Here is a 144179-nt window from a genome sequence, read left to right as displayed (position 1 = left end):
CATTTTTTGGTTGTAATTGTCATTGCCGTGTGGCAGGCCCGGGCTGGGTTTGAACCCACCATCTCTGGTCTATGTGGCTGGCGCCTTTGCTGCTTGAGCTACAGGTACCAAGCCTGAAATATTTTTCTTAAGATGTGTTTTAGATATTAATTTTGGTCTGTCTCTGACCCATAAAAGATGAGATTTAAAGTAGATGATTAGGTTTATATGTTTTGCTCCCAGAGGCAATGTCAGAGATGTTAGTTTGAGCTGCATAGTGACACTGAGTGTGTTTTTACCTTGTTTATTTTTGAAAACAATTATGGAAAATTGGTACCAGGAAGTCTTTAAGTAGTTGGTAGAATTCACCACTACAGCGATTTGACCTGGTGCTTTCTTTTGTCCAAGGTTTTTAGTTATGGATACAATTTATCTAATAGATATAGGACTATTCAGATGGTCTATTTCTCTTTGTCTGAGTTTTGATTGATTGTGTCTTGTAAGAAATTGGTCCATTTCATCTAGGTTATCAAATTTTCAGACATAAAGTTGTTCAGAATATTTCTTTATTACTCTTTTAGTGCTCATCTATTCAATAATTATGATCCCTTTTCCTTCCTGATATTAATATTTATGTCTTTTTTCTTTTGTTCTTGGTTTCTTGACTAGAGCTTTATTGATCTTTTGAAATAAAGATAAAGATAAACAAACAAATAAGCAGTTTTTGGTCTATTGATTTTTCTTTAGGGCTTTTCTCTTCAACTTTATTAACTTCTGCCTAATTTTTATTACTTATTTTGATTTGTTTACTTTGGGTTTACATTGATCTTCTTTTTCTAGTTCCTAAAGTAAAAGCTTATATAATTGAGGGTAGATCATTCTTCTTTCCTAATATATACATTTGATGCTATATATTTCCCTTTAGGCACTGTTTTCGTTATATCCAACAAATTTTGCCAAGTTCTAGTTTAATTTTCATTTAGTTTCAAATATATATTTAAAAATTTCTGTTGAGACTTCTTCTTTTACCCACATGTACTTTAAAAGTATGTTTTTTTAGCTCCAAATATTTAGAGTTTTTTTTCAGTTATCTTTGTTATTGACTTTGAATTTAATTCAATTGTGGTCTGAGGAATACTTTGTCGCTTTGTTACTTTGTGCTACTTTCTAACTTTTTGAATTTGTTAGAATGTTTTATAGCCCAGATGTGGTCTATCTTGATGAATGCTCATGCAAGTTTGAGAAGAATATGTAGTCTATTGTTGGATGAAGAATTTTATAAATTTTGACTAGATCAAGTTGGATGATAAAGCCATTCAGGTCCACTATATCTAATTTTTTGCCTGCTCAATTTACAAAGTAGACGTGTGAAAGTGTTGAAGACCCTAACTTAAATAATAGATTTGAGTATTTCTCCTTCTAGTTCTATCAGTTTTACATCCCATGTTTTGCCACATTTTGATGTTATTATTGATATAGTTGGATTAAGATCTACCATGTTTGTCATTGTCTTCTATTTGTTGTATTTTATCATCACTTTGAATTCCCCTATTTTTTGTGTCTTCTTCAGTTTTAGTTGAGCATTTTATGGAATTCCATTTTACTCCTCTCTTAACCTAGTAATTATACTTCGTCCTAAATTTTTTAGCAGTTGCACCGGAGTTTGCAAAGTACACTTTTGTAATAAGATTTTACACCTCCAATATATAGGAAAGGTACCTTGTAACAATATTCCTGATTCCTCTCACTCATCTCTAATGACATTTCTGTCATTAATTTCACTTTATACTGCAATCACCCCATGCATTTTTAATACAATTTTTTATTTCAAAATATTAAAGGGTTCAAGTGTTTTTGTTACATGGATGAATTGCATTATGTATAATGCTAAAGTCAGGGATTTATTGTGGTCATCACCAATTTAGTGTAACTGTACTCAATTGGTAACATTTTATTCCTAACTCTCCTCCCAGCCTCCCCATTTCTTAGTTTCCAATGTCCTATACACTACTTTATGACCATAAGTATTCAGGGTTTGGCTCCTACCTGTTAGTGAGAACATGCATTTGTTTTTCCATTCCTGAGTTACTTCCCTTGGAATAATGCTCCCCAGTTCTATGCAAGTTGACACAAATTACATTATTTCATTCCTTTTTGTGCCTGAGTAGTACTCCGTGCGTGCACATCATGTTTTCTTTATTCACTAAGCAATTGATGGGCACTTAGGTTGATTCTGTAGTTTGGCAGTTGTGACTTATACTATGATGAATATTCAAGTCCAGGTGCCCTTTGGGTATAATGACCATTTTCTCCATTGAGTAGATACCTAGTAGTGGGCTTGTTGGATTAAAGGGTAGGTCTACTATTTAGTTCTTTCAAGAATCTCTATACTGGGCGGCGCCTGTGGCTCAATCAGTAAGGCGCCGGCCCCATATACCAAGGGTGGTGGGTTCAAACCCGGCCCTGGCTGAACTGCAACCAAAAAAAAAAAAAAAAAAAGAATCTCTATACTGTTTTCCACAGACATTATACTGATTTACATTCCCAGCAATAGAGTATACGTGCTTCTTTTTCAATACATTCATGCCAAATCTATTGCTTTTTATTTCGTTAATAGTAACCATACTGATGGGGTAAGGTGTTATGTCATTGTGGTTTTAATTTGCATTTCTGTGATGATTAATGATGTTTAGCATTTTTAAATGTCTGTTGGCCATTTGTATATCTTCTTTTGAAAGATCTCTGTTCATGTCTTTTGCTCACTTTTTAAGGGGGGTTTGTTTTTTTTCTTGATGGTTTATTTGAGTTCTTGATAGATTCTGGAGAGTAGTCCTTAGTCAAATGTGTAGTTTGTGAATGTTTTCTCTCATTCTATAGATTGTCTGTTTTCTCTCTTGATTAGTTCTCTTGCTGTGCAGAAATTTTTAATTTGATTAAGTTATACTTATTTATTTTTGTTGTTGTATGTAACTTTAAGGACTGAGTCATAAATTCTTTGCCTAGGCTGATCTCTAGAAGAGTTTTCCTTTTTTTTCTTCCATAATTTGTACAGTTTCAAATCTTTCATTAAAGTCTTTAAGCTATCTTACATTTATTTTTTTTAATGTGGTAAGAGACAGTGATTCTGTTTAATTTTTTTTTTTGCTTGTAGCTAACCAATTTTCTAGCACCATTTATTAAAGAGAGCATCATTTCTCCAGTATATGTTTTCATCTACTTTATTGAAAATCAGTTGGTTGTAGCTAAGTGGTTTTTTCCCTGGGTTCTCTAGTCTTTTTCATTGGTTTATGTGTCTCTACCTTTATAGCAGAACCATGCTGTTTGGTTACTATTGCTGTGTAGTATAATTTAAAGTCAGGTAATGTGATGCCTCCAGATTTGTTCTTTTGCTTAAGATTGTTTTGGACTCTTTTTATGTTCTATGTGAAGTTTAGAATTAGTTTTTCTAGATCTATGAAAAATGATGGTATTTTGATGGGAATTGTATTGAATCTATAAATCACTTTGGGCAGTATGGACATTTTAACTTTGTGGATTCCTGTAATCCATGAGCATTGGATATTTTTCCTTTGTATCATCTATGAATTTTTTCATCAGTGTTTCATTGTTGTTCTTGTACAGATCTTTCAATTCCCTGGTTAAGTATATTCCTAGGTGTTTTATTTTCTTGCATTCTTGATCTGTCTCTTAGCTTGTTATTAATATACATAAGTGTTACTGATTTGTGTACATTGATTTTGTGACCTGAGACTTTGTTGGATTTATTTCTAAATTCTTTTTTTTTTTTTTTTTGTAGAGACAGAGTCTCATTATACCGCCCTCGGGTAGAGTGCCATGGTGTCACACGGCTCACAGCAACCTCTAACTCTTGGGCTTTCACTATTCTCTTGCCTCAGCCTCCCGAGCAGCTGGGACTACAGGCACCCGCCACAATGCCCGGCTATTTTTTTGTTGTTGTTGCAATTTGGCCCGGGCTGGGTTTGAACCCGACACCCTCGGCATATGGGGCCGGCGCCCTACTCCCTGAGCCACAGGCGCCGCCCTATTTCTAAATTCTTAACATCTTTTAATGGAGGGTTTTCTAGATAGAGTATTACATTGTCAATAAATGAGTAGTTTGACCCTCTCTTTCCAAATTTGGATATCTTTTACTTATTTTTCTTGTCTAATTGCTCTGGCTAGGAATTCTAGAACTAGGTTAAATAAATGTGGTGACAGCAAGCATCATTTTCATGTTCCAGTTCTTAGGGGAAATGTTTTAAACTTTATCCCATTCAGGATGATGTAGGCAGTGGGTTTGTAATCTATGGCTTTTATTATCTGGAGAGATGTTCCCTCTATGACTAATTTGTTCAGGGTCTTTGTCACAAAGGGATGCTAGATTTTATCAAATACTTTTTTCACCTATTGAGATGATTATATGATCATTGTTTTCACTTCTGTTTATGTAGTGAGTCTCGTTTATTGATTTGCTTATATTTAATTATCCTTATATCCCTGGAACAAAATCTACTTGATCATGGTGGATTATCTTTTTGATGTCCTAATGAATTTGTTCATCAGTATATTTTTGAAGATTTTTGCATCAGTATTTTAAAGAATATTGGTCTGTAGCTTTCATTTTATGTTGTAGTCTTTCCTGGATTGGTATAAAGGTGATATTTGCTTTGTAGAATGAGTTAGAGTGGATTCCCCACTTCTTGATGTTATGGAACAGTCTCAGTAGAATGGGTTGCGGTTTTTTTGTAAGCTGGATAGAATTTGTCTGTGCGCTAGTCTGGGCTGGGGCTTTTTTTTTGGTGGGGGGATTTCTTATGACTGTTTCAACCTTGCTACTTTCTATAATTCAGGATTCAGGTTGGGGAGGTTGAGTATTTCCAGGGATTTAACCATTTTCTCTAGGTTTTCTAGTTTGTGTGGATAGAAGTTTTCATAGTAGTAATGGATAATTTTTGTATTTCTGTGGTATCAATTATAAGGTCTCATTATTTCTGATTGAGATTATTTGAATCTTTTTTTCTTCTATTTCTGGTTAATCTGGCTAGCAGTGTTCTATCTATTTTCTTGATGTAAAGTCTATTTTATCTTATATAAGAATATATTATATTATATATTATATTATATTCCTGTTTGCTCTTGGTTTGCATTTGCATGGAAAATTTTTTCCCACCCCTTTATCTCAAGTCTAAAAGAATCTTTGCATGTTAAGTGGGTTTCCTAGACACACTGTTTTGTATTTATTTATTTGTTTTTAATCCATTTAGCCAATCTACATTTTCTAAAGGAGATATTTTGTTTGTATTGATATATGGAATACCATTCTGGTCATCATTTGACTATTACCAAGTTCCTTTGTTCTCTCCCTTGTGTTACTGTTTGTAAGACCTATTAGTTTTAATTCTTGGGTGTTTTTATGCTAGTGTGTATCAACTGTTCTGTCCCATGTGGGGAGGACTTTTAGGAATTTCTTTTAGGCCAGGTCCGGTGGTGACAAATCCCTTTATTGTTTACTTGTCTGGGGAAGATTTTATTTTCCTTCATTTATGACACTTTCTTTTGCAGAATATAAATTTCTTGACTAGCAGTTATTCTGTAAAGACATGAAAGAAAAAATGCTACTTCTTTCTGGTTTTTAAGGTTTCTGTGGAGACATTTGCTATTAGCCTAATGATTTTCCTTCAAGAGTCACAGAAATTCCTCCTAAACATTGGTTTTGGCCAGTCTGATGACTACATGCGTTGGTAATATTCTTTTTTGCAATGAATCTCTGAGATGTTTGTGAAAATTCTTGCATCTGGATGTCAAAATCTCTAAAAAGCCCAAAGAAATTTTCTTCAATTATTTTATCAAATAGGTTTTCCAGGCCTTTTGCTTTTACTTCTTCACCTTAGGGATGTCTTTGAGTCTTTGTGTCTTCACATTAGGGATGTCTTTGCCATTTTGCCAAATATAAGAAATTTCATATTTCTCATAGACTTTGTTCATTACTCTTGATTCTTTAATTTTGACTGACTGGGTTATTTGCAAAAATTGTGTTCAAGCTCTGAATTTCTTTCTTCTGCATGGTCTGATCTATTCTCAAAACTTTCAACTATGTTTTGTATGGGTTTTTCATTTCCAGAAATACTATTTTTTTTTTTTTTTAGATATAATCTCTCTGGTACATTTTTAATTCATTTCTGAAATTATTTTTCTGGCTTCTTTAACTTAGTTTTCTATTTTCTATTGTATCTCTTTGAACTTCTTATAATTGATACTTGGAATTATTTATTTGTCATTTATTTTCATTTTGGTTAGGATCCATTGCTAGAGAGCTGATGTGATCTTTTCAGGAGAGGTCCTTTCTTTCTGATTTTTCATACATGCAGAGTTCTTGAGCTGATTCCTTCTCATCTGGCCAGCTGCTGATTCTTGTTTTTGGATTTTCTGTTGTTCAGATGAGAGTTTTTCTACCTTCTTCCATGTAAGGGTATGTCTATAGCATATGTTGGGGAAGGATATTTGTCTTTACTTGTGGATATTTTGATGGGGTTCTAGGTTCTAAATGGATATCCTGATTATAGGCATCCTCAGTGTGGTGTTTATCTTAATTGCTAGTTATTTGTAGACTATCAAATTGTGTATCATGAGTCTGGGCAGATTCCCTATTTCTTTTTGACAGAAAGATGGAGGGTTTTGTAATCCTTTCTTTTCCGCTAACCCTGTGGTCTTCTTAACAGCATGAATTATATTACAATGCCCAGTTTAATCTCTAAAATAGTGGGTGCTACTGGCGAGAGTCAACTACACCCTGTATAACTGAATCAGTAAATGCTGTAATTGGTTGCTGTACGAATTGTCTTCCCTACTGATAGGTAGATCCTGCAGAAAAAAGCCAGCTTCAGAGGTATTTTTTTGGGGGGGGGTTTGGGGGGGGGATCTGTGACCCATTACAGTTGATCAGGAAAAGCACCCAAATGTTCCAGATGATGTGCAGAGCCCTTGAACTCCCAGGGGACTCCTTGTGCTCTACCATCGCAATATAGATGGAGGAGTGAGGCTGGGTGGAGCTGGGTCAGGTGAGTCCATGTTCAGACCCCACAAAGGGAGGCACAAAAGCTATGTCAGCAGAGGTCAAGAGTGAACATCAAAGCTGCTGGTGAAAGCCACCCACCAGGAGCTGAAGCAGCCCCCAAAAGCCAAAGTATTGGCTCAAAGGAGAGGGGCAGTCTGGGATGTATAGTTTTCCTGATGGGAGTAGGTTGCACTCCGCTCTTTTTTCTTGCCTCCTATGTATCTCTTTCTAGCCTGGGGCCGCAAACAGCAACCCAAACTAGCCAATCTCACCAGAAATACCAAACAGAAACTCCCCTATTTGGGATTCTGCCCTAGATCAAATGCATGTCTTTCCTGTGGGGGAATCAGTGCTTTGCAAATATGCTGTGGCTGGGATTCTCACAGTACTCTCACTGTAGTTCTACCCATGTGGGCTCCTTTGCTTCCCCAAATTATTCCAGATTTACAAATCTCCCCTTCATGTTTCTAAATAGCACAGTCAAGTCCTGGGGATACTGGATCCAGCCTGTGGGTCCGTTCTCTGTTCTCCCAAGTTTAATACCTGATCATGCAAGGGATAAATGTGCTGGCCCCATGTTTCCCATGGTATGCTCAAGCAGACTTAAATATCTCTCTGCTTTGGGCTATACTCTGCTTTGCTGGAGCAGTCAGGCAGACAGCAGTGAGAAGGGCTGGCAGGAAGGGAGCTCACAGTCCGATCACCCGGTTTACTGAAAGTCTTTAACAAGAATGGGGTGACTCCCACTCTCTGTGGATATCTGGTTGTGGTGGGTTTGTTGACATTCTTGCAATCCCTGGCTCAATCATACCTTGAGATGCTGGTGCTCACTTGAATGAGAACTACTGTGACTGCATAGGCAGCTGTGGGTAGGGAGGGGAGAAGAGTCTAACTGAAGTAGTGTGGGCACTCTGTACCCCTTTGTCCTGTGGGATCCCCGAATATGCTGTACTCTCCTCCCACTGAAGGCAGCCCATCCCGTATGTCCAAGCTCTGGGACCTACTGGCCCTTATTGGTCACTGCAATTGGGCATGTGTTGACAAATGTGTGGGGACTGAGCGCAAGAAGACTGAAGGGCTGAAGTTCCCTGGGGAGGACAAGGCACACAATGAGTGGAGAAACAGTCTGATAACCCTCACCTTGGCTTAGATCTGTGGTGAGGGAGAGCAACCCTGAGGGGGCTGGCAACCCAGTGATGTGTCTTCTAGAACCCTATTTCACTGGCAGCAGCAGTTTTTGAGCTTGGAGGATGGAGAAGGTCCAACAGTTTTGGAGCCTGCAGTCTACTTGAAGTGTGAGGGAAGGAAAAGCAAACACCCTCATTTACTCTTCCTATGGGGCTCCAAATTCCTTAGGGGTTGATCTCTGCCAAAATCTTGCTCCTTCAACTTCTTCCCATGGAATCTCTGGCGGGTACTGGCCCCCTTCCCCCCTATTTTTTCAGAATTACACCTGGGCTATGTTTTTTACATCTAAATCTTTCCCTTCTTTCTGAGATGATACAGCCACCAATGTCTCTAGTCAGCTATCTATCCTCCTCTCTCTGCATTCTTCTTAATATTATTTTTAAAAAGTTATATTTTAGATCAATTAAGAATAAGAAAATTAAAAACTTTTATTGACCTTTATTTATGGCTTCTCCAATGTTCTCTTTCCTAGCTAGAGATCCAATTTCCTGATCAAAATCTTTTTATTTTCTCTGTATCTTTATTTGTTTCCCTTCCTGTTATTGGGCTTCCTTATATATTTATCCACAGAGAGAGGTGAGCTTTTCAGCTCTTGATTAACTATTATTTCACTCCAGCCCTTTTAAAGTTGTTGTAAGGTGTTGGTAAGGAGAAAAATGCTAGAATTGTATTGATGAATCTCAGTCAGTAGACCTGTGCCCCCTGGACTATACCTTCACAAATATTTCTTGCTTTCCACACCTCTCCCTTAGGTAAGATAGGAAGATGAGGGGGCTATTGTTGAAGAAACAGCCTTTACCCAGGTTAGATGAGCCTCTGGTAAGTCCTGTCTCCTATAGAGGAAGCCTTTGTTATGGAGAGTACTCTGTACCTATTTCACTATGGTTCATGTCCCCTGGCCAAAGCCACAAAGGGATCATTGTTGGCTCTTCACTTCAGATCATTGTGGAATTCCTGGAAGTAAAACCCATGAAAGAATGGTGGCCCCTTTATAACTGAGGCCCCTAGGAGTTTATAGGATAATAATGAGAAACTCAGTCTATACTTAGTCTCCGGGAATTTATCAAAGTAATAATTCATTTATTACTATCATTTTGTGGCTCCAGAGATTTCTGCTTCAGGTAAGCAGATTCTGCTTATCACTCTCTCCATTCACCTCTCTCTCCAGATTTATAGGGTAGCAATTCCTGTGATCTTACTTTTCTAATGTATTTGAGAAAAAAATGTCGACTTTAAATTTATTCAGCTTAAAGGAGTGATAACTTCCAAACTCTACATATTATAGCTGAAAGCAGAAATATTCTTGTTTATTTTTAAGTCATGAAAATGTGTAGAATCACCAAAGAAGAGAAAGAAGTAGTAAGATTTTACAAACTTCAGTACTTAGACACCAGCTACAGTAAAACAATCTGGTCATTAATACTGAGGAGTAGCTCTTCAGAGATGAAATAAATGTCAGGACACTGTGGAGATATGAAGAGCAAGAAAAGATTGTGTTTTAAGAGAAAGGAGTAATCAACTAGTTGAATGTTGCTGATCAATCGGGACAGAATAGAATAGTGTTTACTTGGCAAAAAAATTATAATGGATTTAGGTAAGAGCAGGTTCAATAGAAAGATATGAAAGGATTGTAGATGTGAGTATGAGTGTGTATTGAGAAGGAGCGCACAAGCCAGACTGAAGTGGGTGCAAGAGTTTATTGCCTAGAAGCAAAGAAATTATGATTGAATCCTACTTTCAAAAAGAATGTTTCATCAGAAGAATATTTACTTTTTATGTTGGGTTGCTTAGGAATACTCCAGAAGGGTGATTGAAAATCTATTCATGTAAATTGCCTATAAACCTGAGTTGAGAAATAGGAATAATGGGAAACCATATGAGATATACGATTAATGTGACAATAATAGTATTTAAAAAATCCCAGGGGAGTTGAATAGTTAAAAATTACTTCTGTAAGGACAATTCTGGGGTCTAAATTTAGGGAGGGTCCTACAGATGGTTAAGAATTTTATAAATGGTTCCTTTGGTGGGAGAGGAAGAGCTATAATCATGGAAAATTATTTTTAAAATTTCCTATATGTATCCAGAATTCTTAAAAGGGATAATGTGATACACCTGTTTGAAAAGGTTATATGTATATGCTATGTTTAGATAACTCACATGTATGCATTGTTATATGTATATACATGTACAGAACGAATACATTTGTGTGTATATATATGTATGATTAAAATTTAAGGTCCACTGGGGAAAAAGAATTTCTCCTTTTTCTGAGGTCAGTTACTCTTCTCATCCCCCAGCCTCCTTGAATACAAACCTTATAATGCTTCCAATTTCCAGGACAAAATTAAGTGACTGCATTAGAGACTACCTTTGAGACCAGAATTTAATCAGGCATTCTAAGAAGGCAGACCCCCTCAAGGCCAAGGTAGTAGGTCTAATTGCTTTTACTTGTGCTCTGTGTTCTGTAGGCATCCTGTCCCAGTGTGGAGCTATACTTCAGTTGAGATTTCTCAATTAAAGTCAAACAACTTAGACTGGCAAGTTGAGTTTCATAATGATCCTCTGAAGCTTTCCTTCTTACCGTGAATCTAATGATACATATCATAAAACAAGTCTATCATTCATTAACTTGAAATCAAATCCACTTTTTCCACCCAGGAGCACTGCCTTCCCAAACTAGCTATGTGAATTCTCCTACTTAAAGCTCAACAGCATCATTTGAGAAGGCTGAGTCTACAATGTTTGTACATACACAAATCCCTACTGACTTCCACATCAACTACTACCCAGATACCCACTGGGAGATTAGAGCACAGCACTATATAACAAGGCCTTAAACAACGTAATCAGGACCTCTGTGGCAACTTTCCTGAGTAGCAGAGAGAGTGAGAACTCTGACAGGGATTACAGCCAAAGAAGTGAGCACATGTGATTAAGGTATTCATAATACTCTTTCTTATACTTTTATTCTGCATTTTCCCTTCTCACAAATATACCTCCTTTCTTTGTGGCTATATTCATGCTTGGATTTTCCCCCACAAAGTTCTTTCTTCCTATTATACTATGTGTCAATAAAGATAGTCTCTTTGCATCTTCTATTCCCCAATAAATTAAAAAAAAAATTATGAATAGTCCCTGACACTGCATGGCTCTTACCTTTTCTTTTTAAGTTCATTTTTTGATGCTTCACAAGTGTTTTCTTTTCAGCAACAATCATTCCCTAGCTTTTCTTTCACCATTTAAAAGTGAAAAGGAACCAAGGCAAGTACTTATTTTTCAAGAAGTGTTTCTTATTTTTCTATGTAAAAAATTCATCAACCTAAAAACATAACTTTGAAACAAGCTGTATTCTATTTAACTATGGATACACAAGAAGTAAAAGCCTTTACACAGTTCTGAAGAAAGGATTATTCAAAATTTTATCAGTAAGGAGCAGCAGTAGCAGTGACACCTGAAGACTCTGGAGGAAAGCTCGGCTGCTTCAAGGCTGACCCCGTGGGATGAAAAGAGACAACTTGGTTTTCAGGAAGTTGGCTAAGTAGTATTTTTTTTATAGATAGTTCACCACAATGTTTTTTGCCATTGCTCACCCAGATGCCATGGCATTGACAGAAGAGTCATTTCACCATCCAAACAGTCTGACTTCTTGTTAATATTTAGGCAGCTATCATGCTTTCTTTATGCTTTGTATTATTTTTATCACTTAAATTGTAAAAGGTAAAAAGCAAACCTCTAGAATTTGAAAACAAGAGTTCCCATAAGGAGAACATAAAACTTAAAAAAATTCAAGTGAAGGTGCTCTGGTGTTAGCTTTTGTTTGGCTACCATTCTCCTCTCATTTATAGAAAAGGAAGACAGTATTTTATCCGCACCTTTTATAGAAACAAATTTTTGAAATTAAGAGGTCTAGTGATTATTTCTAGATTTAGCTATAAGCAGGCTTACTAAAATACAAGTATTTCATTTATGAAGTATATTTGTGGAAAGAAATAATGAATGTCAGAATTAAATAAAGTAGTTCTTCTAATTTCACAGTGTAAATAAGTGATATAAAAAACAAAATAAAATTACTTTTTTTTTTTTTAAAATAGAGAATCAGGTAACCAATCTAGCTTCAAAATATCTTTGGCCTGAGTGCCCTTTGGTGTTTAATAACATGATCTCAATATCAAAGATTCTAGCAAGGCATTCACAAGCACATGGGTGAAGCCATCAACCTTTACCTTTACATTTCCAGGAGTTCATTTGCTGGGTCAACAAGGATAACTAAGAGATATGAAACAATCCATCAAGCCAAGTTTATTTTGTATTTATTTATTCTTACAATTTTCTATGCCATAACTGCAGTACTGGAGTTGTGAGTTGGAAATGCTATTATGGAACAAGAATGAGGTCCACAGAGGTTAATCTCTGAGTATCAGAGATTCTAGCTCTGATACTTCAATCAATGAGTATCAGAGCTAGAATTACGATCTATGAGCCTGGCTCTGAGGCCACAGTGTTTTTCATTTTATGGAACAGTTTGCCTTCTTCTGAGGCATAGACAAAAAATATTTATTAACTAATGGAATAAGGTAAGAAAGGAGTAAAATTATATGCCCTTTCAATCTGACCTCAAATAATTACTCTCCTGTGATGCTTTTCTTGATACTCTTAGGCAAGGCAGACACTTCCTTTTCATATTTTCAGACTGTGTATTATGCTGTAATATGTTTTCTTATATTTAAATGTGTCCCTCTAGCCTGTGAGCTATTTCAAATAATAAAGTAAGTCTGACACATCTTTGTCGTGCCAGAAACTGGCATTTTTGAATGAATGCAAAAATGCTCAAACATACAAATTAATGAATAGTGTAGCAGAAGGAAAGACTGGTAACCAGCAACCACTGAAAGCTCACTATTAATCAGGCTATGTCTTTATCTATACTACATTATTTGTAATATCTTAATTGTTTCCTACAATAAAACTATGAAGTTGATATTTCCTATTTTTATTTTTTGATTTTTATGGGTACACAATAGTTATATATACAAATTGGGTTCATGTGATGTTTTGATACAAGCCTACAATGTATAATAATAAAATTGGGGTAATTGGGGTATCCATCATCTCAAGAATTTATCTTTTTTTTTGTTAGGAGCCTTCCAATTTTACTCTTTCAGTTATTGGAAAATATACAATAATTTATTGTTGCTGTCAGATCTTATTCATTCTGACTTGTTCATTTAACCATTCCTATTGTCCCCCACTCTGCACTACCCTCCCCAGCCTCTGGTAACCATCATTCTGCTGTCTCCATGAGATCTGATTGTTTTAAATTTTAGCTCCTACATCTGAGTGAGAATATGGGAAATTTGTTTTTTTATGCTTAGATTATTTCACTTAACATAATATTCTCCAATTCCATTCATGTTGTTGCAAATGATAGGATTTCATTATTTTTTATGGCTAAATAATATTTTATTGTGTATTTGCTCATTTTCTTGATCTATTCCTCCATTAATGAATACTTAGGTTGATTACAAATCGTGACCATTATGAATAGTGCTGTAACAAACATTGCCGTGCAGAAATATTTCTGATATACTGATTTCCTTTCATTGAATACATGTCTAACAGTGGGATTGCTGGGTCTTACGGTGTAGTTCTACTTTCAGTTTTTTAAGGAATGTCCATACTGTTTTATTCATTATGGTTGTTCTAATTTACATACGCACCAATTGTGTATTAGAGTTGTTTTTTTTTTTTTGTAGAGACAGAGTCTCACTTTACCACCCTTGGTAGAGTGCTGCGACGTCACAGCTCACAGCAACCTCCAGCTCTTGGGCTTTTGCGATTCTCCTGCCTCGGGCTCCCGAGCAGCTGGGACTACAGGCGCCCGCCACAACACCCGGCTATTTTTTGGTTGCAGTTCAGCCGGGGCTGGGTTTGAACCCGCCACCCTCGGTATATGGTGCTGGCACCCTACTCACTGAGCCACAGGCGCCACCCGTATTAAGAGTTTTTTCCTCTCACATTATCACCATTTTTTTTTGTCTTTTTTTTTTTTTTTTTTGCAGTTTTTGGCCAGGGCTGGGTTTGAACCCACCACCTCCAGCATATGGGGCTGGCACCCTACTCCTTTGAGCCACAGGCACTCTCCTTTTTTTGTCTTTTTGATAGTAGCCATTCTAACTGGGGTGAGATCGTAACTCATTGTAATTTTGATTTGCATTTCTCTGATGACTAATAATGTTGAGGATTTTTTCATATACCTATTGGGCTTGGTATGTCTTCTTTAGAGAAATGTCTAGTCAGGTCTTCTGTTCTTTTTAAATCAAGTTATTTGTTTTCTTGCTATTGAGTTTCTCATGTATTTTGAATAGTAGCCACTTATCAGATATATGGTTTGAAAATATTTTCACCCATTCTGCAAGTTATCTCTTCTCGGTTGATTGTTTTTATTGCTTTACAGAGGATTTTTGGTTTGATATAATCTTATTTGTCTATATTTGCTTTTGTTGCGTGTGCTTTTACCTTTCATTGTCCATACCCATGCGATAGTGCTTTTCTCCTACGTTTTCTTCTGGTAGTTTTACAGTTTTAAGTCCTACATGTAAGTCTTTAATTCATCTTAATTTAATTTTTGTATATGATGAGAGATAAGTATCTAATTTCATTCTTATGTATGTGGACATCCAGTTTTCCTGACATCATTTATTGAAGAGATACTCTTTTCCTCATTGTCTGTTCGTGGCACCTTTGCTGAAAATCAGTTGGCTGCATTTGCTTTGATGTATTTCTGTGCTCCCTATTCTGTTCTATTTGTCTGTCATTATGCCAGTACCATGTGGTTTGATTGCTATAGCTTTGTCGTACCTTTTAAAGTCAGGTAAAGGGATTAATAATTGAAAGAGTGAAATTAGCATTTGAAAGTAACACGACCATTAAGCCATTATTTAACTCCAGGTCTGATTGATATAAAGCTTATGCTTCTATCTTAAACATAATAACTTGGGATAATAATGATAAACACTTATTTTCTCCCAGCCAGTGAATCAAGAGTTGTCCATAACAATTCCACTATAGTGGGTACTATTTTTAGCACCATTTTATACACAGACAGATTTAGAAAGACAAAGTAACTTGTGCAAAGTCATATACGTTATAAATGTCAAATTAGAATTTGCATACAGGTTTGGGTTACTTTAAAATCAGCATACTGAGTAACTCAATGAAATATATGAATGCATCATTGTTGAAAATAAATGAACAGCAGAAACAAACAAACAAAAATTTATGGCAGACACTTGTCCTTCACTGTACTGCATTCTCTGATATCAGCACAGCTGGTGGTGGACAGTTCCCTATAGTTGCTAGCTACCACACAAAAAGCATAGACTGTTTTTTAAGCCAAACAGTGCAAGAACCAATTAGCACTGCCCATGAAATCTGTTAAGTGAAGACTTAATTATTTTACTCCCTCACTTATATTTTCTGTCAAAATAGTCTACTTATACTCAAGTTGTTGCTTTCGGGGAAAAAAATAAACTAAGGCAATGGATATAACAGAAGGAGAGGCAAAATCATTCTGCATTTGATCCCAGGAGTTTGAGGTTACTGTGAGCTCTGAGGCCACAGCAATCTACTGAGGATGAAAGTGAGACTCTGTCTCAAAAAAAGAAAATGAATATACTTTCCTTGAGTGCAGAAACCTGGTAGGCACTACAGACTGCTGAATATTAGACTATGTGTCTACATGGATACATGTACATATAGACATGTAGATGATACAGGTACAAAATTATAGACATGGACAGTCTATATTTAAAGGTACTGCCATTTTCTTCACTATGAATTCCTGAATTTATACTTTTATTTTTTTGAACATTCTTTTCCATTTTATTTCCAAATATTAAGAGGATACAAATTTTTTTTTGTTACATAAATAGCTTTTACAATGCTTGAATTAGGGCTATAAGTGTGCTCGTCACCTAAATAGTTTTCATTGTACTTCTTATATAGCATTTTATCCCACTTTTTTCCTCCCTCCTCTTATTGATTTATAAACATTTTTACTTCCCTTCATGCCCATACACCCATTAATTAGTTCCAAGTTATTAAAGAGCACATGTGGTGTTTGCTTTTCCTTTCTTTAGATATTTCATTTAGGATAATGGTCTCCGGCTCAATACAAATTGTTGCAAAATATATTAGTTAATTTCTTTTTATGGCTGATTACTACTTCATAGTATACATAGATCATATTTTGTTAATCTAATCATTAATTAATAGACACTTTAATTTATTCCACTTCTTTGCGATTGTGAACTGTGCTGCAATAAACATTTGAGTGCAGGTGTTTTTAATGATAAAATGACTTATTTCCATTAGGTGGTGGGATACCCAGTAGTGGGATTACTGAATCAAATGGTAGGTCTACTTTTAGTTTTTTGAGTTATCTCCATACTGTTTTCCATAGAAATTATACTAATTTTCAGTATCACGAACAATATGTAAGCATTCCTTTCACTCTTCCTCTATATTTAGTATCAATTGTTTTTTGACTTTTTAATAATAGGCATTATGATTAATAGGTAAGATGATATCTCGTTTTTAATTTGCATCATTAGTGATGTTGAGCATTTTTTCATGTATTTATTGGCTTCTGTTCATGCCTTCCAACCACTTTTAATGGGTCTATTTGTTTTTGTCTTGCTGATTGTCTGAGTTCTTTGTAGATTCTGGATATTAGCTAAGTGTAGTTTACAAACATTTTCTTCCATTCAACAAACCTACTGTCTATTTGCTTTGTTGATTATTTCCTTTGCTATGCAGAAGCTTTTTCATCTAATCAAATCCCATTTATTTATTTTTTCGTTGGTTATAATTGTCTTTGGAATCTTAGTCAAAACTTCTTTGCCTGGGCTAATATTTAGATGATTTTTTACTATATTTTCTTCTAGAATTTTTATGGTTTAATGGATTATCTACCTTGTATAGTTATTTTTGGTCAGAATTAAGAAAAAGATTAGAAATTCTTATTCCTTCACTAATAAACATATAAATAAAATTGAATATAAAACTTCTTTAAAAAAGCAAAATTGTATATCTGCTGTTGAGCACAGTAAGACTTTGCTCAACTATCTGGATGTAAGAAATTTTACATGACTATTTGTGTCATTTATGTTTTAATATCAATTGTGTAACCAGAATTACAAAACACAGCCCATATCTGCCATCTAACCTGCAGAGAAACAGATTGCCTGTGTACTGCCCAGGGACCTATTATTACATTTCCCCCACCTATTTTACAGGAAGAGAATATCAAAAGTCCTATCAAAGTTTCCTAGTTATCATTCTATGTATGTTATTCCATTATGCATAGAACCTTGGATGTACTTAAAAACATTTCTAACAAATATTTGGGAATTATCAAAGTATAAAAATGTTATCAACTTTAGTTTTATGCTTTTAAGGAATTTAGTCTACTAAATTAAAAATACAGTAGAACCTTCACAGTTGACCACTTCCCTACATTCACCATTTCCTTAAGTTGACGTAATTTTCATAGATCAGATATGTACCACATGTAGTATCATTACAGTAGGCCTAGTTTGTTATGTTGACCATCTTCGTATATTGACTAGCTTGTTACATTCTCTTGGGTAGTCAACTGACAGAGGTTCTACTGTGATTTTAAGTATCATTTTATATATGTAAATATTTTTTATTTTTACATTACATGTGTTTATTAGGTTTCCATTTTTGTCTTCACAAAATTAAAGAGGCTTAAAATTTAATAACAATAATAATGTTTAAGATAAGGACTAGAAACAAAAACCTCGTAAAGAATGAATGAACATAAGTACATTCAGAAAACAGTGTAAATGTAAAATACATTTTCTGTAAATTAAATGTAAATATCATTTTTACATAGAAAACTTTTATAAGAATGAAGTTATTCCTCTGAAGTACAAAACTTGTGTGAGCTGAAATGTCTTGAATCAAATTTTTATTAGTGCAAGTATTTCAGCATTCATGGTTTATATTTGTAATCTCACCAATATTCCAGAAGGTTGTACAAGTCTTCAAGACAGTTTATGTGACTATAAAATAGTATGCAATTAGGACCATGACTTTAGTAATGCTTTATGCCCATTATCCTCTAAATTTTATACTCTAAGACTTTTTTAGAACTTCATTGAGAAAAGGAATATTAACTTACCTATATGAGATAAATAGCCACCCACACTTTATCCTTTGATAAAATAGATTTTTGTTTTGTTGTTCCTTTTAGGTTTAAACAAGATACCTAGGAGTCATTTCAAAAGGAAGGGAACCTTGTCTCAATGGTTGTCTTAATGCAGTTTTTTGTGATTATTTCTTGAGTGAGTTCAAAATTCAAGGTCATATGTTAGTGATGAAACTCACTAGAAAATTACATGAGATACTTTGAAATTCAAAGATATTTTCTTACAATTTGGATAAGTTAGACAGGAAGTACAGTGGTCCTTAGAGAGCACCATGCAAGTTATTTCCCCTAATTGCAAATATATCCCAATTGTTAGGTATCTTAAGAGATTTTCAGGAGAAAACAAATCAAATCAAAATTACATCTCTCCTTTTTTTTTTATCCAACAGGAATATCTTAGGAAGAATATAGCAGAAATTTATGCTGACAAACAATATTAGACTGAATATCACACTGAAGAACACTGACCTATGATTCTCTATGGCCATTTTCCCCATTAATATGGTTTATTAAAACAGCAAAAATGTTTTCTCACAATTAAGTGGCTTATATTCTTAGGGAAATTATCTTTTAAAAAATTAATACTGTATTATTCCTTAGATATTCATATATTCCTAATATAGTAAAAGGAAATTTACATACTTTATGCTATAAAGGAAATTGTTAAGAAAATGCTGTCTAAGGACAAAAGAAAGATGGAGAAAGAGAGGGAGAGTCAGTTTTTTAAATCTTGTAAATTATTTTTTAAATTTATTTATTTTTTTCACCATACACTGGTTTGACACCATTTGACAAATTTTCATCACACTGATTAATATAGCCTTCCTGGCTTTTTCTTAGTTATTGTGTTTAGACATTTATAGTCTACATTTACTAATTTCACATGTACCCTTGTAAGATGCACTGTAGATGTGGTCCCACCAATTACCCTCCCTCTTCCCATCCTCCCTCCTCCCCTCCCCTCCCCTTCCTTTCCTCTTTCCCCATATTCTTAGGTTATAGTTGGGTTATAGCTTTCATATGAAAGCTATAAATTAGTTTCATAGTAGGGCTGAGTACATTGGATAATTTTTCTTCCATTCTTGAGATACTTTACTAAGTAGAATATGTTCCAGCTCTATCCATGTAAACATGAAAGAAGTAAAGTCTCCATTTTTCTTTAAGGCTGCATAATATACCATGGTGTACATGTACCACAATTATTAATCTATTCATGGGTCGATGGGCACTTGGGTTTTTTCCATGACTCAGCTATTATGAATTGGGCTGCAATAAACATTCTGGTACAAATATCTATGATATAATGTCATTTTTGGTCTTATGGGTATATACCTAGTACAGGAATTGTAGGATCAAATGGCAGGTCTATTTTTAGATCTCTAAGTATTCTCCAAACATCTTTCCAAAAGAAACGTATTAATTTGCATTCCCACCAGCAGTGTATAAGTGGTCCATTTTCTCCACATCCATGCCAACATCTCTGGTCTTGGGATTTTGTGATATGGGCTAATCTTACTGAAGTTAGATGATATCTCAAAGTAGTTTTGACTTTCATTTCTCTGATGATTAAGGATGATAAGCATTTTTTCATATGTCTGTAGGCCATGCACCTGTTATCTTCAGAGAAGTTTCTCTTCAAGTCTCTTGCCCAGCCTGCGATGGGATCACTTGTTCTTTTCTTGCTAATACGTTAGAGTTCTCTGTGGATTCTGGTTATTAAACCTTTGTCGGAGACATAACCTGCAAATATCTTCTCCCATTCTGAGGGCTGTCTGCTTGCTTTATTTATTTACTGTGTTCTTGGCTGTGCAGAAGCTTTTTAGTTTGATCAGGTCCCAGTAGTGTACTTTTGAAGCTGCTTCAATTGCCCAGGGGTTCCTCCTCATAAAATATTTGCCCGGGCCCATTTTTCAAGGGTTTTCCCTGCGCTCTCCTCTAGTATTTTTATAGTTTCCTGTCTTAATTTTAAATCTTTAATACAGTGAGAGTCTATCTTAGTTAATGGTGAAAGGTGTGGGTCCAGTTTTAGTCTTCTACAGGTGGCCAGCCAGTTCACCCAGCACCATTTGTTAAATAGAGAATCTTTTCCCCACTGAATGTTTTTAATTGGCTTATCAAAGATCAGATAATGGTCAGTAGCTGGGTTCATCTCTTGGTTCTCTATTCTGTTCCATACATCCACCTCTCTGTTTTTGTGCCAGTACCATGCTGTTTTGATCACTATCAATGTATTGTGTAGTCTGAGATTTGGTAGCATGATTGCTCCTGCTTTGTTTTTATTTCTGAGTAATGTCTTGGCTATTTGAGGTTTTTTTCTGATTCCATATAAAATGAAGTATGATTTTTTTGAGATCATTAAAGTATGATAATGGATCTTTAATAGGGATTACATTAAAATTGTATATTGCATTGGGTAGTATGGACATTTTAACAATGTTGATTCTTCCCAGCCATGAGCATGGTATGTTTTTCCATTTGTTAACATTTTCAGCTATTTCTTTTCTTAGAGTTTCATAGTTCTCTTTATAGAGATCTTTCACGTCCTTTGTTAGATAAACTCCCAAATATTTCATCTTCTTTGGAACTACTATGAACGAAATAGAGTCCTTGACTTTTTTCAGCTTGACTATTGTCGGTATATATAAAGGCTACTGATTTATGAATGTTGATTTTGTAACCTGAGACACTGCTGTATTCCTTGATCACTTCTAAGAGTTTTGTAGTAGAATCCCTGGTGTTTTCCAGATACACAATCATATCATCTGCGAAGAGCGAAAGTTTGATCTCTTCTGACCCTATATGGATACCCTTGATCACCTTTTCTTCCCTAATTGCGATGGCTAAAACTTCCATTACAATGTTAAAAAGCAGTGGAGACATTGGGCAACCTTGCCTTATATCAGTGGAAATGATTTTAATTTAATGCCATTCAATACAATATTAGCTGTGGGTTTGCTGTAGATGGCCTCTATCAGTTTAAGAAATGTCCCTTCTATACCAATTATCTTAAGTGTTCTGATCATGAAGGGATGCTGCATCAATTGAAAGAATCATATGGTCTTTGTTTTCTAATTTGTTTATGAGCTGAATTATATTTATAGATTTACATATATTGAACCAGCCTTGAGACTCTGGGATAAAACCCACTTGATCATGATGTATAATTTGTTTGATGTGTTGCTGGATTCTGTTCATTAGGATTCTGTTGAATATTTTTGTATCAGTATTCATTAGTGATATTGGTCTATAATTTTCTTTTCTTGTTGGGTCTTTTCCTGGTTTGGAGATCAGGGTGATATTTGCTTCATAGAACGTGTTGGGTATTATTCCTTCTTTTTCTATATTTTGGAAAATGTTCTGTAATATAGGTACTAGTTCCTCTTTAAAAGTTTGGTAGAATTCTGACGTGAAGCCATCTGGTCCTGGGCTTTTCTTTTTAGGGAGGTTTTGTATGGATGATGCTATTCAGAATTTGATATAGTCCTGATCAACATTTCCACTTAATTCTGGCTATGTCTTGGAAGGTGATGTGCTTCCAAGTATTGGTCCATTTCCTTCATATTTTCATATTTCTGAGAATAAAGTTTCTTATAATATTCATTAAGGATTTTTTGAGGAGTTTGTTGTTATATATCTTTGTCATTTCTGATTTATGAAATTAAAGATTTTACTCTTTTTTTTCCTTGTTAGGTTAGCCAGAGGTTTATCTGTTTTATTGACCTTTTCAGAAAACCAACTTTTCGATTTATTGATCTGTGGTTTAATCCTTTAGTTTTCAATTTCATTTAATTCTGCTCTAAATTTAGTTATTTATTTTCTTCTATAGGTTTGGGGTTGAAATGTTCTTCCTTTTCCAGTTGCTTGCGATGTCCCATTAAGTTGTTAACTACCACTTTTTCCATTTCTTGAGGAAGGCTTGCAGTGCTATAATTTTTCCTTTTAGGACTGCCTTTGTGGTATCCCAGAGGTTCTGATAATTCATGTCTTCATTGTCATTTTGTTCCAAAAATTTGGTAATTTCTTTCTTAATTTTGTCTGTGACTCAGCTGTCATTCAGCATAATGTTATTTAGCTTCCATGTTTTTGTATGACTATGCAGATTCCTGTTGTTACTGAGTTCAATTTTTACTCCATGGTCATCTGAGAAGATGCAAGGAATAATTTCTATTCCTTTAAATTTACTGAGATTAGACTTGTGACCTAAGATGTGATTGATTTTGGAGTATGTTCTGTGGACTGATGAGAAGAATGTATATTCAATTTTATTGGGATAAAATGTTTTGTAGATGTCTGTTAAATCCAAATGTTGAATGGTTAGGTTTAAACCTAAAATTTCTTTGCTCAGCTTCTTATTGGAGGTTCTAGCCAACACTGCCAAAGGAGTTTTAAAATCTCCGAATATTATGGAGCTGGAGGAAATCAAGTTGCTCATGTCTGTTAGAGTTTCTCTTATAAAGTGAGGTGCATTCTGGGTCACTTTTATTATGTATGGGTGCATAAATATTAATAATTAAAATCTCATCATATTGAGCTTTACCCTAAACAATATGAAGTGACCATTCTTATCTTGTCTTACTTTTGTTGTTTTAGAGCCTATTGTATCTGCAAATAGAATTGCAACACCTGCTTTTTTCCGATTTTCATTTGCCTGAAATATGGACGACCATCCCTTCACCCTGAGTCTATATTTACTTTTTAAGGTAAGATGAGATTCTTCTATGCAGCAGATATCTGGCCTGAGTTTTTGTATCTAGTCAGCCAAACTATGACTCTTTAGAGGACATTTTAAGCCATTCACATTAATGGAGAATATTGATAAGCCTGGTAAAATTTTGGGTATTGAGTTTTTTGTAAAGTCCAGTGGACATTTTTAATCCTTCCACCACTGTGGAAGTTGGAGTTTTATCAAAAGTTTCTGAGTGAGTTTACTTTTGTGGTAGAGGATTGTGCTGGTCATTATGGAGGATAAGTCTGAGAATATCCTGAAGAGCTGGTTTGGTTATGGCAAATTTCTTTAAAGTGAATGTCATTAAAGTGTTTAATTTCTCCATCATAAATGAAACTCAGTTTAGCTGGATAAAGGATCCTGGGTTGAAAGTTATTTTGTTTTAGGAGATTAAAACTTGATGACCACCCTCTTCTGGCTTGAAAATTTTCAGCAGAGAGATCTGCAGTCATTTTAATATTCTTCTCTTTGTAGGTAATGGTTTTCTTATGTCTGGCTCCTTTCAGAATTTTCTCCCTCATATTAACTTTAGTGAAGTTAATTTTGATGTGCCTGGGGCATGGCTTATTCCGGTTGAGTCGTGCTGTGGTTCTGAAACTGCTATCTGAATTTCAGAATCTCTTGGCATGTCTAGAAAATTCTCTTTCATAATTTCATGGAGAAGAGCCTCTGTGCCTTGCGAAGTCACTTCATCACTTTCAGGGATTCCTATGAGGCGAATATTAGCCTTCTTCGAATTGTCCCAGAGTCCTCTGAGAGAATGATCCATTTTTGCTCTCCATTTCTTTTCCTCTTTGAGAGTTTGTGAGTGTTCAAAAGCTTTGTCTTCAATGTCAGAAATCCTTTCTTCTGCTTGCTCCACTCTGTTACTGAAGGGTTCTACTGTATTTTTCAGATCTTTGAGGGCTGCAAATTCTTGCCTCAATGTGTCAAAATCTTTGGAGATTTTGTGTTTAAATTCGTTGAATTCTTGAGACAACTTTTAAATTGTTCCTCGAATTTCTAATTCCAACTTTTCCTCCATTCTATTAATCTTGTTTGCAATCCAAATTCTGAATTCAATTTCTGACATCTTGGCCATCTGTTTACAAATGGGATCTTCAGTTACATCTGCCATATCTTTCCTTGGGGGGTGGGGTGTGATCTACTCTGGTTATTTATGTTATCAGAGTTTTCCATTGATTCTGCCCCATGATTATTTTACACTGTTTGACTAGATGAGTGGATCAAGAAAAGTTGATTTTGGGGCTCCAGGAGTAGTGCTTAACCAGCCCTTTGCCCAAAAGCTAGGATTGGTGTCTGTACCTTTTCCTCTGGAGCTTTGCCAAGGACGCATACAGTGCTATGGCCTGAGAAACTGCGGAGCTGCTTAGTGTGGTGGGGCTAAGTGGCTCTGTCTTGTTTACAGCTGGTCTCTGTCCAACCCTAGTGAATCAGTTACTCTGGGTTGAAGTCTCCGTGGTGGAGAAATACCAGCGATTAAGTCACCCCGCCCCCCATAGGCAATACTTGCAAAAGCAAAATCAAACCTTTCTACAACCACACACCCCGGGCACCACTTGGATAGTCCTCAGGTGACTGGCCCAGTTCAAGAGGTCCAAATCAATTGTTTTAGTCAGCACCTGTTTCACATGGGAGAGTTTAAAAGGTCTCTGGCAACTAGATCACAAGGGTCTGCTGACAACTCAAATATGACTTGCTCCGGTGCTCTGTGAGGTCAGGAGGACCCACCCAGCAAATAGATTATTCTGGGAAGGTTGATGCCTCCTTCCCCACCTTGTACCTCTGTTACACCCAGTCAATGATAACCCCAGAGGGCTGTGACCCAGTTGCCTCCAATGAGCACATACTCCAGGGTTTGCACCTTCCTGAATCACAGAGAGATCTATGTCTCCTCAGCCAGGCCTCTGCTCTCTGTCACTATCTGGCAGGGGGAGGAGAGGCCTGACAACCTTGGGTGCTTAATAGAGACTGGGGCTGTTCACTCAGTTCCAGCCCCACCCCTGATTGATGTTACTGACAGAACAGAATAACTTTGCAGATTTGTTTCTGTCTCGGCTATATTCCCTTGCAGAAGAGAGGCTGTTAGATTTCACAGAATCTGTGCCTCAGGCCCTGTCTGTGCTGCTGCCCGGTCTCCGCTGCCATTTGTATTCGCAGCACAGTTAGGTATCAGTTTCAGCCTCTGCCTGCCCTCCTTTGTCTCAGCTAATGATCCCCTGAGGTCCAGGTGCATCCCAGGCTCAGTAAATTGGTCCTTGGGTCAGCCCCACCTTGGGAATCTGCCAGCTCTGCGCAGGTGTATTCTAGTCCCCGTTCTTCACCCAGGCCGATTCCATCTTAGTCAAACCCTTTACTCACGGGGCCTACATTTCCGTCCCAGATCTGTTCCACCTGTGGCTGTCACCAGAGAAGATGCCTGGCCTCCTCTGATTTCCCAGAGAGACAGGGGGTGTGACTCTGGGATATCCAGGGGTGAGCCCTATTGTTGCCGAAGTGGTCGCTGCTCTGTGCCTCAGGGCACCACTGCTCCTGTATGGTTCCCTCTCAGCCGACCATCCTCTCCTCACTCTTGTGCCACAGAATCAGCACTGACCAGCAGCAGTTCATGCCTTGTCCACACCTCTCAATAAAATACCCAAGAATCTGGACTCCTGGGGACAGGCTTGGACCTCAGTGTGAGAGTGGAGGGGCATTCTGGGTATAGAATTTCAGGTAGAGAATATGTACAGTTTTATACAGTTCTATGACTGGCAGGAGAGTGCTATGGCACCCTAGTAGGGGAAGTAGGTCCAGTTTTTAGAGGGTATCTCCCGTGGGATATAATGAGAGGACTTTTGGACTCTGCTTGCTTGTTTGTATGGAGTACTCTGAGCTGATCTCATGGAGGAGGGAACTACCATCTGCTTGGCGATGGGTTTTGTATTTTTTCTTTGTATCCTTGGGGTCGCAGCTTGCCTCAGCAGGGTTGATGTGCATTCTTCAACCTTCTCTCAATGCAGCTGTAATCCACCAGGTTACTTCCCAAATTTCTGTCCTTTAACTCTCCTTCTGGATGGGACCCTCTGTGCAAAGCTGGCTTCAGTCAGCCATCTTGACTCCGCCCCCTGCTTTGAGAGTTAGTTTTGATACCCTTTATCCTCTTTTACCATGCCACTCTTATTTCCAAAATAAAGATTCAGAAAATGCTATTTGAATTTCCTACATACTCTGAAATTTGAGGCTTTTCATCAACCATTCATTTTAATACATATATATATATATATATATATATTTGCAATTAATTAACATGTGTCCTCCTACTCCTTCTTTATCCCATGTACAAGACACAGTTTTATTCCGCCATGCTGTTAGGCATGTTTCATCTGTCTTGGGTATGTTTTGCTTCTCTCACAGGCTGACTTGATACTTCCAAGAACATTCTTTACTTTTCTTTCTCTTTCATGAAGTCTTTTTTGTCTATATTTCAGCCCATAGTAATCTACAATGACAACGAAAAATATTTATTTTACAAATAAAAACATGTGCCTAATATAATTTAATTATCTCTTAGAGTGATAGAAGCATGCTGCTGTGGAACGAATACTTGATATGCAATGCTATTTTCAGTGTACCTAATCTTTAATTCTTAATATAAACATATGTAAAATGAGATAATATATCTAATGTGGTTCTTGAAATATTTATAGAAATGCTTAAAATATAACAAAATTAAGACATTTATACAACTGAAACTTTTTAGAACAGTTTATTTATGTACATTTTATCTTAAATTCTAAGAGAATAGATGTGTAGAAGAAAACTTCTGCAGCATGTTAGAACTAATATACAATAATAACAATAATAATTAACATTAATGAAGTGATTTTGTATGCCAAGTGTTCTGTACACAACATCTCATTTAATTTCTTATTATCTTTATTTTGCTATAAAAAGCTGTGTTTCAGAGAGTAAAAAGCTTGCCTAAGTCTATACATATACTTAGCAGATAGAGTGATTTCAACCCAAGGTTTTCTGACTTAAAAACCTGTCCTTTTCTAAAAATTAGGAGAAAAAATTATTTACTTAGGGAAAAATATAGGGTTTTTTAGATGATACTTTATATAGATTGAAAATGTCCAGGTCCTTGACTTTTACTCTCTGAACTCAAGTTAATTGCCAGTACTGGAAAAACAACTCAATTGTAGCTGTGCACAATAACAGATGGACATGTATACCTATTACTTAGCCCACACTCTGGTTCTTCATAAACAGTAATTTTTCTGTTTACAAAAACCTGCCCAAAAGGGCAATTTGCTTTTCATTTGCATGACCACAACTGTTCAATTAACACCTGACCAGGCAACAAAATCAGATGATAAGGTGAGTAGAAAGGTTGCCATGCTCAGAATAGCTAATCAATTAGTAGACTATTCCAACTATTGTTTAAGAATAATATAAGAAACAATGAGAATTTTGAAGCTAGACTTAGTGAAGACTGAAATTGAACTTATTGAGCCCCAAATAAAACTGCTAATTTTCAAGCTGGAAAAATTCTTAACAGTTTCTATTTTTCTCTGTTTAGACTCAGTTTAAAAATGTTTATGTATGGATGAATATATGTATTTTCTAGCATTATTTGGTATAATTGACAAATCAAATTTGTATAATATACAATGTGATATTTTGATATATATATAGTGAAATCATTAAGTCAAGCAGATGTCCATCAGATGTGTGTGAGGTGAGAACATTTAAGATCTATTCTCTTAGAAATTTACAAGTATACATTATATTATGATTAAAATATAGTTATCATGCTATGCAATAGATCTCTAGGACTTAGTCTGCTTATCTCACCCAAACTTTGTATTATTTGATCAACGTCTTCCCATCCATCCCACTCCCCAGCAATCCCTGGCAAACACCATTTTAATCTTGGCGCCTATGAGCTCAACTATTTTGGATTCCACATATAAGTGAGATCATATGATACTTGTCCTCTCTGTTTGGGAATTAGTTATCCTAGTGTGCTCCAGGTTTATCCACGTTCTTATAAATGAAAGAATGTTGTTTCTTTCTTTCTTTCTTTCTTCCTTTTTTTTTTTTTTAAGGGTGAACAGGATTTCATTGTTTCTTTTTATCTATTACTAAATGCTGGCTGATTTCATATCTAGGCTATTGTGAATAATGCTGTAATGAACATGGGAACATCTTTATAGTACAGATTTCATTCCAGTTGGCTGTGTACCCAGTAGTGGGATTGCTGGATATATAGTAGTTTTGTTTTTAATATTTGGTAGATTCTCTATACTGTTTTTCATAACGATTACATGATTTTACATTCCTACCAATGTTGTATAAGGATTTCCTTTTCTCCACATCTTCACCATTTTTTGTTATGTTTTGTCTTTTTTTCCATTATAACTTCTTTCTTTTTTTTTTTAATTTGAAGTTATTTGAGGGTACAAACAACCAGGCCACAATATTTGTATGTATTAGGTAGAGTTCCTTTGTAGTTGTGTCCTGCACCCAAAATGTGTGCTAACACCTTACCTCATTCCCTTTAAGTGGGAGCACACTAATCCCCCCTTCACCCTGCCTAATCCTCCCCCATCCCAACTTGAATAAAATTAGGTTGTTCTTCTATATGGTCGTGTGTTAGATCGTATACTGGCTTCATAATAAAATTGAATACATTGGATATTTGCTTTTCCATTCTTGTGATACGATACAAAGAAGAATGTGTTTCAACTCCATTCAGGTTAATACAAAAAATGTAGTCTCCCATCTTTTTCAATGGCTGAATAGTACTCCATGATGCACATATATCATAATTTGTTAACCTATTCCTGGTTTAGTGGGCATTTAGGTTGTTCCCACCTTTTGGCAGTTATAAATTGAGCTCTGATAACCATCTAGTGCAAATCTATTTATGATAAAATGATTCTTTTTCTTCTGGGTAAATGCCTAGTAATAGGATTACGAGGTCAAATGGTAGTTCTAATTTGAGTTCTTTGAGGATTCTCCATACTTCTTTCCAAAGAGATTATTTATTGCAGTCCCACCAATAGTGTGAAAGTGTTTCTCGCTCTCCATACCAGAGCCAACATTTGCAACTCTGGGACTTCATGATGCAGACTATTCTCAATGGGGTTAAGTAATATCTCAGGGTGGTTTTGACAAAGTATCACTATGTCACCCTTGGTAGAGTGCCATGGTGTCATAGCTCACAGCAACCTCAAACTCTTGGGCTTTAAGTGATTCTCTTGCCTTAGCCTCCCAAGTAGCTGGGACTACAGGCACCCACCACAATTTCTGGCTTTTTGTTGTTGTTGTTGTTGTTGCAATTGTCATTTTTGTTTAACAGGTTCATGCTGGGTTTGAACACGCCTGCCTTGGTGTGTGTGGCCAGTGCCCTAACCACTGAGCAACAGGTGTTGAGCCTTTTTTCATATTTGTTAGTTATTTGTCTGTCTTACTCAGAGAAGTTTCTGTTCATGTCTCTTGCCCAGTGATAGATGGGATTATTTGCTTTTTCTATTGTTGTTGATTAATTTGAGTTTTCTATAGATCCCAGTTATCAAGCCTTGGTCACGTTTGTAATATGCAAATATTTTTTCCCATTCTGAAATTTGTCTATTTGCTTTAATTGTTGTGTCCTTAGCTGTGCAAAAGCTTTTTAGTTTAATTAAGTCCAATTTGTTTATTTTGGTTGCTGTTGCAATTGTTACAGAAGTCTTCTTCATAAAATCTTTACTAGTCTGACATCCTCAAGAGTTTTTGGACACTTGCTTCTAGGACTTTTATCATCTCGTGTCTTTTATCTTTTATCCATATCTAGTCAATTTTGGTAAGTGTTAAAAGGTGTGGGTCCAATTTTAATATTTTACATGTGGTTATCTAGTTCTCCCAGCACCATTTATTGAATAGAGATTCTTTTCCCCAGTATATGCTTTTATTTGGTTTATCAAAGATCAGATGGCTATAAGAGACTAGTTTCATCTCTTGGTTTTCTATTTGTTTGAATATATCTATGTCTCTATTTTGTGCCAAAACCCCCATACACTGGGAGAAAGAATCCCTGTTCAATAAATGGTACTGGGAGAAATGGATATCCACACAAAAAAGCCAGAAACTGGATCTGCACCTTTATCCACTCACAAAAATTGATTCAAAATGGATAAAAGACTTAAATTTAAGGCGTGAAATGATAAAAATTCTCAAAGAAAGCATGGTGAAAACACTTGAAGATATCAGTGTGGGAAAAGACTTTATGAAGAAGACTTCCATGGCAATTGCAGCAACAACAAAAATAAACAAATGGGACTTAATTAAACTGAGAAGCTTCTGTATAGCGAAAGAGACAACAACCAAAGCAAATAGCCAACCTACATGCTGGGAAAAGGTATTTGAATATTTTGATATGGACAAAAGCTTGATAACTAGGATCCACAGAGCACTCAAATTAGTCAACATGAAAAAAGCCAACAATCCTTTATATTGCTGGGGAAGAGAGATGAATAGAACCTTCTCTAAAGAAGACAGATAAATGACTAACAAACATATGAAAAAATACTCATTGCCCCTAATTATTAGAGAAATACAAATCAAAACCTCCTTGAGATATCATCTAAATCTAGCAGGAATGACCCATATCACAAAATCTGAAAACTGCAGATGCTGGAGTGGATGTGGAGAGAAGGGAACAGTTGTACACTGCTGGTGGGATGGCAAACACTAATACAACCTTTCTGGAAGGAAGTATGGAGAAACCTCAAAGAACTCAAACTAGACCTCCCATTTGATCCTGCAATCCCATTACTGGGCATCTGCCTAGAAGAAAAAAAATATTTTTACCGTAAGGACACTTGCACTAGACTGTTTATTGCAGCTCAATCTTCAATCACCAAAATGTGTAACAGCCTAAATGCCCACCAACCCAGAAATGGATTAACAAGCTGCTGTGGTATATATATACCATGGAATTCTATTCAGCCATTAAAAAAATAGAGATTTTACATCCTTTGTATTAACCTGGATGGAAGTAGAACATATTATTCTTAGTAAAGAAAATATCACAAGAATGAAGAAGCAAGAATCCTATGTACTCAATTCTGATATGAGGACAAATAAGACAGTGTGGGGTGGGGGAAGGGGAGAGCAGGGAGAGGGAAATAGGGAGGAGAGTTGGTGGGTCTCTAAAATTAGAGATTTTACTTTTCTGTTTCTAGTTCATCTGGCAAATTGCTTATTGATTTTATTTATCTTTTGAAGAACCAAATTTTTGTTTCATTGATTTTCTGAATGATTCTTTGGTTTTAAATTTTTATTTCTGATTTAATTCTGGTTGTTTGTTTTCTTCTGGTGGGTTTGGAATTGAATTGCTCTTCCTTTTTTATTTTCTTAAAATGATTCATTAGGATGCTGATGTGCTCTCTTTCTGTTGTTTGGATATAGATATCTAATGTGATGAATTTCCATGTTAGGACTACTTTTGCCAGATCCCAGAGGTTTTGGTGACTTGTAGCTTCATTATTGTTAAGTTTGAGAAATTTAAGAATTTTCTCTGTTATCTCTTCCTTAACCCAACTGTCATTCAGCATAAAGTTATTTAGTTTCCATGCCTTTGTGTGGGTATAAAAATTTTTATTGGAGTTGAGTTCTACTTTTATTGTCTTGTATATGGGGTCAGCCCACACACAACTGGTGGATATCCCCAAGCTCAGCAAGAAGTAAAAGACAAAAGAAGTAAAGACAAAAAAGACAAAATAAGATTTAAAAAGAGTGGGCCTAAGAGACCAATGCTACCAATGAAAGAGAAGGCAAAGGTACTGTGTTCTGGGTTAATTCAGTATTCGTTACATACATTGTCTTCAAATCAGCAAATCAATGATAACAATGAACGCTAAGAGCAGTGCTATATGTCATCATTCTTACAATGTTTGCAGTTTCATCTAAGGTACTCTTTACTTAAGCTAAATTGCTCTTTAATTACTTATATTCTGTTATTTATAAACTAAAGAATTGGGATAAAGTTAGTAGAACAAAGAACAAAGGTTAGAAGCAGAATGTGCGAGCAGACAGCTGGTTTGACCATACACACAATTAAGTCTCTGGGTCTCTGCAGGGGATAGATAGATAGGCTGATACCATACCCTTACTGGGAGTGGAGGAAAAAGCAATCATTTTTCCTATATAGCCCCAGAAAGGTGTTGTTTTTATCAAGGAGCCAGCTACCGGTGCTGTTCTCAGCACATCTCACACTGACTCATTTGTCCCTCGAGACCTTTGTACAGGCTCTCTGTGTGGGGAAAGATATTTCTTCTCCCTTTTTTTTGAGACAAAGTCTCACTATGTTGCCCTTGGTAAAGTGTCATGGTGTCACAGCTTACAGCAACCTCAAATCTTGGGCTTAAGCAATTCTCTTGCCTCATCCTCCCAGGTAGCTGGGACTACAGGAACATGCCTGGCTATTTGTTGTTGTTGTTGTTGTTGTTGTTGTCATTGTTGTTTGGCAGGCTTGGGCTGGGTTTAAACCCCCTAACCCCAGTGCATGTGGCTGGAACCCTAGCTGATGAGTTACAGACCTTGTGCCTTCCTTGTCCTTTTTATCCAAGGCCTGTACTGTTGGTGTTCAACAAACTTTGGGCCTCTTGATATGCATTGTGTTCCACCTGGGCACATACTCTCTGAGATATCCACATTCTCTCTCTGTGTTTATTCATTGCCATATTTTAACAATCCTCATTCCCTAATTGTTAAAATATTTTATAAATTCTAATTTAAATAAATGCTTCCAGAGGATGGCTTCCTCTGCCTCTACTAGTTACCACTTAGCCTAGTTCTCTCACATTTCCACCTACAGTCAATAGTCTGAGAAAATACAAGATATAATACAAATCTTTTAATTTTGTTGAGGTTGATATCTGACTGAGTATATGATCTATTTTGAAGTATATTCCATGGGCTGATGAGAAGAATGTATATCCCTTAGCTTTGGGAAAGTGCATTTTGTATAATGCTAGTAATCCCATTTGTTCTAGGCTCATATTTAAGTCCCTTGTATTTTTGTTGAGTTTTTGTTTAGAGGATCTGTCTAGCTCTTTAGCAAGGGTGTTAAAGTCCCCAGTTTTTATGATGTTATATGATATATCATATTACTCAGACCTATCAAAGTCTCTTTCATAAATCTGGGAGCATTTAAGTTGGGTGTATAAATACTTAGAATTGAAATGTTCTCTTGTATTATCTCCTTGACCAGTATGAAGTGACCATCTTTGTCTTTCTTAACTTTAGTTGCTTTCAATCCACTTGTATCCGAAAATAGATTGTGAGCTCTCCTTTCTTCTGATTTCCATTTGCCTAAAATATCGTTTTCTAACCCTTTATCCTGAGTCTTGTTTTGCCTTTCAAGTTAGATGTATTTCAGACAGCATATGGATGGCTTGTGCTTTGTTATTCAATCAGTCAGCCTGTAACTCTTTAGTAGAGAATTCAAGTCATTAACATTTATTGAGAGAATTGATAAATATGGAAGAGTTCTATTCATCTTATTTTGTGAATGTCGATTGCTCAGTTTTATCCTTTGAGCCATTGTGGAAGCTAGGTTTTATCCTTTAGTTTGTGGTTGTTTACTTTGCTGGTGGTCCATTGTGATGTTCAGTGTGGAGAATAGGTCTAAGTATTTCCTGTATAGCTGGTCCTCTTGTGGCAAATTTCCTTAATGTTTGCATATTAGTAAAAGAATTGATTTCTCCATCTATTTTGAAACTTAGTTTAGCAGGATACAGAATTCTGGGCTGAAAAAATCAGCACATTGTACCCCATAAATGAATTAATGTACACAATCATGATTTAATTTAAAAAAGGAAAGAAAAGCAGAACAAAAATAAGACTAAAGGTCTTATTAGTCTTCCTGACCAATTTCTGGAAAGGGTCAGCTGAGAAGCTGCTGTCACTTTGATGGATTCCTGCCTATCAATTGGTGCTTACTCCTTGATGCTTCAGAACTTTTTTTTTCTCTTAACTTTTGGACAGGTTCATTACAATGTGTCATAGAGATGCTTTATTTGTGTTTACATAACCCAGAGTTTGCTATTCCTCTAAAACTAGTGCTAAGAAATCTTTAGTGATACTTGGGAAGTTTTCATTTATGATATCCTTCAGTAAGACATCCATTCCTTTGAGATGTCCTTTTTACCCCCAGGAGTACCTATAATTTGCATGTTTGAATGCTTCATGAAGTCTCATAATTCTCTGAGCAAATGTTTTGCTTTCTCTCACTTCTTTTCTGCCACTTTAATTGCCTGGACTAGCACAACACCTTTATTCTCTAGCACTAAGATTATTTCTCCTACTTCTAATATGTTATTGATACTTTCTACTGCATCTTTAAGTTTTCTGATGATTCCTTTAAGTCATTAAGCTTTGCCATATCCTTTTGATGTTATTCATCTTTTGTCCTTTTTTAAATTCTGTTTTTTTACTTTCTCATCAATTCCCTTTATTGTTTTTGCCACCCATATTTTAAATTCCCTTTCTGTTATTTACATTAGTTTTTTTCAGGTGTACTCCTCTAAGGTAGCTACCTAATGATCCCTTGGGGGATTTACTCTGTTCTGTTTTTTTGTGTGACCAGAATTTTTCTGTTGATTCTTCCACATGTGGGTTTTCTTCTTTTTCACTTCCTTTCCCTACTTTTTCCTTCTTACTACCTCCTTCACTTTACATTTTCTTGTCTTAGAGCTTAGGTGTTGAAGTGGCCTTTTAGTATAAGGCCAAGGGAAGATAAGTATCAATAGTGAGAAGAAAGAAAGAAAAGGAAATATAAAGCAGAAGTAAAAAAGGAAGGGGTTGGAAGGGAAGATTTGAATAAAAGGAGATAAAAAGGACAGTAAGACAGAAAGTGAGCAACAGGAGAAATGTGGTATTTGGCAGCGTGCTTTTTACCATTTCTGCAACTCTAAGACTTTTGGAAGCCAGGCTGGGTAAGTCCTACAAAGTAAGGAATTCCTTACTAACTTGGACAAAAGTAGAACCCTGGCTCTGTCAATATAGAAAGAAATTAGCCATATGTTGCTGTGGGGACCTACCAATACTTTCTTTCCAAAGACCAAAGGTAGAAGGACACCCTAGACCATGAGCTCATGGCCTCCTTTAGCAAAACCAATGCATGATTGCCTAGCAAGACCAATGCTGTGACACCCCCCCCCCCCGCCCCAGGTCTCAGAGAAGATAAAGAAAAGAAAAAAAAAGTAGATAAAGTAAATTAAAAATGCAATTGTATAAGATAAAGATTAAAAAAGGGATATCTTAACTGTTGTGTGAGAATTTATGTTGGAAAGATGAGAAAAGTGGGAAAATCTCTATGAAAAGAGACCAAAAAAAGAGGGAAATAAAAAAAAAAGAATAAAAGGGGCTAAAAAACCATAACAAAAATAGAATAGCCATTGCTATTGAAAAGGTAAAAATGAAAAAATAAAAATACAACCAAACCAAAAAGCCTAAACAAAAACATAAACAAAGAGAATACAAAAGAAAAGAAGAAAAACTATGGAAAGAATTTATTTTTTTATTGTTGGGGATTCATTGAGGGTACAATAAGCCAGGTTACAATTATTAGGTAAAGTCCCTCTTGCAATCATGTCTTGCCCCCAGAAGGTGTGGCACACACCAAGTCCCTGCCCCCTCCCTCCTTCCCTCTCTCTGCTTTTCCTCCCTCCCCTCCATGACCTTAATTGTCATTAATTGTCCTCATATCAAAATTGAGTACATAGGATTCATGCTTCTCCATTCTTGTGATGCTTTCCTAAGAATAATGTCTTCCACTTCCATCCAGGTTAATACGAAGGATGTAAAGTCTCCATTTTTTTAATGGCTGAATAGTATTCCATGGTATACATATACCACAGCTTAAAGGAGCAAAAATGTAAAAGGATATGTGTGTGTTTGTGTATGGCAATATACTGCCTGGTGGCGCTGTGTTGTTACAAGACCAAGAACACACCCTAGATTTACTGTAAATGTTTGGTGTTGGAAGCCACTCTCTTGTGGCAAAGTAGACCAGGTCTTGTTTTTCTGACTTCTTCACCCTCAATCCAGGTCTATTCATTTCATCAGCATTCAGTAGCTGCAGGATGTGGGTCCCATAGCTCTCACTGGACTTTCTAAGAGACAGTCAGTGTCCCCTGACAACAAAGTGGCTCTCTCAAAGGGATCTGGAGGCTGCTCAGCTCACCCCAAGGATGGCCATAACTGGCCATGCACTAGGATCTCATGGATTGTTACTCCTGTGTTCATGGCCTTTCCACCATGGCAACATCCCTCCAGCAGCCAAGCCAATGGGATAACCATCCTGCCCCGTATTCAACCCTGGCCACTAGTCACTGTTTGAGTTTACTTGTTGCTCCAGCAATCAGCCTAGTCTGAAATCAAAAACTTTAGGACAGCCCTTTCCCATCTCAGTTCTTTGTAGAAAGAACTGCCAGTTTCTGCCTGTACCAAGTACTTGCCTTCTGTGTCAGTTTTCTTCAGCTATAGACCTTGTTGATTCCCAAAGTCTTCCACTGCTTCACTGGGCCCCCTAAATGATGTTCTGCATAGTTCACCCATCCTGAGATGACTGAAGTCCACTTTCTTTTGCTTTGCCATGAACAGTTGGTAAAGAGATTTCTCTAGTCTGCCATCTTCCACACCATTTCTTCTTTTATCTTTTTGATAATAACCATTCTAACTAAAGTGAAGTGATATCTCATTGTGGTTTTGATTTGCATTTCCCTGATAATTAGTGAAGTCAAGCATTCATTCTTATACTTGTTGGTCATTTATATTTCTTTTGGGAGGTCCTTTGCCCCCTTTTATTTGGGTTATTTGTTTTCTTCCTGTTGAGTTGTTTGTGTTCCTTTTATATTTTGATACTAAACCCTTATCAGATGTAAGGCTAGCAAACATTTTTATCACATTGCATAGGTTGTCTCTTCATTTTCTTGATTGTTTCCTTTCCTGTGCAGAGCTTTTTAGTTTGATTCATGGCCATGTGTGTTTTTTTTGTGTGTTTTTTGTTTGTTTGTTTGTTTTACTTATTTATTTATTTTTTATTTTTTGCTTTTGTTGTCTATGATTTTGGGGTCATATCTGAAAATTAGTTTCCTCGACTAATATGCAGAAGTTTATTCCCTATATTTTCTTTTATTAGTTTTACCAATTCAGGTCTTATATTTACTTCTTTAATCCATTTGAATTGATTTTTGTATATGGTGCAAGGAAAAGGTATAATTTCTTCTGTATGTGCATATCCAATTTTCCTAGCATCATTTGTTTTTGAAGATACTACAAATGATTTTAGCATCTTAGTTAAGATAAGCAATTAACCCAACCTGGGTGGATTAATATCAAAGATCTCTATTCTGTTCATTGGTCTATGTGTCTGTTTTTATGCCATTATCATGGTATTTTGATTAGTATGGCTTTGTAATATATTTTGAAATCAGGTAGTGTGATGCTTCAAGCTCTGCACATTTCTCTCAACATTGCTTTGGCTTCGGTTCTACAATATTATTAGAATTATTTTCTATCATTGTGACAATCCCATTGGAATTTTTGATGGGGACTGCATTTAATCTATATATTGCTTTGAGAAGTATGGATGTTTTAACAATATTGATTCTTTCAGTCCATAAACATAGGGTATCTTTCCATTTATTTGTGCTGTTTTTAATTTCTTTCTTCATTTTTTTTCCTATTTAGTTTTCCATGTATCAATTATTTACTTCTTTGTTTAAATTTACTCTTAGGTATCTTATTTGACTTGTTGTTACCACTGTAGATGGAATTGTTTTCTTAATTTCTTTTTCAGATAGTTGATTTTTAGTGCATAGAAATACTACAATTTTTTTTTTTTGGTATACTGTAAATTTACTGAATTAATTTATTCTAAAAGTTTTTATAGGGACCAGAATTTTCAATATGTAACATAGTATCATGGACAGAGACAATTTTACCATATACTTTCCTTCCAATTTGGGTGCCTTTTAATTCTTTTTCTTGCCTAATTGCTCTGGTTAGGACTTGTAATAGCACATTGAATGGAAGTGGGAGTGGACATCTTTGTCTTCTTCCTGATTTTAGAGAAACAACTTTCAGCTTTTGACTATTGAGGCATGGTCTTAGTTGGCTATGGGTCAGTAATAATTGGCCTTTATTATATTGAAGTATATTCTTCTATACCCTCCATGTTGAAAAGCTTTAATCATAAAGGGATGCTAAATTTTATCAAATGCTTTTTTTTTTTTTTTTGTGATTTTTTGGCCGGGGCTGGGTTTGAACCCGCCACCTCCAGCATATGGGACCAGCGCCCTACTCCTTGAGCCACAGGCGCCACCCAAAATTATCTTTTTCTTTTTTTTTTGGCTGGGGCTGGGTTTGAACCTGCTACCTCTGGCATATGGGGCCGGCACCCTACTCCTTGAGCCACAGGCACTGCCCTTTATCAAATGCTTTTTATCCATCTGTTGAGATGATCACACGGATTGTGCTTCTTATTCCATCAGTGTGGTGTATCACATTTATTAATTTGAATATGTGAAATGCATCCTTGCCATCTCAGTTATAAATCTCATTGTGATACTTTTATTGGGCTGAATAATTTCTTGCTAATATTTTGTGAAAATTTTTACATCTATGTCCATCAAGGAAATTCATCATGTAGTGTCCTTTTCTGGCTTTGGTATAGGGTAATCTTGGCCATTAAAATGAGTTTGCAAGTGTTCCTTAATATAAATTTTTATACAAGTTGACAACCTTTGATATTAACTCTTCTTTAAATTTTTGGTAGAATTTGGCTGTGAAAATATTTTTTATGCCTGAATAGTTGTTCAAACTGATATTTCTGTAACAGAATGAGCACTGGAAAATTCCATTCTGCTATAAATCCAACATCATTCCTCCAGGTCTAGAGTAATTTTTTTTTTAAGATTTAGTTATTTTTTAGAGTAGTTTTAGGTTCACTTAGCAAACCCCACAACGACTGAGATAAAAGCCCTATAGTCAACAACAAAAAAAAATGGCAATGTTAACATTTTATAGAGAAATCTGTTGAACAGCACATTTACAACTTCAAAGCATTTATCTCTATCTGAACTTTTTAATTATAAAAGGAAATACAATGGAAAGCAAATCAGTTGTTCTATAACTAGATTTTGAGGATATATACTTACTTTTAACTGTTTGAAGAGTTGGAACAGGAAGAAAGAGAAGAATGAGGGGAAATACTCCAAGGGTAATGTTGCTTGTTTCCTTCCCACCATTTTACGAGCAAGAAAAAAATACCTTTGATTTACTTTTTGGACTATTCCATAGAAAATTGCAAAAGAAAACAATAAAGCTGTATGTATCAGTGGTTTTACCTGTAGGCACTGAAGCTAATACAAATATTTGACTTGAATATCACTAATATGAAAGCACTTGGTTTCCAGTACTTGTTCTAATAAAAAATTGTGTCAGACTCAATCTTTCTGAGCAACAAGGATATTGGGGTTAATATTTCTTTTTGTTGTTGTTGTTCATTATTTTGATAATTCACCTTGAACTTTGAATAAACTTTAAAAATTCTTTAACACTTACTTTCTCCCTTTTTTAAAAAAAGATCTCATGCCCAGAGATTATTTTATTAGAGACCTGGCCTGGGTACTGTGAGTTTATAAATAATGAGAGAGATTGCTTGCTTAAAATAATAACTCTCATAATTCTCTGCAGCATCATGATTTTATTACCAAAACATCTTCCTTTTTTTCAGGATTATTTGTCTGGTAATAGTTACTGTTATAGTTATCTGTTACCACTGTTATTTATCTGGTAATAATAAATCACAATTTTTATTGTAAGAAACTGCAATGTGGACAATTCTGGCAAGGAAAGTTCATTTCGTTTCTAGATAGTATCAGCTGGGGTCATGCAACTGGGAATTGTAGGATTAGCTTCTAAGTTGGTTTACCCCCATGGATTGCAAGTTGGTGGTTGGCCATTAGTCATGAGCTCAGCTCAGGCTGAGAGCAGAGAGTGCTTGGATCTTCTCCACCTGGGTTTTGCTATGTGGGAGTCTCCACAGCCTATAGTCTTGCAGACTGGTGCTGTGGTGCCAAGAACATGTATTCTACATAACAGGAAGTGGTAGTTGCTAGTTACTTAAGGCCTTGGCCCAGAATCTGGCAAAGCATCAAGTTGCTCAAACAGTCACAGAGATCAGATGTAATGAGATGGTATATGATCCCCATTTCTTCATGAGAGGAGAGCCAGAGAATTTCCAGGTCAAGATTTAAAATGAGTGAAAGTGACTTGCATTTCTTTTACATGAATGATGTACTCCCTCCTTCCAAGACCTCCCCAAAGTTCCATGTTAAGGTTTGATGTGTAGGATTTCTTCATCACGTACAGATGAGGGTCCTTGAGTTTGATTCTTTGGGTACAATTCCTAAAAGTGCTTTCTAGGTTTTATGACCTGTTAACTAAGTAGATAAATGATTTGCACCTCCTCTCTCCATACCCAACATAAATGGTAGAACAGCATTGTATAACTGAAAGAGACATTCTAATCAAACAGTGAAAAACAAATGTCACATGGTAGTCACAGGTCTATAGTAATTCTCAAATTCAGTCAATCCTAATTCTAATATTAATTCTTGATTAGGTCAAGTGCTATTATCTCAGAATGATTCCCCACAGCTCTTCGATCTGTCTTCTAGACTCTTGGTTTCACTTTCTGAATTATTCCCTTTTCATAAATGTAGTTTATATTTTAATCTGAGTAAAATATAATCTATATTTAAAGCTTAGAATGCTTACAAATTCAGAGAAAATTCTCTATTGTTTAGCAGAGAACTACACTCAAGGAATGCCATGTCTGACTGAAAGTTTCTATGAGGCATCATTTTAGATCTTTCTGAAGTTTTAGCAAAGGATCTTACTATCTCACCATGGATTTTATCTTCGGTTTAAGAGACTTACTTTGAGAATATTCTGTCATCTGAAAAGTCTTTAAAAGTGAGGAGTTTTATTCTGGGGCCTACTGATCTCTATCTTTATATTTAACAAGTGATTCTTTAACTTATCTCTCCCATTCCATATTTCATTATAAATAGCAGGAAGAAGCCAAGAGGTAAGTACAATATCGTGCCTGGAAGTCTTCTCATGATTAGGTAAAATTTCCATATTGCATGTAAATACAGTTTTGCTAAATTTTTGCCATTACATAAGGATCTATTTTTTTTCTAGTTTTTAATATTCCCTTGCTTTTCCTTAAGCCCTCAGTGATAACCTTCTCAAGGCTTTAGCCTTCTGTTAAAACTCTGCCCACAATATCTAGGCTTCTTTAGTAACTCTCATCAAAGTATTTTCAATATACACACACCAAGAAGTCCCAAATCATTGACACATATTTTAGATATTTGTTAAAGACCCCTTGCCCAAACAAACATACAGATGCCAAAGCATCTTTTGGTTATGTATTGCTGCATGAAAGGAAACAATTAAAAAACCTCAAAACTTTAATGCCTTAAAACCACCACCAGCCATATTTGTTCATTAAATATAAAATGTCTGATTGATTCAAAGTTTAATTTATTATATATCAAGTATCAATAGTACAATTAATCAAAGTATTCACCTAAACTATTGACACAGTTTTGCCATCTTAATGGTAGCTTGTTTATGAAAGCAGCATAGCAACCTGGAGAGTGAGTAGTAATATAATCACACAAGTTTTCCAGATTGTGGAATTGAATATGTTTCCTTGCAAGAAGAGTTTCAAAGCCAGGAAAAAGTGGTAGTCAGTTGGTGCAAGGTCTGGTGAATATGATGGATGACAGAAAGTTTCCAAATCCTGCTTCTGTAGTTTGAGCAGTGTTATTCATCTGACTGTGGTGGACCTCTGTCTTGCAAGAGGATTAATGACCAAAATCAGCTACTAAATCACAACCAATCATCCAAATGTTTGCAGTAGACATCTGCTGAAATCATTTGACCAGATCTCATGAAGCTGTAGTGGATAATACCAGTGCTGGACCACCAACGAGACACTGTCAGCTTTTTTGATGAATATTTGGTTTTGAATTGTGTTTTGTCACTTCATCTTTATCTACCTGTTGTACTGAATGCTTGAGATTGTCAAAAAATAATCCATTTTTTATCACACCATAACAGTACAGTATAGAAATGATTTGCCTTTATGTTGTAACAACAAAGAAAGGCAAGCTTTGAGATAATTTGTCTTCCGATGCTTGTTTAATTCATGCCAAACCCACCTATCCAGATTTTTTTAAACCTTTTTTTCAGTTTGTTTCAAATGATCTAATATTATTGGAATAGTAAAATCAAACCTTGCTGCTAATTCATGAGTGATGAGCTGAGATAGATTTGATTCCATTACAGCTTTCAGATCATCATTATCCACCTTGGTTTCAGGTCAGCCATGTGGCTCATTTTCAAGATTAAAATCACAAGGACAGAACTTCTCAAACCATTAATGTGCTGTGTTTTCATTAGCTACATCCTTCCCAAACACTTTGTTGATATTTTGAGCCATGTCCACCTCATTTGTTCCATGATGGAACTCAAATTCAAAAATACCACAAATTTTGACTTATCCATGGTTTCACAAAAAATGGTCTAAAAAATTAAAAGATAATCAGAAGATAAAACATGTGTTTGAAGTAATGATGATGAACTTTCACAATGAAAAAATGAAACAAGTGTCAAAGTGAAATATTAGACATATGAATAACCAAATTTTGTACAGGAAATTGGGCATTTCATACTTAATAACCTAATATATTTAGCTCATGGGTCTGTATTTGGGCAGAGCTTGGCTTTTGTCTGTTCCAGTAGTTGTCATCTGGGCCAAGTTGATGGAGAAGTGGAGATTCAACATCTCAGATGATTCAGTCACATGGTTGGCACATTGATGATGGTGATTGTTTATCTAGGAGCTCAGCTAAGGCTCAGGGTTGAAGAATCCATGTGTTTTTTTTTTTTTTTATGGAGACCTCTGCATTGGCTTCTTGTAATTCCATATAGCATGGTGACTGGGTTTAAGAGTGAGTATTTCAAGGCATAACAAGTGAAAACTTCCAATTACCAAAAGCCTGGTGCTGACCTTGAAAACTGGCATAGTGGCACTTCTGAATTCTTTTGATCAAGTAGTGGCAGAGAGAGGAACATCAAAGAATTTGAGAGAATATTTAAGAAATGCTACAATCATAATAAAACTGGAGATAAGTAGAGGAATGGAAAGAGAAGTTTTATGTGTACCTTATTCTCTGTCAGTAACTGGGGCCTTCCTGAATATATGTTGTGAAAGGAAGATAAAAGTAAAAAAAAAAAAAAAAGCCTCATGTGGAGGAAATGAGGGACTAGAAGAAGAGCTTAATTTTTTATATTTCTATTAATGCTCCTTATTGTCTAAGTTGGTGTTCAGAACTCTGGCAATATAGCTCATTATAAAATTAACTCACCATCAGCTATTGGTTAATAAGTCAATGCAGTCTAGATAATTTTCATTCTTGATACAGTTATAGGAATTTCTTTTTAAAATACTTGTGTACTAACAGTGGTAGTATATTGATTGGTCACAAAGGCATTATGAATATAAGAGTAGTGTCTCAGCTTTACGATTTCTTCAGTTTCCTTGAAAATTTATCTTCTCATCAGAAATGCAATTGTATTACTTTCAGGTATACTTCCTATGGTACTTAGTAATATTTTTTTAACATTGTTAAATGTCAATCAATGTCACGCGTATTGATACATGTTAACTATAGTCATAAGTGTCAGTGTCACGCATATTGATACATGTTAACTACAGTCATAAGAGTTTGAGGATTTTCAGTTTCCTATAGCCTCATTGAAACATTGATTCAGTAACACATCTATTATATTATAGAACCAGATATTACTTGACTTACCTCATGCAAAAGTAAAACACTGCAAATTATATCAATAACCACCAAAATTGCCATTGCAGCTGAAGGACCCAGTGATGCCGTGACACCATTTTGTGCTATGGGGCTTTCATCCTCCATTTTTAGAAAACATGAAAGTTCTTAGTTTCATTTCTCCTAGTTTCACTTCCTGGTAAACTACACCCCTCCCTATCTCCCAAAGTGCATCCGCCCCCCCAGCCCGTTAAGATTGGCGGGACCCAATCAGCTTTAAACTCTAGTATAGGCACAAGAAATAATCAATCCAAGGGACACACTTTGCTTCCCACACTCCTCACACCATATAAACACCCCAGCACAGTGAGCACAGGGTTTTCAGTCTCAGCAGCATCTGGGAGTGCTGACAGCCCAGGCTCGAGCTTGAATAAATGCCCTCATGTGATTGCATCTGTGCCTGGCTCTCTTGTATGGTCACTGGGAACCCCGAATCTCGGGTGTAACACAGCTACATTGCATATTGAAATATGACTTGGTTTGCAAATTAACTGGCACTGTAAGCTTCTAAAATTTCAGATTTCACCTGGGATTTTTGGCTGTAGGCTTGATGCTGCTGTCAGTAGGTTCATTTGTAGTTACTTAGGCCATTGCTAATGGATAAAGATCTCTCTTGTCTTTTTCTTCCTTTCAATTTGCTCATTCACTAATCCTAAGGAATTATGTATTTTACCTTTAGCTGAATTTTCATAGAACAAGGATTTAAAAGATTTATGATATTAGTGGGACCAACACATAAATAAACTTTAAATTTGGGAGACATAAGATTTTAATATTAAAAGGACAAGTTTGTTTGTTGTCACACAGATGGCAATGATGATCATTACAAGCATAACATAATTTTCTTTCTCCTTGGACTTGTATTTTGAAGAAATTACAAGGTCACTGTTTAGCCTGGCTCCTTTCTATATTTGGGTCAAATTATTGAATGTTTGAATTTTTTTCATCACAATGAGGAATAACAATCTTAGATAAAATTTGAAAAAGTTTTAAATGTGGTTGTTTCTTTTTTCTTAAAAAGAAAGAACTTTTTCTTTTTATGTTGCAAAGTATATTTTCAGATCCTATGACAGATCTGCCTGGCAGTTAAGAGATGTCAATATGCTAGATTAATGATTATGGATTAGTAATTATCATTTTCTTTACTTATTTACCATTCAACTCTCTGCTGGTGTTTCAATAGAATTGTTACTGCCCTGACTGTATTATCTTAAAATATTAGTAGTCAAAATTCTTGTCTATAATAATAAATGTGTGGGTATTAACTGAACTCATTCTTGTTTCTTTCTTTAGCTTAATGTTTTATCTGAAGGAAATCACCATAACAACTTGCCTTGTAGTTAGAGTTTAAAAAATTTTCACATTTATAAACCACACCAGCACAACTCTTAATTGTTCACAGCAACCCAGAGCAATGTGACAATGGCTTAAGATATCACTGCCTAGAAAATAGCTCAATAAATGTCAAAATGTCAGGAAAAAATTCTTCCATTCCATTAGACCAAATTATTCTCCTAGTAAAGATCAAATAGAATTATTTTCTCAAATATAGAAATTTCTCTTTATCCTTTGTAAAGTACGTTGTTCATCACTTCAACTACATTTACCAATATCCTAAGTTCCATTGTCCTTGAAAGCCTATTAAAATATCAAATCCTGGAAGGGACCACATATACAGAGGGTACAAAGAATGTATATACAAAAATGTATACACAGGATAAAACTGTATTAAAATTATAATATTCAAGTCATGTTTGACTTCTGCAATTACAACAGATATACTATACAAGATAATAAACACCATCAGTGTATATTATTACAATTTAATACAGGGTTTTCTTTTCTTACAATGTATAGACACATTTTTGGCACGCTCTGTAGAAATTCTCATGCCTGAAGCCAGCCAGGCTGGATGAACCAGAAATTATTAAATGGTCACTTCTGATGCTTGTTTAAGTTCTAAGTCAAAGACTCCTCCTGGTATTGTTATCTAGACATTGCTATTTGAACTGACTTTTGTAATCTTAATTCTGTAATCCACAAATGTAGTAAATGCACCACTTGCAGAAGTGCCTTTCAAAGGCACATTTCTTTTTATGTGTGTTTATTATATTTCCAAAATATGACATAGTGTGTTATGCAAATGTTGATTAGATAGTAAATTCTACTTAGAATCTTTCCTTAACCTCCAATCACACAGGAACATTAATTCCAGATTTTCTAGTCTTTCTGGTTACTGGTTAAATTTGTCTCTATGTTTTTAAAAGTTTCTATTTTGGAAAAGTAATTTTGAAGAGTTTCAATTGCTATACTAAAATCAACGTGGTGCTTGATTAATGTGACAATAACACAACTCAACCCAACCAATAGAAAAGCATGCTATAAATAAACCATAGCCACATTATCATTTTCATTATAAGTCTGATGAAATATTGTCTTAAGGAGAGGTACACTACTGACAGCAGTGGGAAACAAGACATCAGAAATTCCATTTAAGTGCAGGTGGCAGTGTTATTTACTGCCCTCCACTCATGTTACCGCCAGGCTCTTTAAATTTACACAGAGGGAATATATCCTCTCAGCTTCTGACAGCTGGAGGAGAAATCCCACTGGTGGAAATACGTTCTCATAAATGGCTGAAGAAGCCTTGCTTTTCTTCTGCTGCTCAAATTTATATAATTGGAAAGGCAGAGAACACCAATAAGTATGACAAAATAAAAATTAAAAATTTTCAAACAATTATTATTTTTCAATTTTGCTTTCCAAATAAAATTTTACCTGTCTTTTCGTCAGTTTTCCCAAGGTTAAAAACCACAACCACCACAGCAAAACTAATCCCAATCCAATTGTTCATATCACCTTACTTCCTTGTATTTTTATGATCTTTATCAGTTTTATTTCTTAACCTAAACTTAAATTTAGGGTTCTTCCCCACTTTGTGAAACTTGGTCCTTTCATTCTGCTTACTTGACTAAGTAACTTGTTTCTTCTAATTGCGTCTTAGTATTACTTTATAAAGCTAGATTGCTTCCACAGCAATCCAGAAAGATAAGGTTGCACGTAGAGAAGACTCTTGGGGGGTTTTCTGAACAATTTCTTACATAAAAGGTAGAAAAAGGCTTTTTGTACACCAAGAAGCAATCATCCTGCTTTTTGTCTCACAGAAGAGACCGGGAAGTATTAAAACATGCCATGTCCACTAAGCTATGAACATTACCTAGAGATGTATAATCAAAGCCCAAGCTTAAGATAGTAAATTTAGTCTGCAGGGGGATCAGCTATACCACCTGTTGTTATGAGGTGGATGCTGGAAATAGGTGTCACTGTGGAGCTTCAGAAATAGCTGATAACCAAGTGACAGTAATTTGATACTTGGGATACCTAAAATCTGACAATGCCCAAGGTAATACTCTTCTGACCTGTATGGGCAGAGGGGGCATTTAAACTCTTGGGGCTGAACATTCTTACCTGTACAGCCAGATTGGATTAGAATAGTTAGAGCGGTGGTTCTCAAACTTTAGGGGGCATCAGAATCGCCAGGAGGGCTTGTTGAAGTAGATTATTATTCCCATTCCCAGGGTTTCTGATTTAGTCTGGCTGGGGCCTGAGAATTTGAATTTTTACCAAGTTCCCTGGTGATACTGCTGCTGCTGGGCTAGGAATAACCTTAGTGAAGCACTGGTTTAGAGTAATTTTCTCAGAGTGTTGTTCAATGGGTCCTCTTTGAAAGATCCTTGTGGAAAACCAACCAACCATCCAAAGGGAAAAAATTAATTTTATGGGGCTATAAAATCCATTAAATTCTTAACAAATATAATTTATTTTTTGCACAAATTTTCAAGTTAATTAATGTGCTGATTTTAGTCTTGTAAATGTGCAAAACTTTAATCTCAAGACAGAGTTTGTACTATTGCAGTGGTTTTCAAACCTTTTTGACTATCAAATTTTTTCTCTGGGATCTCTATTTGTATCTTCCAGGTCTAACATTTTATAAAACACACGGGGACTATCCTTGAAAAGATGGTCATTTTTAGGTCCTACAAGTATAAGATTCAGAATTTCTTTCTAGTCTTAGAGGGTATCTGATACAAGACATTATGAGGTTAAGCAGGAAATGACAACTCTCAAGGGAGCATTTGATTCTGTTACTTCAATGAGTACTCACTAATTACTGACTGATAGACGTGTATGGTTTGACCATCTTGTGAAGTAATTATTGAGGAACTCAGGGCACAGTTCAAAATTCTTTGGCTCTTGACTGATTTTCAAGCCTTGTGTCTCACCACTCCTTTGGAAATCGGAAAATATATATTTCTGGTGTTCTTAGGAACTGAGACAGACGTGACTCTTCTGTCCATCTCCGGGGGGATCCTCCCACATAGGCGTTCCCGGTGTGATGACATCATTTGTATTAAAGGGCCCCGGCATTAGGAAGGGAGAACCACTGTGCCTGAACCTCTGCTCAGCCAAATTCAGACTGATGTTCACTGAACATCCCACACTCATAAATCTTGCCTGCCTTTGTGTATGCTGATTCTTTTCCACAGCCCACAATATCTTCCTCCTACCTGCCTTACTTGGCTAGGGATTCTATATTCCTTCAGTCCTGCCTCCTTTAAGAGTTATCACTGAAACTTTTCCAGATCAAATCTATTTTTCTCTACACCACACTACATTGGACTATAAATATTTGCTTCTCTGTCTCCTGGAGTTCCTTCAGGGCAGTGAAAGTATTCTGTCACTTTATGTCCTTTATAGTCAGCAAACTGTCCCATTTTGCAGTTTTTGGCCGGGGCCAGGTTTGAACCTGCCACCTCTGGTATATGGGGCCGGTGCCCTACTCCTTTAAGCCAGGCACCCCCTCTGAAACTGTCCCATTTTGTAACAGATGATGTCACACACTTTTAGCAATGTTGCCCATTTCAAATTCATTGCTATGGAACAGAACTTTTGAAAATTTACTCAAATTTGCCTGAATTTATGTATTAGTTATAGGAGGCTGAATGATGGCCGCCCAAAGATGTCAATATCCAAATCTCCAGAGTCTGTGACTATTAAAGGACTTCTAAGATGTGACTAAGTTAAGGATCTTGAGGTAGGGGAATTATTTTGTGTTATCTATATGAACCCAATATAATCATGGGACAGGAAGGTAGAGAGAAATTTTACTACAGGCATGGGATATCAGAGTGTAGTAGGAAAAAGATTTGATCAGCCATGAGTGAGTAAAGATGGAGGAAGAGGTCATGAGCCAAGGAAATGTTAGGTGCCCTTGTGAAAATAGAGAATGTAACGAATTGGATTCTTCTTCAATATCTGCTTTAGAGAGCAGAGGGCAAGCTGATGTGTAAATTCCTACACAATTAGAAGTACTATGATTACATGTAATGTTCAGCGGAATTGTGGGACAATTTACAGTCAATTAGCTACACTTTGTTACGATCTATCCAGAAAACCAACACTTTTTTCACTTGATGTGCATCCATATGTATTCCTCACACAGTTTGATATAAGAATTTGTTTTAGGGGTTTTTAGTACAGTCTTGATAAGCTTAATGAATTTTGTGTGCCTATAGCAGTAATTCATTTAGAATATAATTTTGTCATTTTCCTTGAGTGACCTGTATAAACAAATTGCAGTGCTCTTAAACACATAAGTTCTATGATGAACCATGATAATATTTATGGTTAGAAAATACATAATTAAAGAAGAAACAGATATTTTTGAATAAAGAAGTACAGTTGTTGAAAGCATTAAAATGAAATGCTCACATAACACTGTATCTGGAACATCACAGACATTCAAATATCCATTAAGTAAATTCATCCAAGGTATCAAACTGAAAGAGACTCTTCTTTTCTTCCCATGTGGCAGGTTGGTGCTACTGTCTGGGGTCCTCTCCACATTATGTTCTGCACTTACTGTTTTGTGTTCTTTTGGTGTGTTTATAATTGTGTTTTTTGGTTGTTGTTGCTTTAGTGGGATAGCATGAATTTTCTTTATCTTAGACATTTGGATTTGCTTTATTTTTTAAAGAATCACTTCATAATCTGTGGTATGGATATACAATTATTGAACTCCTCTCATACCAATGAATGTTCAGAATTAAGTAATAGTAAGTAATATTACAAAGTTCTGTAATTTGTTTACTAAAGTGATAATATTTAAAAATTCATTGAATTGGAATTCCTGATTCAAATGTATGCACATTTCAAAACTGACAGCTAACAAGATGCCTGTGAGAATTTGCAACACTTTATAGTCACACCCAACTTAGGAGAGTTTCTTTTTCTCTACATTCTCACTGATTCTGAGTGTGAAAGTCTTTTAAGATTTTTCCAATCAGATAAAATTCACATACACTAGTGAGTATTTTCTCCATTCTCAGGCCCACGCAAAATAATATAAAGTATACTGAAGAGGTAGAAGATAAAGTTCTTACTTTCACACTCATTCTTACTAGAGAAAGAATTCATACTTGTAACACTATGTAAGTACAAAACATTGACGTATTATTATAACTGAGGGTAAAGCTGTAGGACTCAAATATCAAGTCTGTTCAGAGTCCAGTGGGCAAAGCAATCAATATAGCTGAATTTATTTAGTAAAAGGTTATGGTCATCGTTATGAGAAGTAAGCTGAGTCTAGAGTAGATGCAAAAGAAGGCACTAAACTTTTCAGAAGCATGTCTGGTGGTAGAAATGAATGAACTTGTGTGGTCAATACACTCTGTATATACAGGGTTTTACTTCTATTGCCACAGAAATGCTGTCATCTGTCAGTGAATTTCTGTGAAGATGATAAAGGAGCAGACGGTTTCCAGTAACTTAAATCTGGGTTTCAAAACTTCAGTATTTACATTTGGGGGGCTGACATTTCAGTAATTCATGTGAATTCTGAAAGTACAAAAAACAATTCTTCCTTCCCTTCAGGAGAGAAGACAGAGGCATTGGAGGCTGCCACAAAATGAGAGCTTAGGTGACAGGCAGTCGACACACATCTGTCAAATTTTAGCCTCAAGCCCTAGTGCAGTGGCATCTCAGAAGCAGCTGTAATACTTCTGTTCTGATGAGTGCCTAAAAGCAAACAATAACAAAAAAGCCCAGAGACAACCATGATGTAGGGAAACATAACCACAGGGAGCTACTGAATGCAAACAGGGTATCTGCAATAAGAATTTGGAAATAATAAGTGGGAGTCACTAGTTCTGGGTAAAATCTCAAAAAAAAAGTGCACCAAAACTCTGAGGGAAAGCTTGGTGTGAAGTGTTCAGAGAGAAAAGTGTTAAGATGTCCTCCTAAGTCACCAAGCAAGTCAGCAAAAGGAACATTTTATTATATAGAGGACAGATGCTCTACCCATCAAGAACAAAAACACATGAAAAAAAATTGTAGCTTCTACAACCAAATTCTGCATCTTCTGAACTGTTCTGATTAAAAAAAATGAGGCAAACAATCTGGTGCTTGGATACAGTATTAAGATAGAATAATCCACAAATAGTGTCATGTACTTGATGTATTTTATATATAGTGTGTAATCTATCTACTGACACTTTTTCTAATGATATATTTGTGTATTTATTGGGGGCATGATTAATCAGCTGCTCAAGGCAAGCATATGAATTCTATGTTTCCTTTGAGGACTATGTAAATACTTTTCTTCAAATGTCCTCTAAAATTTCCCTGTTCTTGTGGCATGTATAGCCAGAATATAAGAGTAGCCCTGGAATACTCTGCAACCCCCCCTTAGTTAAATGATTTGGTTTTTTTACATTCAGGATTCTACTAAAGTTACCAAAGGATAACACAGTTCAGCATGTTTTCGTTTTATTTCATCTTTCATCTTGCTTTAGATGATGCTAACAGAGAAGATACGAGGTTGGGCAATTAAGTTAATGAACTTATCCTAGAAAAAGCGATGCATACCTCATTGCTAATATCACTATGCTCACCTTTGAGGTACCCAGCTTGGGAAGGTATGCCAGTGTCTAAGTCTACCCTTCAAAGCACTTTTTCTAGGATGAGTTTCATGAACTTAAAAATCTGATCTGGTAAGGCAATAGCCATGATGGCCATTCCAGAAAGAGTTCCAAAATTGCTCTGAAGGGTAGACTAGATGCTGCCATTGCTGCACAGCTTCCCAAGGGGAGTACCTTGAAAGTGACCATAGTGATATTCAGTAATGAGGTATGTAGCACTTTTTCTAGGATGAGTTTTCAAACTTAATTGTCCAACCCCTTATATAGTATCTACCTTGACGTTAAATACAATTACATGAGTCAAACAACACTCACATGTAAAGGAATAAAAAGACTGAAGACAGGCTGTAGTGTGGTGCTGAGAACATATGGTGTCCTGTGACTACTTGAGGTGTGGTAGAAAAGGGTGGGAGAAAATAGAGAATAGAGTTATACTTGATTTTAAGTTCTGAAAGGTAGGAGTCTTATCAGTATTCAAGTTTAACAATATTACACTACTAGCATTATAAAGAATACTACATTTTTAACTTTTAATACAAATGAGAAAACTAATCAAAGAAGGTTTGAAGAACATGTCCAAAGAGAACATGGCATGTCAGGGTCAGAACAAGGTCATACATCGAAGTTTCTTGATTCCTGGTTTCATGCATATATACTAACTCATATATATCTTAAACACAATTATAGCTACTGTTGTGTTTTCCTGTGATATAAAAATGTAACAGATTGAAAAAGAAATAGCACAGAAAATCTCCACCTACAGGCAGGCAGAGAATAAGCTGGGGTCTGCCTTCCTGGTTCTTGTCCTGTTCTGTTGCTTACTATGTGGAATAGGGTATCTATAAATATGGATAACAGTAATCCTACATCACAGTTTCGTTTGGGAGATGAAGCAAAATATATATAACTAAAATATATAACTAAAGAATTTAGGAAAACATATGGCATAGACTAATTGCTTAATGAGCTACCATTATTATTCTTACCATTCTCGTGTTCCAGCCAGTAAGCTTCACAAATTTCAGGTCTATGAATATAAATAAGAAGCCTTAATCTAAAGCAGTGATTTTCTTCCAAAACCTATGACAAAGTTTACTTCTTATTCAGATTAGAAAACAGAAGTCTGCAGTTTTAGAATTGCAGATAACCTTTTACTGACTATGAATCATCTAGGAGAAGATAGTTTGGCCAACTTCCAACCTCAACAAACATTTTCCAGTTAAAGACTCATTTTTCCACTTACGATTTTGCAGGATCAGCTGTATCATTTACATTTTTTTCTTTTTCTTTTGGAAGATGAGGGTCTATTTTATTCAGTTCTAGGAGACCAGAAATGCTATGGGGGTGGGGGGGCAAGAGATATGGCCGCTTTTAGCATTTGCCTAATCCCGAGCTTTTCCTAAAAACATGCCATCTATTGGAAAAAAGATATTTTTATTTATGCCTTAATGCACTACCCACTAAAATCCTTGTCAGTCCTTAAATTTTTCTGTATTAAAGTATGCAAGCCCATGACTTTTTACCCATGTCTTTCCATGATTACTTACTGGGGCTAAACTCTATCAAATACGTCAGACAGCCTTTCCGTTTGGTACCTCTGTCTCCTAGGACCACAGGACCTGACTGTCCTTCATGCAACCTCTGAGATCTATCCTTCTCCTCATTGGCCATTCTCTGTGTTCCTTTCCTTCAGGCTGTGACAGTCTTCGTTCCTGTTGCTCTACTAAAGTCATGGTTCTTCATTAATGGCAATGCATTATCCTCTTAGGACCTTATTTTAAAGATGCATCCAGAGTGACATGGCAGCTCAGTGAGGCAGGCACTCCTTGGCAAGTGAATCATTTAAGTTCCCCTTATAAAGGTCATGTTGTATACTGCTGTACCATGCTTATCCACTCCATTCTTTTCTAATATCATCAACCATTAGTGATGTGTTGTATCTTTTCACATTTGGTATCTTTTTAAATAACAGGCAAAAAGGTGTCCATTTGATTTTAGATAATTAGTAAGTAATCATAGAACTTAATTTTCTCTGGTATCTTCTACCTCCCTTCTAAAAGCAAATAGTTTAATATTTGTGCTAAACTGCTTGGGATATGTTTTTCTTAACCCCACTCCTTGTCTCAAGCTGTAGCTTTAATGTTGTTTCCTGTGGGAAGCTTTCCTCAATTTCTGAAGTTTAGCCTACAGACCTCTACAGCATTTTAACGCTTTCTCATTCAAACGGTATAACATGCTGTTCCATAATTATACATTCACATACTTGGTTCAGCAATTAGCCTATGAAGGATATTTTGTTCTCATCTCTTGGATAGATCCTGGTTGAGAACAATACTTAACTATTATTTTATAATAGAATAATAGCTTTCAGGGAAATAGAAAGGGTTTTATTTTTAAATAGTTATTTTTGTTTTTTGGGTTTTTTTCCATGAAACAAATAATGAGGTGCTTCATACAGGCATTCAGTGTATTGTATATAAGTTTGAAAGAGAGCTATAATTTAAGGGGAAAAAAATGAGAATTTTAGACTTTATGAGGCAAGTCTACAGAAATAGCAATCCAAATACTTAGGATTCAGTCTTTGTTTTGCCTTTGAATTGCTAAATAAACTCTATGAAACCTTAGATTATCCATTGCAGGTCAACCAGAGGTCAACTAGATGATGCTAGCAGTAAGTTTTATATTATGTGGTACTCGAGGAATCCAGAAGACCATGAGTTGATTTTTCTAGGCTAAGACATAACTTTCATTCAGTCAACACATAGGTCAGTTAAAAGGATATGTAGAGAAGAAATGAGACATCTTCTTTGACCTTTTGCCAAATTATTAATAAAAAAATTTTGTCTACCTCACATATTAAATATGAGTCATTCAGAAAGAACATAAATTCAGAAATTTATTTGAAGAATATAATCTTTTCTTCTGTTTTTCCTTTCCTTATCAATGAAATGAATTCTATTTCTATTGACATGCTTAATATTTCTGGGTCAGTCACAGACCACAGATTTTCAGATTCAAAGACCTGCATTTGATTCTATTTTTATCACTAATATATCTTTTTTATAATTGGGGTAAGAGAATCAATTGATAGAAAGATAGATCAAGAATGTGGGCTTAAGGCACATGAGATCTCTTGAAACTTTGAATCCTGTAGTAAGACAAAGCTCTGGATAAATAGTGAATTTGGAATGAAAGCTCAGGTTAGAACAGGAAAAGGGAAAGAGGGTACTCTGTGGCCACAGTACTAAGGTACGCTTAGTCCTTGTGTAGTAAGTCTTGCTACCTCAAGATATGCACAAGAATTTTTTGGATATTATACCTGAGCCTTTTAATATACTGAGGCTAATACAGAGGAATAAAATTCTAAAAGATAAGTTGGTGAATTTTTTCAAGTCCACATATTAGAGAGTCTGAAAGCTCCCTATCTTTGGAGTTAGGCTTAAGAAGGACATTGTGATGCACTCTGATTTACCTTAAATGAAAGATTTGTTTTCCCAGGTGTTGGAGGGCCTATTGGTTGAAGCCTTCAACATCCAGCCATTTTATGGATTGCCTCAGCTGCACAGTCTCCTCATCTACTACCATGCCCTCCCAGGCATGGCCCAAATGGCTGACCAAGGAGGTAGTGTCAATGCTGGATATTTTGACCTATTGAAGGATAGCTCCAATGAGCCATTTCCACTTCATAATTCACCTTGGAATTGACTAATGCCATAGAGTCTGCATTTCAGCTTCGCTTCTCCCTTTACCTCATTTCCTCCATCCCAACTTTTTCACATATGTTAGTCTGTAGGGATTTTCCTAATACCATCTTGAGCATTAGGTTGAAACTCTAATCTCTCTTTGCTCTTAGCAAAGTGAGCCTGATCATTGGCACATTTGGCAGTCCGATTATTACAACTTTCTCTGCTGTTAATTGAAATGATATTCCAACGGGAAGGATTGCACTAGGTGGTGATATTGTTTTAAAAAAGTATAGGGTAAATAGGCAAATGGAGTTGGATGACTTGTTGTGTTTGACTGAATCCCTAAAAATATAAGGAAAGGGGGAGAGCAATTAAAAGGCCAATTGCAAGTCCCCTATGGGAGATAGCTAGCTTTCTCAGTTGCCTAGAAGAGGCTTTAATGACTTATGTCTGGATAAGAGAAAAAGCTAGGAATCAGGGCCAGGACTTAGACTAAGAAAACTTCCAGAATGAGGGTCTCCATGACCTTTCCCCCAGTGAAACAAGTACAACTGATAAAAATTATAAATAACAACCACTTAAAGTCTCTGGAAATTGTCCAAAAGGAATGTGGCACATGAAAAAACATTTTATAGTTAAAAAATCTAACTAAATCTCACTAAAAACACTGAGAGTCTGTGGCAATTACGTTACAACAGTTCCCTTCTTCCCTCCTATTTCCCAGTTCCTTGTGTTTGAAGCTACACTCCAGGTAGGTTCTGCTCTACCTGGCTCTGCACTCAGCTTGCCTCTGGTTCCCAGTAGAGGGATTCAGATTCTCTTAGAGAGGTGCAAGCCATCAGCAGCTCTTAGGTTGCTATCTATGCATATTTCATGCAAGAATGGCTGAGAGATCTAGGACTCTCTCATTACATTTCATTTCATTCTATCCAACCTCCACTCATAGGATAGAACTCTACAGTAAGCTTAGAAAACTGGTAACACCAGGGCCTGAAAGCCTGCACCTCAAATCATTCTGGATAAAAGTTCTATGCTAGGAGAGGCAAGTATGAACAGAGGCTGCTGCTATAGCTATATTTATTTGTTTTAAATGTGAAATGAAAAAGAATGATTACATCATTACTGTAGTTCTCAGTATTAATCAGTAATTATAATGGAGAATGTTCTTGAAACACACAGACTTTTAAAAGTACATTCAAAGTAGATAACAGTAGACCTAATAATTTACTTATACATTTCACTTAAAATCTGGATTTGCAAAGTTTTATATGAATCTTTTAGATAATAGTTCCTTATTAATTAATGTGGTGAGAGCACTATTATCTTCCATGCTTTTAATTAATCATCATGCACATTCTTTTTAAATATTAACCATAATTAGTAATCAAAGGTAATTTTTGTGTTGTAAGAAGTACTTGCCAAAAAAGACAAAAATTGTTTTCCTTTCTAACTTTCCAGGGAGAAATAAATCTAGTCTAAAGTATAGGCTTTTAACTATCTTTTTAGAAAACTAATATTCTTTGGAGACTTAAGACTATCCAGACACTCGAACTCAGGCACATACTAAAAAACTGTGTCAGAATTTTTGAAATTCTTACATTTCTGACCCTCAGAAATAAAAGTCTTTCACCCAGGTTCTCAAGATGATCATACATAAAACAATAAATGACATCTTTCTCATCATTTTTATTTATTTATTTATTTATTTTATTATTAAATCATAGCTGTGTACATTAATGCGATCATGGGGCACCATACACTGGTTTTATAGACCATTTGACACATTTTCATCACACTGCTTAACATAGACTTCCTGGCATTTTCTTAGTTATTGTGTTAAGATATTTATATTCTACATTTACTAAGTTTCACATGTATCCTTGTAAGATCCACTGTAGCTGTAATCCCACCAATCACCTGCCCTCTGCCCATCCTCCCCCCTCCCTCCTCTCCCTCTCCTCCCTCTCCCCCTTCCCCATATTCTTAGGTTATAATTGGGTTATAGCTTTCATATGAAAGCCATAAATTAGTTTCATAGTAGGGCTGAGTACATTGGATACTTTTTATTCCATTCTTGAGATACTTTACTAAGAAGAATATGTTCCAGCTCCATCCATGTAAATATGAAAGAGGTAAAGTTTCCATCTTTCTTTAAGGCTGCATAATATTCCATGGTGTATGTATACTGCAATTTATTAATCCATTCGTGGATCGATGGGCACTTGGACTTTTTCCATGACATAGCAATTATGAATTGGGCTGCAGTAAACATTCTGGTACAAATATCTTTGTTATAATGTGACTTTTTGGTCCTTGTGTATATACCTAGTAAAGGAATTATAGGATTGAATGGCAGATCTATTTTTAGATCTCTGAGTGTTCTCCATATCTCTTTCCAAAAGGAATGTTTTAATTTGTATTCCCACCAGCAGTGTAGAAGTGTTCCCTTTCTCCACATACACGCCAACATCTCTGCTCTTGGGATTTTATGATATGGGGTAATCTTACTGGAGTTAGATGATATCTCAAAGTAGTTTTGATTTGCATTTCTCTGATGATTAAAGATGATGAGAATTTTTTCATATGTCTGTAGGCCATGCACCTGTCTTCTTCAGAGAAGTTTCTCTTCAAGTCCCTTGCCCAGCCTGCGGTGGGATCATTTGTTCTTTTCTTGCTAATACATTTGATTTCTCTGTGGATTCTGTTTATTAAACCTTTGTCAGAGACATAACCTGCAAATATCTTCTCCCATTCTGAGGGCTGTCTGCTTGCTTTACTTACTGTGTTCTTGGCTGTGCAGAAGCTTTTTAGTCTGATCAGGTCCCAGTAGTGTATTTTTGAAGCTGCTTCAATTGCCTGGGGGGGAGGGTCCTCCTAATAAAATACTCACCCAGACGGCTTTCTTCAAGAGTTTTCCCTGCACTCTCTTCTAGTATTTTTATAGTTTCATGTCTTAAATTTAAATCTTTAATCCAGTGAGAGTCTATCTTAGTTATGGTGAAAGGTGTGGGTCCAGTTTCAGTCTTCTACAGGTTGCCAGCCAGTTCACCCAGCACCATGTGTTAAATAGGGAATCTTTTCCCCACTGAATGTTTTTAATTGGCTTGTCAAAGATCAAATAACAGTAAGTAGCTGGATTCATTTCTTGGTTCTGTATTCTGTTCCAGACATCTACTTCTCTGTTTTTGTGCCAGTACCATGCTGTTTTGATCACTATCAATTTATAGTATAGTCTGAGGTCTGGTAGCATGATTCCTCCTGCTTTGTTTTTATTTCTGAGTAATGTCTTGGCTATTCGAGGTTTTTTCTGATTCCATATAAAATGAAGTATTATTTTTTCAAGATCTTTAAAGTATGACAGTGGAGCTTTAATAGGAATTGCATTAAAATTGTATATTGCTTAGGGTAGTATGAACATTTTAACAATGTTGATTCTTCCCAGCCATGAGCATGGAATGTTTTTCCATTTGTTAACATTTTTAGCTATTTCTTTTCTTAGAGTTTCATAGTTCTCTTTCAGAATCTTTCACGTCCTTTGTTAGATAAACCTTTCTCATCATTTTAATTGATCTCTTCAAAAATGTCTAACTTATCTGTTCATATAAGTCTCAAAGAAGACATCATGTCATCTCATTTAGTCAGAATTAGTCCTAAATTCAAAAAATTTTCATGCACACCTGTTTAGCTCAAAATAATGATAAAAACCCTTATCTAAACCTTTTCTGGGTTAAGGTATTTTTTTCAATTTTAGAATTCTTAAAATAACATATATAACATCTATGTTTTAGTTTCTTCACACTGAAAAAAATATACACAAATGCGTTTTTAAATGCTATTATAACCAATGTAGGAGACAAACTAGTTCTGATACCTGTATCTTGCATGGATAGTATCAAAGCCAGTGGGTTTCCTAGTCTTTATTACTTAATTAAGGTTGCTGGAATTTTTATCATGGTAAGGAAGTCCAAAATACTGAAATTTCTTTGAATTCTTGGGGGTTATCTCTGATATACAGGAAGTTTCTTTAACTATGAGACTTAATCCTTACCTTTCCTTCGCACAAAGAAATTTTTTTTAATTAAATCATTACTGTGTACATTAATACATGAATGCAATCATGGGGTACAATGTGCTGGTTTTATATACAATTTGAAATGTTTTCATCAAACTGGTTAACATAGCCTTTGTGGAATTTTCTTAGTTATTGTGTTAAGACATTTATACGCTACACCTAGTAAATTTCACATGTACCCTTGTAGGGTAATTGGTAGGACCACACAAAGCAATTTTGACTCTTTAATAGACATTGCTAAAAATACAGGGGTATTAGAGAAGGGTCACTTGTGTGTGCTAGTCGACTGATAGCTGATAATTTCCTGAAAGATCATTTTGTTCTCAAAAGTCCTTTAGTTTATGCAGCCAACTCTAGGCTCCAGCCATCTCGTTGGATTCTTTCATCTTTTCTCTTCTTTGTCCTGTCTTCTCTCATTCCCTCACCATTATACAATTTTAGAACCATATGAAAAGAGAGGATTCATTTAAGAAAATAATGGAAAAGATATTCTGAAGAGTCAGGCATACAACTATTTAAAGTTAAGGGAGAAAAATGAGATAATTGAGGGTAGACAATATCTAACTATAAAAATTTATGTTATAGTTTTTTTTATCCAGGAATTAGAGGGAATATTTTCCCTTTTCACCACCTGTGATCTTAGAATAATAGAACAAATTACACTTGGAATTAGGTAGTCTTACTAAAATGTTTTGTTTGGGCGACAGTTTTGAGTATGAACTTTTCTACAATCTTAATAAATACCACCTCTCCCTTTCCTAACTTTCACTAATATTTGCACAATTTACAACCGGGAAATTAAAATTAAATGAGAAATTTCAATGATTATTGTACTAGAGAAGATCTATTTCAGTCTCTTGCTTTTTCTTAGATGATATATGATGACCATTAATGTCAAAAAAATGTTTTGGCTGTCTTTGCCAAAACACATTGTTGTAGGACATTTGACTGTAGCTAGTCAAACATTCTTTGACTAATTCTATCAGGCTATCTTTGTCAAAACACATTTTCATAGGATACTCTTTCTAAAGACACTTGCTATAAGGGGCTCTGAATCGAGAACAGGGACAGTGTCACTTGGCAACACTGATTATTTGCAAAGTTGATAGCAAGATAAATCCTATGTTTCCCCACCCTAATCATTGGTGGGGAAATGAGCACATTTACACAGACTGCAACCATTCTGTGGAATCAAAGACCAAATACCAAACTGAACCAGGCATTAGGATCAGATTCTACCTAGATTGTGGGTTAGATAGTATTTCCTCAATTTGAATCATGTGTACACTTTCGACTATATCCCTTGCCTAAATTTCCAAATTTTACTTAATACTACATTTAAGGAAACTTAGATATATCTATTTTAGCAAGAAATCTATAGTTGTTATTTAAGTAATATAATTACCATAATAATTAAAGGTACAATATAGTATGTTATTTTAAAACTTATTTGTAAAGAATACATATAAAAGCTACCAAATTGTTACATACAAATTTGTGGCAGATACTGTAAGGTATCCCACTTAACATTCATGTCAACTACTTTTCCCTGTGTTCTCTGTAGTACAAACTAAAAAGTTACAATATTAAACTTCATAGCACCTCTTACTGGTAGGAATGCTCATGTGACCCAGTTCTTGCCCAGAGACCCATAAGGAGGAGCATCATGGGGCCTGTGTTTTCTTATTCCTTTTCCTTCTTGCATGAGGAGATAGGTGAAGCTGCAGCCATCACCACCAAGGATGATAGCCCTGGAAGTTAGAAGGGGCCTATGTCAGGATGGCACTGAGGAACACTGTACCTGTCATGGACGGCTGCCCCCCATACATCTCATGTGTGTTTGTGTGTTGGGGGTGGGGCATGAACATGTTTGAACAAAAGGTTTTTCTTTGCACTTATTAAAAAATAAATTCAAAACTCCTATTGTTTAGCCTTACAGTTCAAAGTATATAGCCAGCTGAGGTTCAGTGCTTATTATTTAGTCTTAATCTAATTAAATAAAGGCTATCTGCAATTGTTATGTAGCTTATCAAGAAGTTTCAGAAAGCCATTTACATAAATTATTTATTTTAACAAAATATGGAATGCACCCCCCCCCCCAAAAAAAAATTCCTAGTAGTGAGATGCATAGAGTGATTTTTTAAAAAAATATTTTTCTTTCTCTCAGAAGCTGTGATTCACTGTTTCTGGCTATTTAGGCTACACCAAATCTGAGTTCTTTGACCTCTGTGTAATTTGTTGAAACCCAAGCTCAATAACTTTAAATGCAGTTATCATCACAATGCTTCAGACAATGGTCAGTGGTCTGTGAAGATGCACTGCACTGTCTCATTAAACCCAAACCCCCCACAGTCTGAAATAAGCAATATATAACTCCCTTAAAATTAAATATGGTATCTTATAAAAATATGTGCAGTGCAGCTTGACCTTTGTGCTAATTAAGCCTCCCTGGCAGCTGACTCTTCTTGCATACACACACTTCCTTAAATAGTCTTGAATGTCAAATAACATATTATTTACAAAGGCAGCACTGTCAAAAATCCACAAGTATGCTATTTTCTTCCTAGATGATCTAGCTGTCTTCCATAGCAGGCTTTGTATTCTCATAGCTCTGAATCTTTAAGGAAGCTGGAAGAGTCAGGTAAAATGTGGGAGCTGGAAATAAGATAATAGCAGGGTGGTGCAGACCAGAGGAGGAGAAAGCTGGGTGTCCCTGAGCAGCGGTAGAGTCAGACAGTGGAGAAGAGGAAATGTGCCAGGGAATGGTGTTCTAGGTGTGGCCACAGGATAGGTGAGTCAGAATGGAGAGCTGTGAGGTTAGGGTATGGAGGTGTGGACTGGAGGAGAGATGGGAATTAAATGCTTAGCAATGGTTCATAGCAGGTCTAGAATTATTCTTTCATTTGTATCTTTGTGGATGGATATTTATTAAACATTAGCCATTACTGGGCACTTTGCTAACCGCTGGAGATATTGTATTAATCAAGAGAAACAGCGTTGCTCCCCTAGTGGAGGTTATTGTTAAGAACATCTAAGGAGGCAGAGCAAGATGGCAGTCGAGTAACAGCTTCCTTGCATCTGGGCACCGTGAGTCTGGGGATATAGGACTCCAGGCATCTCTGGCTGGTGGGATCTGCCTATCACCACCCCTGAGAGGATACAGGGAGTCAGCGAGAGACTTCTGGACCCCAAGAGGAGGACTAAAACAGTGGAAAACCGGCAAGTGGTCACATGTGTTCAATCCGTCTAAACCCGCCTGCAACTGTAAGTTCAGTAGCAAACCAGAAAGGCCTTACCTGTGAACTGTTTTGGTGTCTTTGGACTTGGCACTCGGCTGAACTGCCTTGGGGAGAGCCTGAGCAGGAGTGCAGAGAACTTTGGCCGTTGTCTGGGGCCCCAGTCTGAGCCGCTGAGCCAGACGGAGCTAAAAGTGTTTGGCTCTGGGTCACAGGCAGCCATTGTGAGCGATCTGCCCTGGCAAGCTCCGCCCTCAGGGTCGCAGAGCTAGAATTGGGTGGGAGATGGTAAGCCAGCGACCAAGTAGCCTAAGGGCAGGGTCTGAGCCGCCTTGCAGCCCTAACCCTCGGGGGCAGAGGGAGACCAGTTTTGGCACACAGGGTAAGTGGATAGCCACTTCAGCAGTGATTCCAGCGACAAGCACTTCCCCTGGGAAAGCTTCTGCTCAGCAAGTGAACAAGTTCAAAGTGCCTTTTAAGTGGGCTGAAGAGAGATTTAGGGTGTCTACCTGCTGGGGTTTGAGAAACTAGCAGCCTCCAGTCATATCAGAACTGTAATTAACATCTCATACCCCAGAAGACCATGTGTTGCCCAGACAATATTCAATAACATATACATACTGCTTTGTTTTTGGTTGTTTTTTTTTTTTTTTTGGTTTGGTTGTTTTTTTTGTTTATTTTGATGTTGTTGATTGTTGTTTTGAATTGTAAGTTCAACCTTTCCATACAGATCCTTTTTCTTTCTCAATTTTTCTAGTTTAATTATAATTTCCCATTGCTGCCTATTTCAATAATTAGAACTTCATTTTTGTTAGTGCTTCTACCGCTATTATTTGGTTTTTCCAGCCAATTCTATCCCGTAAAGTTTTCTGTTTGCTTGTTTTCGTTTGATTTATAGCATTTTTGTCTTTCCTTTCTACTTGGTGGAGATGGGGTACTGTGTCTGATCAGGTTAGCAAAGAGCTGTTGACCTCAAGGGAACCACCCAACTGGGCACCCCCAGAAGGTGGGTTTTTTTTTAAGGTTGTATCAAAGTACCCTACTGTACACCCTCTTTCTGTGCCTCTCTTCTTTTTGTCAATATTCCTTTTACCCACCCCCTCTCCTTTCTCTATTTTTCTTTTTTTTTCCTTATATCTCGGTCCTCCTTTCTTTCATCCCTTTTTTGCTCTTCAACCTTCTCACCCTTCTGGTCCTGTAACCCTTAGTCCACAGGCACGAGAACTTAAAGAGCAAGAGGAAGTGAAAGGAAAATTAGGGCAAGGAAACAGATAAAAGAAATCACTCATGAGGAAGAATCAGCAGAAAACTCCAGGCAACATGAAGAACCAGTCCAGAACAACCCTGCCAAGGGACCATGAGGTAGCTACTGCAGAGGATTCCACCTATACAGAAATGTTAGGAATGACAGAAAGGGAATTTAGAATACACATGTTGAAAACAATGAAAGAAATGATGGAAATAATGAAGGAAACTGCTAATAAAGTGGAAAATAACCAAAAGGAAATTCAAAAACAGAATCAAATCAGAGATGAACGATATGAAGATTATAAAAAGGATATAGCAGAGCTGAAGGAAATGAAACAGTCAATCAGGGAACTTAAAGACGCAATGGAAAGTATCAGCAACAGGTTAGACCATGCAGAAGAAAGAATTTCAGAGGTAGAAGACCAAGTATTTGAGATAACTCAGATAGTAAAAGAGGCAGAAAAGAAGAGAGAGAAAGCAGAACGTTCACTGTCAGAATTATGGGACTTTATGAAGCGTTCCAACATACGAGTCATAGGAATTCCAGAAGAGGAAGAAGAATGCCCCAGAGGAATGGAAGCCATACTAGAGAATATTATAAAAGAAAATTTCCCAAACATCACCAAAGATTCTGACACACTGCTTTCAGAGGGATATCGGACCCCAGGTCGCCTCAACTCTAACCGAGCTTCTCCAAGACACATTGTGATGAACCTGTCCAAAGTCAAGACAAAAGAAAAGATTCTGCAAGCTGCCAGGACTAAGCGCCAGTTGACCTACAGGGGCAAATCCATCAGAGTGACCGCAGACTTCTCTAATGAAACTTTCCAAGCAAGAAGACAATGGTCATCTACCTTTAATCTACTTAAACAGAACAATTTCCAGCCCAGAATTCTGTACCCCGCTAAGCTAAGCTTCAAAATTGATGGAGAATTCAAATCATTTGCGGATATACAAACATTGAGGAAATTCGCCACAACAAGACCAGCTCTACAGGAAATATTTCAACCTGTTCTGCACACTGACCACCACAATGGATCAGCAGCAAAGTAAGAACTCAGAAATTAAAGGACAGAACCTAACCTCCACACTGATGCAAAAGATAAAACTAAGCAATGGACTCTCACAAAATAAGACGAATAGAACACTACCACACTTATCAATTATCTCAATAAATGTTAATGGCTTGAATTCCCCACTGAAGAGACATAGATTGGTTGACTGGATTAAAAAACACAAGCCATCCATTTGCTGTCTGCAAGAAACACACCTGGCTTCAAAAGACAAATTAAAGCTCCGAGTCAAGGGTTGGAAGACAATTTTTCAGGCAAATGGAATTCAGAAGAAAAGAGGAGTTGCAATCTTATTTTCAGATACATGTGGATTTAAAGCAACTAAAGTCAAAAAAGACAAAGATGGTCACTTTATATTGGTCAATTAAGCAAGGATATAAGAGATTTAAATGAGACCCTAGAACAACTGTGCTTGATAGACGCATATAGAACACTCCATCCCAAAGATAAAGAATATACATTCTTCTCATCACCCCATGGAACATTCTCCAAAATTGATCATATCCTGGGACACAAAACAAATATCAACAGAATCAAAAGAATTGAAATTTTACCTTGTATCTTCTCAGACCATAAGGCACTAAAGGTGGAACTCAACTCTAACAAAAATGCTCGACCCCACCCAAAGGCATGGAAATTCAACAATCTTCTGTTGAATAACAGATGGGTGCAGGAAGAAATAAAACAGGAAATCATTAACTTCCTTGAGCATAACAACAATGAAGACACAAGCGACCAAAACCTGTGGGATACTGCAAAAGCAGTTTTGAGAGGAAAATTCATCACTTTAGATGCCTACATTCGAAAAACAGAAAGAGAGCACATCAACAATCTCACAAGAGATCTTATGGAATTGGAAAAAGAAGAACAATCTAAGCCTAAACTCAGTAGAAGAAAAGAAATATCCAAAATCAAATCAGAGATCAATGAAATTGAAAACAAAAGAATCATTCAGAAAATTAATGAAACAAGGAGTTGGTTTTTTGAAAAAATAAACAAAATAGATAAACCATTGGCCAGACTAATGAAGAATAGAAAAGTAAAATCTCTAGTAACCTCAATCAGAAATGATAAAGGGGAAATAACAACTGATCCCACAGAGATACAAGAGATCATCTCTGAATACTACCAGAAACTCTATGCCCAGAAATTTGACAATGTGAAGGAAATGGATCAATATTTGGAATCACACCCTCTCCCTGGACTCAGCCAGGAAGAAATAGAGCTCCTGAACAGACCAATTTCAAGCACTGAGATCAAAGAAACAATAAAAAATCTTCCAACCAAAAAATGCCCTGGTCCAGATGGCTTCACTCCAGAATTCTATGAAACCTTCAAGGAAGAGCTTATTCCTGTACTGCAGAAATTATTCCAAAAAATTGAGGAAGAAGGAATCTGCCCCAACACATTCTATGAAGCAAACATCACCCTGATACCAAAACCAGGAAAAGACCCAAACAAAAAGGAGAATTTCAGACCAATCTCACTCATGAATATAGATGCAAAAATTCTGAACAAAATCCTAGCCAATAGATTACAGCTTATCATCAAAAAAGTCATTCATCATGATCAAGTAGGCTTCATCCCAGGGATGCAAGGCTGGTTTAACATACGCAAGTCCATAAACGTTATCCACCATATTAACAGAGGCAAAAATAAAGATCACATGATCCTCTCAATAGATGCAGAAAAAGCATTTGATAAAATCCAGCATCCTTTTCTAATTAGAACACTGAAGAGTATAGGCATAGGTGGCACATTTCTAAAACTGATTGAAGCTATCTATGACAAACCCACAGCCAATATTTTACTGAATGGAGTAAAACTGAAAGCTTTTCCTCTTAGAACTGGAACCAGACAAGGTTGTCCTCTGTCACCTTTACTATTCAACGTAGTGCTGGAAGTTCTAGCCAATACAATTAGGCAATACAAGGAAATAAAGGGAATCCAAATGGGAGCAGAGGAGGTCAAACTCTCCCTCTTTGCTGACGACATGATCTTATACTTAGAGAACCCCAAAGACTCAACCACAAGACTCCTAGAAGTCATCAAAAAATACAGTAATGTTTCAGGATATAAAATCAATGTCCACAAGTCAGTAGCCTTTGCATACACCAATGATTCAAGATGGATAAAGGACTTAAAGTTAAGGCATGAAACAATAAAAATCCTCCAAGAAAGCATAGGAAAAACACTGGAAGATTTTGGCCTGGGGAAAGACTTCATGAAGAAGACTGCCATGGCAATTGCAACAACAACAAAAATAAACAAATGGGACTTCATTAAACTGAAAAGCTTCTGTACAGCTAAGGAGAAAATAACCAAAGCAAAGAGACAACCTACACAATGGGAAAGGAGATTTGCATATTTTCAATCAGACAAAAGCTTGATAACTAGGATCTATAGAGAACTCAAATTAATCCACATGAAAAAAGCCAACAATCCCATATATCAATGGGCAAGAGACATGAATAGAACTTTCTCTAAAGACGACAGATGAATGGCTAACAAACACATGAAAAAATGTTCCGCATCTCTATATATTAGAGAAATGCAAATCAAAACAACCCTGAGATATCATCTAACCCCAGTGAGAATGGCCCACATCACAAAATCTCAAAACTGCAGATGCTGGCGTGGATGTGGAGAGAAGGGAACACTTTTACACTGCTGGTGGGACTACAAACTAGTACAACCTTTCTGGAAGGAAGTATGGAGAAACCTCAAAGCACTCAAGCTAGACCTCCCATTTGATCCTGCGATCCCATTACTGGGCATTTATCCAGAAGAAAAGAAATCCTTTTATCATAAGGACACTTGTCCTAGACTGTTTATTGCAGCTCAATTTACAATCGCCAAAATGTGGAAACAGCCTAAATGCCCACCAACTCAGGAATGGATTAACAAGCTGTGGTATATGTATACCATGGAATACTATTCAGCCATTAAAAAAATGGAGACTTTACATCCTTCGTATTAACCTGGATGGACGTGGAAGACATTATTCCTAGTAAAGGATCACAAGAATGGAGAAGCATGAATCCTATGTACTCAATTTTGATATGAGGACAATTAATGACAATTATGGTTATGGGGGGAACAGAAAGAGGGAAGGAGGGAGGGGGGTGGAGCCTTGGTGTGTGTCACACTTTATGGGGGCAAGACATGATTGCAAGAGGGACTTTACCTAACAATTGCAATCAGTGTAACCTGGCTTATTGTACCCTCAATGAATCCCCAACAACAACAACAAAAAAAACATCTAAGAACGAATGAAAGCAAATATCAGTTCAGGTCCAGCAAGGTAAACGGAGACATCCAGTGACTGGAAGTGACATCCTGCAATGGGAGCATCTGAATAAGAAGTGAAAAACACAGTAAGAGGGGAACTCATATATAAGGGAGAAATTTAGTAATTACAGAATGTACTGTGTTTTTTATATCATTCTGTGTTACCTCTAATATTATGATTCTCTGCTTTCTTCACTCATTATAATTCCTTGTTTATTTTCCTACTAGATTGTGAACAGTGCTCAATGAATATAGTCTTGGATAATTAAATGAGTCAGCAAGGTCAAGGTAGAATGCTAGCCAACCTCAGGGATATGCTAGTGAAAAACTCCTACAGCCTTCTTGGCTTATACAGACAGGAGAGGTCTCAGGATCTGGGGGATTAGAAGCCTGCACTGGAAGTTTGTCCCCAGCAACTATGTGAAATTAACAGGAGCTGTGCCATTGAAAAGTAAATGTGATAGCTGTTTTCCAGATAGAAACAAGCTAAGCAAGGCCATAATTCTCTTGTGAAGTATAATTTTTCTACCTTTCTTCTTCAGCAGGAGGACTAATCAAAATTAGGCTTGAGAGGCTGCAAACAGAAAGTCATATAAAGGTAAATTAGTGTCAAGGTTATTCAAATAGACCCTGTGCTGGGGTGTTCTGCAAGGCTGCTGAAGAGTCAATCTAGGAGACTTGGGCATCTTGCAATTACAATCAGTTCTAATCTAAACACAGAATTAAAAAAAGAAAGAGGGGAAAAAGAAAAGAGCTCTTCTAGTTTCAAGGAGTCTGGCCTTTGAAGCAGCTTTCTGAGAAGTATCATTTGAGGCTCTGATATCAAACCAGCAGTTTCATAAATGGCTGAGATTATAGGTTAAATAAAGGAGTTCAATTTCTGATGAGTTTCACACCAGGGGACTGTCCCTACCACCCTTAGCAGTTTCCAAAATAGCAACACACACATGTTCCTCTTAACTGAGAGGAGCCGAAGTGCAGACAGGCTGACCTGAAGTGTTCATTAACAAAAGCTGGAAACGGAAGAACTCATGTGCACATCTAACCTAGATTTTAACTATTAATTTTTCATTCAATTTACAAGCTGTTCTGCTATCATAGTGCTACATTTATCTAGTCCAAAAAATAAAACACATTCAAATGACTTGTTTTTGTTTATTGTTTAATATATATTAGAATGTTCATACTAATGCCATATACTGCAAGAAGAGGCACTAGAATTAATGGAAATAGCAGAGAAAAATGCATGTAAAGCTTTTAGCACAGTATCTGGCAGAAACCTGGCAGGCACTCGGTCAATGTTATGGTTATCATAAAAACAACAAGAGATTTTCATAGAGTGACCTGACTTTGAATTCTGGGGTCTGTCTCTTATTGTTTGCGTGACCTTGATGGGTAAGTGTCCTTTTTCAAACTTGCTTTGGTTCCTTCATGTAAAACATAAAGCCAACAATTTGAAAATAAAAGGGAAATGAAAAATGTTGAACAGGTAAATACACACCTAAAGAAAGCTGTGTGGTGAGTTATTTTTAGCTACAATAGCTAATAAAGACAACAAAGAATTAGTGGGAAAAAAATCAGTCATTAGGAGAAAAAAGATTCATTTATTTGCAAGCTATGACAATTATGAACACATATGTACCTAATAAAATCTTTTCAGTATAAAGTAGAAGTCATTAAAACTTCAGAGACAAATTAACAAATATGCCTCCACCACCACAGTGGGATATTTCATGAAATTATTCTCATTTATCAGAAGATCAAACGGGCAAAAAATTAGTTAAATATCAAAGACTTGCATTATGTAATTAATAAGCTTAAGTTAATATTAGATTTAAAAATAACTTCATGTTTAAAACCCAATCATGATGGTGTGTTTTTGTGAAGAAGGGAGATGCTATAAATTATTACACTGGGACACTAAGCATAAATTGGTACTCACCTAGGCCATCTGGTCATATGGAGAATCTACTTATGGAGAACCTGCTATCCAGCAATTACAGAGCAGCCTCATCCAGCACACACAGAATTAAGAAAATGACTATTTGGGTGGTGCCTGTGGCTCAAAGGAATAAGGCGCCGGCCCCATACGCCGGAGGTGGCAGGTTCAAACCCAGTCCTGCCAGAAACTGAAAAAAAAAACAAAAAACAAAATGACCATTTACTTGGCCACAAATCAAGAAACAACATATTTGTAGAAAAAATTATTATAACACCAGACCATTGTGTTTTCTGAGCAAAACGTGATAATTTGGAAATTGTGCATTAACACAGACATTTATAAACTGCTTATAAGTAAAAGCAGTTTATCCTTTTGTGGTAATTTGTTATTTAAAAGGTATTTTCACATATTGATATGTAGATTTAAATGATACATGTATAAATATAATCACCACAAAACAGCTTCAAAAATAAATGCTGCATATAATGTGGGACAAGTCTGGATCACAGAATCTTTCCTTATCTAATACTTATCACAGTAAACAAAAATTAGTAAACCTAGAATATTAATTTTCACTAAGTTTAACTTCATGTGATAAAAATACCCAAAGAGCAATAGATTTAAAAATGTGCTGTTTACTTTCTTTCACTTAAGAGAATTCTTGGGGCGGCGCCTGTGGCTCAGTGAGTAGGGCGCAGGCCCCATATGCCGAGGGTGGTGGGTTCAAAACTCAGCCCCGGCCAAACTGCAACCAAAAAATAGCCGGGCGTTGTGGTGGGCGCCTGTAGTCCCAGCTGCTTGGGAGGCTGAGGCAGGAGAATCGCGTAAGCCCAAGAGTTAAGAGGTTGCTGTGAGCTGTGTGACGCCATGGCACTCTACCGAGGGCAGTAAAGTGAGACTCTGTCTCTACAAAAAAAAAAAAAAGAGAATTCTGGTGGCTTCATGTAGCAGTCAGTGACCCAGGCTTATCCCAGCTTTTGTGACTCCTTCTTCCTACAGTATAACTCTGATTCTCATGTTCCAGGATAGTGGCTGGAATTCTGACCATCACCCTCTAATACTAGGCCAGAATCAGAATGAAGCCATGTACACAGCAATGGAACAAATGTTTCACTAGGGAAGAAAGGAAGACGATATCAAGTGTACAGACAACTCTCACTAGCAGCATTCAAACGTTCCCTGTTTGATTTCATAACATACATTTTGGACTAACTAATTCTAGCATGTTTTGAAAAGCAACTGATTCTAGTATGTTTCAGATTAATCCTTGTTTCCCTCTCTCTCTCCAATGCATGGAGAGGAAAAAAGATGAATTGAAAACACCCTGTGAATTCTTGTTCACGTTTTACAATGTAGGAAAAACAGATTGAGAGCAGGTGATTAGGGACCCTGGAAAAAATTATAGAGAAGCTCCTTAAGAACAGATAAGAATCTATGCCACTGACTCTCAATGGAGGCAGGAAAAATCACCCAAGATCACTGTTTTCAGAGGAAGGGTCAAAAACCCAAGTAGATCCTTCCACAGGGATGATATCTACACCTGAACCTGGTGAAATGAATTATACTAACACACGCAATCTCAAAAGAGAGAGCAGAGACCTTGCTCTTCCAGAAAGAGTGCACTCAAACAATAAGAGCTTCTCTTTAACCTGCTCCCATCTTCAAAATGCCACAAAGTACATATAATAGCAAAACTCCAGTTCTCAAACTATAGTTCAGAGAAGATGCTGACCAGTCATGATGTAAAGTATGGGTGGTGTCAAAGAAAATTCATACACATTTTTTAGGGGAAAATAGGAATTTTTAGAAAGCCTGCAAGAAGAAAATATGTAGCTGAACAACTAAACAAAGTTTCTAAAGAAAAACAAAGATATTGAAAAGACAAATATCCCAGAGTGCAAATGAACATTAACCAAGGTAAAGAAAAAGAAATATACATACAGGAATGATTTTTACTGTAGAAGCTACAAAACTTTTTAAAATATAAAAATCAGGGTGGCACCTATGGCTCAGTGGGAAGGGCGCCGGCCCCACATACCGAGGGTGGTGGGTTCAAACCCAGCCCCGGCCGAACTGCAACAACAACAACAACAAATAGCCGGGAGTTGTGGCGGGCGCCTGTAGTCCCAGCTGCTCGGGAGGCTGAGGCAAGAGAATCACATAAGCCCAAGAGCTGGAGGTTGCTGTGAGCCATGTGATGCCACAGCACTCTACCGAGGGCAGTAAAGTGAGACTCTGTCTCTACAAAAAAAAAAAAAAAAAAAAAAAAAATATATATATATATATATATATATATAAATCACTGATGTATAATAATATTATAGAATAACCTAATTAGAGAAATAACAAACACATTACACATATAATGGCATTGGCTATGTATTGCTCAAAGTTGAATTCCCAATTCACAGAAAAGCCCTGATATGATAGTATATGAAGAAGGGGGCAAAGAGTTTAAAGCAGTTAAAGAGAAGATAGAGGGGCCAAAAATGGTTATCAGAGTCCCCAATGTAGAGAATCCAAGCATATTAAGAAAAAATATAAACAAAATATAATTTTAAGAGTTCCCTAAATAAAAGTAGAACTGAATTCAAAAATGAAGGGAATTAGTGTTATTCTAAGACATCTAGAATAGAATCTTTACTATTAAGAAATGTTTTTCTTAAGCTATTGAACCACAACGATGGGTGAAGTACTCTTCAGGTATTCAGGAGAATAAAGCAAGTTACTTAATGAAGACATGAATCAACTTAGCCAGTGATAGGAGACAACTAGAGAATTTCTACACTAAGGACAGCAGAAATAATTTCTTATTCAATTGCATAGTTAATTCATTCAAAATATGAAAGAATTAGAGAACAGAGAATCCATGACATCTTCTTGAACCTGGAGGTGTTTTAGTAAGACATTATGGTAGTTCAGATCAAGGTGTTAACAGCAGATATGATGGAAGAAGTCAAATTTGGGGAATATTGTAAATACAGAGCTAGTGTGACTTTTCTCATGGAATAGATCTTGACCATGGGAAAGAAAGGCAGAAAAAAAAAATCTTAGGTTTTTTTTTTTGTCTGAGTAGGTAATAAGATGTTACCATCATCTGAAATGTAAAAGGAAGCAAATAGAGCAGGTGTTTTATTTCTTTGTTTGTCTGCTTGTTTGTTTTCTTTTTTGGTTGATTAGAATTTGGTTAGAGGCTAATCAAAAGTTTTGTTTGGGGCACGTTAGGTTGAAAGTGCCTATGAGACATCCATGTGCAATTTGATACATGAGTTTGAATTTGGAGAGAGTTTTCAGGAGGAGGGAAAGATCAATTGTGTTAAAAGCTACCGATGGTTCATGCAAAATAAAGATAAATAATTGACTGTGGGATTTAGAAGCATGGAGGTTGTTGACAAAAGTGTATTCAGTGGAGTAATAGGAGGGAAAATGTGATTGGAATGAATTTAAGAAAAAATTTGGAAACTAGGTAGAGTAATAATATTTTAGTTGTGGATGGCTTTCTTAAATTTTTTTTCTAAGTGAGGCTCAACCAACACTATATAAAATTAATTGATAGTGTTAACACAAAGATTCCATGTATTAGTGTCTTTTTAAACTTTTTATATCTTCCATAAAAAATTTATTTAAGAAAGATATATTTTTAATTCCATATAAGCTATTATCTGAAGTTTAGAGTTTTCTTATATTTTTCTTCTATGAAACATGGGTGAAATAGCCTATATAATATAATACCATTTATAAATTCATATGGCTTTTCTATTTATTTTTTCTCTCTTTATATGCATAAAGAGATGTATAGGATATTACATTGTTTCATTAACATTTACTTTTCTTTATAATTTACTGTGCTACCTCATGTTTAATAAAAACATATTTTTAAATAAAATCAATAGAGTAATTATTCTGAAACAAAATTCTTGAAAAGAAGACAGCATGGCAAATATCACACCACAGAGGCAAAGATCTATTATTAAATTTTGCAACAGAAACCTATAGCTGAAGTTTGATTCCCTCCGTCCTCCCAATTCTTTTTTTTTTTTTTTTTTGTAGCCATGTCTGTCTCTTGGTTAACTCTCAGTGCCCAAACCAAATCACAGGCAAGGATGTGCTCCTGGCTCAATGTTTCTGTATTTTAACTCGCTAATGATTGATGGCTGGTTGTTGGGTGATGGCTAAGCTCTGCAATTGCCAGAACATTTTACTGAAAAGGAAACTGATGCGTACAAGTCATATTAAGTTTTAAATCCTTGATAAATGGCACCTAAATCTTCCAGGTGTATTTACAAAAGAGTTTTTAAAATTATAAATAAACATCTATGTTGGTGAAATTTCAGCATAGATATTTTGGAATAGGATCCTTAGAAAGTGGGGGAAGTGGAGCATTGTTTAAATTGAATTATTGATGTAAAAAATCAGCTGAGCTTAGACTCTCTCACTCTGTTATGTCTATGAAGGTGGCATTAAACACTTCACACATTTTCATGTTGAAGTAACTATGTGTCCAGAGTGAAAATAAATGTCTCTGTATTTATACTTTTCTATAGTGAATATGAATGTAAGTTCATTTGTAGGCATCATTAAATATACAGGCAACTCAACAGCATTATTTTGATATAAGGAAGCACTGCCATTAAACTGAGTGTAATCAAAAAGTATGCTGCAAATATTTTAAAATTTAACACCAGTAAATTTTAAAGAAAAAAGAAAATAATATATCTTCAAAATTTATTTTTGGAATATCCTAAAGGCTCACTATTCAAAATGTATCTATCATTCATAGTTTATTCATATGAAGTTAAGTGTTTAATAAAACTTTCACTTGAAGTTTTTACTGAACATTTTGAGGACAAATTGTGCCATGATACAGGAAGATTTTCCTTGGCTTAAAGGTAATAATTTATAGCAAAACAAGGACAGAAAAACGAGGTTTTAATAAAGGAAACATCATCCTTTTATATTGTTCTTTGAATTCATTCATTTTATGTGCTGTTAAAATAGTAATAGGAAAGTGATGCTTTTAATTGTAAGCTTTCATTAACTTAGTTTGGGGACTGAGAGATTCTATGATTTTACAAAATTGGATTATCGATAACCATTGTGTTATATTGTGGAGAACATGCCAGGAGGTTTAAAGAAACACAACCTTTTTTTTTTTTTTTTAACAATTTGAAAATGTCTCATATATTATTATGTTTTCTGCATTTTTCTATATTTTAATTCAAAATTAAAAGGCTAATCTCAAACCTAATTAATTAACAATCCCTTTTTTTTAAATTTAATATTATATATATCTATTTCTTCTTTTTGTTCATGTGAGCTAAGAACATGGTGCTTGAACAAAACAAATAATATCTAACCTAAAAAATTACCTCAGAACCTTATTAATTTTTTTTTTTTTTTTTTTTTTTATTGTTGGGGATTCATTGAGGGTACAATAAGCCAGTTACACTGATTGCAATTGTTAGGTAAAGTCCCTCTTGCTAACCTTATTAATTTTTTTAAGTGAGCTTTCCAGGGAAACAGTTTACTTTTTACTTGACATCTGACATCTGTATTGAACACAGTATACGATTAAAGAGATTGGACCATTTTTTAGGATACCCAACAGTTAGCTCTTGAGGGAGCAATATCTGAAGAAAGAAGGTTGAAAAAATACAAATGAACATGCTGGTGGCATTTCGAGATGCTTTAGAATTTGATGAAGGTAATTTTTTCCCAGTCTACTATGGAGAATAAATTTTTAGTCCCAATGTCATAAGGACATTCTGATGTGTGGAACTGAATTATAACTTCAAGCTCCACTCATGCTGAACTTTTGTGTATTCTTTATCTGCTCAGGCTGGCCATTAAACCTCTTTCCCAATAGGTTAGGCAGGCTATAAACAATGGATGTACGATACTGACAAGTTTCAATAAATTTTTCAAATGAAGGGCACATTTCCATATGCCATATATCATCAAATAAATATGCTTTACCTGTTCCCCCCAAATCCAATCAGTGTCACATATTTCATGTGTTTTAGATTAAAAACAACCCAAATCCCCCAAAATAACATGAAAAAACTCTCAAAGAATTACTTGTTTTGCATGTCACTATTCTATACTGGATACACAGTAGTTAAAATATGAAAAGCTCCAGTGATATCTGAGATATTATGCAAAAACTCAAAGTACTAGCAGACTATACTTTAATCATGGGAATTCTGTCTTATCTATCTGCTTTCTTCCCAGGTTAAAATTCTTAGATTCTTATTACTTGTTGAAAATACTAACTATTGGGCTGAGCCTGTGGCGCAAGGAGTAGGGCACCAGCCCCATATGCCAGAGGTGGCGGGTTCAAACCCAGCCCTGGCCAGAACTGCTTTAAAAAAAAGAAAATACTAACTATTGTTCTTACATGATATAATTTATTCACTAATAGTGTGTAATAATTTGGGGTGATCTCATTCCAAACACTCATATTCTAGTTAATGATTAAAACTTAGTCCCAATTTAAAAAATTCAATTGTCACATTATGAATTGGGATAATTCAGAGAAATGCAACACAAATTTTTACAATTATAAGGAAAGAAAATCTTGCTAAAAAAAGGGAGCGTATTGCTTTTATATCATTTTGAGTTTTGAAGAATATAGCTTCTTCATTACTTTTTTAATAAATTAAGCTTTTAAAAATCAAAAGTATAAATGCAAATTTATGATGACTTATGATGCTTTTTTTTTTCTCTCTGATTAAATTCTTAAAGACATTTTTGGTTTCCAGAGGAGGATTTATCAAACCTATCCTTGCCAGAAACCTTTCTCTTTCTTATGCTAATAGACCCATTTTTCTTGATTTTAAAATAAAGGAAAAAGTTTGGATGCAGCGGCTCACACCTGTAATCTTAGCAAAAATCCTGGTGTGCTGAGGCAGGAGGATCACTTGAGCTCAGGAGTTCAGACCAGCCTGAGGAAGAGTGAAACCCCATTTCTACTACACATAGAAAAATTAGCCAGGTGTTGTGGCAGGTGTCTCTAGTTCCAGCTACTTGGGAGACTGAGACAGGAAAATTGCTTGAGCCGGGGAGTTTGAGGTTGCTGTGAGTTAGGCTCAGACTATGGCCTCTAAACTGCACAATAGAGTGGCACTGTTTCAAAAAAATAAAATAAAATGAAAAATAACTAAATAAATAAATAAAGGAGAAAAAAGATTATTCTAACCTTACCCTCATTTTCTAAGGCCATTATGGCTTGGTATCGACAAAAAAACCAATGGCATATATTCTAAATCATTTACAATTCAGATTATTTGTTTTTTCTCGATGATGGGAATTGCTAAGATTGAATTAAAGATGCACTCCCCCTGCACTTCCAAGAATGATGATATAATAAAGGGCATAAGAAGGAAATTCTTTGTTCCCTTATATGTAAAACTTTATAAAATGAACATGTTTATTTATCAAGTTGTGTTCACTGAAAACTTAAGTACTAATTGACATCTAAAAAATTATCTAAATGTTGCAGAGAAAAAAAACTCATCCGAAATGTCTGTGGGATTACCACAGGGCAAGATTTTAAAAAAGTTATTTAAATTGGCAATCCATCTCTACTAACACATGCTCTTTGCCAAACATCCTTATTTACTTTTTCCTCTCTAAGCGATTTAAGAATTAATTACATCTGTTTACCATTTTTTCCTGATGTGAATATTTAAATTGCATCACATTCCCAGTGTGCTTTTTAGTTACTGGAGTAAAAAAACTCTGAAACATGAAACACCCTCTATATCTAATGTCTTGTCATTATAAACAAATAATATTCGCAAAGAACTATGAAAAGTTAGATGGATAAAATGATGTTAATACATGATTCTTTCATTAAGGAGGCTTAAACTTTGAGTTACAAAAGCAAGACATAGATAAAACAAGCAAGATAACAATGAAGGGCATCTCTTAGGCTATCATGGTAGGAGATGGGCAAATAATAAACATTTAATTATTTTCATGTTTAATAAGGAATTAATCTTTTGGTTGCAGAAATTGAAAAACGGGTCATAAAAAAAAATTAGAAAGCAGTCCTTGAAAGACATCTGAATCTGAAATATACTGAGTCATTGGAGAACTTTCCAACCTTAGAAACATTAAAATTTGGATAATCAAGAACCATTCCGGCTGACACAAAATGATGTCTTTTTTTAAATGTTAAATTAGATAAGGTATGTTATATGTTTAAGAGTATTGAGTACATAGTAAATATAATTCTGTACATATATTTTCTATCATATATATAAGGTTGCGATATAGTTCGGGATTTTGCTAGTGAGGGCAAAGCTTTGGAGTTTCAATGTTACTCTTTAGGAAACAGAGGTATCTTTATCTCTCCCTATATACAGAAATTAGCTAAAGATGGATTAAAGACTTGAACGTGAGACCTGAAATTACAAAAATTCTAGAAGAAAACCTAAGAAAATCTCCTCTGGACATTGGCTTAAGCAAAAAAATCTGTGACTAACACCTCAAAGCAAATGCAACAAAACCAAAATAAGCACATGACTTAATTAAACTAAAAAGCTTCTGCATAGCAGAAGAAATAATCAACAGAGCAAATAGACAATCTATAAAATGGGAGAAAATATTTACAAACTATGCATCTGACATAATTCGACGAAGAGCTAATATGCAGAATTTACAAGGAACTCAAATAACAAGAAAAAATATCCCATTAGGAAATAGGCAGAGGACACTAAAAAGTGGACAAATAAACATTTTTCAAAAAAAAAATACAAATGGCCATGAAATATATGAAAACATGCTCAACATCACTAATCATCAGAGAAACACAAATTAAACTACAATGAGATACCATCTTACTCTAGTCAAAATGGCCATTATTAAAAAGTAAAAGAAAATAAATAAAAATAAATAAATGTTGGCATGGATGTTGTGAAAAGGGAACATGTACTGCAAGTGGGAACATAAATTAGTACAACTTGTATGGAAACAGTTATGACGATTTCTCAAAGAAATGGTAGGTCTACCATTTGATCCAGCAATCCCACTCCTGGGATGTAGGATTAAAAATTATCTAAATGGTACTTCATATACTAATCAGGTGAGGGCTATACAAAAAGCCCAGAGTTAACCCCTGTGCAATATATCCAAGTAAAAAATATGCATGTGTACCCCATAAATCTATACAAATAATTTAACTAAAGAAATAGGAAACCATTATAGTTTTTTAAAAAATTTTCTTAAATCATAACTGTATACATTAATACATTCATGGAGTACGATGTGCTGGTTTTTTTTTTTTTGTAGAGACAGAGTCTCACTTTATGGCCCTCGGTAGAGTGCTGTGGCCTCACACAGCTCACAGCAACCTCCAACTCCTGGGCTTAAGCGATTCTCTTGCCTCAGCCTCCCGAGTAGCTGGGACTACAGGCGCCCGCCACAACGCCCGGCTATTTTTTTGTTGCAGTTCGGCCGGGGCCGGGTTTGAACCCGCCACTCTCGGTATATGGGGCCAGCACCCTACCGACTGAGCCACAGGCGCCGCCCACGATGTGCTGGTTTTACATACAATTTGAAATGCTTACGTCAAACTGGTTAACAGCCTTTACCTCATTTACTTAATTATTGTGTTAAGGCATTTATACTCTACACTTATTAGATTTTACATGTACCCTTGCAATATGCACAATAGGTGTGATTCCACTGATTAACCTCCCTCCATCCAACTTCCCTCCTCCCCTTTCCCTCCTTTTTCCTCCTTCATCCTAGGCTATACTTGTGTTTTAGCTTTCATGAAAATGTGGGTGATTATAGATTGGTTTCATAATAGTACTGAGCACATTGGATAATTTTTCTTCCATTCTTAAGATACTTTACTAAGAAGAGTATGTTCCAGCTCCATCTATGTAAACATAAAAGAGGTAAAGTATCCATCTTTTTTTTTAAAGTATGAATAATATTTCATGTTATTTATATACCACAATTTGTTAATCCATTCCACAAAATGTTAATCCATTAATAACATTTGTTAATCCAAGTATTAGTCCACGTGGACTTCCTCCATGAATTGGCAATTATGAATTGGACTGCAGTAAACATTCTGGTGCAAATATCTTTGTTCTAAAGTGATTTTTGGTCTTCTGGATATATACCAAATAGAGGAATTGCAGGATTGAATGGCAGGTCTACTTTTAGATCCCAAAGCATTCTCCAAACTTCTTTCCAAAAGGAACATATGACTTTGCATTCCCACCAGCAATGCAGAAGTGTTCCCTTTTCTCCACATCCATGCCAGCATCTGCAGTTTGGGGATTTTGTTATGTGGGCTACTCTTATTGCCGTTAGATGGTATCTCAAAATAGTTTTGATTTGCATTTCTCTGATGAGTAAAGATGTAAAGCATTTTTTCATGTGTCTGTAGGCCATATGCCTGTCTTCTTCTTCTGAAGTCTTCTTCCCAATGAAATGGGATTACTTGTTCTTTTCTTATTAATAAGTGTGAGTTCTCTATGCATTGTGATTATTAAAGCTTTGTCAGAAACATAACCTGAAAATATCCTCTCCCATTCTGAGGGATGTCTGCTAGCTTTACTTAGTGTGTTCTTGGCTGTGCAGAAGCTTTTTATTGTGATCAGATTCCAGTAATGTATTTTTGGTGTTACTTCAATTACCCCGGGGGTCCTCCTCATAAAGTATTTTCCCAGGCCAATTTCTCTGAATGTTTCCCCTGCACTTTCTTCTAGAATCTTTATAGTTTCATGTCTTAAGTTTAAATCTTTTATCCAATGAGAATCAATTATTGTTAATGATGAAAGATGTGGATCCAGTTTCAGTCTTCTACAAGTTGCTAGCCAATTCACCCAGCACCATTTGTTAAATAGGGAATCTTTCCCCCAATTTATGTTTTTAATAGGTTTATCAAAGATCAAATGATGATAAGTGTCTGGGTTCATCTCTTGGTTCTCTATTCTGTTCCGTACATCTACCGCTCTATTTTTGTGCCAGTACCATGCTGTATTGATTACTACAGATTTAAATCTATAGTATAGATTAAAGTCTGGTAGCATGATTCCTCCTGATTTGTTTTGATTTCTGAGTAATGTCTTGGCTATTTGAGGTTTTTTTCTGATTCCATATAAAATGAAGTATTATTTTTTCCAGATCTTTAAAGTATGAGAGTGGTGCTTTAATGGGGATTGCATTAAATCTGTAGATTGCTTTAGGTAGTATGGACATTTTGACAATGTTGATTCTTCCCAGCCATGAGCATGGTATGTTTTTCCACTTATTAATATCTTCAGCTGTTTCTTTTCCCTGAGTTTCATAGTTCTCTTTATACAGTTATTTCATGTCTTTGTTAGGTAAATTCCCAGATATTTAATCTTCTTTGGCACTATTGTAAAAGGAATGGAGTCCTTGACTATATTGTCAGCTTGACTATTATTGATATACATAAAAGCTACTGATTTGTGAGTATTGATTTTGTATCCTGAGACACTGCTGTATTCCTTGATTACTTCTAAGAGTTTTGTAGTTGAGTCCCTGGGATTTTCCAGGTATAGGATCATATTATCTGTGAATAGTGAGAGTTTGATCTCCTCGGACCCTATTTGAATATCCTTGATCACCTTCTCTGGCCTGATTGCGATGGCTAAGACATCCATTACTATATTCAATAGCAGTGGAGACAGGGGGCATCCTTGCCTTATACCTGATCTGAGTGGAAATGTTTTCAATTTTGCTCCATTCAATATGCTATTGGCTATGGGTTTGCTGTAGATATCTTTTATCAGTTTAAGAAATGTCCCTTCTATGCCTATTTTCTTAAGGGTTCTGATCATGAAAATATGCTGGATATTATCAAAGGTTTTTTCTGCATCAATTGAGAGAATCAGATGGTCTTGGTTTTTTATTTTGTTTAGTCTATATAATTATATTTATAGATTTACATATGTTGAACCAACCCTGAGACTCTGGGATAAAACTCACTTGGTCACGGTGTATAATTTGTTTGATGTGTAGCTGGATTCTGTTTGCTAGGATCTTACTGAATATTTTTGCATATATATTCATTAAAGATATTGGTCTATAATTTTCTTTCATTGTTGGGTCTTTTACTGATTTGGGGATCAGGGTGATACTTGCTTCGTAGAATGTGTTGGGAAGTATTCCTTCTTTTTCTATGTTTTTGAAAAGCTTATTTAACATAGGTACTAGTTCCTCTTTAAAGGTTTGGTAGAGTTCTGATGTAAAGCCATCTCATCCTGGACTTTTCTTTTTTTGGGAGATTTAGTATAGTTGATGTTATTTCAGTACTTGATATAGGTCTATTCAACATTTTGAATTCTTTCTGGCTGAGTCAAAGACAGTGACATGTTTCCAGGTATTGGTCTATTTCCTCCACATTTTCATATTTCTGAGAATAGAGTTTTTTATAGTATTCATTAAGGATTTTTTGTATTTCTGAGGTATCTGCTATTATTTTGCCTTTATCATTTCTGATTGATGACATTAGGGATTTTACTTTTCTGTTTCTGGTTAGGTTAGTCAAAGGTTTATCAATTTTGCTAACCTTTTCAAAAAACTAACTTTCTGATTCGTTGATCTTTTGAATGATTCTTTTGTTTTCTTAATTCTGCTGTATTTTTGGTTATTTCTTTTCTTCTGCTGAGTTTGGGGTTGGAATATTCTTCCTTTTTTCTCAGTTGCTTGAGATGGCCCATTCAATTGTTAACTTCCTCTCTTTCCATTATCTTGAGGAAGGCTTGCAATGCTATAAATAAATTTCCCTCTTAGGACTGCTTTTGCAGTATCCAGTGGTTCTGATAATTCATGTCTTCATTGTCATTTTGTTCCAAAAACTTGGTAATTTCCTTCTTAATCTCATCCTTGACCCAGCTATCATTCAGCATAAGGTTATTTAGTTTCCATTTCTTTGTTTGAGTATAAAGATTCCTGATGTTGTTGAGTTCAGCTTTTATTCTGTGATAGTAAGAGAAAATACAAGGAATAATTTCTATTCTTTTAAAATTGCTGAGGTTAGGGACCTAAGATACGATGATTTTTGAAGGATGTTCCATGAGATGAGGAGAAGAATGTGTATTCAGTTTTATTAGGATGAAATGTTCTGTAGATGTCTGTTAAGTCCATATGTGGTAGGGTCAAGTTTAAGTCCAATATTTCTTTGTTTAGTTTATTCTTGGAGGATCTATCTAACAATGCCAAAGGGCTATTAAAATCACAGACTATTGTGGTGCAGGAAGATATCAAATTGTTCATGTCTGTTAGGGTCTCCTGTATAAATTGAGGAGCATTCTGGTTGGGAGCATACATGTTAATAATTGAAATCTCTTCATTTGAGTGTTTCCATTGACAAATAAGAAGCGATAATCCTTATCTTTCCTTGTCTTTGTTGATTTAAAACCTATTGTATCTATGAATAAAATTGCAACCTCTGATTTTTTTCTGATTTCTATTTGCCTGAATTATAGATCCTTTCACCCTGAGTCTATTTTTATACTTTAAGGTAAGATGAGATTCTTATATGCAGCAGATATCTGGTTTGAGTTTATGTGAGTCAGCCAGCCTGTGCCTTTTTAGAGGACAATTTAAACTAGTCACATTAATTGAGAGAATTGATAAGCCTGGTAGTGTTTTGGGTGCCAAGTTTTTTGCATGTCCAAGGGACATTTTTAATTCTTTCACCACTGTGGATGTTGGGTTTGTTCAAAAATTTCTGTGTGAGTTTATTTTGGTGGTAGAGCATTGTGCTGGTCATTGTGGAATATGGGTCTGAGACTATCCTGAAGAGCTGGTTTAGTTATGGCAAATTTCTTCAACATGTGTATGTCATTAAAGTATTTGATTTCTTCATCACAAATAAAACTCAGTTTAGCTGGATAAAGGATCCTAGACTGAAAGTTGTTTTGTTTTAGTATATTTAAGGTTGATGACCTTTAATCTGGCTTGAAAAGTTTCACCTGAGAGATCTGCAATCATTCTATTAATTTTCCCCTTGTAGGTTATGCTTTTCTTCTGGTTGCTTGCAGAATTTTCTCCTCCATCTTAATTTTGGCAAAGTTAATCACAATGTGTCTAGGAGATGCTTTATTTGGATTGAGTTGTGCTGGGGTTTTGAAACCGTCTGCCATCTGAATTTCAGAATCTCTTGCCATGCTTTGGAAGTTATCCATTCTGTCTTGGAATAGACCTTCAGTGCCTTTAGTACCATCCTCTTCTCCTTCATGACTTCCTATAAGGTGAATGTTTGCTCATTTGGAGTAGTCCCACAACTCTCTCAGGGAGTGATTTATTTTTTGCTGTACACTTCTCTGCCTCTTTGAGCATTTGGAAGTGTTCAAAAGCTTTGTCTTCAATGTCAGAGATCTTTCTTCTGCCTGCTTCATTCTGTTATTGAGGGATTCTACTGTACATCTCAGTTCTTTGAGGTCTGCAATTTCTTGCCTCATTGTGTCTAAATCTTTGGAGATTTTGTCTTTGAATTTATTGATTTCTTGAGACAACTTTTGAATTACTACTTGAATTTTAATTCCAACTTCCATTCTATTAATTTTATTTGCCATCCATATTCTGAACTCGATTTCTGACATCTCAGCCATTTGTTTATGAATGGCATCTTCTGTTGTATCTCTTTTGTTGTTCCTTGGGGGAATTGATCTACTCTGATTACTCACATTGCCAGAGTTTTTCTGCTGATTCTGCACTATGATTATTTTTCAAAGTTTGGCTAGAGAAGCTAGTAAGGTGAAATTGAATTGAGGGCTCCTGGAGTTGTAATTAACCAGCCCTTTACCAAAGAGTTTGGACTGGTGACTGTGGCTTTTCCCTTACAGCTTTATAAAGATCCCATTCAGTACTGCAGCCTGGGATTCTGGGGACCTGCTTGGTTTGATGGGACTAGGTGGCTCTGTCTTATATTCAGCTAGTCTGTATCCAATCCTAGTGATCAGTGGCTTTGGGTTGAAATCTCAACTGTGGAGAAATCCAAGCAACTAAGACACCCCACCCCCCATGGGCAACAACTGGAAGAGGAGAATCAGATCCTCCCTCTACAACACAATCAGGGCTCAACCTTGGAGGGTCCTCGGGTGACCAGTCCAGGTTAAGATTCCAAACCAATTGTACCCGTCAGCACAATTGTGGATCAAGTGGGAGAGTTCAAAAGGTCTCCAGCAACTAAACAACAGGAGTCCACTGGCAACTCAAGTGTGATTTGCTTTGGTGCTCCAGGGAGTCAGACAGGTCTGCCCACAAAAGATTTAGTCCAGGGGAGCTGGCACCTCCTTCCTCATCTTGCACCTCCTTCATGCCCAGTGATTGGTAACCCTGTGGGGCTGTGGCCTAGTTCCCTCCAATGAGCAAATGCACCAGGGATTTGCACCTGCCAGAGTCAAAAGGGAGTCAATGTCTCCTGGGCCAGGCTGTCACATTCTGCCACTAGCTGGTAGGGGGAGCTAAATCCTGACTCCCTCAGGTGCTCAATGAAAACTGGGGAGGGTTCCACTTGAGTTTTTTCCAAGCCAGGGGTTAACAATACAGCAAGTGTTTGTCTCCCTCAGAGACCATGACTCTGTCTCAGCCACACTGCTTCTCTGGTATCTGGGTTCCTCTGGCTCCCTCTGGCAGTCCACAGAATTAGGGAGGTAACTCTAAAATTTAACCCTGGCAGTATTGCACTAATATTGCTGCTGCGTGGCAGGTGCCTCCATGAGGGTTCCCAAGCCTGCCCCATGGCTTGTGCCTCTGTCTGCTGCCGATACTCACTTTTGCGGCACTGGGACCCCCTGTGCCTTTATTCAAGTCACAGTTTCAGTGCATCTGCGCTGCTGTGGCCTATGCAATGCCCAGCTCTAACAAGGAACTGGGGACACCCTGGTCTCTACAGGGGGTGGGCTTCCAGATGGCCAGGCAAGTAGGAAGAGTGGACTGGGCTCTCAAAATAGCAGGGAAAATATTTGTTCAACTTTTATGCCAGGCAAGAGAATCCCTAGGCCCACAGTGGGGTCTCTCTGGAGACAGAGACCCAGATTTCAGTGACTCCCATGGGGTGAAGAAGGAGGTCTTCTGTTTATTGCTCACTTGTAGAGGTCATGCAGCAAGCCACTCTCTTGGGGGAGGTGATGGACTCTTATCCTCTTTGGGATGGGTTTTGTACCTGAAATTTGTTTCCTTGGAGTTGCAGCTTGCCTCAGCAGGGATAACATGCAGTTATCAATCTTCTCTCTCAATTCAGCTCCCGACCTTCACCTTTATTGTGTTCTTTCTGGCCATTATCGCTCCCTCTAGATGGGAGCTTCTGGCTCCAGTCAGCCATCTTCCCCCTCCTTCCAGAACCATTATGGTTTTTGATCAATGAATAGGTATTTAAAAAATGGGTATCAGGAAAAAAATTATTCTGCTGTGCTGTTGCATTACATCGGTCAAGACTCTATGGAGATGAGAACATGAACAGGGATTGCAGCTGAGGGAATGAGGAACAAATGCTAGAGGCAAATTCAGGCTTGAGAACTGTCTGAGTGTCACAGAAGGGTAGCCAATTGAGTAAACATTTATAGCATCTGCTACAGAAGCCTTGTTCATTCTAGATCCTGGAGGTAAAATGATGAGAAGTACATATTTTTTCTCAAGATCTGTAACTACAATAATGTATACCCTAAGGCAAATTACTTCTGCCTCAGGTTTTCCATTTGTAAAATGGGAACAGTGAGAGACTCTTCCTTGTAGGGTTACTGCAAGAATTAAGTAAATGATTCTAGGAAAGCACTCTGGATAGAACATTGGAGATACACACACACACACACACACACATATATATACATACATATATGTATGTATGTATTTTAGCTTTTATTTTTATTGTTACAGAAAAAAAGAGGGTACAGATAAGGCACAAAAGTCCCCAGAAGATAAAATCAGAAACAATTAGGAATGAAGAATTCAGATGCCAAAATGCAAGTGCTAAATCTAGAGTGATAATAAGGGTCAGTGGGGGAAATGGCTTACAGAAGTTGGGTTAAGAAATAGAAAATTAAAGGAGGACATGAAACACATCTAATGGTCTAATGCATTTGGCAGCTGGCCGCTTTGTGAAAATGCATTTTAAAACTATTGGTTCAATCCCCATTTAAAACACACTCGGGAAACTCTTAGTCACTGTTGCCTACAATGCGTCATTCTGTGGAGACTGTAGATCCTATTCTTGGAGAGCACTTATGTTTGTTAAGGTGTCTCTCTGGTCAAACACTAATCATAAAATGTTATATCCTTAGCTCTTAAATTCTGTGCTAGAATCTCTGGCTATAGGACTTACCAAGATCACCTAAATATTTCCCTTTGCTTGATTAAACTTCTGACAGCATTCTTTCTGACTGTAGCTGCTGATCCTTTTTGTAGTGTATTTACTTTAGAAAACTTGTAATTGGAAATTCTTTCTCTGTCCCTCTGAGATGTATGTAAATCGGTTTAAGAGCCTCTTGGCAGTTTTATTTTTATCTCAGTTTCTATGTGAGGGAGAGAGCCTAACTTCAGTAGGTGCCTTATTCCCTGTTGTAAAACTACTTCCTATCATGAAGATACAAGAAAATTTACTTTTTGGATAAAGCCAATTAGCAAACACAGATGGATGGCTTGTCTTCATTCTCTCCATCTCAGTGGTTAGATATCCACCTGATGTTTGTTTCAGTGGAGTTGAGTTTAGAGTGTAGTTCTGTTCTCTCTCCCCTCTAGCAATAGCCTTGAATAAAATCTTTCTACCTGTTTAACTTTGTCTGATGAAATGTTTGCTTTGACAGAATTTATATGCTCTCATCTAATATCTGATATCCTCTGATACCTCACAGTTATTCAAGTCCCTTTGAAATTGAACATCGTAAACAATTATTAATCAAGACTGTAGAATTGGTAACACTTCAGGCATAACTTTCTCAATAAGAAGTGATGAAAATAAACCTAGAGTCCTAGAGCACTGAGCTTTTAGAAAATTACTAATATACATATTTAAAAAAACAATTCCCTAAGACTTGACAAATGTGTATTTATTATAACAATACTTTCTTCAAATTTATCTTTTTATTGTCCAATTATTCATAACATGGCTTTATACACATATATTCAGAAGGAAAATTATCTCTTCACTTTTTCTTTTTTTTTTACTTGTGTTTAGTTTAACTGATATATTAGTTTACCAAACCTTTTATTTGGCACCATGAAAACTGAAAACTTATTGATTAACTGAATTTCTTTCCATCCAGTGTTTAAAGAAATAGTTATATTTTTTTGCTAGTCCATTGGAAAATCAATATTGTTAGACTGTCTTGAAAATGTTCTTCACTTGCAACCTGATTGTTTCCTTTGGTGATTGATATGACAGTGGCATATGAATTTAGTAGATCTGAAAATATAAATCTGTCACTGGCTTGCTGCATCTTGTCTGCACACTATAGTTAAGTGCATTTAATGTTCATAGAGCATTGTTAACCAATTTTCAGAAGTTGTTTTTACCATTTTGTTTTTATGATACAATGTTTTCTGTTCTTAACTTTGAGCTATTTGCACATTTATGTATTTCACTGCTATGTTTCCATTTTGAAGAGATGCATCTTAGTCTCTGAATATGTGTGCCCTCTGTTTGCTGTCATTTTTGTCATTAACAAAGATTAGGCTGTTCTAAACTTGCGTAAACAAAGACAGTAGAAATTAAGAGTTACCAACAAACTTTTTCTCCAAATGTGGGTTTTCCTTTGAGTCTTTGCTCTATTAGTAGCTTCATTTGGAAAGATGTTTGGAAATCACTTAGGGATCTAAAGCTTGACCTGCCATTTGATCCTTCAATTCTTCTACTAGGTATATATGCCGAAGACCAAAAATCATTTTATAACAAAGATATTTGCACCAGAATGTTTATTGCAGCCCAATTCATAATTTCTAAGTCATGGAAGAAGCCCAAGTGCCCATCAACCCATGAATGGATTAATAAATTGTGGTGTATGTATACCATGGAATATTATGCAGCCTTAAAAAAAGATGGAGACTTTACTTCTTTTATGTTTACGTGGATGGAGCTGGAACATATTCTTCTTAGCAAAGTATCTCAAGAATGGGAGAAAAAGTATCCAATGTACTCAGTCCTATTATGAAACCAATTTATAAACACCCACACTTCCACACTTCCATAGCATGCTGTAACCCAACTGTAGCACAAGATGAAGGGGAAAGAGGAAGGGTAGGGGAAGGGAGGTGGGAAGATGTGTGGAGGGAGGGTAATTGGTGGGACCACACCTATGGTGCGTTTTACAAAGGTTCATGCTTAATCTACTAAGTGTAGAATATAAATGTCTTAACACAATAACTAAGGAAATGTGGTGAAGGCTATGTTAACCAGTTTCATGAAAGTATTTCAAATTATACCCCATAATTTCATTATTGTACACAGCTATTATTTAATAAAAAAAAAATAAAAGCTGGGCATTGTGGCAGGTGCCTATAGTTCTAGCTTCTTGGGAGGCTAAGGCAAGAGGATCACTTGAGCCCAAGAGTTTGAGGTTGAGGTGAGCTATGATGCCATGGCACTCTATCAAGGGGCAACAAAATGAGACTCTGTCAATAAAAAAAAAAACAAAAAAAAAAATTGAAGTGGTTTCATTTTTCTTCCTCCTGTAAATTAAAAGAAGGAAAGAATGATCATTGCTGTTTGAATGTTTCAACATCAAATAGGTTTTATTCCTGACCTTCAATGTCTATTAGCTATAGGACCTCAGAAAATTTCAAAGTTTTTTAGTATGAGTTTATTTTTTAAGGGAAAAAATGATGAAGTCATTTATATCAAGCACTTAGCAATAGGTCTAGGCCCTCAAAAATGTTAATTCTGCCTTTTTGTGGGGAGGGAGGTAACTAGAACCTGTGAGAAAATTAGTAAATGGTCTTATTTCCAAATTGCTCAGCCATCTCCATTCTGAAATTAATGATGAAAAAATGATGCATCAATGAAACGTTGGTTACCCAAGTTTGAGAGTGTGTCGAATGACAAAGGTATGTTTGCTTTACCTCTACCCAACAAGTCTATGACTTGTAACACAGCACTGGATCGATGACTATGTCACCATTAAATATCAGTTGTCACAATGAGTTCATTACACAGTTCCCCAGGGAACACCTGAAGCTGTGAAACCTTTGGCAGGTCATAAGCAGCTCCCTCCTGAGCAAGATTTTGGCTGAAACAAAGGAAACACTGTCACTCCTCTGAATAGAAATGACACACAGTGAATTACTTTAACCGAGACTGCCAGGCCAGCATAATCTAGTGAGGAGATGTGTCATCATCATTCCTAGAAAATTAACCATAGCTACACACTTCTGTGACCAAGATCAAGGTATTCATTTTCTAGAGAATATTTTGGAAAACATAATTGCCATTCTAAGTATTGTAACCATTTTTTCTCAAAAAGGAGAATTAGAATAAAAACTTTATAAAATTTGTGGGAGAGGTGATGAATATTTCGAATGGACAATTATTAACCATAGCCTTTTCTTTTTCTTTTTTTTATTTTCTTATGTGTCTTACTGCCCAAATAATATGTTTTATTTCTTTATTTGGTTATGTTGTGTTATCTTTTTATGTATTCTGATTTTCTTATATTTTATAAAGAAATTTATATGTTCTTAAGGAATATTTGTAATTTCCTTTTCTTTTAATGACTAATATTTTAGCCAGGTTAAACTGGCTTTCTCTATTTTCTGAAAGTATATCTAATTTGTTTTTATTCTAGATAATACTGGGGTACATATGATTAAGTTACATAGTTTGCTTTTGTAAGGTTAAAGTCGGAGTTTAAGTGTGTCCTTTACTTAGGAAGTATGTAATCCGTGTAAAATGTATCTATTAGGTGGGAATTTACCCCTCTTCCTCCCCTACTTGATTTTCATTGAGTTTTTCTCTCATGTGAACGTGTGTTAATCTACTAGTTCTAATTTTAGTACTGAGTACATGGGATAACTTGTTTTTCTATTCTTGTGATACTTCCTTTAGGAGAATGTTCTCTAATTCCATCCAGGTTGTTACAAAAGATATAAAAACTTCATCTATTTTATGGCTGAATAATCTTCCATGTCATATATATTCCAAAATGTATTAATGTACTCATATATTGAAGGGCACTCATGTATTAAGGGTTGTTTCTACATCTTTGCAATTGTGAATTAAGCTGCTATAAACACTTGAGTGCAAGTGTCTTCATGGTAAAATGTCTTTTTTTCCTTTGGGTATGTACCCATCAGTGGCATTTCTGGATCTAATGGTCAGTGTACTTTTAGTTCTTTTAGGATCCTCTTACTACTTTCCGTAGAGGATGTACTGGTTTGCAGTAGCATCTACAATGTATGAGTGTTCCCTTTTCTCTGTATCTGTTTCTTTGGGATCTTAAGATGTATGCCATTCTCACTAGGGTTAGGTGATATCTCCTTGTGGTTTTGATTTGCCGTTCTCTGATGATTAGGAACAATAAGCATTTTTTCATGTGTTTGTTGGCCATTAGTCTATCATTATAAGAAGAGTTTCTGATCATGTCTCTTGCCCAGTTTTTAATAGGGTCGTTTGAAACGTTCTTGTTGATTTGCTTGGGTTCTTTGTAGACTCTGGTTAGTAGTGCTTTGTTGAGTGTGTAGCATGCAAATACCTTCTCTCATTCTATAGATTGTCTCTTTGCTTTGTTGATTATGTCCTTAGCTGTACAGAAATGTTTTAACTTGATCAGGTTCATTTACTTTTCTTGTTGCCAAAATTGCTTTTGAGGTTTTCTTCGTAAATTCTCTCCCAGGCTGATATAATTAAGAATTTTCCCATAATTTCTTCTAGAATTTTTTATAGTTTCATGTTTTATGTTAAATCTTTTATCCATCATGAGTAAATTTTTGTGAGTGGTGAGAAGTATGGGTCTTGTTTCAATCTTTTACATGGTGGCTAACCAGTTCTTCTCTCTGGTATGCCACTGTATGCTTTTGTTTGCCTTGTCAAAGGTCAGATGGCAATGAGGTTGGTTTCATCTCTAGGTTGTCTTTTCTGTACCATAGGTCTATGTCTTTATTTTTCGTGCTGATACCATGCTTTTTTCATCACTAAAGACTTGTAATATGGCCTTGAAGTCTGGTAAAATGATGCCTCCAGATTTGTTTTTATTTTGTAAAGTTGTATTGACTATTTCTTTTTTTCTTTATGATTCCATGCAAAATGTAGAACTATATTTTAATATCTGCAAAATATGAATTGGTATTTTAGTGAGGATTACATTGACTCTGTAGATTACTTTGGATAGTACATATATTTTAACAATGTTAATTCTTGTGAATCATAAGCATGATATATTCTTCCATCTGTCAACATCCTCTGCTATTTCTTTTCTGTTTTGTAGTTCTCTCTAGAGATATCCCTCACATCTTTTGTTAAATACATTACAAGGTATTGATGCTACTGTGAAGGGCATTGTGTCTTTGATTTGATTGTCAGCTTGACTGTTGTTGGTGTATATGAAAGCTACTGACTTGTGTATATCCTGATACATTACTGTATTTCTTTATCAATTCCAGGACTTTCTTGATTATGTCCTTGGGCTTTTCTAGGTATAAGATTATATCATCACCAAAGAGTGATGGTTTGGCTTCCTCTGTACCCATTTAGATACCCTTGATAAGCTTCTCTTGTCTGATTGCTTTGGCTAGGACTTCTAGCACTATGTTGAATACTACTAGTGATAATGGACATCCTTGTATGGTTCCAGTTCTAAGCAAGAATGGTTTCAGTTTTTTTTCCATTCAATATGATGTTGGCTGTTGGTTTGTCAGAGATGGCTTCCATCAATTTAAGAAATGTCCTATGTATGCCAATTTTCTTTCTTCTTTCTTTTTTTTTTTTTTTAGAGACAGAGTCTCACTTTGTCACCCTTGGTAGAGTACCCTGTGTCACAGCTCACAGCAACCTCCAGCTCTTGGGCTAAGGCAATTCTCTCACCTCAGCCTCCTGAGTATCTGGGACTATAGGCACCTGCCACAGTGCCCAGCTATTTTTTGTTGCAGTTTGGCCACGGCCGGATTTGAACCCCTCACCCTCAGTATATGGGGCCCATGCTCTACTCACTGAGCCACAGGCACCTCCCACTATGCCAATTTTCTTAAGTTTTCTTATCAAAAAAGGGTGCTGAATTTTGTCAAATGTTTTATCTGGATTTATTGAGAGTTTTATATGGTCTTTGTTCTTACTCCTGTTTATGTGGTGAATTACTTGTATATAGATTTGCACATTTTGAACCAGCTTTGCATCTTTGGGATGAAGCGCACCTGGTTGTGATGAATTATTTTTGATATACAGCTGAATTCTGTTTGCTAAGACTTTATTGAATATTTTTGCATCTATATTCATTAAAAATATTGGTGTGCAATTTTCTTATTCTGTTGTGTCCTTTTTTGGCTTTGCTATTTGGGTGATACTTGCTTTATAGAAGGAGTTAGGGAGGGTCCTTCCTTTTCAATATTATGGAATAGATTCTTCAATATATGTACAAGCTCTTCTTTGAAGGTTTGGTAAAATTCTGGTGTGAAACTGTCTTGTCCAAGACATTTCCTTTGTTGGAAGATTTTTTTTTATTGTGGGTTAAATTCTGGTGTGATACATTTGCCTCTTTAGGAATTCTATTTTTTCCTGGTTGAGTCTAAGGAGGTAATGTGATTCCAGGAATTTGTCTATTTCCTCCACATTTTCAAACACCTGTGGTTAGAATTAAGTGATGATAATTTGTATTTCCATGGTATCTTTTGCTGTTTCCCTTTATGTTTCTGATTTTTCTGATTGAGCTTATTAGAGATCTTACTTTCTTTTTCAGGATAATCTGGCCAAAGGCTTATCCTTTTTTTTTTTAAATTTTTTTAAATTTCAAATTAACATGAGGGTACAAATTTTTAGGTTACATTGTTCTCATTTCCAAGGTAAAGTTCAAGTTGTAGAAGAGCCCCTCATAAAAGGTCCATGCTGAACACCCTCAGACTGTGTATGTTAGGTGAGATCCCACCAAATACCCTCTCTCGTCCTGCCAATCTCTCCCACTCCCTTCACCCCACCCCCTGAGTAGATTATATTTGTGTTTTATCATTCGTACCAATGTGTAAGTATTTATATAATGGTTTCATATTAGTATTGAGAACGTTGGATTTTTCTTACATTCTTGAGATACTTTACTAAGAAGAATGCCTTCATCTTTTTATGGCTGAATAGTATTCCGTGGTATACATATATCACAATTTGTTAATTAATTCATAGGTTCATGGGCACTTAGCTTGCTTCCATGACTTGGCAATTATGAATTGAGCTGCAATAAATATTCTGGTTCAAATGTCTTTGTGGTGATATGATTTTTGTTCTTCTGGGTAGATACTTAGTAATGGGATTGCAGAATTGAATGGAATGTCAACTTTTAGTTCTTTGAGAATTCTCCATACTTCTTTCCATAAAGGTTGTATTAGTTTGCAATTCCACCAGCAGTGTAGAAGTACTCCTTTCTCTCCACATCCATGCCAGCATCTGAAGTTTTGGAACTTTCTGATGTGGGCTAATCTTACTGAAGTTAGGTGATATCTCAGAGTGGTTTTGATTTGCATTTCTCTGATGATTAAAGATGATGAGCTTTTTTTCATGTGTTTGTTGGCCATTCAACCTATCATCTTCAGAAAAGTTTCTGGATGCTTAAGGTAGCAACTTAGATATTAATTTTAAACTTTTTTTCTTTTACTATATAAAAATTTAAATCTATATGTTTCACTCAAATACTGCTGAGGCTGTATTTCACAAATTTACTATATAACATTTTCATTATCACTTAATTAATTTGTAAATTTTCCTGATGATTTCACATTAATCTTTTTTTCTTTTTCTTGTTTTTGAGATACAGTCTCACTATGTCTCCCTTGGTAGAGTGCTGTGGCATCACAGCTCACAGCAACCTCAAATTCTTGGGCTTAAGTGCTTCTCTTGCCTCAGCCTCCCAAGTAGCTGGGACTACAGGCACCCGCCACCAAGCCCAGCTAGATTTCACCTTTTTCTATGAATTGTTTAGAATTGAGTTGTCTAAAAAAAAAAAAAATAAAAAAAAAAAAAAAAAAAAAGAATTGAGTTGTCTAATATTCAAATATTTGGAAATGTGAGAAAATAAAAGTGAAAACAAAATCTTCTTGGAACTGATAATACCTCCCCACAAAGGTAGAAGAGCAAGAAAGCAAATTTATTATTAAATAACTATTATACCAGAATATAATGTACATCATAAGAAATCCATTAAAAAATTGTAAAGATAGAAAGTGATCTCTTTTTTTGTATAGCCAAACAGATACAACCCATTACATACATGTTCTCAGGATAAAGAATAACATGACCTCAAGCAGGAGGACTTAACACCATTTACCATACATAATTTTTCCTTAATTCACTTGGTAGTTAGGGTGATCATCTGTGTTAGCTAATACCTTTATCAAAATAAAAATAAACTTCTTATATCCTGATGACAGAAGTAATTGTGAAACTTAGAGCTAGGATCTCCCTGAAGTTAGGTTTCTATCTACCCCCAGATTCTTGGAAATAGGACCCTCCTTTTTTAATAATTATATTTCCAAGAGATCATTACTAGGTCCTTGGGACTATAGAGCAATTTATTTCGCTTTTAAAAATATTTAGATACTTTTCTAAGAAACAAGGAAGATCTTGCAATTGCAAATTTTCTAAAGTCAATATTTTAAGAAAACGGAGAGGTTAAGGGCAGTCTCTTCCTTCTTTTAACAGGAAGAATTAAGCATTTTATTTTCAATTTGTACTTGCCCTGCTAGTCTCCACCTTGTCTTACTTTAAAATAGTAACACCACGATTTCATAACTATTTATATTGCTCTATCTACCTTTTCCTGGGCAAGTTGCAGCTATCTAAATATTCAGAAGTACACAGCAAAGTAATTATCCAAAGCAAAGCAAAGTCCATAGCATAGCAAAGTAATTTTTAGAATTACTTCAGAGGCAGAATAAAAGGATTACTTTTTTTTTTTTTTAAAGTCAGTATATTATTTGCCTTGGGGAATAACTTTTGAAAATGTTTTATCAATGGTGAATGTTTAAACAGATTCTTGATTAGCAATATATAATATTTTTCTTAGTCATACATGAATTTTATAAATTATTGTGATGCCTTTATTATTTATATGTTCAAGTGATTAACTTGTGGTGTTATTTGTTAGTTCCTTATAAAGTCTTACACAATTCATTCCTAAGAAGTAGCTTAACTCTAAAGCCTGATAATCTAAATTTTTATTGGGGAGTTTTCCTTGAAAGGCTATATAAATTTCTCCTGTTTCAGTATCATCACATTTATATGAACATTTAAGCCTTTTGTAATTATTCCATCTTCCCAAATAAATTTTCCAGTTTGAAACACATAGCAAATATCTGTAACCATCATCTAGCATCAACATCTTATTTTGAAGCATTCATGGAAAGGTACAAATTGAACTTCCAGTGCTTAATTTATACAACCAATTGTTTTAAGCCTTAAGGACAAACCCACCCTATGAACCTTTATTTTTGCATTGGGCATGTATCAGTATTTATACAACAGTACTATTATATCAGTCAGCTAAATCATCATGAACAATAGAAATATACTTTTGTTTACATCTACACTAGAGCTGAAGAGAAATTGCATCTCCTAATTAATTGAGGAATATTATACTTATTATTTTTTGCAGTCTATCTGTAAATGCCATAATTCTGTCTTTAATCGACAGGTTTTTTTTCCAACATTATCCTTTCAATCTAATCAGTTAACAAAACATTGTGGTGTCACATTTAGGGCTTAAGTTCCTGAATGCATATTAATTACTTTCACTTTGTTATTATCAAAAATTAACAAAGATGTGTTATCCCATAGTTGTGAAGGGGGCAGAAAGTTGTCTTCATTCAGCTGCTATGTGCCTTGATATAATGATTCTCTGGACCCTGGAATAATTGTTCCACCGAAGCATGTCTCGCTGGTTGCAGACATCCATGCGGTAACCAGTGTGCATATCCATGTAGGGGACTATAAACTGAAAATATGGTTTGGGGTACTTGTGCAAAGTTCTAGGGAACAGGGAGAAGAAGCCTTTAAATGATACCATCTGACAAGGAAGGTTATATGGATGACTGAGAGTCCTGGGCAGCTTCTCAGTGGCGTTAGCTTTGCTGGCAATCCAAACAGAAACAAGAAAAATGTAAAAGACGTGACATTTTGGCTTCCCTTCTTTTTGTGACATTTGTCATCTTATCACCTTGTTTGCCTTGTTCTAAATAACTTGAGCAGCTACTCTCCAGTCTGTTGCCTTCACATAGTAGCACAATCTTTTATCTAAGTTCTCAATTATTCTCTGATTAGGTCTCTTTATCATGTCAAATTTTTTATTACGGAGTATGTGGGTGATAAAAGAGATTCTTGAAGGTGGAATCTGGGCTATGAGCCACCAGGCAACAAACCTGCATCTTCAAACAGAGCAGGTAATTCATTGCCAGCTAAGGAATTTGTGCCCTTACTTCCCTTTACAGGGATATCTACTTTCAAAAGAGACCCCTGTCTAAAATATTATCACCTGCCCTTCCCCAGTGTCATTTTGGGGTGTGGAGGGACAAAGACATGGAGGGCAAAGGGAACTAGAACAGTACGGACAGGAAGAGGGAGGTTTTATGAAAGGGAAGAACTTTTAACTCCCATATTTTCTCTGCTATTTTTCTCCATCTTTTCTTTTGGCTATCCAAATTATTTTTAATTTTTTTCTTAGAATAATAGTCATCCCGTGAATACAAAATATGTTAAATTAACTCACATCAAAAGAATTGTCTTCAGGCCACTCAGACTGGATTCTCATAGTCTCTTTCCAAATATGACAGAAAGCAAGGGCTAAATGTGACATTCTTGTCTTCCTATATTTCCCAACCCTGTGGTGATCCTGACTAGGTTTTAGAACCCATATTAGTCACACTTATTCATTAGTAAAATCTTGATTTGGAAAGGAGGTTTTATCTGGCTAGTATTCTAAAAGAACTGGGGGCTGGAAGGGAGACTTTTTACAATTTAGGGTCCTTTATTGGACAGTTGAGTGGTCCACCCATTTCAATGAAATGATGACATTTGTATGGCCTCAGTGGAGGCAGTCCATTTCAGATCAGGAGTGGGTGAAATGATTCCCCTTTTCCTTGTAAGTATGGTGTACTCTGCCTTTAATTCCATTCCAGAGGTTGAATGTTTGTCCCTCGTATGACGATGTCATTTGTTTGGAAGTAGTTACTAATCATCAATCTTATGTTTATCCAAATACAATTATTTGTCTACACACAGAGGCTGACAAACTGCTCTTTTATCACTAATTCTAATAACCATCTTAGTAAAGGCCACCAAGGGCCCTGTTTATATGGTGTAACCAACTGGCTCAATTTCTTAACCGAGTATTAGTTTCTGGCTTTTTAAATTAACTAGACCATTTGGCCCTACTTTATTTTGGCCACCCTGAGCTTCAGCCTGGACATCACCTTCTTTGCCATCAGTGAGTTCGTTCAAACACAGGGCTCATCTGGTTTGTTATCCTTCTCTCAAGGAATCACGGTGTTGTGCTACCTAAAACCCATTGTTTTGCTCATTTATTTTTCTGTTTTTCTAGTTAAAAATGGGAGGAAAAATACAATTTCTGAAACTATATTCTAGTCAATGACTATAGATTTGATATTGATAGATACATCATCTCAGTAATGTGGAGATGAATTTTGTATAAAATAAATAGAATCATATTTTCTCAGTGAATATATTTTTTGAAATTAAGATAGACAACATCACAAAGTTTATTTAACAAAATGCAGGATGCTCAGTATTACTATTGCTTGGATTAAAAATTAACCTGTGTCTACTTACATATTTATAGACGCTAATCTAAAAACATCATTTGCATATTATATTATTTAAATGCTTTGAAGAGCTGACTTGCTTGAAGAACTTGAAATCTAAAATATTTTTAATTTTTTACTCAGACTGATCCCCAAGAATTACAAGTGCATTACTTCACTACTCTCAGTGGCTAAATGTCTTCCATAATTAATGTAAATTAGGCTAAAGGGGTAGTCATTAACTTTTGCAAGGGAGAACCTTCAGGGAAAAGTGCCTAAAAATGGACATAAGTAACATCCATGTTAAATTATAAACATCCATCAATAAATTATGTAACCCTGTGGATACAGTCCATTCATCTTCATCTACTATCTTTTTGGTTAATAGGAAAAACATTCAAAGAAAAAGCAACACTCAAAGGTAAACTAAAAGCCTAGTTCAAAAGGAGGACAAATCTCTCCTGCTGTTACAGAAATACTTGTTAACATGATTTTTGGAACTCTGACTCTTAAGCTTAAGTAGAAATTCCAATGAAACTAAGTGATTATATTTTAATTGTAACCTACTTTTCCAGTAGGGCAGATTGGCAGAACTCCATGCACTTAATAAGTAGCTATATCTCCTGAAATATATACATTCAGGCCAGCCACGGTTATTGTGCACACATTCAATGAATATTTCAAAGTAAAGGAGCTGGCTCTGTGGACAGGTAAAGTGAAGATCAATTTATATTCTTTCACTTTTCTCCTGTAGTTTTTGAATGCGAAAGCAAAAATGGCATAATTTCTCACTATAAATAGAAAAATCTAGATATTGCAACCCAGGTAATTTAAAATGTTTTGTCTATTCTTTCCTGTTCTTGAACATTATCAGACATGTGGCTTGTACAGTCATCTTACATTTTAGGTGGCTTGTGGAGGGGTTCTTGGAAGCAGATAATATAGTATTTTTTCTCCTGTTAGTTTCAAACCAGCCTAGTTGTACTAACTCTTGGTGGGAGGGAGTGGCAAGCCGAAAGTTTCATTAAGATTCAGTGGCCAATTAAATGCTTATGATTTCACAGTTTATTGTGAGGCTTTCACACACTGACAATCTTGCAAATATATTCAACACACAGAGGCGGTAATGAGAGAGGGGGAGTGAGCCATAGCAGCAGAGTAGCTCTGGCTCAGGAGATCAGCACATAAACAAGTCCATTTTTTTTCTTGGAACATCATCCACAGTGGTGAGGATGGGGTTCCACTGCTCTTTTCCCAGCAGGGCTTCTGGTAACCTCAGCTGCAAGGGAAAAGGCCTCAGCATTCTCACAGGAAGAGAATCTGCAGGCATCTAGGCCAGGGTCAGTTTCTTTGTGGTGTTTTGGCCCTCTGAAGGAGCATCCAGAGCTCTTATCATCTGTAGCTGCCTTTCTTCACTTTCTTGTCAGGTCTCAGGGGTACCTGGCTGTAGTGTCAGGTTGGCAGTTGTCTGCATTCTTTGTATTTGGCTTTTGGCCAAAGAATGACCAGACTTACCAAAAGCAAAGCAAGTATAAAACAAAGTTTATTGAGGAAGAGAAAGATAGGCTTACAGACAGAGCAAGAGCAAGATATGTTTATTGCAAATGACGGATGGCTCCGGTCATGGTCTGGGTGTCCTTTTGTATTCTGTCTGGAAAAGGTCTTCCATGGTTTAGAATTTACCATGCAACCACTTTGATGGACAGTTAACAACATAATTAACCTTAGGTTACTCTAGGTCCCTTCCAAAGTCTATTGTGCCTAGTCCACCTGGCCTTTGGGTTGGGGGATTCCCTGCATTCTTTTGCAGATTAGCAGGGGTGCCTCCTTCCTCCAGGTGTCACCTTTGCTCAGAATTACGGTGGGGCAGCATCCAAATGTGGCCTGCCCTGGTTCTTCCCAGGGAGCAGCAATTGCTCAAGATAGCACGGAGGCAAGGCACCCACTTGGTCTCTACAGTCTTATGCTTCCCTTGCTATTCACCTAACAGTAGCAGGCATCATCTTATTACCTCAGCCCACCACACATATGCTTCTCATTCTGAGGGATAAGCAATTTCTTTGTAAACTGAGCTGCATGTCAGAAGCGCCAGCATTTTGAAGCACTTCCATCACAAAATATCTTTGTGTATCAGCTCTGGCATGCTGAACTGAAGCAGCGTCATGGTCTCTCTGACTCCCTTCTCCTTCTCTCCCAAATCGCAGTATGAAGTTAATTTCTTAAGTTCCTTTATGGGCCTAAAGTCTGGACCACCAAGTATAGTTTTTTTTCTTCCTTTCCTTGTTAGTTACCTCATTATTGCAGAAAAGAAGACCAATAATGTAGCCACACTTGTAGAGACCCTTTCACAAGGTGATGTCTGTCTCTCAGGCTTATTCAGATTCCAAAGAGAACTATTAACAAGTTAATCTCTGTCTCAAGATCCATTCATCCTCCCTAGTAATCATTTATTGCCCCAGAACAGAATCCTTTGTTACCTGTTCTTACTACCAGTTTGCCACCATAACCTATTTTGTCGGGATGGTGTATAAGTTTGAACTCTCTTGAGAGTTAGTAATTGAGAAGGGACACTAAGAAAGGGGTTTGAAAGCAGGTAGGAGGAAAACCTGGCCTGCTGAACCAGGAAGTCTGGGGGCCCATAACAATGTGCGTAGGAGGTAACTTAGGCGAACAAATGACCAATAGGAAGAGGCAATCAATGACCAATAAAAAAGGGCAATCCTGCCTGACAGCACAGAGAGGCCAATGACAGACCAGTGTTAAATGGAGAGAGTATTTATAGCCCTTTTTGCTTTTGTCTTCCTCACCTTCTCTCTTTCACCGGAGGGACCATTTCTAACTCTGTTTGGAGGTGCTCTAAACTTTCTCTTTATTCTTCTTAAATAAAATTTCTCTTTGTTCTCCTGAAATGTGCAGTTAGGTTACTTTTGCTTTCTATCCATACTACCTCTGCTGTCCTAGTTTTATTTCCAGTTTCCATTCACTTTTGCTTTTGGATACTGCTGTGCCTCAGTTGAACTTTCTAGCTCAGCCAAGGAACCAAGTCAACTGGGTTTGGGGAACTGGAACCCTGAACCCCAACAGTAATCATTCTGTGGTTGTCCTTCGCATACATGTTAATACATTTGTATGCCATCTTTTCCAATTAATACACCTTTTGTGAGTGGATTAAAGAAAAAAATGGAGAGGTCATCATGTTTAAGAGACTTGGGAAATGTTAGATTAAATGTGTTTATTTATTAGAGAAACTTAAGTAAGTTCGAATCATGGTAAATATTCAAGTGGAAGAGTCTCATATATATTTTCTTCAAGTTGATTTGGCCATATTACCTGTGTTTGGGAAGAACACTTTGTGGATGAGGTTCTGTGGAATACCAATTTGAAAAAACGTTTTTGAAAAACTTACAATTTGTTATAAAAATACTTTTTTAAAATGACAAATTGGTAATTTATACATATTATTTCTATAGCCTTTTGCTGACTCAAGAGGCTCTGTTTTTATAAATATTTTAATTTCTTCACTATATTTAATATATGAGAAAGCTGTTCTACCCTAAACAAGTTAGTGTCTTACCTTATGAACATTTCTTATAGGCTTTACTGGCAGACTATTACCATGATTAATTAGCATGATTAATAAACAATAATGTTTAATATTAACATGGCTGCTTATATATATAACACTGGCAATCTCCTTTTACCTCTTTGCAACTGTTGTTATGTTTTGTGTCATTTTTTTACAAGATTGGCTGAGAAGGGCAGAAATTCCTCTGTTTAGAAGACGCTTTTAATGCTTTCTGGTGAAATGTGATCACATCTCATGCAGAAATCTGAAGCTTACCCTAAACTTAACAACTGTCATAGCACCATGGAATTACCTTTCCTTCTCCCAGAAAAGCAGAATTATGTGCAAAATCCTTCCACTTTTAGGAAAGAACTCATTTTTTTTCTTTTATGTGATATTTTTTAAATTTTTCTCTGCTTTGTAACATTTGCTTTATTGACCTGAAAATCACTTCTGGGCCTTATATCTTTTTCTTAATCAACATCCTAACCCTTAAAGCTTGTAGTTCCTGCCTTCATTTATGAAAATTCTTCTAGACCGATGACATAAATACCCAAGTAAGTGGAGACTTGAGGAGCATATAGGTACCTGTTTCTTTTTAATGTTAGCTGCCGTACAAAAGAATTAAATTGATCTTGATTTACAACACACAAAATAATCAACTTAAAATGTAATAAAGACTTAAACATAAGACCAGCAACTATAAAACTTCTAAAAGAAAACATAAGCATAAATCTTTATCACATAGGGTTTGGTAATGATTTTATGGATATGGCATCAAAGACATAAGCAACCACAATAACAAAAATAAACACGTGGTAGTAAATCAAAATAAAAACTTCATCACAGCAAATAAAACAATCAACAAAACGAAAAAAGCAATCTGTGGAATGGGAGAAAATATTTACAAACCATATATCTGATAAAAGATTAACTTCTAAGATGTATGAGGAATTCCTACAACTCAATAGTAAAAACAACAAAAAATAATAACCCAGATAAAAATGAACTAAGGATGTCATAGACATTTCTGCAAAAATCACACGTAGGAACATGTATATGAACTAATGCTCAACATCCCTAATCAATCCGGGAAATGCAAATCAAAGACATGAGATAATACATCACACATGTTATTAATAAGATGGCTACTTTCCAAAAGAGAAAATACAGTAGGGAAATTGGAGTTAAAAATACATTATTATGTATTTCATAATAGCTAGAAGAAAAGAATGTAATGTTTCCAGTACAAAGAAAAGATAAATGTTTGATGTGATGGATTTTCTAATGACCCTGACATGCTCATTATACATTGTATACAGGTATCAAAATATCACATGTACCCCCAAAATATGTACCTCTATCAATTGAAAAAGAATATATGGAAAGAAAAAACAAAAATATTAATGCAAGATTAAAATAATACATAGTTATCCCTAACACTAAGAGAGTGATAGAAATATAAATTTCTAAAATAAATAACATTAAAAAGATTAAAACTTTATATCTGAATTTTATCTAAGTTAAAAGAGTTAAGGTGGAAATCTCACTTACATTTTATGTTACATTTAAGAAAATGTTTAATGAATAATACAATATCAAAGAAATGATATATCTCTCTGGCAAGTATAAAATTTAGGTTTCATTTGGGCCTCGATTCCAAGGATTGTGTTACTTACTATGGGAAAATTAGACTATCAGCTAAAGATATAATTTTGTTTTTAATTCCAGTGCAGGTTTTCTGTTTTATCTTGGCTAAATCTTGGTAGGTGTATGTGTCTAGAAGTTTATATACTTCCTCTAGGTTTTCAAATTTAGTGGCATTTAGTTGTTCATGGTAGTTCATAGTAACAATCCTTTATATTTCTGTTTATCCAATGTGATGTCTCATGTTTGTTTCAGATTTTATTTATCTGGATCTTATTTCTTCATATCTTGGTTAGTTTAATTAATGGTTTGTCATTTTTGTTTATCTTTTCAAAAACTGATGTTTGGGGAATTTTTTTGTATTATTTTTTATTTTTAATCTGGTTTATTTTTGTATTTATTTTTATTGTATCTTTCCTACAAATTTGGGGTTTGGTTTTTCTTGCTTTTCTAGTTCCTTGAGATGTAAAGTTATTTACTTGAAATCTTTCTAGTTTTTTGATGTAAGCCTGTATTGTTATTAACTGTACTATTAATACTTCTTTATCTGTGTCTGATAGATTGCGTGTTTCCATTTATTTCAAGGAATTTTTACATTGCATTCTTAGTTTCTCCTTTCACCCATTGGTCTTTCAGAAGCATGTTGTTTAATTTGCATGTATTTGTGTAGTTTTGTATGTTCCTCTTTTTATTGTTGTCTGGTATTACTCCATTGCAGTCAGATAAAATACTTTATATAATTTTGATTTTTTAATACTCTGAGACTTGTTTTATGTTTTAACATATGTTCAATCTCAGAGAATATTCTGTGATCTGATAAAAAGAATATGTGTTTTGCAGGTTCTGAGTGAAAGGGTCTGTAAATGTCCATTAGGCCCATTTGGTCTGTGGTACAATTTAAACCCTATGTCTCTTTGCTGATGTTCTGGGTGGATGATTTGTCCAATGTAAAGAATGAGATGTTTAACTCCCCAACTAATGATATATTGGGGGTCTGTATCTCTCTTTATGTTTATTAATATTTGCTTTATATGTGGGTATTTGGTGTTGGGTGCATTTACATTTATAATTTTTATATTCTCTTCCTGAATTGCTCCCTTTATTTTTTACGTAATGTCATTTTTCTTTTCTTTTCCTTTGACTTGAAGTCTGTTTTGTCTGATATAAGTACAGCTGCTCTTGCTCACTTTTGGTTTAAGTTTGCATGGAAGATTTTTTCCATCTGTTCTTTTTCAGTTTGTATGTGTCTTTACAGATGAGGTGAGTTTCATGCAGGCAACATATAATTAGGTCGCTCTCTCCTTTTTAAAAACCCGTTAGGCCTATCTATATTTTAAATGGGATATTTAATTTGTGTACATTCAGTGCCATTATTGATAGATGAGGATTTACTCCTGTCATTGTATTGACTGTTTTCTGGTTGTTTTGCATATACTTTGTTTCTTTTCCTATTGTTTACTTTTGCATTTGGATAATTTTCTGTAGTGGTAGGTTTGATTCCTTTCTTTTTCTCCCTTGTGTATTGGCTCCACTAATGGTCTTTACAGTTTCATATTTTTTCATGAAGGTGGTAACTGTCTTTTTACTTTCAGAGGTAAGAGTTCCTTGAGCATGTCTTCTGAGGCTAGTCAAATAGTATTGAATTTCCTTAGGGTTTGCACGTTTGTAACATATTTCTTTTTCTTATTTCATTTCTAAAGGATGCCTTTGCTGGATATAATATACAGGGTGTCACCAAAGTGGCCTCAAAAGTTGCCATATGTAGGGAAAATGGGAAATCGTAGCTAAATGTATTTTTATAAAATATATTCACTGCAAAATTTTACCAAGATGTAGTGAACATGTAGAGAATATTTTGTAAATACTTTATAAAATTTTGTAGTAAATATTTTGTATGTAAAGGTACATTTAGCTATAATTTCCCATTTTCCATATATATGGCAACTTTAGGGGCAAATTTGGGGACACCGTGTGTGTTTATATGTATATGTGTGTGTGTGTGTGTGTGTGTATTTTGCTGGAAGTCATTTTCTTTCACTACTTTGAAGATATCATTCCATTCTCTCCTGGCTTGTAAGATTTCTTTTGTTAGTCAATTGTAGATTCCCTTATGTGATGTGACTGTGATGTGACACTTTTCCTGTTTTTTGTTTGTTTGTTTTGTTTGTTTGGTTTTTCTTTTTTGCAGTTTTTGGCTGGGGCTGGTTTTGAACCAGCCACCTCTGGCATATGGGGCCTGCGCCCTACTCCTTTGAGCCACAGGCGCCACCCTACTTTTCCTGTTTTTGTAAGTGTTTATTTCTCTTTCATTATTGACAATGTGACTGTTGCTCAAAGAGCACTAATTTGGGTTGATCCTATTATGAATTGATTGAACATTTTGGATCTTGATGTCTGTCTCTCAACCAAGACTTGGAAAGTTTTTAGCTATTATTTCATTAAATATGTTTTCTACATGTTTTCCCTGCTTGCCATGTGAATATTTGTTTGCTTGATGATGTCTCATCTATCTATTTATCTGTCCTATTGGTACCATTTGTCTGAAGAACCTTACTAATATATTAATCAAAAGACATACATTTCAGGTAAGCAAGATTTATAAACTCTAGAGATTTGTTATGCAAGATTGTACCTATAGTCAACAATAATGTATTACATACCTAAAAATTTCTTGAGAGTCAATTTTTTGTTAAATGTTCTTACCATAATAATAAAAAAAAATAAAATTAATAGTGAACTGTGCAACCAATCTGTGTGGTCTTCCTCAAATATTGAGATTCCTGTAATGACAAAAGATATTAAAAACCAGGATTACTTTTATCATCAATTTCCATTTTTATATTTCAGTTTCATTTTGCAATATTATCTAGGATAGATGGTCACAATACTTACATGGATGGAAACACAATACTTTTTTATTGTTTCATCTTAAATGGCAGACAGAAGAAATTCTTTATTCCTACCCATTCAACAATGTTTAGATACCAAAATTTCAAGGTGGATTTTCTTAACTTTTGTCTTTGCCTCTCATACTATGTATTTATTGTTGTTTTGATAATTTTTATTATTAATATTTATTGGTATTTATGATTTATATCAATGTATTGATCAATTTGTTGATGTCTTACTATTATTACTACTAGCAACTGGTAATTTTTATGTTTTGTTATTAACATAATAATAAATAATAATGGTAATGAATATTAGTAATTGAATGCCTACAGGTTGCAATCCTCATGCTGCCTACATTTGGTGTATAATTTAATACTCAAAGAGACCCCATAAAATAAATAACATTTCTTTTTTCATATTTGAGAACTAAAAATTAAAAAAGGTTAATATGCCCAAAGTCAGTTAACTTATAAATTGCTACATAAGACTTAAGTGCAATTTTGTTTGTATTTTGCTGCCTTAATTTCCTTTTTTTTTAAATTTCATTTATTTTTATTTTTTATTTCAAAATATGCAGGGCATATGAGGCTTTTTATTACATGGATAACTTGTATAATGCCGAAGTTAGGCCTTTAAGTAAGCTTGTCACTAGAGTAGTGTAATGTTTATTGATTTTTTTACCCTCTCCTAGGATGAATATATTATGTTATTTACAGTAGATTTTGTTAACAGTAATAGGAGTTAAATCTGAGTTTAAATGATAAAATAGAAAATAGAGATTTTGCTAAACATAAAAATCACATAGAAAGATAACATTTCCCATAAAGGAAAACTAGAAATGTCAGATAATTTTAGTGTGTCTTTAAATGTACAAAGTTAAAGATTGATATTTAAAACAATGTTGATTCATTTAATTTATGATGTATTTATTAACTGATTTTGGTTTATTACACTGAAAGCATTCTGATGGACATTTAAAATGAGACAAATGCATAAGATATGATTTATGTTTTTAAATAATACACATTTCTGTTGGAGGGATGAGACAAGAATGGATGAAAGTCACAACATAGTTCTCTCAGCGATAAGATCAGAAGCAAAAGGCTTGGATCATCATAAAAATGATTGGTTATTATACTTATTTATATGTTCTCCCACTTCTTCCTTTAAAATAGACCTTACAGGAAGACATTTTAGAAATAAAATATTTCCACTTGTTACAGTGTGCAAGGTAAGGGGATAATGTGAGTACATGTGTGTTAATAAACATACAGATAGAACGTATTAAAATAAATAAAAAATTGCACAAGATATAAACTACAATTAGCTTTAAGTTCCCTTTGCTTTGTATTTTGGCAATACATCTATGAACAATATTTTCTCATAAAAAAGGAATGAATAAAACATTTTTCTTTACACAACAGTGCTGTGACTAAATGTGGCATTGTCAATGACAGAGGGGATAGTGCTAAGATCATGAGGAGGAAAGACCTTGACCAGTCAGTTCTCCCCGAGGGGGAAAAATGGAACACAAGGTAAAAACAGTAAATATAAAGGAAATTGCCATTTGTTTGTCTATTTCCCACCCATTGTTATGGTTAGGCAGCACTATGCTATTCTCTTTAATTTGTTCACCATTAGAAATATAGTCTATTTTGGGGTACAAATTTATACTTGTCTATTTAAAACGAACCATTGTTCTCAAGTCTAAGGCCAGAAATCCAACGAGTTTAAAAAAATGTTTTAAATAGTTATATACTGTAGCATAGCCTTGTTAAATGGATTTCATTTGGAAAGATGAAAAATAACTATTTGGAGTGCTCAGATATGAGTCATATTTTGCAGCTGATGGTAATTTCCATAAACACACAAGCAGAGATTGAAGTGTCTAAATATTCTTAACTTCTTCTTCACCACCCCATGCCATCCCCACCACCACACACACATTGTATATCACAGGATGTAGCGCTTTTTAAATGCTAAGCTTTCCTGTGGCAATGATCATGTTTAGCTAATAGAAGCTCTGGTAAACACAGACTGTGTTTATTAAGTGTTAGTTGTTTTTTTTTTTTTTTAAACAATTAAGAAATGGATATTTGTATGTGAATAAAGGCTTATTCTTAAAATTTATGACAATATTTATGAGCAATAACTTTATTTAAAACAATATATTGTATTTTGATTTCTATAATCTAAAAGGTGAATATTTTTGAATAACTCTTCCATGTTGAAGGTAATAATGACCTATAAATAATGCTGTGGTATAAGCACAGGCCTTAGACATAAAATATTTGTGTTTGAATCCTAACTCTCATCTACTAACTTTATGATGCTCAATTGCTCAATCCATCTGTACTTCAATATCCTCATTTGTCAAATGGGGAGAACATATAATGTTTACTCTTAGAGTAATTCTTAAGCTTAGGTTAGCGGAAAATCCGTACTTGTCCTATAGCAGTTACTATATAAAGTTTATGTATTATTATTACATATTGTTCGATAATTATGATTGTTATTATCTGATTGTCAAGATGTAAACAGAAGTAAAATTCCAGGACACCCCCCCCCCAATTCCTTATGCAATGGAGAAGGTCAAGACTCGAGGCTGAGTCATGTAACACCCTCTTCCAAATGGATAGCTGTTCCTGACATTAGGCATTACCTAGATTCCCGTAGAAAAGTAAAAGACCTCAGGCATCTATGAAGGACTTCATCCACAGATCATTCATAAAAAAATTATTTGCTAGCTTCTCATAAAAAAGGATATGCATATTGTAACTTTACGTCTATGGGCTAAGTCTAGCTCCTAAAACTAAAGTCTTTAAACAGCACATTGATAATGCTGATTTCAAGTTTAATTTCCCAGGTGTAGAACAGACACAAGATGAGATCAATCATTCTTCCCTCCACCCAGAGACCTCTGCATCATTGTCTTTTTTTAAAGTTATTTATTTATTTATTATTTATTTATTCATTTATTATTATTTGGGATTCATTGAGGGTACAAAGACTTAGGTTGCACTGATTGAGTTTGTTAGGTAAAGTCCCTCTAGTAATTGTGTACTTCCCCTAAGAGATGTACCAATACACCGTGACCCCGCATTCCCCTCTTGTCTCCCCTCTCCCCAATCCTTTATTCCACTACCCCCACCTTGTTTTAGATCATCTACTGCCTTCATATTAGAATTGATTCTTTATTCCTTTTTCTCTTCAGACACTCACCTTGTCTTATGTAAAATGCAGACTTTCTGAGCACTAATAAGAACCTCATGAGAATGTAACCATTTGCCTCAATGCCTCCTACCCCATTTTCTTTCTGTATGCTCTGTCCCTTTAAATACTGAATTACAGAGAGCACAGGTCTAGGTGTGTCCCAACACTTAGATTTAATAAACCTCCATTGATTGAGATCTTTGCCTCAGTCACTTATTTTGGGTTGTCAAAGAAAAACTAAATATCTTAATCATTCAACCTTCTTATAGATTTTAATATTAAAGAGAGTGACAGTTTTCTAATTTTTTCTGTTAAATATGCAATGTATGGACAATATTTTACTGAGACAAAAGCATTTAAATTGAAAACTGGTAAGCCATACAAATGCTTTGACAAATATGACTGCTATTTGGTGATAAATGATCCATATGAGCTGAGGATAGGGTATTTTTTCAGAGAGAAACCTTTTGCTCCAAATGTGATAAACTTAAACATGTTGAAAATTATAATACATTATAAACATAAAGCATGGTACGATAGTATATTTTTATTGGATTATCAGCTGTTAGACCTTTATTTTTCAAACATATAAAACAAAATAGAAAGAATATGTCCAAGAAGTCTGAGAAATTAAAATAGAAATAACCTTACTGGCTGGCTGTGATGGCTCATGCCTGTAATCCTAGCACTCTGGGAAGCCAAGGCAGGTGGATTTCTTGAGCTCAGGAGTTCAAGACTAGCCTGAGCAAGAACAAGATCCATCCCTACTGAAAATAGAGATGGTACGTGCCTGTAGTTCCAGCTACTCTGGAGGTTGAGGCAAGAGCACATCTTAAACCCAAGAGTTTGAGGTTGCTGTGAGCTATGATGACACCATGGCACTGTACCCAGGGCAGTGAAGTAATACTCTGTCTCAAAAGTAGACATAATCTATTTTTATGAGCCAATTACAAGGCAGAACTTTGTTAATATGGAAGAGAGAAGTGAATCTCTTGAGCTAACTGAACCTTGTTTTGTTTGTCCAATCGTTCATTCACTCAACCCCAGCAAATTTTCATTTTATAGACAAGAATAGAGATGATACTTGGTTGTGAGACTTACTATAGTAAGATTATCTCACCTATCAAGAAGGGAATAAAGGAGAAAGTAATGGCAGTTTGGAGGGATTTCATTGAGCCCAACAGCCTCTGTGAATCCCTGCAGGGAACCTTTTCTAAAAGTCAGACAGTCATGAAATGTTAGAGGAAATTTGGGGAGTAGCTGGTTTCTTAATATCCTGATTTTCAGAATCTCTTGGAGAATTTTTGAAAGTAAAGATTCCTCAGTTTTACCTTTAATGAATTTACTTAATATCCAAAAAATTATTTGTGCATGCTCTATGCCTGGTGATATTCTGGAGCCTGGAAATACAGCAGTAAATGGGATAGTTTCTATATTTCTGTAGAGCTTAAATTTCCATAGGAGTGTGTATGTGGGCAGGGGAAGGAAGTAGATAATAAATACATAATATATATAAACTCATAGAACACAAAGAACATAAAATAGAAAAAGATAATGGATTACTGGATGTTTATTCTAATTTGGGTTGTTCAGCCTTCTCTCAGACATGAACTTGGAACTAAGAACAAAAATTTTAAGCAGATTGAAGGAAGAGAATTGCAGGTAAAAGAAGCTGAAAATAAAAATAACCTGAAATGATAAATACAGAATTTTTGAGGACCAAAAGAAGCAAGATACTATGAGATGTGATCAGAGAAAGAGAAAGGCCCAGGTGTGGTGGCTCATACCTGGAATCTCAGCACTTTGGGATTTTGAGATGGAAGCATCATTCAAGACGCTCCTGGGCAACATAGCAAACCACATATTCTCAAAAAAAAAAAGAAAAAGAAAAATGAAAATTAGCCAGACATGGTGATATACTCCTATAGTCCTAGTTACTTGAAGCAGGAGGAAAGAAGATTGCTTGAGCCCAGGAGTTCAAAGCTGCTATGGGCTAGGTATGATTAGCCTCTGTACTCTAGCCTAGGCAGCAGAGGGAAACTCTACCTCAAATAAATAAATAAATAAATAAACTAAAATAAAGGAAAATGAGAAGAAGAGAGGGTAATGTACTATATACTATTTTGTATTCTTTTTTTTTTTTTCTTGTATTGGGGAAAAATAACCTCACTACCTCTTCACATGGAGTTCCAGCATTATACCTCTTTCATTGCTTGCCCATCCAAGTTATATTCTGGGAGAATCATTCTTTTATGTACGCATTATATTTTTATTATTTTTAATTCATTTTAATATTATAAAATATTATGAAGTAATATAACATATAAATGAATATGAAATATATTGTTTTCAATATTAGCCATTGCAAATATTACTACTATAAACATTCTTATAAATATCTCTTAGTAAACATTTGCAAAGGGGTATGTTAGGGAATATATCAAGGAGTAGAAGTGCTGGAATGTGAGCAATGAATTATCAAATCTTCTTGATCATGCCTTACTTTCAAGGCAATTGCACTAATTTATTACCCCAACCAGAAGCATAAGAGAATTATCTTTGGACTACACATTTTTGTCAATTTTGGCATTAATACTTCTAATAATATTTATTTTTGTCAATTTTGTGTTATGTAGAATGTTATTTTTTTATGGATTTGACTTGCATTCCTCTAATTACTAGGGGTGTTGAACTTTTGTTAAAGATCTGTCAATGTCTACTATCCATTTTTCATTAGAGTTTTTGATTTTCCTATTAATTTTTAGGAATTATTAATATATTATATTAATTATATATAATTAATATATATAATTACATTATATTATAACATATAATTATATTATATTTTAGAAGAAAACATAATCAGTAAAGCTAGTATCTATAAATAATGCTTGTTGTTTTTTTCTAATTTTCATATCTTTTGTTTCTTTCCTTGTATCTAAATAGGATCCCTACTACTGTATTAAATGTAAATGTTTTAGAATGTATCTTTGACTATAATTTTACAGGAAATAATTATAACATTACTATCAATAGTGTATTTCACCATTAAGCAAGGTGTTTGCTGTAGTATTTTTTTTTTGTTTCTGTTTTTTTGTAGAAGATTTCTATCAATTAAAGGAATTTTTATTATATGTATTAGCCATTGGTATTATCATGATGCATGTGATATTTTATGTATTTAGGATATTATAATATTTACTCTTTGTTAGTGTGGGAAATTTCAGTAGTAAATTTAATATTTGCATGGCTGAGATAAATATTTTGTTTTTTTGGGGGGGAGCCAGGAGATAGGGTCTTAATCCATTGCCCAGCCCAGAGTGCAATGGTTATCATAGCTCACTGCATCTTCAAATTCCTGGACTCCAGTGATCCTCCTGACAAACCTTCTTCTATAGGTGGAACATGCCACCACACCTTGGTAATTTTAAAATTTCTTTTTAGAGACGGGTGTCTCACTGTTTTCCAGTCTGGTCTCAAACTCCTGGGCTTAGGTCATCCTTCTGCCTTGGCCTCCCAAAGTGCTGGGATAACAAATGTGAGCCACCACATTCAGCCATGGGCATCCGGCTGTGGCTGAGATAAATCTAAATTGATCATTATTTGTTGCATTTTTAAACATTAATGGATTTATTTTGCTAATGTTTTGCTTCATATCTTTCACATCAATGTTCATAATTAACAAGGTTATCATGGACTCATTTTATTATAAAGAAGAATCCTTTCTTCTATAGTCTCCAAAGAATTTGTACATGAGAGGAAAGAATCTCATTCTTAAATATGTGTTGAACTCCTTTGTAAAATGATCTAAGGCTGGGAAATGTGGGGCAGGCAATTTATTTTTAATTTCCTAATTAATTTTAAACATATTTCTTGGGTGAGTATCTTTTATTTTCAAATTGAATCAGTTTTTATAAATCTTATTTTTCCAGGCATCCTTTAATTTCATCAAAACCATCTAATAAAACTTTCAGTCTCCAAAGAACTTAGGTTATTTGTCTACTTGTCCAATATTCTTTCAATTTCACCTAGTAGTTATTTTTATTTTTTTTGTAATTTGAAAGCATGCGAGATTAATTAAAAGGAATGAACTAACAGTTAAATCTCCAGGTAGGTTTTGGTTTTACCAAGAGAGTATTTCTAGACTTCATTAGAACATACTGTATAGAAGTCTGTCTGTCTACTTTGTAATGAAAAGATTGGTGGAATATTTTACCACTATGTGCTCAGGATACCCTCTTCGGCTCTCTACTTGTGGAATGTACATTCATTCCCTGATAGAGAATTTTGTCTCCAGTTGCTGCCAGAACTTCTGAAAATATGCTTCTGATATCTTGCATACTTAGTCTTCTAGATGGTTTGTTTTTCTTCTCCTTTTTTTTATGTTAACTTTTGTTTTTAGGTTAACTTCACAGGGGCTATGACTGATGCTACAGGGATGTGCTCAAAAAGAGCCTCCTTTAATCAGCAGTGTATCATCCTTGAACTAAAAATATTAATGTTCTTCTCACAAAATGTCATTTTTTTCTTCTGAATATCTCTTGTCCTCAAAGAAATAAATTCTTCCAAGACCCGTATCTCCACTGTTTGAGATAGGTTTCTGTATCAAAGATTAAACTCAAGATAACTCCTCTGTTATACTATCATGAAAACTGAAATTTGATTGAGAGGATACTAAGCAATGTTTCATTTCAATAAAAATACTCACTAGAATAACAAGTGACATGCAAGCCTATGTTTGATATTTTACAATATCAAAAAATATTTATATACATTTATTAATTTGCTCCTGGTATTTCCCTCTTTTTCAAAACTGCCTGGTGCTGCGCATTTAGGATCCACTAAGAAGTGAGAACTTGTCTATACAAGAATCAATTTCTTGTTACAAAGAAAAGTCAACTTTATGTTGCTGATTGAGTTGGACTTTTAAGTGTTTCCATTAAAAACTAACTTTACCACTTTCCTCTTTTCCATTGGAAATTTTATTTATTGCAATTTCTCTTCTGCAAGCTAAATACTAACTGTTTTACATTAAATCAGGTGCAGATTTAATGGGCAGAACAATCACAATCCATGGTAATCAATAATCTAGGCAGATATTTATCAGGGCAAAAAGGAAACCTATTTTGTGTTTTTAAAAAATTATTGTGGAATTCTGTGTCTGTGCCAAAAGACAGAAAAGAGAAGGAATAATTATATAAATAAATATTACTTGTGACCCAAGGCAAAACAATATAAAATAAAAATCATTTTTCCTATCCTCATCCTGAATTAAAACATTTTCATTTGAATATGGTAAGTAAAAAATAAAAACCTTCAATATCAATTGTACCATAAAGGCCTCAAAGATATAAATGCATAATATGAAAACCTAGTACTTTTAATATTCAGAGAATGTTTATGAAATAATACACAAAACACATTTATACCTTTAAATAATAATATGAATCAGTGTGACTGGATCCAGGCAGTCCCCTTAATTAATCAAAGAGAATTCCTGTAGAATAGATTAAGATCTGCAAATAAAAAATAGAGCAAGGAGGTATTGACAAGTTCCCACTGACAAGGAAAATGTAGATTTAATCTCCTTTTATCATGTTATTATTTTAGCAGTTGTGATTTTAAATTTTATATGCCATTTTCCGATTTAGACATACAGTAGAACCTCTGTAAGTTGACCACCCAAAGGACTGTAACAAACTGGTCAACATATGGACATGGTCAACATAAGGAATTCAGCCTACTATACTGATGCGTACATGTGGTACATGTCTGGTGTATGAACACATATGGAGGTTCTATTCTATGTGTGTGTCTATAAAGTGTCTATAGAATATATATATTGTGAGTATACATAAATTTTTGGAGAATATTGGTCAATGTAAGGAGATGGTCGGCTATGGAGGCTCTACTGTACGATCAATGTAAGGGAGAAGGGCCTATTTATCTTAACCTTGCTGCCTTAGCAAGGTTCTCTTGAAGTCCTTTCTGTGATTTATTTGAGAAAGCCTGTTTTTTACTTTGTTTCTGCAATTGTTTTCAAGTTTTCCAGTAATAAAAGACTCAGACCAAAAATATAATAAAAATACTAATAATTCCTATTCTTTTATTTCATCTGTTTATTTCTATCTAATTTCCTTAAGTGTTTATAAAATTTAAAATATGCTAATTATAACAAGCAAAACAATCAAATGATAACATTAAGAAACAGTTAACAATCTTCCTCATCTCCTTTTCATGCTCCTTGATATTTTCTTGAGAAAATGGAGCAAGTAAGCCTTGTGAGATGCTGAGCCATGACATTGTCTTAGAGGTACCCAAGTTCCTTGTGAAAAGAGCCTTCAGGTTGGCAGAAGGGGCCCAGGGAACCTAGCTGGGAGAGACGGATCTGAGCATGATGCAGAAAAGCCGAACATGGGCTTGACTATATTTAGCTTGTTACCCATAAAAAAAAAAAATCAGTCAGCCCAGAATTAGCTATGCCAAGTTAATGCTATCCTGAAAGAAAAAATATATATATATATACTGAAAAGTATAGTGAAAATACATTTAACCTGATGACCCTATTCATTTTTATTCCCAATAAGAAATAATAAAAAGAGCAATGATCTTGGATGGATATCCTAAAAGTTCAATTATGCCACATTGATTTGTCAGAGCCTTTTCAGTGTCAACAATAGTTGGTTTCAGTTTACAACAGATAGTGAATATGACTGTGTGTGCATTTATATTCTGCACACAAATCTCTGTATTTGTAATCAAAGATTTTATCTAGCCTATCAGTATGCAGGGCAAACTTTACTTGGACCACTGATATGTGCATTATTAACATTCTTAAACCATTTGCTAAAAACCTGATGCTTGCCTTCTCTGCTGTGGGTAATCAGTGCCAGATTTCTAACTGGTGTTAAAGGTATTTACTACCTCAATCTACATATTTGTGAACACGATTTGGTTTATACATATTCAGTTGTTCTTATACTTGGATAGCTGTCTTGATAATGTTGATTTACAGGTGCTGTTAAAGAAATATGTGCCTGAATGTAAATCAAAGTAACACACGATTTAAGCATTAAACTTCATTTTTGATTGCAGGTTTGTTTTCTGGTAGCTTTACTTATTTAATAGAAACATGCAATTTACAAGATGGCAGTGTGCCTATGATTTGATAAAGTTCAATAAAGGTAAAACTGAAAGGAGCTGCATATAGGAAAAAAATTTAACTGAGCTATAAAAATCTTGTGGGAATTAGTGTTTCTGTAAGACTCCAGAAAGACATAAAACAGAGTTTATAATGAATATGAAGCTTAACTTTATCCACACAAAATTCACAGTTGGAAAAACAGAAAAGAGTAAACATGACCTTGAGAGACAGTGACATACTGACAGATCCCATCAATCAAAGGTTTATGGAAACTTTTGTTTTCATGATTTCTATAGACAGAATGAAATGTTTTAAAGAACGTAAGATAATGTCCTTTTATAATCCCAGGCCTTTACAATAATTTGCTAAACTACTTCATTTTAAAGAGATGTTAAGTGTTAAATAATCCCATATTTACCTTTTACATTATGGGAATGTGCTATATGCCTTAACCATTTCTCATGATTTCCTTCCTTTCTGTTTTATTCCCCCTTTGTCTACTTTATTAATTACCTCATATAACCTTGGTCACGCACAACTTTTTAGAGGCTTTCAGTAATCTCTGCCTTGCCTTTCTGTAGGCAACTTAGTAAGTCCTATTGAAGTTGCCAGATAAAAATACAAGATGCCTGATAAATTTGAGTTTCACATAAATGTATGAATGTTTTAAGTAAAAGTATATACTGTATAATATTTGAGATGTATTTATACCAGTGTTAAATATTCCTTACTTGTCTGAAACTCAAGTTTAATGCAAAATCCTCTATTTTAATTGCTAAATCTGGCAACCGTACCTTCAGGGACATTGCAACAACAAAATGTGGAATGATAGACCCCAACCATGACATATATTCATGAGGGAGAGTGTTTCACATGACTGGTGTCAGTGTTCTGTGGAAGGGGTGTGGATGTGATGGCAACAATCAGGAAACACTATACATCACTTGCCCATTGGTGTTTCAAAACCATCTTGAGGAATTGGTTTTTTAGCAACTTGGGTGAAACCCAGGATTAAGTCCTATGACATTTTTAAGTAATCATAACAAATTTTGATAACTTTTATTCACTAAAAAACAGTCTCATTTCAGTACTTATTGGTCCTGTCTGTCAGAATGATCTATAACTTTTTAATTTCTGCTTCTCTAGCACAGGCTTTCTGAAGACTACCTCTCTGAGGGGTCAGAGAGCTTCTCCTCCATGGGCTTACTGTTCTTTCCCGTTCTAAAGGCTGCCCATGGCTCCTCTGGTTTGAATGTGGGTGGAGGAGCAGCAGTGAAGGAAAGAAATGGAAGGAAGGGATGAAACACTTATGAATTTCCCAAGATTTAATGGTTTTGCCTTGGACCTTCTGGGCTTGGCAAGTGTTTGAAGAAGGAACTTAAAAGCTACTTTGGACACTCCTCCCTTGAAATGAATTTCTAACTTTAAGCTTCCCTGATCATGAGTGACTCCATCTGGTTAGTTGTTTTTTGTATTTACCTCTTTAGCACTAGATAAGCCAAGGTCAATTCCCAGCTTTTTCAGCTGAGTTCTTTTTACTATTCTAGGTATTCCTTTTGGACAGCAGTTAATATCACCATTATTTCAATACCTACAAGCATGTTTTGTCTACAGGGAATGCAAATATTCTTGTTCTTAATTAAGGTTAAAAGTAAAGGCTATTTTCAGACCAGGTGCAGTGGCTCACGTCTGTAATTCCAGCACTTGGAAGGCTGAGGTGGGTGGATTGCCTGAGCTCATGAGTTTGAGACCAATCTGAGTAAGAGCGAGACCCCATCTCTAAAATAATAGCCAGGTGCTGTGGTGGGCACCTGTGGTCCCAGCTACCTGGGAGGCTGAGGCAAGAGAATCACTTGAGTCCAAGAGTTTGAGGTTGCTGTGAGCTAAGATGCCATGGGACTCTACCAAGGATGACCAAGTGAGACTCTATCTGAAAAAAAAAAAAAAAAGAAAGAAAGAAAGAAAAGAAAGGATAATTTCAGGGCTATGCTCTAAGCAGCTGTAGTGATAGTCCTTTAGATTTTATGTGTGAGTCAGTATCAGTCTACGATGACTCACAGCTCCAGGGATCTCCACATATGCTCTTCCCATGGCTCCCACTGAGCCCCTTTCCCTTGGTCGGAGACGAGGAAATGCCACTCTAGCCTGGCCTTTGTCCTGGTGGGACTCAAAGCGTACCTCATCCTTCCCCCCCAAATCTCTAGACCTTCAATGTGGAGAAGGGAAAATAATTGGAAAAATATTTTTTAGAAAATCCTTTTCAAGTCTTAATTTAGCATTCTTTGTTGAATATGGGAGAGTTAGTTGCCTTTATTTTCTTGGGATCCTGAATGAGACTAAAGTCAAAGACATTGGTAGGTACATAAAAGAGCCCATTTGACAACCTTAGAATTAGCTGGTTAAAGTTTTAGATTCAGGTTAAAATGATCAACTAGGATAATGTCCTTGGACACCAACCGTCAACTGAAACAATGTCCTTGGGCACAAATCAGATTTCCACTCTCTGATTCATGATTTAGTCTAATTAAAATGTGCATGAATGTGCTCAGCCTCATTTCAGAATCAGAGGCTTTTGTACAGGAGTGAGGAAAGAAATATTTTACTGATGATAGCACTTACATATACATAGACCATTTTCTAAAGAAACAATACTTAGATAGGGTCATAATATGTAGTACAAACCTTGGTTCATTTGCCCTTTATTCTAAGAAAAGAAAAAAAATTCAAAGTGTAAAAATATCAAATAATGCATTGGCATTCATAGCAGGATGCTGGTATTAATAAAATTTACAATGTTTTTGAACAGAGGTAATGAGAACTTCTCTGCAGCTTTAGTACCAATGCATAATAGAGCACAATGAAAAATAGTATTTTAATTTTCATGCATGACCTCCACCAGAGGTGTTAATCCTATGCTAGACCCTATAATTCTCCAACTGTTTAGGGTGAAAGAAAAATGATAGTCCATGTCTTTCACAGATAGACCATATATCCTTGGAGAATCCCTTCATGTATTAAAGAGTAAAGACCAGGTGGGTACTCTGCATCTCATTCAGCTGCTCTGCAGTTGAATGGGACACTAAACAATAGACTATTTTATCAAGTTCTAAATTAAGGAGCATATTTTGCTTTGATAAGTACATAAAAATTTAAAAGTTTTAATATATGATCATTTACACCAGAGACATTGTTGAAGTAATTGATTTTGTAAAGATATTTAAAGTAGTTGAGCATTTGCCAAGGGCAAAAGTTTTCAGAAAACATTAAAGGGTGGGTAGGAGTTTCTGGGTAGATAGGAAGGTCCGGTTTATAAATAAAGATGTTAGTGCAGAAGGACCTAATGGAGGACTTGGAAGCTGTGTGTGCCTTGCTTCATTTTATTATGCTGAGGACAATAAAAGGTCTCTTAGGGATTAGGGTAGGAAATCAAATACACCACAGGGCTATTCAGAATTTCCCTTCATATCCAAAAGGAAAATAGGATGTAGGGGCCATGGGGGAATTTGCTGTGTGAATGGCAGATGGGCAAAATGACCTCTGGAATAGGGAAAGAAATAGAACAGATACTGGAATTATTGTGTAGAAAAGAATGAGGACACTGGACAAGATATGAGCTGTCAACATGGAGCATAGCTGTTCTGACTTCCTGGTCTCTCCTTCAGGCCAGCAGATGAGAAACTTTCCTTTCCTGGAGCAGTGGTGGATCTGGGCAACAGAAAATTTTCTAAAAGATTGTGTCTTCATTTTTCCAAATATAAAGAGCATCTACATCAGTGGATATTCATACTGTCTGCATGTTAGACTAAACTGGGCATGTTAGAAGCTCTGATGCTTAGGACCCACTGCCAAATGTTTTGATTTAACTTATATATTAATTAAGCCAGACATAAGTATTTTTTATGAAAATACTAGTGTTTATAGTGTGAATTTAGTGTGGAGAACCACTGCTTTAGATGACATTAAAAGTGGAGAAAGTAATTTATCTGGTAAAATATGCATTTGGGATGTGAAAAATATCTTTCCCTGGGTAGACCATATAAACATAACACAAACTGTTGCCTGCCAAGGCTTTGATATACCTAAGACAAATCCTCTCTCCTCAGGATGAGTACTGACATCAAATCCACAGGGAAATGAATCAGAGAGATACCCAAACTTACCTCTAGCTTTCTTATCTTGAAATCTTTCATGCATGAATGCCAGGTGAAGACCAGAAACTCAAATACCATTTGGGAAAATCAAGACTCAGCTTGTGAGTCAGAAGAATGGTACAAAGTCTGAGCAAAGGCATGAAAGGAGCTCTGGAAATTGGAGCAGTGGACATGACACAAGGGGAAACTAGTCACTCAGCTCCTACTGACAGTAGCCACGTGGGCTGATAGTCCGGCATCACTACATCTTTTAGTTTTCAAAAAAATGTCAGTACCTTGAATTTTGATGTGAAAAAATTCCATAGTTGAAACCATTAGGAATGAATACCATGTTTTTTGAATACCAGTGACCAAACCAAGCACACATATATGGGCTCAGCGTGGCTTGGGAGACACCAGTCTGTGACAATTGCTTGACATTAATCACTGTGTTTTAAAGGGTGATCCTTGGCTCATATGCCTCAAATCAGCTCAGACTCATGAATCTGCTGAGCTATTTCTAGCCTGCTGCCATGAGCCCTTAATTGCTCTCTTGTCACAAGCTTTGCATGTATGACTCTAAAGCAACCTTTTGAAAAGTTTACAGTTCAGTCAATTATGTAGTTGTTCTTTGAGTGGTGGAAAAGTTATGTCCCAGTATATACCTCTTGTTTCAACATGATTGTAAATAATGCTCCTATTCACTCTCAAAAGAGATAGTTGAAAAGAGAAATCATATACTTACCCATTGATATACCCACTGATAACATAAAGAACAACAGTAACAAGTAAGCTGTTTGATGTTTAGTTGTTTTTCTACTTCATTATATGTACAGGATATCATATCATATCTTCACTCTTTAGATTGAGAGTGAAGTCCAACCTATGCTTGCTAGGAATATAAGTACTGAAGCTATCCAAATACTTCAACATAAAGAGAGGTAAGTGATCTTTAACTTATGTTGAAAACACAGGTCACAGTCCAATCTTAGCTTTTTAAAAAAGACAATACATTCGTCTTTTTGAATGTTGCTGAGTATGCTTGTTCATATTATGTGGAAATATAACATGAGAAAAAAATTCTCCTCTGCAAAAGGTGGAGCTTAATTCAATTCTTGTTGAGAATGAGTTGGACTTAGTAACTCACTTTCACCAAATCAAGAATATAAAGACTTAGCATTGATCAGCTTAACCAAGCAATCAAAATTAACAGGTTAACATTAACATTATAGGTAACACTGATATCATCTTCACTCTGCTATAATGAGATAAGAAAGGCATTATTTCAATGGTGTGTAATCATGAGAAACATCATACAAACCCAAATTGATGTACATTTTACAAGTTATTGACCAGGAGTCTTCAAAAGTGTGAAGAGCCTGAAAAACAATGAAGGACTAGGAAATTACCAAGACCTCTCAGATAAGAGAGGTGGTGATTGAATGCAATCACCCTGGATTAAATCCTGGAACAGAAAAAGTGGGAAAGCTGGTCAAATTTGAATAAACTCTGTAATTTAGCTAATGGTATTCTTATAATACTAATTTCTTAGTTTTGATAAATCAACTGTAATGTAGATTAACATTAGGGGAAGCTGGATGGGGGTCCTTAGTACAAGCTGTGCAACTTTTTTATAACCAACAGAGTCTGCAGGCAGAATGGGGACTGAAGACCCCATTCTTGGCAGGGGAGGGCACCCGAGAAAAAGAGAAAATTAGAAAGTAAGCTGAGGGAGTCAGAACAAAGTAAAATCAGCTAATTTACTTTTTTTTTTTTTTTTTGCAGTTTTTGGCTGGGGCTGGGTTTGAACCCACCACCTCTGGCACCCTACTCTGTTGAGCCACAGGCACTGCCAGCTAATTTACTTTTAAGCCGGCCATTACTAAATTTTTTATTTGAACAAGTTTCTGGCTTTTCCTGAAACTCTGGCCTACTGGGGATACAGCTTGCACAGATACCCCTGCTAAGTCTGTAAACACTCGGAGGGAACACAATGGTCAGAGAAGAGGCTATGGCAAGATCTAGAAAAGATCTAGGTTGTTTCCTACCCGTTAAACAGACAATGCAGATATCCATTGTGAAAATTTGCATTTGGCTGGGGCAGAGACCAAGGGAATAAGCTTGAGCCCTGAGATGTGTGCAAAAGAACTTATATACCTTATGACAAAGGAAAATCCTTTGTGAGGGTGATGATAGGAAAATGCCTCTCTCCCACCGATTCCTCAGAGGAGATTAATGCCAGTGGCGTTTTACTCCATAGTGAACTAGTGGAGTTTAACACCTCCCTAGGAATCTGTGTGTGACTCCAGACGGGAGGCTGCCCCCACACAAGGCTCAAGCTTTGAATTTCTCAAAACTGCTCAAATCCTGAAAGTTAATGATAATAAAATAGGAGCTGTTATGCTCACTCAGAGAAACTGCTGGTGTCTTTGTTCCCTCCCTCAGTTTACCAGCTGGGCAAAGAGACTTGAATCAATGCTGAGTGGAACAGACTCCACAAAGGGGCCGTGGTCCTCTGAGCTCCCACCTTTGAAAATTCTATTCTGTGTCTTGTGTCTCTTTCTTTATCGTGGTTTCTAACTTTGTATTTCTTCAGTTAGTCATGCCAATTCCACAGGTCTTAGCAGACCCTGTCCCCGGGGTGGGACCCTGACAGAGTCTTCCAAAATTAAGAGTTTATTATTAAAAAATAATATTTCAATGCTTTTAAGCATGCTTAAATTTGTGTAGGCTGAGAATCATATTTGTTTTAAGTTAAAATTCAGCACATGGGGCTTTTTACCTGTCATTTGTCCACTTAATCTGGATCAGTGGGCTATATTAAAAAGATATTGTTGACTACTGAGAACAAATAGCATTCTTTCACATGAATCACTCTTTCAAATATAGACATTAACCTTTAGGAAAAGGACTTAAGTAAAATAATATTAAGGAACGTTATGGTTAGAAGTTAATAAAAATCTCTCAATGAACATTTAAAGAAATGAACTAACTATATAGACACTTTTCTCCTAGAAGAAAAGTGGGATTTGGGAGAATTCACAGTAGGCCAGAGTTTCAGGAAAAGCTGGAAACTTGTTCAGATAAAAAATTAATGAAAAATGAAATAATTTATTTTTAGAATAAATCTAACCATAGATTTATTCATCAGGATGAAGAAAATGATTATTTCTAATTTTATTTCTAATTATCTATAATTTTTATCTTGGAGTGTATCCTAGTGAAAGATGAGTCTGCCTTCGGGCAAATTGGAATTAAAATCCTTACCTGAGGATTTGCCCTTATATAGCAACAGCTTTGTGTGCCACACCTTCTGGGGGCAAGCCATGATTGCAAGAGGGACTTTACCTAACAAATGCAATCACTGTAACCTGGCTTACTGTACCCTCAATGAATCCCCAACAATAAAAAAATAAAAAAATAAATAAATGAAATAAAGTACTGAATTAAGAACATTAGAATCACTTTAGTGATCCAGATCTAAGTATAAAACTAAAAGTACTTTCTAGAACCTAAAACATAATTCCCTACTAAACAACTAATTTTGAGTCCCAATCAAAACATAGAAGTGCGCTTGATGCCTTTAGCATAGTGGTTATTGTGCCAGCCACATTCCCTGAGGCTAGCCAGTTTGAATCTGGCCCAGCCCAGCTAAACAACAATGACAACTGCAACAAAAAATAGCCGGCCCTTGTGGCGGGCACCTGTTGTCCCAGCTACTTGGGAGGCTGAGGCAGAATTGCTTAAGCCCAAGAGTTTGAGGTTGCTGTGAGATGTGATGCCACAGCACTCTACTGAGGGTGGCATAGTGAGCCTCTGTCTCAAAACAAACAACAACAACAACAACAAAAAAATATGAAGTGAAAAAAATCTTGATTTACTGAGTGAAAAATATAGATAAATGATGATCAGAGGGTGAAAGAGAAGAAACCTGGATAGAGGATCAAGGAGATGTGAATTCTCAAAAGAAGGAAATCCAAAGAATATGAATAAGAGATAATAATTAAACATATAATGAAGGTAATTTTTTTCTGAGCTAAACAAAATTCTCAGCCTGAAGTTTGAAAGTACTTGGACATAGATTGTGATAGTCCCAAGATACAGTATTCATCAGCATCATTATCATTTTATAGGCTGTGTGGAGAATTTAAAATACAACTGGACACTCTTTGGCATTTTTCGAATTAAAAGGTTTTTCTCCTCATGAATGTAGGAATGTAGGCTAATCTTAGAAACTTGCTTTTAATTATTAAAATGAGTCTGCGAGTGACATTGTGTGGTTTTGCAGGCTAGATCATAAAAAGTTCCAAGGGCTTCCCTTTTTTCCTTGGAAAGTAAGCTACTAAAAGTAAAAAATCTAGCTACCTTGAAAGAGCCATGTTAGAGAGACCACATAGAGACCATGGAAGAGAGAGATGCCTGAAGAAGGGCTCTCTACTAGACTCCTGTTTGAGTTTTCCAGTTATGACTCCACTTATTCCAGATAAAATCAATTGAAGGCTTACCCGCCTGTTGATGAGCAGTTACTATTGGGAAAACTCAAGCTAGATGTTAATACACAAAGAAACAAAGTGTATTAACTACTGCGAGAAAATGCTATAAGAATTCTACAAGATACTTTCAGGGCGAAATATTAGGATGTATAAAAATTCAGTAGTATAATTGCTTAAGAAAAGTAGTAAATTACAAATGAATTAGAATGGAAACTTGAATATAAGAAGAGATGAAAAACAAAAGAAACAGTTGTGAGCAGGGAAATATATGGTCCACAAATACATGATTATCTATAAATAAATGAATGTACTCTTTCTAAGAGTGTTTAGGTGCTAAGTAGGACTCCTGAAACAGAAAAATGAAGCTACAAAGAACACATTTGGATAATGAGCTATCTCAGAGAAAACTAAGAATTGGAGAGGGAAAAGGGTACAGAGAAAGAAAATCTTTCTAAATGGATTAGAGGATAAAAAGAAAAGAAAGAGCAAGAAAAGAGGAGTCAAGGGAAAATATACCTGAGGCCTCAGTCATTTGGAAAGATAATAGGTACTTTGTTTTAAATTACAGGAATGAAATATTCATCTGGATTTGACAGAAGGTAAAAGGAAGATGACCTTTAGGAAAACAAAGATTACAGAAAACCTTTTAAAACAACAGTGGGAAAAAATGTATTGTACAAACCATTGAAAATAGGGGAAGAAAAGACAAATACAATCTAAAATAGTAGACATGATGTGAAGCCATTTCTTCTAACATTAGCAGTTAAATGTCATATAATTAAAACTCTCTCAGAAGCTGCCTATAAGAAATGTACTTACCACAAGATCATAATGAAAGATTTCAAAAAGGAACTAAGCAAGTGAGAGAGAATTAGTGAGCAGTACTGGTAGTATACATATCAGGTTGTTTGTATTAAAGATAAAATTTCTAAATAGGAGGCAATGAATCTTCTTTCAAAGATAGAAGAAAAATTTTGAAGCTTTAATGATTATAAACTTGTATATATAAAATAATGTGGCAGTTGATTATATAAAGCAAGGAATATCAGAAATTCAGGGGAAAACTTTAAGATGAAGTTAAAGACTTCATTTTCTCCTCTATTTTTGAAACACCCCAATCTTTGTAATGCCTCTCAGCGCCATGGTCTACCCTGAAGGCATTAGTATTTATCCTAGGTGCTTCCCAGTAGTCCTGAACACAGAAGCTCTTTAACTCCAACTCTTGCTACCTCTCCTTTCATATTCCTAGTCAATGGTAGCATAAGGCCAGCTCAGATCCTTAAATTATACCAAACCAGTTACTTTCTAGGGTGAAACTAGAGAAAAGGGTTGCTACGTGTAAGTTTGCTTCTTTTCATAATTCACCTAGACAGATAGGAGTGGGATCAATGAATCAAGTTTGTTCAGAAAGATGCTTTTGGGGATTTTATGCATTGCCCTGGATAAATGCCACAGGCATTTAAGAGTGATGCCTTTCTGTTGCTTTTTAGTTCCCAATAGAATGTAAGACTATGTACAGCGAGGCTTCAATTAATTGGAACATATGGAGTATGGTAACTAACGAAATGCCATTTTGATTTTAACATTTACTGACTTGTTTTAAATTTGATTTTGCTACCTTGATCTTATTGATATATACATATATATACTTTTTTTTTTTTCCATTTTTTGGCTGGTGCCAGGTTTGAACCCACCACCTCTGGTATATGGAGCCAGCACCCTACTCCTGGGGCCACAGGCACCGCCTACTATTGATATATTTTGATAAAAAATGTTTAATCCTGGGCAGTGCCTGTGGCTCAAAGGAGTGGGGCACTGGACCCATATACGGGAGGTGGTGGGTTAAAACCCAGCCCCACCCCAAAACTGCAAAACCCCTCACCAAAAACCAAAAAACGTTTAATCCTCCCTTGATGACTGAGAATATGGCTGTTGCTCTCAATATTAGAACAGAATATACACTCATGCCAAGGTAGTCTAAAAAGTTACCTATATTATCACTAAATTTAGAAATATTTTTCTATGGAAGGTGGATAAGAATCTCAGAGAAATTGTAGAGAAGACATTACATCATTCTTAAAAAATAGTGACTTCTCCAGGGAAATTGTCTTAGTGGAGTTTGTTCTTAGGACTCCTGGGATCTGCTGGAGCCAGAAAAACCAAAATGACATGGTAATGGATTTCAAAAGTAGAGGTTCTTTTTTTATTTCACTAGATTTAGGGAGTAGAAGAGGATTTTTTTTTTTTTTTACATGGATGAATTATAAAAGCTGAAGTAAGGGCTTTTAGTGTACTTATCACCAGAATAATGTACATTGTACATGACAAGTAGATTTTTTTATCCTTCCCTTTGTTTTTGTCATCTGTAATTCCTTTCATTGGTGTTCTGCAGTTTTCCTTGTAGAGATCTTTCACCTCACTGATAAAGCATCTTCCTAAAGATATTCTATCTTTTTTTGCAGCTATTGTAAATGGTATTGAGTTTCTGACTTGACTCTCCGTTTTCTATTGTTAGTATATAGACATGCTCCTAATTTGCGGACATTAATTTTGTAAACTGAGGCTTTATTGAATTTATTTATTCTAGGAGTCTTTTGATGGAGTCTGTAGTGTTTTCTAGATGTAAGATCATACTGAGAGCAAACAGGGAGAGTTTGACCTCCTCTCTCCTGATATAGATGCTTTTTATTTCCTTCTCTTACCTGATAGCTCTGGCTGGGACTTTAAGTACTGTGTCCAATAGATGTGGCAACAGTTGTCAACTTTGTCTTGTAATGGACCTTAGTGAGAATTCTTTCAACTTTCCCCTATTCAGTGTGATGTTGCCTGTGGGTCTGTCATATATTTTGAGGTATATGTTCCTTCTGTGCCTACTTTGTTGAAAGTTTTCATTATGAAGTGGTGCTGGATTTTATCAAATTACTTTTCTGCATCTATTAAGATGATTGTTTGGTCTGTTTCTAGCTCTGTTTATGTGGTGAATCAATCGCTTTTATTGATTTGCTCCTCTTTGAGTCCTTGGGATGATCCCACCGATTCATAATTATCTTTTTGATGTGCCATTGGATTTAGTTTGACAGTATTTGGTTTAGGACTTTTGCATCTATGTTCATGAAGGATGTTGGTCTGTAGTTTACTTCTGTGTCTTTGTCCATCCCTGGCCTTATATCAAGGTGATTAAGTAGATTTATAAAATAAACTGGGGAGGATTCCTCCCTTCTCAAGGTTATGGAACACTTTCAATAGGATAAGTGCCAGTTGTTATTTCCAGGTTTTATAGAATTTGGTTGTGTATCCATCTTGTCGGGGGCATTATTTTTCTGTTTGGACATTTTTATTACTGTTTCAATCACTAGGGTTATTGATCTGATGAGAATTTAAATTTTTTCCTGATTTATCCTTTTATTTCTTCCCTAATTTATTCTTGTGTGTGTGTGTGTGTGTGTGTGTGTGTGTGTGAGAGAGAGAGACAGAGTCTTACTTTATTACCCTTGGTAAAGTGCAATGGTGTCATAGCTTATAGCAAACTCAAAGTCTTAGGGTCAATTGATCCTCTTGGTTCGGTCTCCCCAGTAGCTGAGACTACAGGCACTGGCCACAATGCCCCGCTATTTTGAGAGACTGGGTTTCACTTTATTCAGACTGGTCTCAAACTCCTGAGCTGCCGCAATCCACCTACCTCAGCCTCATAGAATGCTAGGATTAGAGGCGTAAGCCACCACACCTGGCTGCATTATTTCTAGATTTTATAGACTGTGTGTAGAGGTTTTTCTAGTACTTTCAGATGGAATTTTGTATTTCTGATTGCCTTTACACTATCAGTTGTAAATTCTTTTTTATTTCTGACTGACTCTATTTGAATCTTTCTCTTCTGTTTTGTTGAATGTAGCTAAAGATCTTTTGATTTTGTTTATCGTTTCAAAGAATCAACTTTTTCTTTCATCCATATTTTACATTCTTTTTTTGGTTTCCATTTCATTTAGTTTTGATCTGATCTTTGTCATTCCTTCTCTCTTACTAGCTTGGGGCTTAGTTTGTTCTTTTCTAGTTCTTTTATGTGTGGCCTTTGGTTCTTAATTTGTGATCTTTCTATTTTCTTAATATAAGTATTTAGTGCTGTAAACTTCCCTTTGAAGCACCGCTTTTCCTATATACCAGCAATTTTAGAAGCTGTGTCAACTTTGTCATTCATTTAAAAATAATTTTCAATTTTCATCTTAATATTGTCATTGACCCAAGGATATTTCAGTTAACAGTTTGTTTAATGTTTATGTATTTATTTAACTTTTGAGATTTTTCTTTTGGAACTGTTCTAGTTTTATACCACTGTGGTTTAAGAAGATAAATGGTATGGTTTGATTTTTCTATATGTACAAAGACTTGTTTTGTGGCCTAATATATGATCTAGTTTGGAAAGCATCCTCAGGTGCTGATACATATTCTGAAGTTTTCATATAAAATATTCCGTAAATGTCTGTTAGGTTCATTTCTTTTTCTAGAATCCCACTCAAGTCCAGTGTTTCTTTGTTGATTTTCTGCCTAAATGATCTATCTACTTCTGTTGGGGGGGAGTGTTGACATCTCCAACTATTAGAATGCTATGATTTCTTTCTTTCCTTAGATGTAGTAGTACTAATTTTATGAATCTAGGAGCTGCTATATGAGGTACACATATATTTATGATTTTTATATATTTTTGTTGAGTTTATACCTTTATTATTATACAATGATCATTTGTATTTTTTTAAACATTGTTGATTTAAAATTTTTATTTTTTTCCTGATGTAACAGTAGCCATTTCTGCTCACTTTTTGGTTTCCATTTGCATGCAATATTTTTCCCCATCCCTTTATCTTTAAACTATGAGAATTTTTGCAGGTTAAATGGGTTTCTTGGAGACAGCATATAATTAGGTTCTGATTTTTTTAAATCCATTTTATCAGTCTATATTTTATGTAAACAGTCTAAATGCTATTTATGATAATGTTCTCATCATCATATTGATTGTTACAAAGTTGCTTTATTTTCTTCCTTGTTCTCCCTTTCCATTTTATAAGGGAGAACAAATAACCTGTGATATTTAACTTTCAGACATTTTTACACTGTTGGGTTTCTATTGGACTGTTCCATATACAAAGTACTTTTAAGCATTTCTTGCAAGCAGGTCTAGTGGTGAAAAATTCCCTTTATTGTTTGCTTATCTGAGAAGGACTTTATTTCTTCTTCATTTATGAAATTTAGTGTTGCAGGATACAATTTTTTTGGGGGGGCGGGGGGGTTGGCAGTTGTTTTGTTTAATGAAACTAAAAAAAAGAGACCTCAATCCCTTTTGGCTTGAAGTAAGGTTTCTACTAAGAAATCTAGTTTTAGTCTGATAGACTTTTCTTTGTAAGTTCCTTGGTGCTTTCATCTCTTGACTTGTATAATTTTCTCCTTCATTTTGGATTTGGCCACAGTGATGACTATGTGCATTGGTAATGTCCTATTTGTCATTAATCTTCCAGGTGTTCAATAGCCTTCTTATTTCTTGTTGTCTAAATCTCTGGCAACACCAGGTATGTTTTCCTCTATTACTTTCTCAAATAGATTTTCTATAATTTTTACTTTTCTTCTTCTCCCTCAGAGGTACCTATGATTCTTAAATTTTTTCATTTTACAGAATCTCGTATTTCTCAGAGAGATTATTCATTCTTCTTGATTTTTTTTTCTTCATTTTTGACTGAATAGGTTAATTCAAATGCCTCAAGCTTTAAAATTCTGTCTTCTACTAAGTATAGTCTGGTGTTAATTATTTTTTACTGTATTTTGGAATTCTCTAAATGACTCCCTTAATTCCAGAAGTTCTGTTGTTGTTTTTGTATATTAAGTAATCTTTAAAGAATTTTTCATTCATGTCTTGAATTTTTTGTTGTTGTTTCTTTGTGTTGGTTTTCCATATTCTCATCATGACATTGATCTTACTTGAAGTCCATATTCTGACTTCCATATCTGACATTTCAACAATTTTCATTTTGACAGAGTCCATACTAGATCTAGGGCTACTGTCATACTTCGGCAATTTCAAACAGCATGTTTCTTCATGTTACCAAAGTTCTCATGTTGTTTGATTCTCATCTGTAACCTCATCTCTTAGCTAAAAACAGATAATTTTATGTTATACCTATTGCTGGGAACTCTGTTGCTTTCTGAAGAGAGGGAGAAGTCACTGCATGGTGTGCTTGGGTCATGCTCTGGACAATTTTCAAGGCAATAGAGTGATGGTTGCACTGTGAGTATGTGATATGGTTGTTCCTCTGCATCTCCACATTCTCTTATAGTTATCACGGTCCACATAGATGCTGGGTGGATAATCCTGTAGAGGGGTGTACTGGTCTCCAAGTCACTACTTAAAACTCAGGTCAGGGAGGGTGGGTCCCTCTTTGCAGAGGCAGATGGTCATGACTGTTTGTTCTATCTAGGACCCTTGGTGGTAATGGCAGTGGTGGCTGAATAAGGCTTCTTAAGTGGTGGCGGTGGGTACCAGGGCTTTGGGAGTTTACTCCACCTGGGTTTGGTAGTTTAATACACAGCAGGAGTGTCAGTGCACAAGGGTTTGCAGCAGGTAGCATTTGATCATGGGGTTTCACTTTGGCCCTTTCTGGTGGCAGTGCTGGTATGAGTGGCAGCCACATGCATGATGGTTCACTCAGGTTTTGTTGTAGCAGTAGCTAGATGGAGCCACCCAGGCAGTGGCAGTAGGTATGAAGCCTGTGGGTACTTATACCTCCTGAGTCCTCTAGTGGCAACAGGTGCACACACACCCACAAAGTATGTGAAAGCTCCTGGTTTCCCTGTTCCCTCCCATTCCCAGTAGGAGCAATGGGGAGTTGGCAATTATGGAGCTGTTTTCCAGGTTGATGCACTGCTCGGGGGATCGAACTGTAGAATGGTGCCAGCCACAGGCCCAAGGACAGAAGCCAGTGGGACCCCACTGTGTTTCATCTCCAGAGTAATCCCACCACACAATCTTCAGGCAGTTCCCTGATCAGTCCAGAGGCCTGCTATAATGGAGGGACCCTCCTGCAGCTCAGATTCTAATGTCTGCCAGGAATGTGTGGGGCTGGGAATCTGTCCTCTGCCTCTTTTTCACATGCAAGTACTTCCCTGGGTAGCTCTCTTCCTGCCAAATGGCTTGCCCTATGTCCCTCTCCTTCACTTTTGGTTTCTCTTTGTTGATTCCAGATGCTTTCTCTTAGATGACTGATTAGAAGGTGAATATCTACTAACTGCTTCTATCCTCTCTATGAGAATGGTGTGTGGAGGCTGCTTCTAGTCCACCCTCTTGATTTCCTCCTCAGAAATAGAGTTTTTAAAAGAGCAATCATTCTCCTTTTCCTGTCTTCAGAAGAGACCAAACATTTTGACAAAATTGGGAGTGATTAATCATTCCCTCTCCTTCCACTCAGTACTGGTGGTTCACTGTCTCCTATATGAAAGCTATGCACTAATGTGCTGTACTCTTCCAGAACGCAGAGAAAAGCATGAAAAACAAATGACAAAGGTAAGTCGAGCCAGAGCAGAATGTCAAAGATATATGAGTTTTCAGTGCTTCTGGGAAATAGTACAAAGGTTGGCTGGGGTTAAATAATCATTGTGTTACTTAATTTTAAAATGAAAAAGACTGAGTCTTAAGAACAGGAATGACACTTTTAATAACTGAAGATGACAGAAAAAAATGTACAGAATCAGACTGAGCTGTTAGAAGATGATTGCCCCTCAGTGGAAAAGGAGTGAGAAGTGGATTATATATTATAGTTGATGTGAGTTATTGGAAAAAATAGAATTGCTCCATGTTTATACCCCTATGAATTAAGACTGTTCATTCAAACTGATTATGCTTATTTGCACACTGTTACTGTGTCTCTTTGCCTTAAAAATAAATGTCAAAATAACACTGATTAATTATAGTCTGGTGAATGGGTTCAACATCTTAGAGGTTGTATTGGTCATTGATATGTGGAGATGGCATCTTCAATATATAGATTAATTGTTTCCATCACTCATGGAATAAACCAAGACCTCAGAAAAAGACAACATATAGCCTGCTGGATTATAATGAGCTCAAAAAGACATAAAAATTACTGCAGTGGGAAAAAGTTGATTTTGCAAATATAAAATGGTATTAGGAAAATTTTATAGATCAGTATTTGTGTGTGTCTGTGTGCCTAATGATATTTTAAAGCTATGTTTAAGGTAAATGAGCTAAGTAAGGAACCAACTTTTAAGTTGTGTCTACCAGCTAGTATAACAAAAAAATGACGCAATTTAAGATCCACGGTAAAATAAGCAGTGTCTAAATTGGCAATATAGCTATAATCTGGCCCAACCCATTAATTATTTTTCTGTGTTGGATGTGAATTCAATAAATACTTTTGAAACTCTTGACAAAGTTTTATCATCTTGTCATTACTTCTTGACGGCTCAAAACACCTGATTTCAACCCTTATTTTGATGTCACCGGCATTTGCTTGTATTTACTAGCTCAGGTATCTTAGTTTCTAGAGGAAGCTATTTTCTAGTAGGATTGTTTAGAAGTCCTGTCAGCAATTATGTCATTTTCAATCAGATATTCTCTATTAAAACTTCTACCTGTGGTAATGTTCACAAGTCTAACTCTGGAAATGATTATTTATATAAGCTAATATTTAGAGAAAAATGAAGCGACATGTTTTTCATTTCTGAATTTCATTGCATGTGTTTATATGCATGAATTTACAAATTATGAGTTTGTTGGTGATAATACGTTTTTATAAAATGATTTTTAATAAATTAAGATAAACATAAAAATGTGCCATTGTGTGTTAAAGAAGGATACTGGCTCACATCTATTGTTAGTTGTAAGGATCTGTACCTTAGTAATTCATTTTCAAGTGTATGTTGGTAATACTGATAATTTTTCAGTATGAATGTCTATAGATATAGTACTTTATCTGCAGTGTAACAACATTATCTTCAGTGTTGGGATACATTTTAGAAAGTGTCATAAGAATTTGTTTATTTTTTTTCTTGCTTGATTTAAGTTCAATAAAGGCTACTTCTGTAAGTAAAAAAGTTACAGAAAAATGAAATGATCTTCTAAATAATCAAATACTTTTTCAAAGTGCACTAGAGTAAAAGTATGCATCTTTGGGAGAATATAAGAAATAAAATGTTATATGAAGACTGTTTCCTTAGAAATGTATAAAATAATTTTAAATATAGAACAACCAAATTGCGTTTGTTTACATGATCATAATTAGAGTTGAGGAAGAAAATAATCAGAAACAACATAATAGCATAATAAAGCTCTTACTAGGTATTATAGTAAGTGTTTTGTATGTATTTGCATATTATATTTGTATGACAATAGTCTTAGGAGGTAGATGCATGTATAGCCATGTGCTAGAGTAGCTTGTACTGGATTACAAAAGCCAGGAGTTAAATTTTTAGGAATTTTATAAATTGGTCAATATCTCATTGGTTTGAATTGGGCCATAGTAAAATTATTTATATCATGAAAATTAGTGAACAGTAGAAAGTAAGGCTTTTGTTTGTTTGTTTTTTTACTCAGACAGCCAGTTGTTAAACATTTGCCAAAATGTTACTGGGTAGGTATTGTTATTATTTCTATTTCACAAACGAGGGGATTGATAAGAGGAGTTAAGTTCCCAAAGACACAGAACTAAGCAAAAAGGTATTGAATTCAATCTAGGTAGTCCGATATCCTACTTTTTAAGGAAGTCTGGGCCACACACAGTGGCTCATGCTTCTAATCCTACGACTCTGGAAGGTGGAGCAGGAACTCTTGAGCTCAGGCGTTTGAGACCAGCCTGAGCAAGAGGGCTACCCTGTCTCTAAAAATACAGCCAGTGTTGTGGTGGATGCCTGTAGTCCCAGATACTTGGGAGGCTGAGGCCAAAAGATAATTTGAGTTGCTGTGCGCTAATCTGATGCCACTGTGCTTAAGCCTGGAGCAACCCAACACAGTTAAGACCGCCTCAAAAAAAAAAAAAGAAAGAAAGAAAAAAACTTTTGAGAAAAAAATCTAGTCATTTAGTCATTCTAGGCTTTTGTGAAATACTTCCAGAAAGCCTATAACTTCCTATTCCCTGTAGCAGTTGTTTCCAACACATGGTGAAGGCCTGCCTGAAGCTGAGGCAAGATTCCACTGAGAACGTGGTTGAACCATTCCATAGTGGGGCTGTTTCACACAAGACTTCATTCCCACTGTCACACTGGGTATCACCTTTTCTCTTCTGGTTGATGGCAAGACCTCCCTCTATTTTTGCCTCCCCAGATCCATTCTTCTCTCAGCAGTGAGAGGACCTTAGCACAGTCTGTTCATGTCACTTGATATTTAAGTGCTTTCCCATGTTCTCCATTGTATTCAAGAGCTTGTCCAAATTTTCTGGTCCTTGGTGATCTGGCTATTGCTTACCATTACACGTTATTCTTATCACATTCAGCACTATATCCTATTCCATATACTGTGGAATCTATAGTTCCTCTAATTCCTGCTTCTGCCTCTGCACCAGTTATTGTCTCTCATGTTTCAATATCGTGGTACCTTTCATTGAGGTGGAGTAGTTCTTGAACATTCCTAGTTTTCCAGGCAGCACAATAGAATCATAGGAACATTTTATGCATATTAAAAATGTAGCTTGACAAGTATGACATTGTGTATATATCACACAATCATATTCACATAGTGTTTTTTTTTTTCTTTTTCTATTGTGTTAGATACAGATAATACATAGTAGCCAGAACTTTCTCATTCATAAGTATTGATTTCTGTTTAGGTAATTTGCATTTATATATATTTTCGTTCCTTTTCCTTCTTTCTATTGACCTTCTACCCCCCTAAAATTGAATTTCAGACAAATATAGAAACATGCAATACGAGGGAAAATTATTTTCAACCTCTATTTCCTGTGACTGCATTTTTTTTTTTTTTTGATACTACAGCTACAAAAAATGGCCCTTTGAGCCTGGGGTCCATTTTAGCATTTCAATGGGACTGACACTATTATTCAGTGATATCTATGGAATCAAGGGAAATACTAAAATTTCCATTTAATCAATGGGAAAATTGTGTTGGTTTTTCCAATGCTCTCAGTTTTTTACACTGTTGTCTAAAATGTCTGAGTATTTAAGTACTCATATTTTAATAAATAGATGAAAGGACACAAAAGCAGTTAATAAAAGATATTCATAAAAAAAGCCTAGATAGCTTAAAAAAAAAAATCAAATGACTCCAAAGTCACCCACATTTGGTAAAATTTGTGAGAGAGTAGGTATGTTGAGAAAAGGACCTGAAAGGAAGAACATGCAAATATGAATCATAATTGTACGAGGCTCATAGAATTATCAGGGACTATGATTTACTTGGTTCTTTCAAGAGTAGCTGTATTTACCTGTTGTCATCTGTAAGCACCTGTTATATAGGCAAACTTTGCAATTAAAAGAAAGAGAAGAGAACATGAAAAAAAATTGAAGATCGAGTACTCAGATAAGTATTCGATGCAGTTTAAATGAAATCAAAATTAAGCAATAAATTAAACCTTTAGCTCCAGCAAAGAACTCTTCTTAATTTTAGAATTATGAAATCTAAATTAGAGTGTGAAACGTCTTTAAAACATTTTCTGCTACTTATTTTATGATGCGAAATATGAGCTATGAGGACAGAGAATGGAGATGCTGAGTTTTTAGTGAATGGTGGGAGGGAAAAAACTCCAGAAATGACAAAGGGTATTTAGAAATAGTGGCAAGTTTTGTCTTGGACTCTACTTGGGAGATAATCCCCCCCACCAATTCAAGGACTTTAATATTCTTTCCATTTCAACTGCAGAACAAAAGGTATATAAAAAAGTTATACAAAGGCAGATGGAATTTACAAAGCACCTTTGAATTTAAGGTGGATTTTACATATCTTGAGATTTTTAACTTGCTGCATATGAAGTAGCAAAATAGATGCGTAACTAGAGCCGTAAAATACAGATGATCAAAAACTGTATTCCAGGTATTTTAAGCCTCTCTTATAGTATGGGAGACTGGTAGACATGAAGCAGCTTCAGTCTCTGCGGTTAGCATACTGTTTTGTTTGGTGGGTAGTGAGGTACCTCTCCCTGTCCTGGGAGCAAAGACAGGTGCCCTGCTGTGGTACCATCATAAGTAATCGCCACACCTGAGAGAAAGAAGAAGGAATGTCCCGCCAATCTGCCTTTCAGAACTTAGCCTGCCAACTGCAAAAGAATGCAGGGGATTCCCCAGCCCTGGGTCTGGAAGGTGACCTAGAGCACACAAACTATTACGTCCTCAGTTTAACTCTGCATTGCCCCCCATCACTACCACCTACCATGAGATTTCAGAGAGGCTCACTGGAGATTCACATGTGCGGTGAGACTCAGGCTATATAACTCCTAACTGCCCAGCACAGCATTATGATGGAGATGTTAATCAGGTATAGCAAGGAGGGCCCAGTCTCCATAATATAGAACAGGACTCCAGACCATAAATGAGGTCTCCTGTTATGATAGGGAGCCTATTTGCTGTCTGGCAAACATCTTACTTTGCTCAGTAAACTTTGTCAGACCCTGTATGTGTGTGCAAGAAAGAGAGAGAGACTATTGCTCTGTCTACAGCCACAGATACGTTCATCTATCATCCTCCCTGTTACCAGAACAGCTTAGAGACTCACTCGACTTTAGGATAATTTGCTTATGTTCATAATCTGTGGTAAAAGATGATTTAGGCCTGGACAAACACTGTAATAAGAGTTTAGTTTTGTGGCTCAGTGAGTAGGATGCCGACCCCATATACCGAGGGTGGTGGGTTCAATCCCAGCCCCGGCCAAACTGCAACAAAAAAATAGCCGGGCATTGTGGTGGGCGCCTGTAGTCCCAGCTACTTGGGAGGCTGAGGCAAGAGAATTGCCTAAGCTCAGGAGCTGGAGGTTGCTGTGACCTGTGATGGCTCAGCACTCTACCAAGGGCAATAAAGTGAGACTGTCTCTACAAAAAAAAAAAAAGAAAAAAGTTTAGTTTTAAAAATAAAAGAGTTAATTTTAGATACTTACAATGCAAAATCAATAGAAATGAACCCCTAACTCAGTGTGGATACTGCAGAAGTCATCCATGACTTTCATGTTCCACATTTGAGAAGTGAGTAGGCCAGCAAATATTTGACCTATTAACAAGAATAGGGAATATAAGAATAGGAGGATCAGGCTTAAATGAGGAAGGGCATGAGTTCATTCATTTATCCCATGTAACTATATTAAGATTTTATTTTGAGCTCTATTAAGCACTAAATATAAAGACATGGTCCTTGCTCTCAAGCAGCTTACTGAACTGGGATCAGAGAAATTAATAGAGAATAGAAAACCAAGAAAGGCCAAATTTGAGAACAAAGATAGACATGAAGTATTTTTATGACTTAAATCAGTGACCCAAAACATTTTCTTTTGCAGTAGACTTTTGAATTGTAGAGTTTAGATGGTACATTTCAACTGATTATATTCAATTCACATTTATTCACCACTTACTTGGCTTTCCTCCTGAACATACAATCATTAAAAAAAATTTAAATCTAGTTGCTATACAAAACATTTTTTCTTTTGAGCCAGAAAAAACAAGTCTTCACTTTCAACAAATTATACCTTAATCATCATGGAGATCTCTTAATCTATTCATTCTCTTCATCCATAGTTGCAGAAGAAAAAAACGTGTTTAAAATTAGATCAAATTGTATATGTTGATCAAAATTTAGTGATAAATTTATAAACGTGTTGCAGTATCCCATTTGTGATATGGTAGAGCAGCTGAGGAATTCTGGTTAAAATGTCCTTAGACAGTTACATCTATTTTTTTTTTCTTTTTTCATGCCAAGTAAACACATTTTTTATTTTTAATTTGTCTCAATAAAACATAGAAATTCTCCTCACTAAAAAGATATAATTTCCACTGCAAATTAATAATCTGCAATTATAATTTATGCTGTTGAGAATAGGTGACATGAATCTTTTGTTGGAAATAGCTTTGTTACAATGGTGATATCAAGTTTCTGTACTTTCACGTATCAAGGTAGAGGATTATGGTGAGCTTCAGTTACCACTCCACAGTCAAAACCTGTCTGAGAAGACAGCATATTGGCTGGGTTCCTGGTGGGAACATCAGTCCCTTGATATGGTCAGATACCTGGGTGGGTCAGCTAATCCACCAGAAGGCAGGACCCAGAAGATATCCCCCAAAACTAGCCTTAGATTTCACAGAAGTGATGTCAATTATAGACCAAATTAAGAATCTCTATAGACACCAAATATGTGATTCCAGAGGAGCAGATGGGGGGTGGTAGTAGCTAATTGATATCATTCTTAGCTTAGCCTGTTTCTTCACAGAATTTTTAGGCCTTACTCTAGTTCTTGCCTTGTACTCTTTTATCAATTTGTAAGGGAAATCTCAATGTCAACATTTTTTAGCAAACCTTTGGGGGCCAAGGGCAGTTGTTCTCACCAAACTCATATGGCATTAAGAAAGACAAACTGATTTAACAATATAAAGATAAGTTTTTGTCTTATATTCTTGAAATTGACCCATTTACTTTTCTTTATGGGAAATTACTAAATGAAATGAGGAATACTTTATATTAAAATGTCAAACATTTTATAAGCTAAGATTTTCTTAGCAAGGTGAAAGCAAAACTGAGGCTAAGATTTAGGGACCCTAACATTTCTTTCCTAACTCCCCCAAAGAAACCCAATAAAATAGTTAGGAAAATGGTTGTGATGCATTTTCTTTTTTTCTTTTTAGCAGCAGAAAATTCCTCAACCAGACTCCTAGGAAACACAGCACCACCTCCCATTCTTAAGAAATTAAATTTTATAGGTCAAGATTGGAGCATCACAAATATTTTAAGTATATAATTTAAGTAAAGGAAATATATATATGTATATGTATACACACATATGTATATAGACATACATATATAATGTACATATATGTGTATAGATGTATATATGTAAAAAATATGAATCAAGAAGATAAACATAACTTAGGTTCAAATAGCAGTGTAATAACTAAAATAAGTAATACTGTATTGAGATGACACCCTCCCTTTGTGTTTTCCTTGGTTATAATGGTACATAATTTAGCTTCTCTCTTCCCAAAGCCTGCACCTTGTTCAAGTTAAGCTCCTATAAAACCGTGTCTCTGTTCTTCAGTCCTCATATTTTTTCTTCTCAATGACACCATATAATAAACTTTCTAATAATTCACTGTCTAATATTTCTCACTCTTGTTTGGGTTTAATTGTTTTTTTTTCCTAACTAAGTTGTAAATTCCTCCAGGATAAAGAGGAAAGAATATCATTCCCCTCTTCAGGGTCATCAAAGTATTATGCTTAGCATAGATAACCAATAAATATTGTTGATCATCAGCTTGAATATAAAGATTCAACAGAATTGTCTTTTAAGCTAAAATATAACTGTCCTGTAACTCAGGAGAATAATGTAAAATTACAAAATAAAGTATTGAAAGCAGATGAACTCTTTGAGTAGAGGATTTTTAAAGCTACCTGTTAGCAGATGTTCAGGTATTAAAATAAAAAATGCTAAGCAGGAAAACAACTTTCAAAGATCATGGCCAGGTGTTGTGGTAAACCCTTGAGGGTTGACAATAAATAGTAAAAATAAATAAAGAAGCAAAACTAATAAGAAAGGCAAAATATACTTCTATAGGATACATTCCTTTGCCTATTGACAGATTAAATTCCTCAGAATAGCACCCTTAATAACCACTTCATATGGAAAAGGAACAGGTGTGAGATGAGGCACATTTGCATGTCCATATGATTTCATATAATTTATATCTGTCTTCATAGGCTGAGCAATGTATTTAATTGGCTTAAAATTTATGATTTTATCACAGCCATCCAGAGATATTTAAAAAGTTATTATATTTCATTAGCTGACTGTTTACCATGATTCATAGATTTTTCCCATCAGACACTAAATACCTTGGCTAGTTCTTTCTTTGAACAGTCTTCACTGTCATTCTTTCCACTGTGTTAACCATGGCCAAGACTTCTCTTCCATCAAGTATAAACCAGTGCCTTGTCCTCTTAGCTTCTATTATGCAATTTCTGCTACCTGTACTATTGCCCAATTAATTGTAAAGTAGTGCTTTCATCTTGTTAGCAATACCCTACATTTTTCCTATAAATACAAATACATCAAACTTACATTGATCCTTTCTCAAACTTACATTTATGCATTGCATAAAATACAAGCACTTTTGTTTGATTTGCAAAAATCTCAATAACATGATATATATATATATATATATTTTTTTTTTTTTTGCAGTTTTTCGCTGGGGCTGGGTTTGAACCTTCCACCTCCAGTATACAGGGCCGGTGCCCTACTCCTTTGAACCACAGACATCACCCAATAACATGATACTTTTTACATCTCTACTTGTTACACCTTTTTTTCCCTGTTCAAGTTCAATACCATATTTACACATTTCTCTCCATGTCTATGTATGTATCTACTCACATACTTTCTTTCTTCACATCTAAATTGATTTTGAAAGTCAATTTCTATTTCATGGTGCTAATTATGCCCCCATTAGGCCTTTAGTAATCCTTAAGGTGATGTACGGTGACCACATTTATCTCCAGCAAACATAATTGTATATTCATTTGTTGACTTTGGTTTGCATGTTTTTGGCCATTTTATCCTATTCTTTATTTATTTTTGTCTAAACTATACACTTTGGGGAGATAGGGGATGTTTTCTTATTCTTTTTATATCTTGAGTGGTGCTGGGTATATGTGTTCAATATATGTGACACGAATTTATCATTCAGCAATAAAGCTAAATAATTGTGTTTCCTATGTCTACTACTAAATTAGGTGTTATATAATAACTTATACTCCAAACTCCTTCCTTCTATAGCTAGCAGAAATGTTTTACAACTACTAACTGATAAGGTAGCAGAGTTTTTCCTCTAATATCAGATATTATAAAAATAAAATATCTTAATAAAATCTCCCCATAAAAGTCCTAAAATCCATTTTAAAGCTACTTAAATATACAGAAAAGTATTAAAGGAATAGGAATTCACAAACATATATGTGGATCTTAAAAATAGCTCTTACAAATAACTGTAAAAAGGGCAAATATTGCTAATGATATGATCTTATATCTACAATATACCAAGGATTCTACCAAGAGTCTCCTGGAATTAGTAAATAAACTAACCAGAATCTCAAGATGGAAAATCAGTGTACATAAATCAGTAGCACCTCTATATACAAATAACAGACAAGCTGAGAGTCAAATCAAAGACTCAAGAGTATTAACAATTGCTACACAGAAAATAAAGCACCTGGGAACATATTTATCCAAGGAGGTAAAAGATTTCTACAGGAGAACTACAAAAATTTGACGAAAGAAATTGCAGAGGGTACAA

This window comes from Nycticebus coucang, chromosome 5 (genome assembly GCF_027406575.1).
Source record: "Nycticebus coucang isolate mNycCou1 chromosome 5, mNycCou1.pri, whole genome shotgun sequence".
Taxonomy (NCBI): Eukaryota; Metazoa; Chordata; class Mammalia; order Primates; family Lorisidae; genus Nycticebus; species Nycticebus coucang.
This window is presented reverse-complemented; position numbering follows the sequence as displayed.